This window comes from Chenopodium album, chromosome 13 (genome assembly GCF_948465745.1).
Source record: "Chenopodium album chromosome 13, dcCheAlbu1.1, whole genome shotgun sequence".
NCBI classification, from domain to species: domain Eukaryota; kingdom Viridiplantae; phylum Streptophyta; class Magnoliopsida; order Caryophyllales; family Amaranthaceae; genus Chenopodium; species Chenopodium album.
In genome coordinates, this window is record NC_137846.1 from 39,016,456 (window position 1) to 39,160,634 (window position 144,179).

A 144,179-nucleotide genomic window follows, 5' to 3' on the forward strand; every position below is an offset into this window, starting at 1 on the left:
AGATTTCGACGTTACCAATAACGCTGCAGAATCGAAGCATTCGTGGTAGGCCTAGAAATAGCATTGGCGTTGGGAGTAAAGAAACTTCGAATTTTCGAGGATTCTTCGTTGATCATCAATCAAATTTCCAAGAGATGGAAAGTAAGGTGTGAAAGCTTGGCCCCTTACCAAACCTACCTGGAAACTCTCACAAACCAATTGGAAAAGGTAGAATACACATATCTACCAGAAAGGAAAATCAATTTGCTGATGCCTTGGCAAGACTAGCCTCAATGGTTAGGATTCCTACGAAAATCGAGCAAATGCCTTTAACAATAGAAAAAAGGCATAAACCGGCTTATATCCAAGAAATAGAGGATGATGAAGTAACCCAAAAAGAAGAAGAAGAAGAACCTTGGTATACAGACATCCTCAATTACGTCACCAAAGGAGAATATCCACTCCATGTTGACAAAAGAGCAAAACGAGCCTTAAGACTTTTGGCTTCCCAATACGTACTCGTTAATGACGAGTTACACAAAAGGGTACCTAAAGGTCGAGCTCTTCTATGTATAAGCAAAAAGGAAACCCAAAGAGTTATGAGAATAGTCCACGAAGGGGTATGTGGAACACACGTAAATGGCAAAATGCTAGTCCAAAAGATAATGCGCGAAGGATATTATTGGACTACCATGAATAGGGACTGCCATCAATATGTCAAAAGATGCCCTAAATGCCAAATATATGCTAACTTGCAACATGTTCCTCCGTCTCTCCTCTACAGCTATACATCACCATGGTCATTCTCAACATGGGGAATAGATATTATTGGAAGAATTACTCTTCCAAGAACAGGAGGCCATGAATACATATTAGTAGCAATTGATTATTTCACTAAATGGGTTGAAGCAAAATCATATGCTAAACTCACTGCAAAACATGTAGCACTCTTTATCGAAAAGAAACATCATTTGTCGATATGGAGTCCCACATGAAATGATAAGTGACAATGGAACTCACTTTCAAGCAGAATGTGAAGAATTGTTACAAAAGTACGGCATTAAACACCATCAGTCTTCTCCGTATAGACCTCAGGCAAATGGTGCAGTTGAGGCAGCTAATAAAAATTTAAAGACGATCATCGAGAAGATGACAGAAAATTACAAAGATTGGCCTGAAAAACTTCACTTTGCTCTGTGGGGTTATCGCACGTCAATTCGCTCATCAGCAGGAAATACGCTATTTTCCTTAGTCTATGGAATGGATGTCGTACAACCTGTAGAACTAGAAATACCTTCTCTATGCATCGCGTTAGAAAGTAAACTCGATGACGTAGAATGGACTAGAGCAAGATATGAGGAGCTAATTCTACTTGATGAAAAGCGACTAGAGGCCCTACATCATACTCAATGTTATCAAACTCATATGGCTAGACACTTCAACAAGAAAGGCAAGAGAAGAAATATTAAAGTAGGAGACTTGGTGTTAAAAGCATTAAGGAAAAATGTTTTAGACCCAAGAGGCAAGTTTAGACCCAATTGGTCTGGGCCATATATTGTCAAAACTATCCTATCAGGAGGAGCTGCAAAATTGACTGATATGGATGGCAATGAGTTCTCAAACATGACAAATCTTGACCAACTTAAGAAGTACTATCCATAATTACTTGAGTAGGATACTCAAGAAAGTTATGTTTAGCCTAATTCCTTAGGAAAGGATACGTAGGCAACCCTTATAGGGTGCAGCCACTTTAATTTTTATAAACCTCGCATTTCAAAAAATCAACTCGGAGCAATTAGTGCGAAAATCCGCAAACGCATCCCAGAAAAGTTGTCGCCTGACGACAAATGTCAGCGTCGGCCGACAGCATCAGCGTTTGGCGACGAAGACGCCGCCGAGTGACGAACAACATCGTTTGGCGACGAAGACAGCTCCAGGTGACGAAGACCAGCGTCTGGAGACAAACTCAAATTTTTCCGCATTAAACTGGGCAAATTTCGGTGAATTTCGGAAATTTTCGACTTCCGTACTCGAATATTTTCAGAAAAAAATAATTAGGTGTTTTCATTGCTTTAGTGGAGATTATAATGTAAATGTTGATTTAATTTAAAAAGCTAAAAGATTGCATTAATAAAGTAAAGTAAATTATATTATTGATGGAATTTAAATGAAACCTTAAAAAATAAATTAACTTACAAATTAAATTTGTCTAATAAGTTGAAAGTAAAGCAATGCTCTAATCTTTCTTCTCTTTCTTTGCTCTCTTCCAATTCTTGTCAACTTCTTCTTCCTCATCCATTAATTTTTCTAGCAAGCATCCTTTGGAAGATCTGCATTCAATTTTGGTGTTAATAGTTTCTCCCTTAGCCATTACACCATGTTTCTTCTCTACCCATATCTTCTTTTCTGTAGAGTCAGCTTTCCTTTTCTCTTTGCCTTTAGTAGTGTCTTTCTTTTTAGGCATCATAGGAGTTTTAAATTCAACTTTTTCTCCTAAGAGTTTCTTAACAGGAGTTATCTTGTCTCCCAGACGATTCTTCACATTGGTTTTACTTTGATCTTTCCTCTTGTCCTTGTTAGACCTATCAAGTAATCAATGCTTCACATCCTTGGATAAAGAAGGAGGAACCTTTTGGGTAACAACTTCCCATAACGGCCTAGCACTCCAATACGCATCAAATCTCTCTACTTCTTATGAAACAGGAAATTCATAAGGACGACGGAGATCTCCAGAAGGAATAGTTTGAGCAAGGCCATACTGTCTTTTTACTCTATAGGGGTAATAAAAAGTCAACTTGGATAGGCTTGGAAGACGACAGAAGGGTTGCTTATTGACACCCACCATCTTCTCAATTCTCCGCCAAGGGATGATCCATTTGATAGCAAAATCACAAGAAGCGAATATTTTACTCCACTCCCGGCGACCCATCTTTATGGAAAAGCGTTTCTTTCGCCTAACAAAGCAATTTGGTGTATATTTTTCAATATTGTCAGGAGGACTAATTAATTCTAGCCTCTCCATTAGCCACATCTGCAAAAATTCAATGCAAATAATTAGTATTACTATACAAAAATATATATTTTTGATTTCCGTAATTAAGAATATTATTTTTCTACCTGTAATGAAATTGGAGAGCCTCGAAGAGGTACTTTTGGATTTTTCTTTAATCCATCTAAACTAAGCATAGTCTCTCCAACAATTAATGGCATTAGATTCCTCTCTGATTCAATTTGTTCCATGACAGACACTAAAATTGCTTGACCCTCACGATTATTTCCACTAGTGAGGAGATATTGGCTAAACATGCAAAAGAGAAAAACTCTCCTCCTATAAACATGAAAAGACTCAGAATATGGTCTATCAAAGTAGTGGCGTGCAAATTCTTTCAGATTAACTACAGTTCCATCTACAATATTTGTTAGATCCCTGTCTTTAAGATTAAGGAAACGCTCAAAATCTTTATAATAATATTCACTCATATTAGGAATTACCGCAAGATCTATGGAAGGAAAGCCTAGAATGGCAACAAATTCTTCCGGTAAAGGACTAATTTCATCATAGCCTAATCTAAAGCAATGAGTGCCTGGATCCCAATATTCTAAGGCAGTATGAATTAAATCTATATCTATTTTTACCCCCTTAATACCATAAATACCTCCCAGATGAAAGAAATCAAGCTCTTTTCTCTCCCTAGCAGTCAAAGATCGGCACGACTCATGAGTAAAATCACTAAAATTCTTAGACATGATTGCTTAAAGAGAATTAAAGCTATGACTATTATTTTAGTCTGTTCGAATTATGCAAAACTCGGCAGATTTGGGGGCTATTTATGGACAAAACTAGTATAGTTTGTTTCCCGAGAGGATTCGGAGAAAAAAGTGCGTCGCCAGACGACAAGGACAGCGTCTGGCGACGAAGCCTGTCGCCCGGCGACGAGGTCAACGTCTGGCGACGAAATCATATTTTGCACAAAAATTAGTCACAATTTTTTCACACACCCACATGCACATAAAATAAAATAAAAAATAAAAGATAAAATAAACATAATAAAGTTTGTATATACAGCGCGTCTAACATAGAAGTCATATAATACAAATTAGCAAAGTCCTACAAGTTAAATAAAAATAAATACAGCTACATCTATGGTGTCGGAGGACGCATAGGGGGAGGAATTCCCAAAGCATCAAAAAACAATGTAGAACGTGGGGTGTGCTCCTCACTAGCTCCAGGCTCACCCTGACGCTAAATCGCTAATGGCTGAGGCTGCTGTGGCTGCTGCGACGACGAGCCAACCTCGTACGTCCCACCACCCCCTATAGGAGCCGATGTCACGCCTTCTTTGACCTGTCGGCCTAACAGGTGCACCCTCAGAAGAAGAGCCTGAACCCTCCGATCTATCGGTGGGAGTCGTCTCCGACTGGCCACCCTCGCCCCTGAAAGAGGTACGGCGACGTCTCGAACCAGACCCAGATCTCTCTCTACTAGCCTCGGGTCTCGTCCGAGTATGTGGCGGAGGAATAGGCTCCCCCTGCAAGAATAAATCAAGTCAGATGCAAAAATAAACAAATAAAACATGTGATAAGGATAAGAGAAATACCTCTGTAGCAGTATCGTCACGACGACAAGAGGCTCGGTCCCTCAATCTCACCAGCTGGTAACGAAAGGCGTCCAAATCCCTCGCCATCCTCGTTACCACCTTGCGAGTAAACTATCAAGAGAGCAAAGTCAGTAACAGTCAAAGATATATAAGTAAACAATGAACAAATGACTCACCCAAGTCTGATGCCGGGGAATAGACTGCTCTATGAAACGATGTTCTGGAGATGCCAGTGGAATCATCTCCTCGACCAGGCCGTACATCCCCTGATAGGTGATGGATACCGGTGGAGGAACGAACTCAGCACGAGTATCCTGGAAAAACAACTTTAAATTGTTAGTATCTACTTGGGGGCTATACAAGGGACAAATGCACAAGATAAAGAATACCTCCTCTGCTCCCTCTAGCAAAGCAAGTGGTGGAGCCAAAAGTGGCAGCAGTGCCTCTGTGTGGCATAGCTCCGGACGAGCGTGAGTCCGCAAAGGTGTACCCTCTGGCGTCCTACTCGCCAAGGTCCTCAACCTCGCCTTATCGAATATATGCCGAGGAGGGCGAGCAGGAACAACAAAAGCCTCCAAGGAGTGCTAAATAGCCACTCTCTCGCCTAGATAGACCGCAGCATCATACGTCCCTTGGAAGTACCAACGCTGAGCGATGTATTGCGCAACAAGCGCAGGATTGTCAAAATCATCCCACGGCCGAAACACTACGGCCGGCTCCTACAAAATGCATGTTCATAAGATAAAATCCTACTAAAGGTATAAGAAGGCAATTATTTGAGGAACATATTGAGAGGATCAACTCTCGAACGCGCCTAGTAGTAGCCTGGCCATTGAGACGGCCTCCCCAACAAGCGGCAACGGGAAGCTCACGAGGTGAAGGTCTTGCCGGCGCATGAGACGGAAAGTACTCGTAGAACCAGATCTACGGGGTTAAAGAAGTGTTAATAAATGCTAATGCAGATCCAGAGCTAACTTTAGTAAGGGAAATAAAGTGTACCTCTATGACTCTCCAAAAGCTGAAACGCACAATATCTCCCTCGAAGGAACTGTGATAACTGAAAAGTCGCAGTCCGACTAGGAAGTCTGCGTAGGCCAGGCTGGCCCAATCATACGACCCAACCGTAGGAAGGTCGCGAAGAGCAGGAAGGTAGTAGAGTAGCACTCGACTACCTCTGTCAGGTGAAAAGGTCCCTGACAACATGATGAGTGCGAAGATGCGCACCCGCTGCACTAGGGTGGTCGCATTATTCTGAAAGGTCACCGCAAGCGTGGTCCGACGAATGCATCTAGAGGTAAGCTGCGTCGGATCAGCCTCAGCACGAGCCCAAATGGTGATAAGGCCCAACAGCTCTAGTACTTCTGGAGAAAAGACTGAGATCTCGCTATCGAAAGGACGCGGGACCAAAGTGAACTCCAATCCCATGATAAGACTGAAGTCAGTAGGGGTAATAGTCATCTCACCCCAGGGAAAATGGAAGGTGTTGGTGGTGTCCCAAAAGAACTCCACCAAAGCTCGGACTACGTAGTGGCTCGCAACAGAGGTGTCAAGCCACATGACTCCCACAGAAGGCGCAGATCGTTATGGTCGCGGAAGTATATATCGTATAAGGAGCCGATGGTCGTGTTGCCAGAACCATGGCTACGGACCCTCTCGCTGTGAATCCCTCGACGAACACGCTCCGAAATGTGAAACTCAAGCGCGAAGTACAGAGTGTGCTCGTCCCATTCTGGAAACCTCCCTAGAGAAGAAGAGGTCCCTACGCCAGCGTCAACGGGATCGTCATCCCGATGAGCCTCCCAGAACGAGAACTCGAACTCGTCGTCTAGCCATGCTATATTATGCAAAACACCAGAAAATTAAGGTTCTATAGTATCTAAGGTTCGCCTAGCCGCATAATATTATGTTCGCAAATACAGAGTACGTAGTACTAAAACAGAGCATGATTTCAATCCGAGCATAAATGGCAATATTCAGCAGTCAAACAATTTCTTGCAATACTATGGCAAATATTGTGACAAATTTTGACAAGAATGGCTAGCAAAAACACGAAGAATAAGTCACATTATTCTCACAAACTCAAGGGGTTTAACAATGGCAATTTGCTCATTTCTTCACCAAATTGAGTAAAACAAGTCTCAAAATGATCTAAACATGATATATAAACATAATCAAGCAATTTCAAGGCATAAAATTCAATGAACAAAGCGAATTAAGCATAATTAGTTCGATTTTTTCGAATAACCGCGCATAAGCATCTCTGAATTCGGCAAAAATCTAGTTAAGTTTGAGAAAAACTTACATGGATCCAGAAAATAGATAAGATAAGCTTTGATTTGCAACAAATTTGAACGATTTGGTGGACAAAGGAGCAAGAACAACCAAATTGAAGCTTCGAGCAAAAATGAACATAGCAACAACAGTCACGGCAAATGAAGAAGAAAGGGGTATTATTTCGAAAACCCGACACCAGCGCCAAACGACGAGTTCGTCGCCAGGCGCTGGTCTTCGTCGCCTAGCGACAGAGTAGAATTGCAGCGACAGTGCGTTCCGGCGTGCGCTGGTGCGGCGACAGGATACATGGCCCTCATAAATGACTATGCAGACCTTATGCAGAAATTTCGGGTTCCTTAGTACGCCAGTTAGCCTCTATAAGCAAATTGACATGATTAAGTAATCGGCTCGATTACAATCGCAGTAAGTGATCAACCTGATGAAGATCGTTTCACTTAGCTTAAAGCGCCTAAACATTGGCTCATCGCAAAAGGCACCGACGTAATAGTTCACAAGCAGCAAAATGCGTCGACGTACTGGCACCGCGGTAATTTCAGCAAATATCACAGCAGCAAAGTTCAAGCGAGCTTTAAGGATCGACAAGTGTTGGTCTTCGGTAATTTTCTTCGGAATATTATCGCAAAACTGAGAATGGCTTCAAGCGAAATTATCTTTGACGGCGTTCCCTAGGATGTGGAAAGTTGTCAGAAAACTGAGGATGGCTTCAAGCGAAGTTATCTTCGACGACGTTCCCTAGGATGTGGAAAGTTGTCAGAAAGCAGGAGGTGGCTTCAAGTGGAGTTATCTTCGATCGTGTTCCCTAGCTTGCGAAAGATGGTCACAAAGCGGCAGAAGATCGTTTCAAGCGAAGCAATCTTCGATAGTGTTCCCTAGCTTGCAGAAGATTATCACAGCGGAAATTGAAGGCAGCTACAAATGTGGTAGTGTTCAGACGATATCCCCTAGCTTGAGGAAGATCGTCACCAAAATTGGTTACTCTAGAGACTTGTGCTCGACGGGGCAAGATACGTGTTACTTAACTCTTTTATCTGTTTTAACTAATGCTAGTTTGCAGGTATCGGCGTTACAAGAATGATTTAGGATCGCAGAACGCTCTGAATCATTCTCCGTCCCTATCGCTACTTTGACTTTTGTTTTCGAAACTTGCGTTTCTCCAAACTCAGTCAAAGTGGGGGCTTCTGTAGACACCCAAAATTGTCTCCCCAAAACCAAACCCAGTGATGAATACCTTTCACGTCATTTGATTATCAAACAAGGTGAAAGTGTGGAAAGTCTAGTGATGAGGATGTTTTTTATTAAAATATTTCTCTTTCTATTTTTGAAAATATTTCTTTTCTTACTCTATTTATATAAAAATAGCCAGTCCAATTTGGTTTGGTCCATGATAAGGGTCCAATAATATTGTAGTTGGATTGGGCTTGAAAAGTGCTTTCCAATGATATATTATAAGCCCAATTCCGATGAATTATGAGGAAGTTATGGATTAAGTTAAATTAGGCCCAATGATTTTAAATGTGGCCCAATGATCTAGAGGAGGGTCTATTAATTATTATTCCTAAAGTAATTAGGATTGATTTTGATCTTCTGGAATATCTAGAAGGTTCTCTTTAATTCTAATAAGATTAGGATTGATAATTATATTTTTAAAAAGATGTTTTATTTTGAATAAAATATGTTAAATCTGATTTTAAATCTGCTTGGACGCATAATTACTTGTAACCGGTTTTAAAGGTAATTGCGCATGTAAAAGTGCGTTGACTTTTAAATTAGCGCGAGATGACAGTGTCGTCGCTAGGCGCTGACGTTCGTCGCCTGGCGCTGACCTTCGTCGCCTGGTGACGAGCTTATCGTTTGGCGCTGACTCCTGTCGTTTGCGACATAAGGTATTTTATTCCGAATATGATTTTCTCTAATCCCGCACTATTTTTTATATAAATAGGGGTCGTATCTCCCTATTTTCAATCATAAACAATAGTCAACAATCATCATTATCATCAACAATCATCTCTCTCTATTATCTCTCTAAAAGCTAGAAGCTTTTTCTCTCTATTCTTTTTCTAAACCTTCCCTCTCACAAAATTCCACATACATTAGCTCTAGACACACCTAGTCATGTTCGAGATTGCCTTCGCCCTAGACGTGAAAGGTTGATAATTTCTGAGGGTTTGGTCCCAAATCTCTATTTCAATTATTTAATTTAATTGTTTGATTTATTATTTTCCTTGAAGTTATTAACGTGTGTATTTTATTATTAGAAAGAGATACGAGGCATCGAAGTAAGTACTTTAATTGTTGATCTTTGATATAGAAATCATGCTTAGATTATTTTATTGATTACTAGTATCATGTTTAGGGTTAATTAATATTTCTAATATCAAGTATGATTATTATGATGCTTCCTATTTCTTTCCTAATATCATGTTAGTATAATGCTAGGGATAAAGCTTTGATCTTTAATGTTTAGTGACATGCTAGGGTTTGTTATTAATCTTGTTAGTATCATGCCTAGGATCTTGCTATTATGCTTTATTGAGATTTTTATTATGATGATGATTGTTATTATTGTTGCTTGACATATTTTTATTGTTTTTATTGCTTGATCACGCCCTCTCTTGCAAGTTTAAAGGGAATTTGTACTTGTAATCACGCTTAATAAGATATTTAATAATCTTGTTTAGGCTAATATGATTATAAATTCAAGTGATCGCCAATAATAGTTTTGTTTGTGCATTAAATTCAACCAACATAGATTAAACAGGTTTAGGGTTAATCTAATGATTGCATGTTAGTCAGAAAGCGCACATGAATACGAGAAGAATAAAGTAGAGGCCTTTTTAGGGCAAGTTCAATCTCTTTTACGTTGGATTTGTACCTTCATCCCTGAACTTCCCCTCATGGTTCCAGACCTATTGGAGTTAACGATCTCCTAGATCGTTAAGGGGTGTAACCTTCACCCTATGAACGGTTTACAGGTTCCTAAAACTTGTTGGCGACTCTTTTGTTCTAACTTCCTTCCCTTTGGACGCCACCATGCTTAAGTTTGTGATCAAAGTGGGGCTCAAGTGTGGGATGCTTCTACAGACGTTGGGTTCATTTGGCCATGTACGTTCCCTGATTGGGTTGCGAACGTTGTGCTTGTAAAGAAGCCAAATGGTATCATGTGCATGTGTGTTGATTACACTGACTTGAACAAGGCATGCCCAAAGGACAATTACCCGCTTTTAAAGATCGACAGTTTGGTCAACTCTATAGCTGGGCAGGCCTTGATGAGCTTCATGGATGCCTACTCAAATTTTCATCAAATTCCCTTGTAGGAAAAAGATCAAGAGAATACGACATTCGTCACTAATAAGGGGTTATTCTGTTATACTGTGATGCTGTTTAGGTTGAAGAATGCGCCTTACTACTTTCCAACGAATGATTAATACAGTCTTCATTAATCAAATTGGGAGGAATGTGGAGGCGTACAATGACGATATGATAGTCAAATCCAAGCATCAGGCAGATCACCTTACTGACCTCCGAGAAACATTCACCACACTCAGACGGCACAAGGTTATGCTCAATCCTAAGAAGTGTATCTTTGGTGTTGAGTCCGGGAAGGTTCTCGGATTTCTGATTGATCAAAGGGGGATACAGGCTAACCTTGAGAAGATACAGGCGGTCATTGACATGAAGTCACCCCGCACCGTCAAAGATGTTCAGAAGCTAACCGTTTATTTAGCGGCATTAAGGAGATTAATGCTTGTATTTCTCCAAATAATCAGGAAGAAGACTAGGTTTGAATGGGGGATGATGCTGAGGCGGCCTTTTAGAAATTGAAAGAACATTTACACTATTTGCCGAGGCTTGTTAGTCCTCTGCCCAATGAGATGACTTACATGTACTTAGCCGTTTCAGATCATGCCCTCAATGCTGTTCTCCTAGCTGAGAGAGACGGCAGTTAGCTCCCGGTCTATTTCATTAGCCATGTTCTTCGAAATCCTGAACTCCGATACCCTATGGTTGAAAAATTTGGCCTTGCTCTTTTCATGGATGTCAAGAAGTTGAAACCTTACTTCCTGGCACATCCGGTTGTGGTATACACTGACCAACCTCTCAAGAGGCCAATGACAACCTTGGAGTCATCCAGAAGAATACTCAAATGGGCTATTGAAATGCAAAGTCTTGAAATTACTTTCGAACCAAGAAAGGCAGTGAAGGGTAATGCGTTTGCCGACTTCATTGTCGAAATGACAAGGCCGGCCGCGCCGGAAAATCTTGACCAGGTTTGGAAAGTGCAGGTAGACGGGAGCTCTACCATGAACGGCTGTGGTGCAGGGATTATATGTCAGTCCCCTGAAGGAAAGTATAAGTATGCACTACAATTCAAGTTCCAAGCCTCAAATAATGAGGCAAAGTATGATTCCCTGCTAGCCGGCATCTGCATGTGTAAGGCGGCAGGGGCAACAAAAATTGACGCCTGCTCTAACTCTGAGTTGGTTGTTAACCAATAACATGGTGAGTATGAAGCCACCCATCCGGTTATGATCAAATAACCGCAGGCGTTCAAAGCTAAAGCTGGGACACTTGAAGAATTTCATCTAAGTCAAGTGCCTAGGTTTAAGAACAATCAGGCGGATGCTCTATCAAAACTGGCATCATCCGCCTCCTATGATACGCCTTGGTCAGTCTTCTAGGAAGTAATGGAAAAACGAAGTATTGTTGAGGAAGATCCCATTGGAGTTTTAGACTGAAGCTCAACTTGGATGGATGACATCCGGGCCTATCTTCTAGACGGCACCCTGCCGGATACATATCCAGAAATGGTCGCAATGAAAAAATATGCGGCCAACTTTGAAATAAAAAATGGAGTACTCTTCAAAAAGAGCTTTTTGAAGCCTACTTTGAAGTGCATCACCCCTGAGAAGGGGCATGAGGTTTTAGAAGAGATATATTTGGCCTACTGCGCCTCTCATATAGGCGGCAAGGCTCTAGCAGTTAGGGCCAGGCAACAAGGCTACTTTTGGCCCACGCTTGAGGCAGACACCATGGAAATGGTGAAGAAGTGTGACAAGTGTCAACGGTTTGGCAAGCTAATCCATCGTCTAGCCGCTAATCTGACGGTCATTCATAGCCCGGTTCCATTCGCCAAATGGGGCATGGATATCCTGGGTCCGTATACTCCTGCACCAAGAGAACGGCGCTATATCTTGGTTGTTGTCGACTACTTCACCAAATGGATAGCTAGAGGCAGAGGCGGTCAAAAACATTAAGACACGGGATGTCATCTTTTTCATATAGAAGAACATCATCATCCGGTTTGGGGTGCCTATATCTATGGTCTTTGACAATGGCCCTCAGTTTGAGATGCTTACCCTCAAAAATTGGTTGGGAGATAGGGATCTCACATTATTTTGCATCAGTCGGCCGACCCCAAGCAAACGACCAAGTTGAAGCCTTCAACAAGCTAATCTCATATGGCATCAAGAAGAAAATTGAAACGGCTGGCGGCTTATGGGCAGAGGAGTTAACTCGTGTCCTATGGGCCATCAAAACAACTGAAAAAGCGGCAACCAGTGAAACCCCATTTCTTATGGTGTATGGTGCGGAGGTCGTCTTGCCTATTGAGCACTATGAACCAACCCTTTGAGTCATGCTATATGACAAAGAAGCAAACTGGGAGGCCATGTGGCTAGCACTGGACTCACTCCCAGAACACAGGGTAATGCCGCCTTGCGTCATGAGATCTACCGTCTGAGAATGACGAGAGCCTACAGCAAAAGAGTACATAAACGACCCTTAAAAATAGGGGACTTTGTGTTACGGGAAATGGAGGCAACCGGTAGGGCCAGTGAGCAAGACAAGCTGACGCCTAATTGGGAAGGTCCCTACCAGATCTATGAGGAAGTAAGAGGCGGTACCTACCGATTGGAAATCCCATACAGTAGGCACCTAGCCAGAACTTGGAATGTAGACAACTTACAAAAGTACTACTTCCGAGAATTGTAAATTTTTGTAAATAAAAAGCCTATCAATGAAAAAAGTTGATTTTTGTTTTTCATATTTTGTTTTCAATGTTATTTATTGCAAACATCTCCCACTGGGTACACCGCCTATACAATGAACAAGCGGCTACATTTCATGCAAAGATATAAGCTAAGATCAAAATCTTAGAGGCTAATGGCAAATGGCCGGATAATATTAAAAAACCCATCCGGGTACTACCTCTGTTTGCTCTAACATGAGTACGACATTCAATGATGCCCATCCGGGTGAATTCGTCGCAAAGAGCATCTCCCATTTGGGTGGCACATTGCACTATAAACATTAAACAAACGGCCCTACCGACTGTCTAGATTAAGATAAGCTCGTAGCTGTTTGACTTAATTTAATTTGAAACCTAAAAGGCCAAAATTACCGCCTGTTATATAGCAAGCGGTAAACTGCTACCTTTTCAATTAGAGGCTCCGACATATATATTGATAAACCGCCTGTTATTGCTCTAGGACAGGATAGGCGGCCAAATTCTACATAAAAATAAGTTAATTCTAAAAAACTTAGCAGTTGAGAGTTTGTTCTAAACAACTTAACGAGGTCAATGGCCGTATAATATTAGTACTTACCCATCTGCTTGATGGCCGACTGTCCGCTTGGTTTGGGGAAATCACCATAGTGATTGATTGACTTAGAAACCAATCATACTCTTTTTAAGTATCAATAATTTCTAAGTCAATCAATTCACCCTTGAAACCAAGCGTACATCCGGCCAAGGGCAAAGAAATTCGGTATAGTAACAATCACATAGTGTAGACACCTACTTTTGGCCTCCTGTCCCAACAGGAAGTGCGATGATGTTACAAAAAACCCGTTCTTTATGCTAGATCAAAGTTGAAGTGTTTATGGACTATGAAATGCATTATGAAGTAATTTAAAACCTACATTTGAGACCAAGTTATCTTAGAGCATTGTCCGATTACTAATAAGGCCTTAAACTCGCTCATGCATGTTTAAACTTGATTAATAACGGACCCAAATGCGTCAAATGTAATGATTGGATCCAATGGATCTTATATTGTTAAAAAATTAGATAAACCAACCATCAAATTTCTATGCAAGGCCAATACAGATGGATAGCCCTTTCAAACATCTTTGCAACGGTATATTATAAGCCCAATTCCGAGTAAAAACGAAGAAGTTATGATCAAAACACTAAATCGGACCCTAAAACTGACCCCTTTGCACTCCAACAGCCATATCTTTTGATCCATAACATATTTTAACCTAATTCTAAAAGCATTGGAAATTAGACATTCAGATCTTTCCAATGATATCTCACACGCCTTAATCCAACTTCGCAATCAAAAGTTATGGAAGGTTTAAAAACACGTTTTCGTATAAAGCAAACCGCACCGAGCGCAACTCATTGAGATGCGGGCGCAAGTCATTAAGATGCGCGCGAAACCCAGCGCGACCCAAAGTGTTGCGCGCGCCACCTGACGGCGCGGCTCTAAAACCCAAAACCTAGATTCCTACGCCTATAAATAGGGGTCTTTGTTCAACCCTAAAGAGAATTGAAAAATCAAAATTCTAAACCCTAGCATTCTTAAAACCCTAATCTCTCAAGTTCTCTTACTATCATACTACTTTTCTTCTCCTTTCCCAAATACTTTCCAACCCTAATTGAATCCATTGAAGTCCTTGGAGGTACTAAGAAGGAGGAAAGTCCATAAATGCATTAAATGGAGATTTAGCATAAAAGAAGAACGGTTAGTTTCCTGAGCACTTAGATAAATTACTGTTCTTTTATTGATTAAATAACTTTAATTGATTAAATAGTGTTGTTTGATCACTTTAAACAAACCTTAAATTAATTAATTTCACATAATATTCTTTCATTTATCAATGATAGGTGTGTCGCGTACCTAACAAGACCACTACTATGTAGACGGGCAAGTAAGGGTCGGATCCCAAGAGACTATGGTTCAACTAATTAAATAGACTCAAGTAAATACTAAGCAAGTAACCAAAGTAGTAGTGAGAATTAATAACTAAAGAACTAATTAAACGATTAAATCTATAAGTAATATGACAAATCAATGCTAAAAACATCCAAGATCAAGCATCACCACGAATACAATTAATACAATAGTCGTTCTACCCTTAACATATAATTTAATTGATTAATGAGGAAAAGTAATCCCTGAATAGTATCAATGGTCTCTCCCGAGTTATCAATGGCATCCCTCATCACAATCAAGCCTATTTATGTGGAATTATGTAAATTAAAGACTTTGAGCACATTACTCTAACTTCCTAATCATCCATTCAACTACTCCCGTGATGAACTTCAAATCCTTAATTGCTTTATTCAAACCCATCAAAACCCAACTCCTGTTACGATTAAAACAATGGATTAATAACAATACTAATTATCCCTAATCTAGTATTGGCATGAGCACAATCAATTAAGCATTCCAATTGCAATTATCATTAGATAATTTAAAGAATTAAATCATGCATTAATCATATTCGGGTTCCGCTAGATCTTGGAATAAGGAAACTACTCACACATCTTAATGAAAACAATAACAAGAATTAAAGAAAACATAATTAATAATAAAAGGAATTAAAGAGAACAAGAAAATACCAAATCTTGAATTATGAGAGATAAATGAAGAATCTTAAGTGCATAATCTTCAATTACAATGAAAATAAAGTCTAGAGAGAAAACTAGGGTTCTACGATGATAGATTCTAAAATTATAATGCTAAAGGGTATTTATAATAAAGCCAAAAGATAGGACAAAATAAGGAAATAAATCGGATTAAAACCGACCAAATTCGTCCAGGCATGGGCGTGTCACATAGGACATGCCCGTGCCTAAAGTCAGAATAAATTTTTTTCAAACTCCAGTGAGACATGGGCATGTAAAATTCAGACATGGGCGTGTCTCGCTTGGCCAACTTCACTCGGCATGGCCATGCCCGTATTCAACACGGCCATGCTTCCCATAGCACGTAGCTGCTAGCTCGAAACACTCGACTCAACATGGGCGTGCCCTAAATGAACATGGGCGTGCCTTAGATAGAACTTCAACTTCCAACTTCCTGCCTCCTCAAAACACACTGACACGTCCATGTCTCTGTGTGACATGGGCGTGTCTAGTTGGAAATAAGCTTCTTTTCCCTTCAACATCAAATATTGGCTTTCAAGGTGAATGGCAAGCTATGATCAAGATTTGTAACTTCGTAAAACCTTCATATAGCCTCATTAAATCCTGAAATACATAAAAAAAAAACAACGAATATACCCATAAAAGCATCATGTGATCATAACTAAACCAAATCAAGCCAAAATAAGCTATGAACAACTAATCTAGACTCGAAAACTACCTAAATTGACTTTTAAAACACGTATTATACACGACTTATCAATCAAAGATTAGACTAATTGATTGTTTTATCACCTAAGTCAAGGCGAATATTGTTTATTTCTTGTTCTTTTCATGAATTTGAATAACAAAAGAATAACGACTTTTGCAATGTAATTCCTACGTGATTAATGCTTGTAAATAAAATCAACTAAATTAGTTTTAGATACCACGTTGCATATATTGTTTGGTGATGAAATTGTGAAAAAGGAAGAGCTAGTAGAGGCCGCACTAGGGCTAGAATAGCGATTCCTCCCTATAAGGAACATTATTTTAGTACCCTCGCTCTCGAACTCATTTCTGGTATAAGTAGACCAATTAGGGCAGGGGGTAAACTTATGATTCATGCTAAATATCCCTTAAACCTACTTGGGAGAAAGGCATGAACGAGGTTTATGAGTTTTCCTAAAACTCATTGGCGACTCCTTACTAGTTTCTTACAAAAAAGCATAATGATAGGATCAACTCTAATTCAAGGTCTCCTAACACAGTTAGGAATTCAAATCCTAATACACCCTAACAAGTGTAAAGTCCTAGGACTTTAAAGGGCTATGGGTATAAAAGAGAAGGATCCCCTACGATGGGCACACCCTCCTTATAAATAGTATACAAGCTAAATACTTAGCTAAAATCTATGCATACCAAACAAATTCGAAAGCTTTAAAAATTTAAAGCAAGAAAACTCAATATGATAAAAACCGGCCTCATAGCCGGAAGATTCATTAATAAAGCAACTGACTCTATGGTAGACTGTAAAAGGTTAACCGGTACAACTGGCACTAATTGTTGAATTACCCGACCCCTTGGTCGGTAAAGAGACATAATTACTCGGCACACAGGCCGAAAAAGCATGATAAATGGCCATTCGGCCGTAGGAACAACATAAAAGTTTAAGTATTAGGGGAAAGCACTTCTGTATTAGCAGCCGCATCATCCTTGTTTCCCTTGGATGGTTGCTCCACAGTTTCCTTTTCCACCTCCTCCTCCTGATCAGACTCCCCAGACGACGACTCCCAGTGGAATCGAACGCCTCGACCTCAGCCTCCGCCTCTGCTTGGGCTTGCTGCAAAAGTTTAACATTGAATTCATCGTTGGCCCCCTCGAACTTGTCCTTCCAACTATTGTGGTCGGAACTCGGATAAGAGACTCCCAAGCCATTCACATGATGGCGTCATAGTCCTCCATCATCTGCTTGACCAAGGCCTTTTTATCCTCCCCGGCCTTTGAGTTAAACTTTTTGCCGTGTTGGGCTTCTTGGTTCTGCAGCCGTGGAAGGAGGGTTTTCACCCGTGTGCGAAGTCCGTCTGCCTCCTTGTCTGCCTCCTTGAGGGGCTCGAGCTTAGCCTATAGGTCCTTGTTCTATTTCTCTAGCTCAAGAATCCGCCTCTTTGCTGCATCCAGGTCCTTCTTGACTTGCAGGTTGGCTGTCGCCTGAGAATACAATATATCAGTTGTCAGTACTTCATTTTGAGAAACCTCAAACGCGGCCGTATCTAAGGCAGAGGCGGCCCGAGCGTTTACAGCTTTTACCTCTTTAGTTTTCTCATTAAACGGCTTCTTGAGGCTGTTCACCCGCAACATAGCCTACATTCGTCAAAAGAAAGTTGTTAAACTCAAGCGGCCAATGAAATTGCAGATTAAAAATTTATAAGTTCTTGTACCTCAACAAGGAGGGTGAGGATGGCATCAATGTTGAGGGTGCCGATTCCTCTGACGGACTCCTTGTCTTCAAGGAGAGAGCCCTCGGCATGGTCTTCGCCATTTGCTGGATATCCGGCTTAGAAGGGGCATTTGCACATTCGACACTCTATAAGTAGTTGACGTAAATCCGGCCGAAGGACCGGGTGTCTCCAGAGGTACTGGACGACTGTTGATTGTACTTAACCCTAAAAGGATAGGGTACGGGATCAAAGGCTACTATACCTCGGGCTTCCGTCTCCTCTTTATCCTACGGGAGTTTGCTCCCGCTTGGAGACCGACGTCCCTTGGAGCACTCGTGCTCCCCTGCTACCCACCCGGAGGCAACGGTGAGTAGATTTCGACCACTCTTCGACGCCCTTTGGGCGTCCAGCTTTTTCAGGGCCTCATGGACCATTGGAGATTTCCCTCCCGTAGGAGGGTGGGAGCCGTCTCCCGTCTTCTTCCCTAGCTTATGAGCCACATGCTTCCTTGCCTTTGAAGACTTGGAAGAGGAAGCCTTGTCTGAATCTCCCTGCACAACCATCATAAAAAGTGAGTAGCAGGTGGGACGAATGTTTCTTACAACTTAACCTAAGTGTAAGTGTGACTCACCTTAGTGGGCTTGACCACCTAGGGTTCCTCATTTTTCCGCTTGCCCAAAATGGATGTGCGGTAGTAGGCAGCTGAGTGAGCAGCCGGTTTTTTGGAGGCCGATAGCTTCTCCATTTCTCTATATTCACAATACGACAAATGGTTAGCAAGATAAAAATATTCTTAAGTCTTGCAAATTATTAAAAACATTCGGTCGACTACCTCTCGACCTCTCAATACTAAGACTGCAAGCGACCAAGTAATTCTCGTCTGAAAGCCATTCATGGCAGGGAATTTAACTTTGGGGGGTCACCTCCTTTTCCCCCGTCTCTTCATTTGACTGAACGTTCACTCTGAAGAGACCCTTATCCAGGATCTGCTCCTTGGCCCTCATTGGGATAGGCGGTAGTGTAGCACCTCCAAAAAGCAGAGGAGGGTTCCGGTTCCACCGGTTATATTTTTTATTCCTCATCCGGTCGGGGGAGGTGACAATGTGAAACTTCCTTTTCCATTCCTTCGATTTGGAATCTTTCTCGAAAGCCATCATGTAACCCTTGTGGCTCGTCAGGATGAACCATCCAGTTCAGCTTGATATTGGGGTCCAGCTAAGGTAGTTCATTTAGCCAAAAGCCTCAAAGCTAGGCTCTACCTCGAGCATTTCGCAGGCGGTAACAAAGCCCAAGATGTTGACCCAAGAGCTTGGGGCAAGTTGCTAGATACTCAGTTGTTATCCATCCCAAATCCTCTCCACAGCCGGGTGGAGAGGGAAATGAAGACTAGCTTGAATGGCCGCCTCATAGTAGCCAAAGCATTCGTCTCGGTAGCTGGACCCCTCTGGCCAAACTACAGTATCTTTAGCATTCGGGACGCTGAGAAGGAAGCCATGGCCCATGGCATATTTAGAGAGAAATTTCCCCATTTTATCTTTCATGGTGTTCCGCCTGCCTTCAAGAACATGCTGGTGGTAGGCGGCATATTCCATTTGACGGGTGGCCGAAGGCTCGGCCTAACCCTCACCCCTGTCAACTTACAGAGGTTCCCTCGCTATTTCCAGTCAGGAGCGCGCTTCCTTAGAATCCATGGAAGCTCTATCAGAGGTAAACGACTCAAACTCGCCATCAGAACTATCGGACTCCGAGTTCGAATTGAAAGGGGGGCATGATGAGAGGGGCCGGGGGCATCTTCCCTTAACTCCCCTTCTGAGGTTTGATCAAGGGGGCTAGAAACATCCTCTTCTAACTCCTTCCCTGACTCTTCCAAAATTGAAGAATTGGGGGTACTTGGAGTACCAGGCGGATAGTCAGAAATCTCACTTACATGCGCCCTAAAGGAGCCATATGAATTCTTAAGCCTGGTAGTCCTCTTTGTTCTGGCCATAGTGTCCTGCATAGAGACAAAGACGGTTGGATTCAGGGAAGATCTCAAAGGGGAATCCAAGAAGGAGCAGTCGACACTCCTAGTTCTAGATTCAACCGTCCCCGGTGACCAGCTGATCGCTAATCTAGGCCATGCCGTGTGCGTTTGGGAAACCTTTTTCAAAAGAAAAATAAAAAGAAAAGAAAAAAGAAAAGAAAGCAGGCGGTTACCTTGTAGCTGGTTGTATCAAAGATGCTTGAAAGTGCTTGGTCGTCTGTAGAAATAGGCGGACAGGTTGCAGGCGGCATATACTTTTCTTAGAAAATGACAAATTCTCTCAAAAGTTAAAGATTCTCTCTCTCAAAGATTTTCGTAAACGTGCAAAATGAAGAGGGAGTCAATGGCTATTTATAGAGGTGTAAAATTTTAGGGTAAAATTCCTAATTTTTACTCCGGAATAACGATGAAAAATTGCACCAATACATGTACTGTGTGACACCTGTCACAGGTGCCACGTGGCGCGCCACGTCAACCCTGTGATGGGCAAATATTTTGGGTAATTTGCCCTGCCACGTAGACCTCTTAGAGCTTGACACGTGTAGGGGTTCCAAATTGACCAACCAGGGTACAACACGTGGCAGGCAGATACCCTATTAGGGAAATGGCGGCCTTCAAGGCCCAATTCCCGAGGCCGCCGCAAAACGGCGCAGCACATGTCCCTAGGTCACCAAACCCTAGGACAAGGACACAAACTTCTAAGGCCCAATAAATAGGGAGATTCCCCCATTATTGGGGCAACGTTTTTATCATTACATCATTTCATACTCTCGAAAACTGAGAGACACCTGATCTCAGAATTCAAGAAGATATTTACTTTCCGCACCTTTTTACTCCAAACCTAGACTAACTTGATCGTCGGAGGTGGAACTCCGACCAACCGGAGCTTCCGTTGTTTTGCAGGTATAGACGGTCTAGAAACCAGTCTTGGTGTTGTAAATCTCCCAAAGGACACAGAAAACCCCGAAACACCAGCTATATTATTATTATTATTATTATTATCAATTTCCTAAAAACAATTTATTCTCTCTAACAATAATAACTTAATTTTTCTTCGTCGAGTACCCTTTCATCATTCAATTATTCAACGAGCTCTTTTTTTTTTTTTTTTTTTTTTTTTGTTTAAGAAAAAAATATATGATGTATCATTCGTTTTGGGAATTTTATTTTGTTTTTAATTTTGGAATGAAAAAATAAACAAATTTTTTAAAAATTATTTGTTCAAATTGTGCTTCGCACGAGACTAATCAATATAAACTAAAAAAAACACCAGAAATGACACGTGTCATCTCTTGGTGTGTCCTTAGTTATTTTTCTTTTTTCTTTTTATTAAAAAAATCTATTAATGAACGAAACAAATCATGTACAAAAATAATATTTTTTTTTATACATATTTCATATTAATGGAGTAATTATTATATTTAAAATAAAAAGATTTCATAAATATTTCAAAAAACAAAGGCGACTATAAACCAAAATTTATATTCTTAAAATAATTTTTAACCTGTTTTATAATAAGAAAAAAGATTGCTTAGATTTTTTGCCTACTTTTATTTTAGTTATGTATTAGAAGTTACAATTAAAAAATGCAAATGCTAGATCAACCTAATGCATACTTTTATTATTCCTTGACAAATAATTTATGATTATAATTGTTTCAAAAAAGAAAAAAATATTATGATTAGTTTTTCTTATATTCAAAAAAAAATTTATGATTATAATACTTATCAATTAGGCCCTGTTCACTTCAAGTTAAAAAAATAATATCCAGTAAAAAAATTTCAATTCAGCAAAAATAATTTCAGTTCAGTAAAAATAAGTTCGGTTCAATAAAAATCAGTAACCTTAAAGAGGAAATTTAACATAAAATCACTAAAAATAATTGAAGTTCAGCAAACATAATTTCCATTAAGTAAAAATAATAAAAGTTCAACACAAATAACTTCAGTTCAGTAAAACTAATCTCAATTCACCTAAAATAAGGTGAAATGAATAGGATTTACTTAATTTATAAGTATAAATCGTACATGACACGAGATCTAACCTAATAACTTAATAAAAGTCCCACTAACTCAAGAATTTGTGAATCTCAATTCGACCATTCCCACTCACCAAACGCTCCCATAAAAGTCGAGTACGCAGCACGTAACAACATTAAGGCGGGAAACTCAAACTCTTTCACCAAAAAAGAAAAGGGGACGATGGAAGTGGAGGAGCCATGGGAAGCCCTTGACACTGACGACGCCGACCTCTCAACCTCCACCTCTCTCCTCCGTCGCTGCACCACTCAACCTTCCCTCTCTCCCCTCCCACCGGAACCACCGCAACAACCACCACCGCTATCACCCACCACTCACCGCCTCATTCCTGGTCCTGCCGCCGCCATCCAAGCCGCTATGCACCAAACCAATCGATTCGATTCGACTACTAATCGAAATCAGTCCCCTGAGATTTCCACTCAGGAGTACATTCGTAGGGTTCAACAAGATTCTGGGGAAGAATTTTCCCGTAATCCTTGGCTTTTTGCCCTAGATGTTCTTCGCACTCATGGTAATTTCATTCTCCTTTTCATTTTAATGGTTTTCATTTTTTTTTTTTTTTTGTTTTATATTGGTTTAATTTGATTGATTTAGGGTTTATTGTTTTGTGCAAAATTAGGTGTGGTTGATATTACCCCTTTGAGTGCTATCAAAAACTGTGTGAATGCTGATAGATTTGACAAGGTATTGAACTTTTATCTTTTAATCTGTTCAAATATGCGGTGATTGGTTTGATTAGTTTGTGATTGGAATGAAGATTACTGTAGTAGGCTGCATAAATTTAGCCTGTTCGAGTGTAAAATGAACTTTCTTTTTAGTGATTTGTAGAAAACAAGTGACTCTTTTGAGTTTTAATTTTAGTTTGATCAAATCGAAACATATAACCAATCTACCAGAAATGGCAAAAATTCAGGGATGATATGGGTTGTTTGTTATTTGTAACTCGCTATTCTTGTTGATGGAATGATGTATGCTATTGAAACAACTTGGTTGTTGTATACTCGATTACTTGGTTTTCAATCAGCTTCCGCTCGAATAAGAGGTAGACTAGTTAGAAACAGCAAATTGAGCGATGAAAATAGGAATGCTAATTGTAGTTGCTTATCCAATTGCCCTGAGCTGATTTTTGCTTTTTTGGTCGCTTTTCACACGGCTGACTAGTTTATACCCTTTATTGTCGTGGTTCGCTTTTATTTATAGGTTGTTGCAATTGTGAAATCTTGTGCTCCAAATGGTCTTGGTGATATGATGATTACCTTTAAGGTATACACACGATGTTTGTCCCTCACTCCCTTGCAGATTGTATATGTCCACGTCATTTTGGATATCTCATTTGTGTATATCTGAGTTACTTTGGAGTTTGGACATATTTGTGTCTTTTAATTGTTCATTGGAACTTGCCATGTAGGATCCAACTGGAACAATTAGTGCTAGTGTTCATGGGAAAGTCCTCAGCATAGGGGAGTTTGGGAGATTGATTACTGTTGGCTCAGTTTTGATACTCCAGAAGGTTTGTTCTTAAAAATAATAACTGCTGAATTATTTTTTTTCTTTTTTTGTACTATTCACTAATTGATTATTTTAACAAATTGAATTGTTAACTAGTAACCAATCCTTTTTATGCTGTTATCTGAAATGTGGGAGATGTTTCCAGGTTGTTGCCTTTTCCTCTTCATGCACATCTTGCTACCTAAATATTACAAGAAGCAATATTGCTAAGGTATGCTCATGTGATTGATTTTAAGAGTGCGGTATACTTTTAAACTGTTTGATACTTCGATGTAAACTTGTATTGATGATGCATCATATGGAGGCAAACAATTATATACAAAGTTTCTATTTGGAGGCGATGGATGAAAAGTTGAAGAGACCCAATGAGGAAATTAATTTCGAAGGGAATGGGTGTGAGAAACAGCTCAATGTAAACCAAAGATAATTCACACGGCTGTCTTGTTCAGATTTCATATAATAGTCTTAATTCAATTAAGCTTTAAGAGTAATCTGTTCTTACCATTTTTTAGTTATAACAAGGTACTCTGCATGACTACAAGAGAATGAGAAATATACTTTTCATGCCACAAAAATCGTGAATATATTATTTCTATTGTGCCAAACGAAAATGAAAGTGACTTGTTTAAATAACAAGGACATATGAAAATTAGAATAGTTCAGGAACAACGTTACATTGGTATATGATTAATGGCTCCTTATGAGTTACATTGCACAATTTTAGTATTTCAACTCACTTTGAAGTTGTTGCTTGTTCTGCATGAAGGAAATAAATTGAACTATGAAATGTATTTGTAATGAAGTAATTGGGGCCATTGGAATCTTTGGCATCAGCCCACTGAACTACTTTTTCGTTTATTCTACTGCATCCATTTGAGTTTGTGAAGCATGTATGCAATTGTTCTTATGACGGCATGTGAACTTGTGTTAATCTAATTTGCTTCTTTATATGGACTGGAATATATTCCTATTTGTACCAACACAAATCTCAAGGCACTCCAATGTCTCAGTGCAGGTGGTCTCTGTAGATTGTGAAGTCCATGATTTTACTGAAGGTAATCTAGACAATTCTCCAGGTACCATTTATCGGTGTTTCCTCTTTCTGAAATATTTGTTTCTGTATAGACATCTAGGAGAACTGTCATACTGAAATCACCGTGATTTTGCTGTTCTAAGAGCTGCTAATATGTTCGTGTCTTATTAAAGCGCTCTGTGTTTCTTCTCACTGCTTTGATAAGCTATCTGCGGGGTTTTTTTAAGAGACTTTTGGTAGCCATCCAGGAAATATTATTACAGTATGTGCAAGTGTATATGACCTAAAATATGATATTGTCTTTAGAATCTTTGATAATGAACTAAACTTTGTGGGAAATATTGCTTTTTGAAATGTGATTTGAGGCTACTCATATTGGATGGGGCTTATGTTAAATTTTAATTATTGTCTCTTCCCTGTCATCTGTCTATATTCTGGAGCTTTCTTACAGCTAATGCTGGTTTGACCTATTAAGCCTTGAGGTAATGGGAGCAAGAAGATTATTCTTTCCTAACACAATTCACATATGATATGACTAATAGCTGTGTGCTGCAGTTGTAGAAATGCCCTTAATCTTCATCAATAATCTTCTTTCCTTTCTTATATATATATTTATAAAAATCTTCTTCCTTTAATTGCTAGATCTGCTCTTATGTTTTTCTATGGGCGTCTATCGTATGATTCCCTCACCATTAATAGCATCGTCATGTTTACTAATAGTTGAGTTTATATTTCTCTCCATTTGCCCAGTCACTTATCTATAACATTTGAAAATGGCTCTAGCTTCGAGTTATTGTACAAAAGGGGATATTTTTGCGTTAATATTCATTTTGACACTATTACCCATGATCATTTTCAAATCTCACACCAAATCTACTTTTAGAAACTAGAGTGTGATTCAGGACAGGATCCCCTTGTGCTTTTTTACTCTGATCTTATATACAATAAGACTTTGAGTTACCTTTCCTTGAGGTGCTATATATATAATTTGCTTAGGTCATTTTGTTTATAGTATACGGCAGAAACTTAGAGATAGCGGAAAAGAATTCAACCCTGGTATCTAAAAGAACTGGAATAGTTGTCGGAGATGTGCAGCGGAAAGGAAAATCAGTAATTGTAGAGCTTACTGAAACGGAGAACTGTACGCAGCCTAGCAACCTCTGTGGCGACAGACAGGTTGAAAATGCAGCTGATAGAATTTTCAAGGAGCCCATTCGTGCTGATTTAGTTGATAATGTCCATAGTGCTATGGGGTGTTACAGTCAAAGGCAGGGAGGAAATTCATGCAGAACCAGCCAACCAGGTTCTGGCTCATTGGAAGGCATAGATAAGAACCTTCAGGACCTTGACAATAATGAAAATTACAGGCAGGTTAGAGAATTGAGTTCTGCTCCTTGCATGATTGGGAACTTGGGTGATCAGAATGGGCAGGCAAATGTTGCTCAAGACAAAAGGCTGCTGCGAGGAAGTAACTGTAACATGAGCTCAACTGAGAAACCCAGCACTGTTGTGCATGCTCCTCTTGGCACAAGTTCAAGGCTGCCTAATAATGTTGATGATCGTGACGTATGTGATGTTAATAGTGTTCATAAGCAACAACAGCTCAGGGGTATCAGCTCTGCTCCAGGCATGGTTGAGAACCAAGCCAAGAGAAACATGTCTGAAATACTTGGTGGTCTAAAGTCAATGCAGTAGACAGAAACTGGGGCTAGTTCAATAGTGGTTGAGAAACAAGATGATCAAGAGCCTATAGGATCAAATGGGGTAAAGAAGCAAAGGTTGGCATTGATATCTAGAGCTGCAGTCCAGGAATGGACGGATGAACAGCTATGTATACTTGACATGGATGATGACTGAATATGTTCTGTCATTTTCTGGTACGATAACAATTTGATGATCCCACAGGAGCTCTGAGGAGTGACAGCTTGTCTATGAAGTATGGACTTTCCTAGAACTTGAATCACCTGTACATGATTTTTAGTTTGTGTTCATGTATAGAAAGCAGGCTTTTCTTAGAACTTATATGAGATCTGAGCTTGTTTAGTTAGGATTTGTACAGTTCAAGTGTGAGTTTATCACTTAGTCACAACTGGTTTCTACTATTACCACCTTTTGCACTAGTTGGACTGCATTAATACTTTCAGAATACTTTTTAAAGCTCATTCCACATTATTTTATTGGTTTCAAACAATGAGGACTATGAGGAAAGTTATAGCAGATCTGCGGCGCACATGTTACCCGGCTTAAAGCTGCAGGCGATTTGTGTTGCTGGTCAGAAATGATGTCTGCCTTACTCTTCTGAGTTCCACACTGCACATCTTACACTAGCTTTGCACTCTGTTGTGGAATCCATGTTATTAGCCTTTGTTGCCCAGGTTTTTGTAGTCATGTAGAATGGTATGCATCTTTGGAAACCAACGGATTTAATAGATCCAGCTCAAGAGCTGTCGGAAAATTTGCCCAATGGAATTCGTGTTCTGTGGTATCAAAAAGGTACAGTAAATGTTAACTGCAGAATACTTGTCAACTTGATGTTGATTAGCACCCGTGTTTTAAATTTTTTAAATTTTGTCTCTGTGCTGAGAGGCCTGTTTATTTATTTCATCATTTTGTTTTCTGATATGGTTAATAACATTGGCTATTGATTGATCCATTCATTATAACAAGTGCACCATGCATTTGAGACTGTCATCTGGAATGAGGCACATGGCTCATCTGGTTGACCGGCTAAAGAGACGTCCAGTGCTCTCAGAACCACACTTCGGTGCTTCAGAGAATAATTGGGGACTAAATCAAATGAAGTAAATAATGGAAGACAAGGCTCCAATGAAGACTCCTAAAAAAAAAAGGCTCCAATAAAGACAAATTTTGCAATTCATTACTTTACAATCTGGCCATTCCAAGTAAACTATGGACTATGGGGTACTCCATTTTTAATTTTTGAGTGGGCTTTCATGAAAAAGAAAACTAAAATTATAACACACACTAGTCAGTTTGGGTTGTGTTCAATATAGGTTTTATTCAGGTCAATTTATTGGAGTGAAATTGAGTTATTGTTTTTGATACTTAATTTCGGTCATTTTGAGTTTTGGAAAGTATAGGTTTGGGTCAATTCGAGTATTGAGTCTGTTAAGGTCAACAATTCGGGTTAAAAATTTGGGTCAAGTCACCTTGGGTGTTGAGTAAGGAATTTCGAATCCAATAATAAATTATAAATCAGTTGTGTGAAGTATACAAGATTTATGTCAAAACAAGGAATAAAAAGTACAAGTTGGAGCTGCTAAGAAGAGACGTCAAGTACAACGCCAAAAATTTGAAAAAAAAAAAAAAAAACACGCCGAATAATACGAATTTGGAAGTTGATTCCCTGAGCAAAGGTCTCTTTTTCCCTGCAAAATTCGACAGCATGTAGCCTCCTTCACTCTCTTCTTACTCACTCAATATTCCCAGATTTTCTCTCTCCTCCTTTTACCGACTACCTGAATCGTCGGTCAACATCACCACTTCTTCAACTCTTCATATTATTCGAGGACTCGAGGTACTTGAGAATCTAATTCTATTTTGGTTTTGTGATTGATTTATTTTATTTTATTTTTTTTTTTTTATTTTTTTTTTTTTTATGGTTTATGAAAGTTATTTTGCAACGTATGTTGTGATTTTAATTTGAATGATTATGATTTGCGGATTTGGAATTTTAGAATTGTGAAATTGTTTCTGAATTTATTTGTTGGCAATTGAATTTTGTTATTAACCGGAAAAGATCAGTAAGTAAGTTTACTCGAATAAGAAAAAAAAAAACCATTAATCTAGCAACACCAGAACAAAATATTTGTAATATGATTGTTCCAGCAGCTTTCGTTGGCGTTGTCGTATTTTGCTTTGTACTTACGGCTTATGCAGGCGATGATAAGATACCGGATATCCTTTGACAACTAGTCACTAGACAAGCAAGTATTGCATAAGACTAGTATTCTTTTGTGTTCAATTTGTGTACAGAGTCTTAGAAAAACTTGTGAGTATATAGGTGACGATAAACAAGATACCACATATCCTTTAACAAACAGGCACTAGACAAGCAAGTATTTCTTTGTGTTCAAATTGCCTACGTACTTAGCCTTAGAAAAACTTGTGAAGTTGTGAGTATGTAGGCGACGTTAAACAAGATACCACGTATCCTGTAACAAACGGGCACTAGACAAGCAAGTATTTCTTTGTGTTCAAATTGCGTACGTATGTAGTCTCAGAGAAACACGTATGCCTATGTTACATGGACTCACGTAACTATGTCCGATACAGGTACAAGCGTTCGACTCGGCTATTTTGTGAAAAAAAATCCATGGTTTTGAACCAAAAGTGAAGTGTCCAACGACATGGATACTTGAGGTGAAATGAAGAGTTCAGGTAACATAAATGTATGCACTAACATAAAGCTTACCAATTGGAGAGTTATTTCTATCAAACATACTAGCTAGTCACTAGCCACCTGCAACTTAGAACTGCTGCTTTATGTTCATTGAAGGATTGCATCATGGCCGTCTTAGAAGGATTAATTGAATTTGAACACAATAAGAGCCTATAGTAGGTTTATAAACCGAAGATAAATTATATAACTAATGTATAAAGCTAAACTGTTAGCCAGGTCACGAGACAACGACACTTGACATTCCAACTTTTCGCCAAGTGTCACGCCACGTAAGCGGCAATTAATTAATACTATAACACGTAAGATTTATTTGAATGTTTTATTTTTTAGAATAGGAAAAGGCATAATAGATTCGATAAGATAAAAATGTTATTTTAGAGTTTTATTTTCAATAAAATTTGGATAAATTTAGTAGGATAAAAAGGTTATTTTAGGGTTCGTTTGGCATCGCTGTGGTTTTTTGTTTTTTGGTTTTTCGTTTTGGGAAATTCTCAATGGTAACCTCCAATTTGTGTAACACTGAAATGGTGACCCTTTTTTTTTTAATTGTACAAAATGACTTTAATTAAAAATTTATTCTCACTTATAACCTTATTTCACTAAATGGTTAATTTAAACTAAACTATGGTTAGGTTTTTTTTTTAAAGAACTTTAAAAAAAAAAAAAAAAAAAAATTTAACCCACCAATCAACCACCCACACGCACACCACCACCTTCAAATTAAACCTGCCAGCCACCGCCACCCTCCTTCACTACCGGCGACCCTAACCCAGGACTCATGAACGCTTCCCGACCACCGCCTCTCCCTCTCTGTCCTCTACAACACCAAAACCCACCACCGCACACCAGTTCAAACACCGACACGATTTCGATTGAAGGTGGTGGTTTTGATTTCGGGTTAGGATGGATTCGGTTTCGGGTTAGGAGGGATTTGGTTTCGGGTCTGGGTTTGGGGAGGGTGTTCGAATTCGGGTGGCTTGTCAATAGAGAGAGATGGAGGTACGGTGAGCCGGCGAGTGACCATACTATGGGTCGTGGGTCGAAGGAGAAGAGGAAGTGTCGTGGGTCTGGTGGGATTGTCGGGTTGGGGTGAGGGGTTGGTGGCTCTGTGGCGGCGACTGGGTGAGGCTGAGGTGGAGGTGGTGGATGGGAGAGGCTGATGGTGAAGGTTGCTGGAGGTGGTAGGTTGGGTGGTTTTTTTTGTGTATTTTTTTTTTTAAAAAAAAAATAAATCTAACCATGGTTTAATTTTTTAACCAAATAAGACTCATTAATGTTATAAGTAGGATAAATTTCTTAATGAGGGTCATTTTGTATAATTAAAAATAAAGAGGGTTATCATTTCAGTGTTACAGAAGTTGGGGGTTACCATTGAGAATTTCTCTTTTGTTTTTCAAAATAATATGATATATGTCATATAATGAATTTAAAATTAGTTAAACTTGTTAAAGTTATGATAATTTTGAAAACTGACAACAAAAAAGTGGAAACTCCTTTTTCTTGTTTCCTGTTTTTGGTTTTTTGTTTTAAAAAAAAAAAAAAAAAACTGAAAACAAAAAATAATGCCAAACAAGCTCTTAGAGTTTTGTTTTCAGTAAAACTTTTGGTTTAAAATTTTATTTTCAATAAAATACCGATATTTCTTTACAAATGACGGATCTAGAGAGGTACAAAAGGAAAAAATAAAAAAATCAAAGAGACGTGTTATTATACTTAGTCGTTCTCTTAAACCTTAACATGCAACCAACATTTCCCTAGATGTTTTGAGAAAATGAAAAGAGATCACATCTTTAGACAACTGTTCTTTTTGGTTGTACATTATTAGTTCTTATATTTTAGATTGTCAAGTGATTATTATTTCATATTATACCCATAAATAGACAATCATTGTCAAGTAATTATTAATCTTCAAATTACATATATATTTTAGATAAAAAAATTTATTTTAAAATTCAATAAACAACCCGAACATTGCACGGGGCACAAAACTAGTATTTAAATAAAGTGAAGCCTAGGAATTGAAATGCTTATACACTAAGGGACGTTTGGTTCGGAAAATGGAAATGGAGTGAAAAGGAAACAAATAAGGGGGAAATGAATCATTTAGATATTACCTTTTCATTTATTTGGTTTAACCATGGAAAGGGTATTTGTTAAGAGCAGGGTAAGGGTATTTGTTACCCCAAGTTTTTTTGAGAGGTAACAAATAAGGGGTAACCATTACCCTTAGGTAATGGTAATTGTTACCATGCTATCAAACCAAACACACTATAACAATATTGGTTTAATCTAATCTGTTTCCAATCCAAAAAATAAACTAACCAAGCGCCCCCTTTATGTGTCACACTAATACATTTGCAGTGGGATGGTTCTTCGCTTTGCTTTAAATCAAACCACTCACTCCACTAATTGTATGACCTCTGTCAATTTCCGTGAGTTATTGCAGAATTTTCTTTTGTTGTTGAGAACTTCCCTAGGATTTTTCAATTTTTCTTTCTGAGACGTTGGCTCGTTTTGGTTGTAAATAAATGGAAATAATACCTTTTGCTCCGTTTGTTAACCGTGTATAAACAATGATAATGGGAATGAATTTATATGTAATTTTTGAAATAAAATCCAGATTCAGACCCATAATCTCTCAACATAACCCCTAATTTGTCTATTTTTCTTCATAATTTTTATTCCTACCTAATACCACCTGTCAAGAGTTAATGGAAAAGCATGAAGAGAACACATGCTTGTGGGATGAGGTTGTGTTCCCATAGATATTATAGGTTGTTTCCATAGTAAATTACACTTAAATTTCATTCCCATTATTACAATTTTGGCTTTCCCAAATTGTTTTAATGCGTACAAAGGGATTGGGCTTACTTGTAATTCTGTTTTTTATTTATTCTCTTTCTGAGGAGACATTGTCCTTTTGTGCACTATGAGGAGTGTTAATGACATATTTTTTCTTTTTGAATAAAATTGGATGATCCGAAAATGTCAAATGTTTAGCTTTCAGTTTCTCACAACTAAGATGAAAATTAGTATCAGGGTTCTCACTTGTATTAACCAAACATCTTTGCACGAAGTTTATACCCAAAGCAAAGAACAACAAAGACATAGGAATATAGGATTACCTTGTCAGGTTTGGTAGGATATCCCTTAACTCCTTAAGGAAACCTTATTCATACAAAACAGACTTTAGAAAGCGTCACTCAATTGAATCATAGGCTTTCTCATCATGTCTACCTTAATCATACTTATAGGGGATGTGTGTTTTTAGTCAGAGGCAAGCAAGATATTTTCCTTCAAGGAATAAAGCTAGAACATCACACCTCACCTATTACTTTTCGCAATCTAGTAGTTAAGATCTTATAAATCAATAAATCATCTTGTAAGTTAGAGAGCAATAAACAATACAAGTAGTTTCTAATTTTAATTTTAGTGCTAAGTGCTAACTGAGTTAAGTATACAAGTGCATTGATTTTTATGTGTAATTAAACGACTGAATTAGGTTTAAAAAATTGATTGGTTGCCTTAATTTTGTCACTGATGGATTAGTTGATCACTTTCAAAATAATATTTTGGTCACTTACATGGAGAGAGTGTCTTTAGATTAATGATTACGATATCATGAAGCAGTTTGAACAAAAACATGTGAAGAATAGTTTTGATTTATATACAATTATTTAAGCACTGTCATCATGTTTCCTTAGGAGCAAAATAGCAAATTGTTAATTTGTAGTTTATTAATTATTTTTATTTGTAGAAGTTTATTTTAGTACTGCATTTCAAAATTTCTGGATGTGTCTCTGAAGAAAAGTGTACTTTTTGTGGTGATTATTTTTGCAGGAATGAAATAAGTGTAAAAACAGTGATGGGGAGAGAGGGATATGTAGTTCCTGTGGACCCTCAGATGGGTTTAAGTGTGGGTCTAAAGAAGAAACCTGCTGGATCACGCAGTTGGATTTTGCTTGATTCTCCTGGTCAGGCTACCGTTCTTGATCTTGACAAGTATGCTATTATGCACCGTGTTCAAATTCATGCTCGTGATCTTCGTATATTGGATCCTCTTCTCTCTTACCCTTCCACTATTTTAGGTCGAGAGAAAGCTATTGTTTTGAACTTGGAGGTTCTTTTCTTACTTCAAATCTCGACAAATTATTTCAAATTTTCTTTTCTGCTTTTTCTCTTTGTCTCTGTGTGTCTTTTGCTGATTGGTATATTTATTTGGTGTTTTGGATGCTCAGCATATCAAGGCAATAATAACTGCTGATGAGGTATTGCCAGTATTTAACATCTCGTTTTATTTTATTTTGGGATTTGGCTCTTATCTTTTCTAATGCTGTCCAGTTAACTGCTTTACATTTTGTAATATGTATTAGTTTGTTGGGTGTGTTTATTAATGGAACTGTAATGGGGAGCCAAGTTAAAATCTGAGATTTAAGAAATGCACTATTTTGTTGCATTGTACTCTTATAATGACCAATTACATGTAGTGTATGGCTTCTCTGATGTAGTTTTCATCAAGAAAATATCTGTAAGGTTTGGACTATAATTAATGAATTGGCTTGTTTTATATTTTCGCTTGTGTGTTTAGCTTGTTTGTCAAGTTTTATTACAATTATGGGCTTGGGATCCTTAGTGTTGTATTGGCTTGGACTCTAATTAGGTTACTTTTGGTGTTTCTCATTTATTCTAATAATCTGCCTGTTAAAGTCACATTAGATATGTATTCTGTATGGGGTGTTTTGCTGACCCAGGATACTGTAATTGAAATAATTTCAAACAAGTAAAATTGTTAGTTTCAAATTTATATAGACGATGCCTCCCAAAAAAAAAAGTTTATATAGACGAATAACAAATAGTAGTATAGTCCTATTAATGCTCATATATAATTCTGTTAACATTGGTGCCTCAAATTATTTCTCATTTTCTTAATGTTTTAGGTTAAAATCTAGTCTTTGTGGAAAAGTGAGACCTCAAGTTCCCAAGGACGTGGTTTGTTACTTTGTTTTTATACTTGTAGGTATTGCTTCGAGACCCTTCGGAAGAAAATGTAATCCCTGTTGTTCAAGAACTTCAGAGGCGCTTATCCCCAGGAAGTGCTGCACATAAAGTTCATGGAGATGGGAAGGAATCAGGAGGACATGATGTTGAAGCTACTGAAGAAGATGGTAAATTACATTCACTCTCAAAATCTCAAGGGTATTTTCATCCTTGAATATCATCCACGAAGGTGGGAATTGTGGGTTTTTGTCTTGCGAAGTTGTGATACTAAACCAACAACAACAACATAGCCTTAGTCCCAAAATGTTGAAGTTGTGATGTTAAACCAATAGATATTATTTTCATTTTATCTTTCTTTTTTAAAAATGTTTTTTTAGCCTCTATATATTCCTTATGTCATTCTTCAATTTTTGTATCTGAACTCTCCTTTAGCTGATTATCTCCATCAAATTTGTAGAATCTCCCTTTGAATTCCGTGCACTTGAGGTGGCCTTGGACTCAATATGTAGCTTTCTTGCTGCACGTACTACTGATCTGGAAACTGCTGCTTATCCAGCATTGGATGAGCTGACGTCTAAGGTTAGTGTGCCACCCTAATGGGCTTTTTGAAAAATGTTTAGGCTCCCATGTCCTTTGAAAACTGTAACTTTGGTGGATTTGGTATTAGGTCTACTCTGTTAGGTATTATGCTTGTGAGATATTTGGATGTCTAATGTGGATCCTAACCCCCTGAGTCAAGATGTTAGAAATATCATAATCTTGAAATAAAGATCCGATCTTGAGTACTTTCTTGAAGAATTATAGTAAGTGAACTGGATATGACAAGTGCACTCGCCACTCGACCACCTCTTGGACGAATGCTTTGACTACTCAAATTACTTAGACCACCTCCTGGAGCTAAGTGATTTGATAATTTTAACTCTCCTGAATTGATTATCAAGAGCACGCAAGAGCAAAGCACAAATCTTAAGCAAAACAAGTTGTATCAATCTGAAGTTATTGTCATACATTACATCATTATGCGTTATTTATAGGCTTGAAATAAACCTACATCTACTAGGTTTAGCTTTCCTAAGTTGGTTAGGACAAGTCCCTCACTCAATAGCTATGAAACCGCCATTAGGAAGTCTTGATTCTCAAGCAACACGGATCCTTAGCAAGTAACAACTAGCACACAGTTTTGCATGTTTTAGGAAACTTAAACTTTACTAAATTACATCAAACTCTAAATAAAGGAAACTAAGGCTAAAAACATGTAAATGACTTAAGCTAGTCCAAGTAAAATGAATCCAAGTGGATTCCAAAACCTTGGGGCTAAAACTAGAAAGCTAGTAAAGATAGAATAGGAGTAATTATTTTTTTAAAAAAAGGAGTAAATTCCCACCTAGGTAGAACCTAGGGTTTAGCTTCGGCTCCTTCAAGTTGACTTTCTGTCCTTGTGAGTCTTGTCACCAAGCTTGCCTTTTGTCAACATCAAAGCCCATAGGGTTGAGTAATAGAGTGATAGGCTCTACAAAAGAATTACCCTTTGCGTTCACATTAATGTCCTTTTTATAAAAAATAATTTTGCTTTCCATAATCTGTATCGGGCATGTTGGTTAGAATATAATCACTTTTTCTCTCTTGTTTTGGCTTCATTAGTAATGATGTCTAATCTGTTAAATTTAAGTTGTAGCCTTATGTTCTATGAAGTATCTTGATTTTGTTGTAGAACTTTCTTAATTGCTAACATGTGGCTTGATCCAATTAATTCGATAGTTACATTTTTTTTGTGTGTTAACATTAAAATCTTAGCTTTATATGAGGAACTACCAATTGCAAAAAGTCACATCTCTTTTAATATTGTAAACCTCTCTATTTATTCCTAATTGGTTTAATTTTTCACGCAAAATGTCTTCTTTTATGTCCTAAAATATTTTGCATTATCTGTTGCTCCATTTTGTTATAGGTCACATGTGTATGATAATTTCTCTTTATTTCCCTTCTACTTAGCAATACTGTTGTCGAAGTTACATCCTTTTCCTGGTTCTTAATACTACTAAAAATATAATATAAGCAAAATTCACAGCCCACTCATAAATCTAAATCACCTGAAATAGTCTGATTTCTGTAATAACTTGTGCTTATCTGCAGATAAGCAGCTGGAACTTGGACAGGGTAAGGAAATTGAAAAGTGCAATGACAAGATTGACTGCTCGTGTTCAAAAGGTTCTACTTTCTCATCTTTTGTTAATCCAACTATTTAATCAGCTAATTCTCTACATCTTTTAAACTTTTGAAGACCCCTTTAAAGGTGGGGTTGAAAGGTTTTATTCTTAGATGTTATTTCTTGATTTTGGCTGTATTAAACTGATTTACTTGAAATATAAGGCTATTTGTGCTATAAGGTTTTCTTTTTTATTTTTTGATGATGGAGTTTTGAATTGTCAATTGTGTTTTACTATAATGACTTGCCAATCTAGCCTTTCTTTTTATTTATCTCCATTTCCTTAGTTTTTTTTTTTTTTTTTTTTTGTGTGTGTGTGTGTTTTGTGGGGGGGGGGGGGGGGGGAGGGGGGGGGGGGGAGATGGTAAGGGAGTGGGGGAGTTATGGGCTGGGCATTCAACACTATTATCCAAGTTTGCCCTAATTTTAAATTTGCATGTAACAATGTCAAGTTAGATATTCTCATGATACTAGCATTTTGGCTGGGTATGTACCATGGTATAATTACTTCTTGTGCTTATATAATGCACCCTCCTACAGATGTTTGTCATGTATTCTATTCTGGCAGTCTCCAAATAATTGTCCTATCAGTTCAAAGGGAAAGCCTACCCCCATGTAACTATTAAAGCATGTGATGTGGGCTCTATGAGCCTCTGTTACTAATCCTTTGTCCCTCCTTCATTTTTAAAGTTTTGTATCATCTCATTACCATTGACACCAAACCCGGGTATTTAAAATTTTTGGGAGGAGTAAATCAAAGAGAAGGGAAGGAGATGGTGGAGCTTCTTTAACTCCTATAGTGGCACCACCACCAAATATCCCCACGCATGGCATTGAGTTCGTAGAACCATATCATTTGGATGGATGTCTACAAGACACTCCACACTCATGGCACATGGCCAAAGCTGTTTCTTTTGTAAAGAAACCATATCCGATTTGGGCATATGGGTGAAGGTGAAATGCCTAACTAAGAATTTTAGGTGCGAAAATATCATTAAGCTCCATGCCTAAACATACGAACGCCTCACCTTGTAGTTCCTTTCATCTTCCTGAGAAGAGGTGGTGGAAGGCACATCTGACAATGAAAGCATCAACCTCTACTTCTATTTGTTGACTAATGGTTATCCGTATGACAAGAAAAGATGGTGGGACTTTCTTTTTAAGATTATTTTTTCCATCATTCAAGCTTAAGAACTAGAATTTTTGTTATTTCTTTACCTAGAATAACTAAGTAAATAGTCTGTATGTCGTCTTATTGTTGTAAGTTCAAGTAATTTGATTTTTGTAGGTGAGAGATGAGCTTGAACAACTTTTGGATGATGATGGTGATATGGCTGACCTTTACCTGTCCAGAAAGTTGGCTGCTCCTGCTTCACCTGTTAGTGGATCAGGAGCCAACTGGTTTCCTAGTTCCCCTACTGTTATCTCTAAGATATCGAGAGCAAGCAGAGCAAGTATGGTCACAGGTCGTGGTGATGAGAATGATGTTGAGGAACTCGAGATGTTGCTAGAGGTTATTATAACAATCTTTATTAGGTTTTATTTATTTATTTTTTTTTGGAAGAGATGAGTTACTTTCTAATGTTGTGTCCTTACTTTATATTACCTTCTCTTTTAAACACTTGTATGAGCCTGCAATTTCTTGTACAAAGTGCAAGATAATGTTCGAGCCATTGGTTAGTGTGAATAATTTAACTGTAATCTTCATTTGCTCTGGATGTGAATTACAGGCTTACTTCATGCAAATTGACGGGACATTAAATAAATTAACAACGGTATGTATTGTGAAGAACTATTGAGCTTAATATGCAATCCTGTAGTTAATCTGCTTGCATCTATGTGAATAGAAGTTTATCTGAAATGTGGTGAATCTGCATATTGTTAGAGACAGGAATATCTGACCTAGCCCATGTAACTGTAATTTGTAGTCCAATTTAACATGTTGAGCAGCTGTGGTGATGATTGGTTCAAAATAGTGGAGATTGGGGAAGAGAGTAAGTTTTTTTTGTGAGTTAATAAAATAATAAGTAGGCAAGAAACCCAAAGGGTATGGGAGGATAAGGCATCATCTCAAGCTGTATATCAATTGACTCAATTTCTCTTTCTAGTTTATATATCCTTAACCTTAAGACCTGTAAAACAAGACGTTAAAACCTACTATAGCAAATCAAACAAAATAGGTTATGAAGCTGTAGACTGAAATTTGGGATATGGTCATATGGAAGGGGAAAAAAAAAAAATCTCTTCAATATTCTTTTCATGTAAGTCATCTTGAGTTGTATATCAATTGACTCAAGCTTTCATGCTAGTTTATTTGTCCATAACCTTAATACTTGTAAAACAAGAAGTTAGAAGTTATTACAGCAATTCATGTAGAATAGGTCATGAAGCTAAAGACAATCATTTTTACAACAATAAATATATTACTACATGCCTACTATTGCTTTTCACTTTAAAATAATTTCTTTTATATTAATTTTATTTTCAACGAATGTGGTTGGTGGTCAGTGAGGGTCAGCATTTTCCTAATATTTGTAGAGATACGATAGAAAATGCTTAAAAATGTGAGCCCTAAAATGTAATTTTGTAAGGGGATTCATTGTTTCTGTCAAAGACCTCTTGGTCCAACTGAAATGGAAGATCTTAAGTGCCAGTTATGTCAACTCTCCGAATTTCTATTATACTTTGCTGATAATCTTAATCATATTTTCTTTTTGGTTCCTGTTGTCTACAGTGCAACAAAAGTTTTTATGCACTGTATGCAATTTTAACATGTATGTCTCACCACTAGCATTGTTCTGTTAACTTGTTACATGAACCTTGTGAGAAAGGGCTCAGTGTTCCATCTCCCAATTAGCTTAATATAACCTACAATATTTTATTTGGCCAGAGAAAAAAATTCTGTATTGTGTTCCTTGAGCTGGTTGCCTGTTGCTTACCCTTGTTGGTTAGTTGTCATTGTGTAAAGGAGTGGATTGGGATTGTTCGGGGTCATGGTGCTTGTGTAAATTGCATTCTGCACATTATACCTTTATTTTTTACAACCATAAAATGATGATTTTGAATTGGAACTTGCAGCTTCGTGAATACATTGATGACACTGAGGATTACATTAACATTCAGGTGAGTTAATCTTTTAGAATTGCTTCAATCTAGACTTTTGATATCTGAAACATGAATGCCTCTTTTGTTGTTACTGAAACTTGATCTTCTCTGCAGCTTGACAATCATCGAAATCAGTTGATTCAGGTGTGGACTCTCCCCTCTCTCCCCCTCTTCTGATGCTTGAATATAGAACTTTATTAGAATTGAAGCACCATTTGTTTTACTAAATTAATTGATTGTTATTTCCTTGTTTCTGAGGATCCTGCTTGTATTGGCTTTCCTCACTAATCTGCTAATTTCATACAGTATGTATCAGAGCGAACCTTTACCTGTATTTGACCCTAACCACTTGATGCCATAAATTCTCCTGTTTCTTAGTTTGTTTGATGAGGGTATTTTTCTTATTTTTTAATTTTTTAATTTCCTATATAGGATTTTCTTTCAAGATTTAGCTAGATGCAATAATTTTAAGAGTACATGGTAGATGAGCAACCGAAATGAATAAAGGCTGCCAAACTCATATCCATTAAGTCAAAAAGCTTTGGCTAAAAGTTTTATGAGTATGTTGGGGTGTATAAAAGCGCTCCAATGTTAATCCATATGTCTTTGAGTGAACGATGCCAAAAAACACTTTTGCTTATATTTTGAGTCTTGTTAACAATTTGTGCTTAGTTTAATATTGCTAGCAAAAGGAATGGCTTCCTTTGCTTTGGTCATCTACATGTGGCTCTGGTTGATGTAATTATTGGTGCAAGAGATACAAGAATAATATATGTGACATAGGTCATGAAGTTGGTAGAGACACAAGGGAATTTTACTACTCCCTCTGCTTTTATGATGTACCCACCTTCCATTTTGATGTGTTTTTATTTGGTGTACCCACTTGTTTAATACGAAGTATTTCGTATTTCACAAACACATTTCACTATCTTACGATTCTTACCTCCATGTCCCAGTTTTTTTTTTTTTTTTTTTTTTTTTTTTTTTTTTTTTTTTTTTTTTTTTTTTTTTTTTTTTTATACACCTTTTCACCACTTTCCAATAATTTATGTACCTTTTTGTTACACCCACCCACCTTTTTAATTCATGTCTCTTACTTCTGCTTACACCAACTCAACTCTCCAAGAAACAAGAGTCAAGAATTAATGGGTTCATCAAAAGAAAATAGATCCAATCTTCTCTCCTTTTGCTTGTTACTTTTGATCTTATGGTTCAAAATTAAAGGCAATTCTTCTTTAAGAGAAGAGAAGATTTTATGTGGGGGAAACCTTGTAAAGCTTTGAGCAAAATGATGGGACTTAGCTCAAAGTCTGAAAATCTTGAGTTTATATCTAAGGGGTGTAAGTAAAGTGCTTAAACTTTAGGCTAAAAGCGTCTAACTTGTATGGTATTGGAATTTTGTGTCAATTCCTTGATATTGCTAGGGACTCTGACTCAGGACTTTAGGAGCAATCAGTGTGACACTGTTTCTTAACTTCCAAATAATATTTTGTCATTCGGGAACTCAAAAGTTAGAGCAAGGAAGAACTGTGCTAGTATTCCCAACTTAATTTGCCTGTCAGTGAGAAAAACTAGTAACTAGATTGGGAATCCTGAATGCGGGTTTCACATGCAATTTAACGATTTCTTACAATATTTTTTTAATCTTCTAAATTTTTTCAATAGTTATGTCATTTAAGGGTTTGAGATTACCTAGGTTGTCTATAATTGATACATGTGATTTGTTTCTTTGTGATTACTTATCATGCAGCTGGAGCTTTTTTTGAGTTCTGGAACTGTTTGCCTATCAATCTACTCTTTGGTGGCTGCAATTTTTGGCATGAATATACCTTATACTTGGATGGATAATCACGATTACATCTTTAAATGGGTACACAACACAGTTTTAGCATTTAAGTTCAGCTAGTAAATGTTGCCGCATTCAAATTGTACTTAAAGGTCTTTCCATTTTGCAGGTGATTATCCTTTCTGGTCTTTTTAGCGCTGTACTCTTTGTGGTTATTGTCGCATATGCTCGTTTTAAAGGGCTTGTTGGATCATGAGCTTGTGGGATTATAAGTTTTGTAAATCATTCATCTTTACACGAAGAAACAAGACCAATCTCTATCCAGAAGTAATTCTGGGTAATCTCATATACAAACATACATATCAATTGCAAACTTGAATCAGTGCTAGCCCTTTTCATGTTTGTACTGATATTAAAATATAATCAAAACAATGCAATCCTTGGTAACCTTAGCAGACCTTGCTGAGACTTTTTTGTTTTTATACTAAGTTCTCTTGTATAACTACTGAACCTCAGAATTAGGTGTTTCTTTGTCAGTAATAGCTCTTATTAACTAATGCAATCAATTGCATCACTTTCTTTGCTATTGAGAGCTTTTACTGAATTCTGATTTCTCAAGATATAATTATCATACTTAAATGTATATATGGTGGTCTTTTCAAGCTGTATTGTCTACGTAGATGAGCTGCCATCGCAGCCTCCCTTAATCAATTTGTAGCAGATTAGCATTTGTATCTGCTGTAATGCTATATGTGTGCCCTCCTTCTATAGTAGTCTTAAGATTTATTTTATACTAGTCTCACCGGTTGCCACCAGAAATTAAAAAGATGAACTATCACATCATTCTCCCACCACAAATTTTTAATGGGAGGAAGAGCCGAAGAGGAAACAAAGCAAGAGTTGAAGCCACTTAAATAGTTACCAGTACGTTGTGCTGTGCTACACCATACGACGCCAGATTTAGCAGGTTAAGTGTACCGAAAGACTGGGATGGCAACGGTAATTATCAGTAAATGTATTTCCAGTGTAAGCAGGGATGGGCAGAGTCCTGGTATTTGCAGGTGCCAAAACTCATGCTGCTGTCTATATCTTTGTTTTTTTTTTTCCCAGCCGCCACAGGTGTCATCTTGATAAGCGTAGTTTTATTGGCCCAACTTCCCTTTGTTGCAACTTCCCTTAATCATGTTTCAGATAAGATTTTTGGGTCGATGTCGAACATGCCAAATTTTGCCAGAAATGAGGTAATCCTTGCAACCTTTAGCTATATAAACTAAACAAAAGAATGAAGACTGTTTAGATAAAATTTTGAAATTGTAAATCAAATATCAATGTACAAAGACCTGTGATTTCACATAATGACATTAGGTCCATCATGTAACACAAAAACTAATATTTATGTGCCTTTAATATCTTAACATGGGGAAATGTACAAGATTTTAGATAGTGTAAAAAAGGAAGAGAGTGAAAAGAAAAATTACGAACTTATCTATATGATTGCAGTCATTAAATAACTAGAGATATAAATGTAACTATGCAGGTATACTGAATATTTGCGGTATGAAAGAAGATAAGTTATTCTTAAAATGTGTATGTTGCAACGTTTGTAAATAAACTTTGCAAAATTAAAGAGGAGAAAGCAGTGGCGGATCCAGGATTTCCAATCTGGGTAGCGCACTAGCGCGTAGTTGTTTAAGAAAATTAAAATTTAAATTAAAACCAGACTTTATTTTAGGGATTCATATTGAAAAATTCCCACAAAAACGATTAGCAAATCAATAAAACGAGTGATTTTGTTGATGCAATGCAATATTTTAGTACATTTGTTGTGCTCCTTATTAAATGACGGGTAATGCTATATGCAGTCCTAAGGGCTGCATATAAGCATTTAATATACTTCATTTTTTAGTATTAAGTTGAGAATTTATCGACAATTTACGAGTAAATCAATGTAATAAATGTTTATTTATTGTCAATTCTTTTCATTTTTAGCTCCTTATATGCAGCCCTTATATGTTTTTCCTTAAATAATAGTGTGATTTTGGACATGCATACATTTGACTGAGAATTTATTAAAAAAAAAAAAAAAAAAAAAAAAAAAAAAAAAAAAAAACAATTACTAAGATATACTTCGTATTATACTTATAACAAAATAACTACGATAAAAAATATTGCATAACGGTATGAAGTATCAAATTAATTACCTTAGCATGTTCTCCTCTTACCACTGAAATAATGACTACCATCTAAGATAAATTGCAGTTTCAAAAATTTTATACCAAAATTCTGACATGCTACCCCTTGTTACTACGTGGATCCGCCACTGGGAGGAAGAAGAAAAGCACATCATGCACTCAACTTCCATTTTTTTAGGCAGACATAATTTGTTGTTGCTATTCTGTATTTCAATCATTATGTGAATATATGATGCGAAGTTAAGAAAGCAACTCCATTAGGATCATTCCAGTATCAATATCTCAAAATTTAATACCACAAACGTATAAATAATATGAAATGGAGGTAGTATATTACCATGAAAAAATGATCCGTCTATTAATCGCAAAATTTAGATTTATGCTAAAAAAGCGTTTACTGGTTCTTTTACTTGTTCTTTCAACTGTGGTACACAAGTTTTGTACGTATTATTCCCTAATGTACGGAATGCAGAACATTTCCAAAATAAGGAGTCAAGAAAATCATGTCAATATATATTCTGTCCTTTGGGGAAGGTGGGGATAAATGATGAATTGTCTTCCCAACATAATATGTTGCGGATCAGCTATGTTAGCAGTAGTTATATCATTTGTTGCAAGTTTATGTAGCAATCGGATGATAGATGGTAGAAGAGCGAAAGAAGACTGCTTGAAAGCAGCTGCAACGGCGATTGCCAGAGCTGCAGGATATAATAACATCAAGCTAAGAGTTTACAGTGATCCAAACTTTGGTTGCGAGGTATGGGATAGCAGTGAGAGTGATTCTGACGACGATGCTGAATGCAGTATCAGTGTAGTCCATGATGATAGACCAAGCACTAGCTCTGCAGCTGAACAAAGAGGTACCGTAAGCAAGAAAGGAAAATTTGGGTATGCCAATGATAAAGAAGATTGATCTTTTCATTGCCGGACAGGGTGAGCCGTGGCTGACTTCTTCCTGCATTATCTATCCCCCTTGAATTTATGTATATACTTTCGTCTTTACGTACTGTATCCAAAAAATATATCTTTGTAACCTTACAGATTTGTAATTGATAAGGTTGTCTACCTATGAATGTCATTTGGATTTATTACGAGGCTTAGTTCGTTATTGTTAGTGCTTATTTGGTTGACAAATAACTGTATTTGAAGCTAATTTTTTAGGAAGTGGATTCATGTGCCGTTTTGTTTGGTTGGTGATCTCACAGAGTTAGATCTTCCTTGAAAGCTTAAAATGCGATGAAATGGAGGAATTTACTTACCTATTCACCTAGGTAAATGAAGCTTCCATGAAATAATGTTAATTCCATCATACAACTAAACAAGTCATAACATTTCCTGAAAATTGAATTTTATGGGCATTGAAGTATTCCTAGGAACTAATACTTCCGCCCTCTGACAATACAAGCACCAAGTTTCTATTTATTGCCCTTGTTGACAAACTAAAAAAAAAAAAGAAGAGAAGAGAAAAGAAAAGAAAAAAGGAAAGAAGAATGAATCAATTGGCAAGTTGTGAGACGGAGAGTTGGTGGCAAATTCTTGTATCACTACTCACTAGTTGTCTAGTTCCCTTAAATGGCAACATCACGTAGAGCTTGCAATATAATACTCTAATGTCCGTGATATATTTTATATTTTTGATAAATTATATATTCAAAACTATTTTTTTTGATCATTTAAAATGACTTTAAAGGAGATAAAAACTAGCTTAAGGTCCGTGCCATGCACAGTAAGTCTACTAAAATTTCTACTAAAACTATTAGCAAAAGTGCAAACATACACAAAATTATAAATACTGTATCCCCTTTTATATCTAAAAAAATCATTTGTCAAACACAACTTTTATTTTATAGCTATAAGCCTATACTATACTCTATAAATCCTTAATATGTACGTATAGTAGTAAAATTTCATAAACAAAATTGTAATTAACTTAAATATATAGTTATATTGGAATTGAAATAAAATATTAGCTAGTTGAAAAAAAAAATTAAGTGATGTTTTAAATTAATTTCTATAACATCTCTTATATGAATCAATTTATTATCACTTTTTTGACAAAATCTAATAATACTCCATTTAAAAGATAATTAAAAAGGAGTTGAAATAATTATTTAGGTAAATGTATATAGAATAATTATGAACACCAAATAAAAAGGAATATATATTTGTCATAAAGATAATATAACATTATCAGTGAATCCCAGAGTGGTTTTGTGCCGGGTAGATTAATTACAGACAACATTTTAGTGGCTTATGAATGCTTTCACTATCTGCGAAAAAAGAAGACGGGGAAGAAAGGTTTTTTGGGGTTGAAGCTTGACATGAGTAAGGCATATGACAGAGCTAGTAGAATGAGACTTTCTGGAAAAAATGATGACAAAATTCGGGTTTCCGGAGCCTTTTGTGAGAAATATTATGAATTGTGTGTCATCGGTCTCTATTGATGTGCTTGTGAATGGGCACGTTCGAGTTTTTAAGCCGAGTAGAGGACTCCGTCAAGGAGATCCCCTATCTCCTTTTCTGTTCATTATGTGTGCGGAGGGCTTATCGGCTCTTCTGAGAGACGCGGAAAGAAGGAAGTTGATCCATGGTGTTAAGGTGGGGAGACATGTTGAGCCTATTTCTCACTTGTTTTTTGCAGATGATAGCCTGCTTTTTGTCCGGACAAATGAAGATGAAACTGATAAAGTGCTGGAAATTCTTTCAACCTATGAAGTGGCGTCGGGTCAGGAACTGAATATGGAAAAATCGGAGGTGTCTTTTAGCCGAAACATTGATCTAGAGAAGAAAAATATGCTTCAGATGAAGTTAGCTTTTAAGGCTGTCGATGGACATGAAAAATATTTAGGCCTTCCTACTTACATTGGGGGGTCTAAAAAAATTGTTTTCAAAAGTATTCAGGATCGGGCCTGGAAGAAACTTAAAGGTTGGAAAGAAAAATTTTTATCACAAGCAGGTCGGGAATTCTCATCAAGGCTGTCGCTCAAGCTATTCCTACTTATGCAATGCAATGCTTTTCAATTCCGATTAGCATCCTTAAAGAGGTGGAAAGAATGTGTAGGAATTTTTTCTGGGGTCAAAAAGGGGAAGAAAGGAAGATTTGCTGGGTAGCGTGGAACAAGATGTATCGTGCAAAAAATAATGGGGGTATGGGCTTCCGGAATATGCAGATGTTCAACAATTCAATGCTAGCAAAACAAGCTTGGCGAATTCTGACTAATGAGACTTCCCTTATGTCTCGTGTGCTAAAGGGAAAGTATTTCCCTCATTCGTCTTTTCTGGAAGCAAAGGTAACCTCTAATTCGAGCTTCACTTGGAGATCAATAATGAGTGTTAGGGATGTGATTGCAAAGGGGGATAGGAAGTGTGTTGGCTCGGGGAGTAGCATTTGGATTTGGAATGATCCATGGATCCCGAAACTCCCAGATTTTCGTACTATGTCGCTGAGGGGTGATGATGTTAGAATTCCAAATTATGTCAACGAGCTGTGGATTGACAATAAGTGGAATATGGGTGTGCTCAATGAGCTGTTTAATCAGAGGGAAGTTTTGAACATTAGTAGTATCCCGATTCCAATTTTTGCTGAAAGAGATGAGTGGATATGGCACTACTCGAAAGACGGAAATTATAGTGTTAAAAGTGCTTATAATCTGTTGATTGAGGAGTTTGAGCTGGGCAGGGCCTCTACTTCAATAAGTAGGAATGAGTTTACGTGGAAAAACATATGGCATGCTAATATTCCTCCAAAGGTTAAATTTTTCGCGTGGCGTAGTGTCAAAAATAGCTTGCCTACGAAATGTGGTCTTGTGGCAAGGGGTTTAGATGTGGACAAGCTGTGTCCTATGTGCGGGGAAGGAGAAGAAACACTCGAACATATGCTGCTCTTGTGTCCGAGTATTGAACCGATTTGGAAATTTTCTGCTCTGAGGTTGGATACTAAGGTAGGTGGGGAAGGTCGATTCAATGAGTGGTGTGCTGCAGTGAGAATTAAAATTACAGAGGCTAGGTGGTGGGATATGTTCTGGTGTATAGCTTGGGGGTGTGGTTGAGGCGTAATGGGTGGGTCTTTGAAGGAAAGCAGAAACTTGTGGTTGATGTGATTCATAAGGCTGCTAGCCTTGTTGGAGAATACGCTGATGAGTGTGAGAAGGCTAAGGTGAAGCCACCAGCCCTGCTGTTGGAATCAGTTTGGAAATCCCCTAGTAATGGCGTGTATAAACTTAATACTGATGTTGCCTTTTTTGGTCAGAAGAAGCTTGGGTATGGGGGCGTTTTGCGTGACGTTGTGATGGCCTGCTGTGCGTGCCTCCAGGGGGAATTTCAGGTTGATGTGGGCGAAGCTTTGGCGATGAGACAATGTTTGGTGTTGGCTATTGAAGCAGGCTTTCGTGATTTTGTGCTAGAAACTGACAACCTCAAGCCCTTTCATCATATGAAAAAGGGTTCCACTCCTCCAAATGAGTATGGCAAGGTGGTCAAGGATATTCTGAAGCTATCGAATGACTGTCGAAGAGCTTCTTTATCCTTTGTGAGAAGAGCGGGTAATGAAGTTGCGCATTGTTTAGCTAAGTTAAGTTGCAATTGTATCGGGTGTGGCTCGAAGAGTACCCTTGTGAATTACAAGAGGTCATTTGTAACGATATTGCAAACTTGACGCCTTAATAATATTTGCGCTTCCGGTTTGTGTCAAAAAAATAAATAAATAAAAGATTTGGAATGATATTATTATAAAATCAAATATTATTAAAAAAAAAAAAAAAGTTAAAGAGGGAAGGGGAGTTTTTGAGGGAAAAAAAAGCACCAGGATATGACACGTGTCACTCCCGGTGTCTGTTTTAGTAAAAGTTATTATTATTGATGAGAATATTTCTACATAATTGGTCCCCTTGATGCAATATACTTTGAAAATGGGTTGTGAAGATGTGGAGAAGTGTTTTAGATAATCTTCCATTTTTTTTTAAGGGTGTATAGACATTTCTAAAAGTGTAGTAGAAAATTGAAAAGAAGAAAACAATTTATTAATATCATATCTTCAGAAAAATGCATGTCATAAAAACCTGTTAATGAGAGATTAGACTTTATTTTTTAATTATTTATTGTTAATCCTTATCTTAACTAGATCAGAACTAGTCCAAAGGCATTTCAGATAATTATTACACAAAGCAACGTAATAAGTCAAATTAATATTCCAATCATATTCATGAACCAGTTTAGCTTAAACTAATTCAAACCGCCTTTTCCATATTATTATAGCAAAGATTATTCATCAAAACTTGTAACAAAATTATTCTATGACTTTAAAAACTAGCTGAAGTTTCATTTCTAACTTCTGCATTTTATCATACAGTAACAAAGTTTTGTTTATCAAGAAAAAGGAAGATGAACTGCCTAATAGATCTTATTGGCTGCGGAGCAGCGATCTTCGGCTTAATGTTTCTATGTAACGACTGCATCTATGGCAAGAAAAAGAAGAAAGATAAAAAAGAAAAGAGCTTCAAATCTCTTGAATGGAACATTGCTACTGCTAATGATGATTATAATGCACGGCGTAGTTTTGCTCTTGTCAACGAAGGCATTTGGATCCCAAAGCGACGAAACAGCTATAGGAAGGAAGTAGAAGGTACAGGACACTATAAACACCTCCCGCACTCATGGTAATCAACCTACAAAGATTCAATCCATTGCTTGACCGCGAGCCTGACAGTCTTCCTTTGAAACTGGTATGAAATAATATCACAGGTTGGGTTTGATTTGGTTTGATGCATGCTCAAAGATACTGTGATCTTTTTGTCTATGTTACAAGCTTACAATCTGTTATTAGAAGCATTAGAAGTCAAATCCTTGGTTTTATAATTTTGTACCATCATACTTGTATATATTTTTGGTTCAACCATTGACCATTGTACATGTAAATAGTGTGATATATACTTTCTTCGTTCTTTAGTACTTTGCAAATGTTGCAATAAACTGCAGATTCTTAGATTTGATTTAATGTTATTTCAAAATACATACTTGCCTTTCAGTAATTTAAAAAATAGATAATTGAAGATAAGACTGATAAAATTAAGTATGCGTGCAAGACACTTTTAAGGTGATCAAAATGAGTGACATGGCACCACAAACACTGCAAAATCTCCTTTAAAAGAAAACCCCTTTAAAAGATCGTCTTTCATTTGAAAGAAAATCATTAAAAGGATTGTTTGTAAAAATATACAGGTAATTTGAGAAAATCACTTAAATGATCACCTTAGAATTTTTAGTGCATGTGTGTTAAAAATCGCGAAAAATAAAATGTAGCAAATTTTCAGAAAGGCTAATATAGTACGCTAGCTTGGGGTTGATTTTTTTTTTTTTTTTAATTTATTTTTTTTTTTAATTTTTTTGAATAAAAAGAAAAAAAAAATAGTATTGTTTTTTGAAAAATAAAGCAAAAGAGGGCAAAACTACTATAGAAAGAGGGAAGAGCTTTATTGAATAAAGGGGTGCTGAACATTGTATACCATTGAGATGATCTTCAAATTGTTAAGCTACTGTAGTCAACTTAATACAAATACCAGCATTAAAACAACTTGGATTTTCAGATTTCAGAGTGAAAACCTTTTAGGAGTTCAAGGTATTGAATTATCAGCATGATGCTTCTTGGTTATGATCCTTTCAGGCTTTCACAACATTCCCTGAACATCGGAAGCTTTGAACCGTAATCAATTTCTTGGACTCTCATAAGTCTCATTTCCTGACCAATATAAGAGTATAAGCCATATGAGTATACTTTTTACAGGTAATGAAAAGTCCCATAATTAAAAAGGAAAGATTACGAGTAATAATAGATCATAAAACGAAGCTGAATACCTACATTTTTGCGAAGATTCTATCATATGGCTTTCAAAAACATCAAGGTTAATAATGCTGGATTTTAAGGTAGTTAAAAAGCAAAGCAGTACATCTAAAAATTATCTGGGCATATTAAGGGGATTTTAGTTTTTCCCTGAAGGGTAATCTTTGGAAATTAAAAAAAAAAAAAGAAAAGCTATGAATAAAGCTGGTGGATGGAACATTAAAGACTTACACATGTGGAATAAAGCTGCACTTACTAAGTTTCTCAGGCCTTGCTGTAAAAAAGGATAAGCTCTGAGTGACATGGGTGCAAGGCTAATATATACAAAATGCAGATGTTTTTTCCATGAATAATATTCCTCGATCTGCAACATGGATTTTGAAGAATATATGGGCTTGTATAGAGTATATGTATCTGAAGCTGCCTGCTGGGAGTCTTTTATAGAGAGTGATTGCTTCTCAATGTACTTACATATGAGAGGAAGCTTTGAGAAGGTGGTTTGGAGAAGGGTGATCGATAATAATAATAAAGCTTTCACTTAAGAGTATCTTTATTCTCTGGCTTGCACTGCAAAATAGGGAATAAAGATAGAATGGCTATCTGGGGATTACAGGTGGATCTGAATTGTGTTCTTTGCCAGCAGCAACCTGAAAATCTGTCCAACATCTCATTTTTAGATGCACTTTCGCTTCTGGAATCTGGTCTACCATTCTGTATCTCTTACACCTCAAAAATATCACTCCTGCAAGACAATGAGACATAACTCAAATTGGGCCAATTGTTGATTGTCAATGGAAAACGAGAAGCTACGGAACAGCTCCCCAACAACTTACCCTGAAGTCATCTCAGAGTTCTCCCATATTTCCGGACTTTCAAGACGAACGAGCAAAAAATATAGCTATGCCATGTTGTCTATTGGAACAACCCAAATCTTCAGGAGAGATGACCCCTATGAAGGGGAAAAACAGGGATTGTCAATGAAATTACAGGAAGCAGCTGCCTAAGAGAGAGGAACCTCTCCTAGTTCTCATTTCTTCCAGTGATTCTATTTGTAGTCTTCCATTGAAATTTGAAAATGTTTGAAATTAAGGTCTTAGACACTGGGATACACCATAACACATATCAGCTCCACAGAACTGCATATGCCAAATTACCAGCGATGTCACATAAAAAAACGCGGTAGTAAATACAATTGTGCCTTGCGCTGCTGCTATGATCGCAGAGCTGATGAGGATGAAATTTTCCCACCCCTTTTTTTCCATTTTCTCTATCTGTTCAACTTGAATAGCCTCTCTAAAACAAGTTTTTCAAGGGAGGGAAGGAATGATAGTCCATCAGCCCTTCCCAATCAAGGTGTAGGAGTGCAACTGAATTATAAAATTATTCCCTTCGTTTTTTTTAATGCAACACTTTGACTGACACGAAATATTAGGCTGTTGAATTGAATTTGTTAAAATATTATGTGACATTAATTGGGGAATAAATTTTTTTTTTTTTAAAGAAAAAAGGAAAGTGGGTTAAAAATTAAGTTAAAAGTTAGGGATGTGAGATAAAATAAATACTCCCCCCGTTTTTATTTAAGCACCTCAGTTTGATTTTGACATTATTTACATGCACCACTTTGACCAATTTACGTAAGATAAAATATAATTAATGAGTACTTGCTAGAATTATCTTAAAGCATAGTTTCCATAAATCAATTTATTTATTTATTTATTATTATTAAATTTTTTTAAAAGATTTATACTGATTGATAAGTAAAGATAATATTAGTAAAAGTTGTGCATTGATAAGTAAAGATATCATTAGTCAAAGAGGGGCACTTAAATACAAACAAAGGGAGTAATAAAATTGTATGAATGGGGTAGGAGTGGAGACCATGTAACTATGTAAGGGTAGATATACAATAAAATAGTGTAGTATATTTCCATAAAGAAAGTGTTGCATTGAAAAAAGGGCCCCATTTTAGTGAAATGCTGCATTAGTTTTTTTTTTTTTTTACTCAACAGCAGCAGCAACAACAACAATAAAGCCTTATTCCCAAAATAGTTTGAGGTCGGCTAACTTGTATCATAAGGAAACCATACGACATAGAGAAAGAACATAACAAGATAATCAGTTGAAAGATTTTACAAAAAAAGGCGAGTAAAGTGAGAAAAAGAAAGAGCAATATTTAATACAAGATTTTCAGGCATGGCGACATAAGCAACAATTTTTAATACAATTAGTATTTGGAAGGGATACCCAACCAGCTGACATTCGCACACCATGTTATCTCCTCACAATTAAATTCTTGATTAGAATGAGATTACAGCTCATCCATCTATCTTCTAGCTTCCTTTCTTACCCTGTACCCACTCTTCCATCATCCTCCTCATTTACATATGTAACCTCAATGTAATTGAGATATTCTTTACTCAGGTACAATTCTTCCCTCCTACTGTCTCTTTATCTGTTGCATTTTTGGGCCAAATGATCAAGATTTCAACCAATATCTAAAGGCACAATACCAATTTGTTTTTGAAATATATAATATGGAAGCTCTCTGGTCATTGATTGCTATTATTTATCTGTTCACTCAGAAACTTGTACCATCTTTGCTTGCAATTAAAAGTTCCACATTAATCAGCACCATATGGAGTCAAGTACTCGGTCTTATTTAATCCCTTAAAAAAATCAACAGTACAGCAACACTAAAGGCTTGAGGCTAACTATAAGTGCATAATCATTTCGTACATGACAGGGCTTTGCAGCAACAACAATAATTTTCAAAGTTACAAAGTGTAAAACGTGAACTTGTCATCTAAAAATAGCTGTAAGACCAAGGCTTCTTGTTTTACCTTAGAGAAAGACACCAGCCACGGAATTTGTACTTTGGACTTGTCGAAGACCATGCCTTTAATCTGTGCACTTTCTCCTTTTCAGTTTGTCTCCTCTCAGCAAGGAAACAAGATCAGCAAATAAGCTTTGATATGAAATGTGACCAATCCACGTAATCTATTATGCATCATAAAGGAAGAAAACATAAAACTTCAGCTCAGGTTGAATATTTATTAGAATCAAAAATATTTTATACGTAATAAATTTGAAAGGTGTAATTCAGCCATACCTCCTGATATACAGTAAAGCACCTTGACTACTCAAGTTCATCTTCCTATCATAAATCTATAATGATCAATCCGGATGAAACCCACAGACCAAACATATCTGAGATATCTGCCCCCCAGTACATCACATTCATGATTCATGCAAGGTTCATCTCCAACTAAAACTAATTACTATTTTCTGTCACCAACACCCAACTACAGCCTGGAGTTTTACCCTTTAATTTTTGCATCTGTCTAACCTCTTCCGTCTCCTTTTCTCCTAAAATTGAAAATATTTTCGACAAGACCACATGTGGGGTTGTGTTAGTTGGTTCCAGTCTCAAAATTTCTTTAGCTGCAAGCTTTGCAACATCAATACGCAAGTGGGACTGTGCTGCACCCAGAAGCGCTCCCCAAACTCCAGCATGAGGTTCAAATGGCATTGAATGGATAACATTAACTGTTTGGTCAAGTAATCCTGCTCGGCCAAGAAGATCAATCATGCATGAATAGTGATCAGGCCCTGGCTCTAAATGATAGGCTGATTTCATCAATTTGAAATACTCTTGTCCTTTTTGAACTAAACCCAAGTGCATGCAGGCAGAAAGAACACCAAGGAAGGTAATTTCATTAGGTTCCAGCCCCTTTTTCTCCATTTGTTCAAATAACCGAAGTGATTCTTCCCCAAGACCATGGAAAGCATAGCCTGTGATCATCGAATTAAATGAAATGACATTTGGTGAAGCAATCTTCATGAAGACATGATATGCATCAGAAACATTTCCACATTTCGAGTACATTGTCACCAAGGAATTTTGAATCGACAAATCAAGCTCCATTTCCATCTTCACAACACAAGCATGAAGTTGCAAGCCAATGATTAAATTAGCTAAACCAGCAGCAGCACTGATCACACTGCTCATAGTAAGAACATTTGGTCTGAAGGATCCTCGAGTCATCCTAATGTACCAATAAATAGCTTCAGTAGGTCTCTCACTGTTAACCAATCCTGAAATAACAGCAGTCCAAGCAACATCATCCTTACATGGCATCATGTCGAACAAATGGATTGATTTTGCCATATCACCTTTTCCACAAAACCCTCCAATCATTGTTGTCCAAGAAAAAATGTCCCTTCTTGGCATATTTTGAAAAAGACTATAAGCTTCGTCAACCTGATTAGAATGAACATAGGATGAAATCATGGAATTCCAAGAAACTATATCTTTCTTGCTCATATGATTGAACAGCTTAATGGCAGTTTCTAGACAGCCAATTTTACCATACATATTGATGAGAGCATTGCATAATATTAGATCACACTCAAATCCCATGCGGAAACCTAAACCGTGGGATTGACAAGCTTCTTCATATCGGTCATTGTTAGTACAAGCTTCAATAACTGTGGTTAAAGTCATAGGATTAACCCTCACAATCTCATCCCTTCTCATAGACAAAAACAGAAGAAACCCATCTTTGAAATTTCTACCCCTCATATACCCTCTAATCATTGCTGTCCAAGAAACTACATTCTTCACAGGCATCATATTGAACAGTTCTCTAGCATCCTCTATATATCCTTTTTTACAATACCCATCTACCATTGACGTCCAAGAAACATCTTTTTCCACCATCCCCGAAAAAACCCGAAAAGCTTCATTCAATTCACCTGCCTTTAAATACCCACAAATCAAAGCATTAGAACAAACAGGGTCACGCCAAGTTCTAGGCATATCATTGTACAATCTCTCCACCTCCTCGAACATAAAAGCACGAGCAAAACCAGTGATCATGGCAGCATAAGACACTGCATTTCTGTCCGGCATCCTATTAAACAACTCGCAAGCTTCACTAACTCCCACACCATTCCTCACATAACCAGTGATCATCGCATTCCAAGATGCAATATTTCGTTGCGGCATTTCATCGAACACCTTCCGTGCATTCACAAGCAGCCCATTTTCTGCATATACCGTAAGCAAAGCTGTCCAAGTAATGATATTTTTAACAGGCATACCATTAAATACCATTTCTGCTTCGTGGGTGGAACCACATCTTCCAAATTTGGTGATTTGGGAATTCTTTTGTGCAATTGATTGATCAGTGTTCTGCCTTTTGGAAGAGTCATGCTGTCTAAGATGATGATAGTTTGGAAGAACGTGGGGAGTTAAAGTTGTATAACAGAGGATTGACTTGTTGATAAATGAAGAAATGCAGCCTCTTTGGGCAAAGAGAGTACTGTGTTTTATTAGCATGAGAATGAGATTGACTCAATAACAAAAGATGATTTTGACTTTACTCTTTTGTTGAATGAACTCAACGCTTTAATCAAGACCAATATATATTCCGTATTTAAATAGACCCGACAAAATTGATCCATATCTAACCCAACTCTAAAGAATGAACCAAAAATTGATCCGAAATTTGTACTAACTCAAACCAAAAGAGATGGTGGCTTGAAATGAATTTAACCTAATAGCCAAAGTAATCAAATTCTATCTATACTTAGTCTATATTTACATTTTATTTTACTCGTAGTATTTAAAAACACAAATCAAAATTCTATGTTAAGCCACATGTCACCATAATTACTCATATATGCCACATGTCACCTCACCTCCCCTAATCTTTCATTTTTATATTCCCTTTTTAATATTAAAAAAACTAGTGTGTGTCCCGGACGATATCTCGGATTGCTAGTTTTACTTTGTACTTCTTTAATTTAATAATTATGTTCAACTGTTTGTATAGCTAGTGTGTGATCCGGGCGTTGCCTCGGATGTTATGTTTTTTTTTTTACCTCATATGTAGTATGTATTTATTTTCTAATCTTGTGAAGAATAAATAAATTAAATAAACTCTAATTTGAAAGGAATATATAATGTTAATTATGTGAAATTTAAAACACTAATAAATGTTGGTTGAGATGGTAAGTGTATAACCTTTATTTGATGGAGGTTACGCGTTCAAATCTAGATCAAACCATAATTTATTTATTTTGTTAAATGAAGTTGCAAGTTTATGTGTCGCATGTACTTTGAATAGTGTCACGTGGCACTGTTTCTTTAAAAGGAACGCCTTTTAATATATAGTATAGATAAAATAAATAAATAAATAATGTTTAAGTCATTATGCATTCCAAAACTTGCAAATTTAAGTAAGAAAATAAAGTGTTTCATTTCCAAAATAATAAATCAAAGTTAAACTAAGTAGTGCACATCACATAAACAATAAAATAATCTTTTCATCTCCTAAACTTAAAATATAAGTTAAACTAAATTTGTCATTATATACGCCAACACAATATCTATGTATATATACCTAACTAAATTCCAAAACAACTCTGACGCATATAACACAAATATGTAACACATTTCAAGAAAAATAATCTAAGTAACGACCCATGCATTGAACGATCCAAAACCTAGTTTTGATTTGAATTAGTTGACATACACAAACTCAAGATCTAAACCAACCCAAATATTTTTAATCTATAATTTCAAATGGTAGAGAGAAAAAGTGTACTTATTCACCTTGGATAATGTAACTCCCTTCGCCCTTTAATTACGTGCATGTGTTCCTTTTTGGGTTCCTAACATGTTTTGTCTCTTTCAAAATCGTTCCATTTAAATGTAAGAGAAATTTTCATTGGTACACTCTAGGTTTTGACTTCTCCCATCGGTGCCACAATTTTTTTGACTTTTAGGTGATACAACAGAGCATATGAATTTGCAAACTACATTTACATGGTTGTTAGGATTGCTCGTCATGTACCTGATTTTACTCTTTGTTTCTCTCAAATGAGATTGGTGTAAAGTGTCCTTTAGTCATGCCATGTAATTGATTGAGTATGAGTAATTGAAGATTGTAATTTCTAGGTTAATGAATGAGAAATGATAAATAATTGGCATACTTTGTGTTTTATATACATTGTTAAGTTAGTATTGAATCCAAACCCAAAATTCTATTATATTTCAATGTAATGAACTAAAAGCAAAATTCTAAAAAGACAAAATGGCAACCATTGGCACAATTCATAAGTAGAGATAATTCTAGATGTTTGCCAACATTGCCCAATAAAAAAACCTTGTCCAAAAACTGGACTATAGTACCAAAAAAGCATAGTTAAGTACATCAATTGCCAAACACTTAGAAACTTGGAGACTGAATGTGAGCTTGGACAGGTTTACTGGTTGGCTAGGCAACTATGAAGCTATCAATTCTATTGAAGCTTGAGTTGAGGGTCTTCCTTTTCTTTCTTGTCTTTGTAGAATCTTTTTCTTTCTTCAAAGATGTTGCGGACTGAGAAGTTGTTGCCTTTACTGCCTTAGATTGGTCTCTAACTCTAGGATTCTTGATGATAACAAGCTCGAATGCCTTTACCTCTTTTCCAGTAATTAATTAATCCCCCCTTACAAGCCTTGGAATTATGTCAAAAGCAGCCACACTTCTTGCATTTAATTGTTCTTCATTTTTTGCCTGGTTGATGTTCCCCTTCTTCCCTTTTCTATTCCTACTTAGTCTTCCAAACCCTTTCTTCATCTTAGGAGGCATAATACATTTGCCTGACTCAGCAGGAATTGGGTTAGTGTTGACATTATAAGCCCATTTATAGGACTTCACAAAGTACTAGGAACTAACAAAGTCATATGGGTCTAACTTTGCATCAACTAACAAGGGCCCTAATTGCATGCCTACATGGCACCCCTGTCACTTATCAAGCCTCACATGAACAAACCTTATTGTTTAGGCTTAGAGGGAACTGAGATTTGCCCTCATGGCAGTAGTAGAAAATTCCATTTTAGCACTGAGCAATGCCCACCGGTTTTTAAAAATCGGTGGGGAAAAAATGGGCAGGATTTTTTACCAAGCATATTGGCACTGGTTCAAATAATTATCCCACCGGTTTGAACTGGTGCCAAATTTAAAAAAAAAAAACCTGCCTCGCTCCTCTTTCTCTTCTTCGTTCTTCTTTCGATTTCTTTGTCACTTCACTTTAGTTTCAATTCTCAATATTCACTTCGTGCTTGTGCTCTCTCCTCTACGAAACCCCTCCACCACATATGCCACCACTGATGACACCTGCCTCAAAACCCCCTCCACCACTGCGCGACTTGCATCCACCAGAGCAGCCTCTTCCTTTCCCTCTTCATTCCACTCTTAGCAAGGTCGACAACCCCAAGTTCTCCACTATAGCCGCGCCGCCGCACCACAACCCTGCGATTAGCCACATCCGTTGAGGTTCTCCACAGCCACCGCCCTGAGGTTCGCCAAAGGCCACAGCCCCGAGGTTCGCCCAATCCCCGAGGTTCTCCACAGCCACCGTGCCAAGCTGCCGCACCAAGCCCCTGGTTCCTCCACCACCGACCGCCGTCCACTGCCCTCCATCTCTCCTCCCCTTCCAACTCTTCAACCTAGGGTTAGTATTAATTTTTTTGGCATTTTGAACAATTATTTTCAAATATTTACTTAAATTATTCTCTTTTGCATTTTGAACAATTGTTAGGCAAATTAAAGTTAAGGTTTGAATATAATTTTACTCCAATTTTTCTGAATTTTAGGTTGTTTTATTGGGCAATTTTGAATAAATTAGAGATTAGTAACCTTGTTACTTAATTAGTTGAATTTTGGTATGTTTTAATGGGTAATTTTAGGTTGTTTTAATGGGTAATTTTAAATAAATTAGAGATTAGTGACCTTGTTACTTAGTTGAATTTTGGTATATTTTAATGGGTAATTTTAGGTTGTTTTAATGGATTATTTTAAATAAATTAGAGATTAGTGGCCATGTTACTTAATTTTTTGAATTTTGGTATGTTTTAATGGGCAATTTTATGTTGTTTTAATGGGTAATTTTGAAAAAATTAGAGATTAGTGACCATGTTACTTAATTAGTTGAATTTTGGTATGTTTTAATGGGTAATTTTAGGTTGTTTTAATGAGTAATTTTGAAAAAATTAGTGAATAGATAGTTTAACAATTGTTAGTTTGATGAATGATATGTTTTAGCTTAGCAATATATGTAGCCACTAATTAATTACTAACTTTCGTATCTTTTTGTTTTTTTTATAGATTTATATGTGAAGCACGAGTTTAGCTTGAAAACTACATATTTATCTCAAGTGGAAAGTTCAAAAGTGTACCTCCATTGTACTTGCTATATTGGAATGAGAAAGAACTAGTTCATTTGATAAGAAATGTAGGAAATGGGTAAAGTAGAAGTCATATAGGTCATATTTGGGCCATTTAGGATGAAAAAGCGTCTTAAAACTCAGTAAAATACTCTTTTGATGTGATTTCAAGCCTTAGACACCTAACACTAGGTAATATTGACATGTTATGAGAAATAAATAGTTCATTTGATAAGAAATGTAGAAAACGGGCAAAGTTAAAGTCATATAGGCCTTATTTGGGCCATTTTGAGTAAAATGTGTCTTAAAACTTAAAATAATGCTCTTTTGATGTGATTTCATGCCTTAGACACCTAAGACTAGGTAATATTGACATGTTATGAGAAAGATATAGTTCATTTGATAATAAATGTAGAAAATGGGCAAAGTAGAAGTCATATAGGCCTTATTTGGGCCATTTTGAGTAAATGCGTCTTAAAATTTAAAATAATGCTCTTCTGATGTGATTTCATACCTTAAACAGCTAAGACTAGGTAATATTGACATGTTATGAGAAAGAAATAGTTCATTTGATAAGAAATGTAGAAAACGGGCAAAGTAGAAGTCATATAAGCCTTATTTGGGCCATTTTGAGTAAAATGCATCTTAAAACTTAAAATAATGCTCTTTTGATGTGATTTCAAGCCTTAGACACCTAAGACTAGGTAATATTGATATGTTATGAGAAAAAAAAATAGTTCATACATAATGTTTAACCTAATTTTTGTGTTTTTTTTTTTTTTTTTTTTTATAGATTCATATGTGAAGTACGAGTTTAGCTTGAAGACTACATATTTAGCTCAAGTGGGAAGTTCAAAAGTGTACATCCATTGTACTTGCTATATTGGTATGAATTATAAGCTATATTTCTTTCTATTTATCCATGTAATAAAAAAAATTTCATGATATTACAACTTGTGTATTGTTTAATTACAAATAAATACAACAATATATAAAATGCTTGCATCATCATATGCCTAGATACCCGTTCAAGCCTTTCTCATTAGGAGAAAGTCTTGAATAGTCCCCGATTGGGACTGTTCTTGAATGTTTACTCTCACTTAGGTGGTGAATGTATGACTTCTTTTCGATTTTAAGGAACATCTTGGCTTACCATTTCCTCACCATGTTCTCTGGGTACATATGTGGGTAAGTAATTATCTACATCGTGTACTTGAAGAATTAGAGGGAAGTGCTACCGGATTTTCCTTAAAATTGGAAAGTTGACATACATTTACTAGTGAGAGTAGACATTCAAGGATGGGTTAGGTTGGAGTGATAAGGACACTTTGGAAACATGCATTTTTTCACTATATGAACGGTATATTCACGGTGTGTACTTGAAGTTGATTTACATAAAATATGTAGCAATTGTACATTATTCATAATGTGTTGCTATATATGTTTAGAGATAATTTACTAAATGGAGAAGGATCGTGGTTGGATGTATGGTAGACGTGATACCTTGGAATTTTGGAATGGGGTTCAAGAGTTTTGCGAGAGGGCTTTATCTTATCAACGCAAAATGGGTGACAAAGGCCTTTATTGTCCTTGTGTTGATTGTAATAATGTGAAGGTGGTCAACAGTGTTGCAATTATTAGAGATCATGTATTTTTTCTTGGGTTTAGGCTTAAATACCATGTGTGGATTTGGCACGATGAAGATGGAGGGTACAGTGGGGATCTTGATGGTAATGATGTGCATGATAGAAGCAATGAGATTCATGTGGACGAAGAATAAGAGAATGATGAATAATATTATTGATAAGGTGAGGATGGAGCTGAGGATGATCAGGTGGATGAGGTCGAGGATGAAGACGTGGATGAGATGTTGCATAGTGTTGAAGGTGGCGTGTTTGAGTTATTATCGGAGGCTTCCAAAAAGCCTTTGTATACTGGGTGCAAAAAATACTCCAAACTATCAGCCGTGCTAAGACTTTTTAACATTAAGTCAAAGCATGGGTGGACGGACAATAGTTTTACTTCTTTGTTGACCGTATTAAGTGAGATGTTGCCTGATGGGAATGAAATTCCTAAGTCTTACTATTATGCTAAGAAGCTCATGTGTCCATTTGGTTTGGAGTATAAGAAGATACATGCATGTCCAAATGATTGTATTCTTTATCGAAATGAGTATGAACAATTGAAGGAGTATTGCCACCGGTTTTGAACCGGTGGCTTTTCATAGGAGTATTGGCATCCCTCAAATGCTCAACGGTTCAAAACCGGTGGCATTGAGGGGTTTTGAACCGGTGTCAATCTCCTTTTTTCTACTAGTGTGGATTTCACATTCTTCTAACTTGGACTTGAAGGCTCTACAGTTAGAGCTTGAGCATGCCTTTCCTAAGCTATCCCGCTCTTTTACCAATTTTAAAATTTTGGGGCAAATGTCTTTATCATTCCAAGCCTTAGCATTATCATGTCTTGTAGAAATTCTCACCATGCACACTCTCCCTGCACATTTTAGCATACATTGGCAAAAGAGAGTATGAAACATCATGACCTCCAAAACAACTTCTCAATTACATAACTCTTCAACCTGTGTAAAGTGGATTGCTTCATGTAAATTCCATAACTTTGGAATAACAATTCATTTTGCGCTTTCCCAGGGATGTCTGAGATTAGCCCTAAGTCTTCCATAACTTTCTGATAAGCCTACTTCACATTGCATATGGGGTTGTATGTCCCCAAACCCCTATAAGTGTGTACATTGGGCCAAATTTTTTTTATTGCCAAGTTCTCCCATTTGAGAGTTTACTTGCATGCAACCTCCTGTAACACCCTCAAATTTCCCTCTACGGAAATACTAGTAAATACATATAATTATACCGTAGAGATTGACTAAGGAGTGTTATCGCCGCGTGATTACGTAAGACTACTCAAATACTTAACTCAATAACATAACTCGCAGCGGAAAACTCAACTTTCTTTTATTAATACTTATAAAAATAGTAACATTGTTAAGGGTACTCAAAATAAAGACAAGACCGACATTCCTAAACTAGGTGAAGCAAATCCTAAACTATGCTGAGTACGAAAAGTGCAAGATAATGTAAACTCAATTTATTTGCAAACATGCTTTAATAATCAATTTCAATAATTAATCTAATAAGTTCCAAACTCATTATTCCAAAACCGATTCCAATGATTCAATATTCAAAATAATAGTTAATAAAACCAATTCCTTTATTAAGAACCAATTTCATTTAATCCAATTCCTCACTCTAGTGTGCACACCCCCCAAGCTAGTCTCCTTATATTACAAGGCTATTCTTGAGGAAAACCCGGTCATACAAAGTCCAAGGCCTTATCAATAAACCAAATCCGCATAATGGGATTACCAACATGCTTATAAAGCATTAATAATAATAATTCAATGGTTCAATAAATTCCAATATAATTCAAACTCCTTTTTAATAATTCCACATACTTTCAAAATCAAAAACTTTTAAATAGATACTTGAGAATAAAATCTCATATTAATAACTTTTCAAAATCAATAACTCTTTCTTGAAAAACCTTTTATTTAATTCAACAAACCTTTAAAATCAATTCCTTTATTTAAACACAATAAGTGATTCAAAACATGATTTAAAAATTAATCATTCAAAATACTTTTATTAAAACAAATTAAATATTAAAATCAATACCTCCAAACATAATTCAAATCAATTTAATTCAATCACCAATAAAATCATATAAAACATGTTATTCAAATCAATCACTTTCAAAGGTATCTAGCCACCTAAACGTACCTTGATCCTTGCTAGAAAAACCACACAAAAAGAACCTCAAGAACCTTGATTCCAAATATCAATCAACACTTCGCACTTTCAAAATTCAATCATGAATACACCTTACAAATAACATAACCATAAGGTTATCACAACATAAACTCAAATCTAATGTGCATGGACTATAAAACTCTTTTAAAATAATACTTTAATATAAATTTATAGCTCTGAAATAGGTATTTGTATTTTAGAAAACTAACCATGAAGAAGATAAAAGGAATAGGATTAAAGAGAATTGAATTTTCGTTGGAAAAAATAGGCAGAACTTGCAAAGGTCATAACTCCTTCAATATAACTCCGAATTGGGTGATTCTTGAGCCTAACCTCAAGGATTTTTTGAGAGGAACAATATTTTGTCCAAAAACTGACCAGAAGTACCCGAAAATTGACTTCAAAGGTATACGGGATAATATTTGTATGAAAAGAGGAGAAGAAAAGTATGAAAAGGTTTAGGGAAAAGAAGAATAAGAGAATTGAGTTTTGGTGTGAAGAATATGAGAGGTATGAAGGGGGTATTTATAGGCTCATGAATGAAAGAATTATGGTAGGAGAATGTAGAAAGAATTATGGTAAAAAGGAAATTACTTGGAGAAGAGAGTTAAAGAATTATGGAAAGTTAAATATTAAGGTGACTAGGAATAATTAATTTAAGGAAGGTGTGTTGTCATGAAATATAATATGACAAAAGAGATTACTTGGAGAATAATCAAGGAAGATATAAGGTAGGAAAATAAGATGATCAAATCTTTGTGAGATGGAAAAATAAAATTAAGAAAAATAAGAGATTTTGAGGAGATAATTGAAAATACAATTTACCAAAATAAATCACCCAAAAATCCATCATGGTGGCCAAAAATTTGAGCTTTCCTAAGCTCATATTTTCGGACCTCCCTTTAGATATTTAGGGAATTAATTTGCTAGTTTTAAGGAATTAAAAGTAATTGTGTAAATAATATTTATTGTATAAAATAACTAATTAAGAAAATACAAATCATTCACTAAATAAATTCACTAAGAAAATCAGATTTTCTATGCTTAGAAAATCCAAAAATCATAGCTTATTATTTAAGAAATTCGGACCTCCTAATTAAATAATTAAAATATAATTTTGATTAGTTAAAATATCCGAAATATATATAAATAATCCGGTTTTTAAAATAAAACAAATGGATAATAAATCTTATCCAAAATCCAAAAATTTTAATTGAGTTTTTAAAATACTTTTTGCGCCAAAATTCAAATATCATTTTGGCTCCAAAATTCAAATAGTAAAATAAATTACTAAAATACCCTTTTTAAGAGAATATTAATTAATTAAATAATTAGAAATACGTTTCAAAAATTTGGGGTATTACACCTCCAAGCACAACACTCAGAGTAGCATATGGCAGTGTATCTTTTGTTGTACGCATACTCCACATTTATTGCAAACCTTTCTTGGACAACATAGTCCTTCAATGTGTCCTTAAAATGTGCCTTATTAGTGTGGTCTGAGTTATATCTTTTCAAAATCAGCCTCCTCATACATCTTTCCATTCTTATATAGTCTATGAAAATAACCATCATCATCGTCATCACCTAAGAATTCAAACCATTCCTATGGTTCCTAGTTGTCCTTAACTTTGGGAATCAAGCCTATTGAGGTGCACTAACACATCTGCAGGTACATCCCCTTTTGGTAAAACTTCTCCATCCAATTCTTCTTCTTCTTGTACCTTATTATAATCATCAGTAAAACTTCTCTATCTGATTCTTCTTCTTCTTGTACCTCATTATAATCATCATCATATTCTGCATCTTCTGATTCATCATTCCCTCAATGAAGTCCATTCTTCTTCTCACCCTTAAACGTACCCTACTTGGCTCAATTAAACTAGAACTTGAGCCCTCTATCTAATTCACCATCTAACCAGAACTTGAGGCATGCACCCTACTCTCATTGACAACAGAACCAACCCTTAAACCGTGTATAATTGATATGTTCCTAGGAACCCTTCTTGCAAATACAGAGGACTAAGATGGCTTTGCATTATCACTTGTGGTTCAGCATTAGATACAGGTAACTCAGTGCTTGGATTAGATAAAAATCTAGGACTCCTTCTTAGGGGTCGGGTAAGGTCTTAAATATAGAGTTTGGTGAGATAGAGAATGGTGGTAAGCTAGGTTGGTTGATTTGGAGTTATTTGGTGACAATATTCTTCTTAGCCTTTCTATACTTTTGTGTCTTTTGTATCTTCTCCATAGTATTTTCAAACTCTTTAGGTCTTTCCTGCCTTTGCTATACTCACTAGCAGGTTACTCAGGTCCTTGATCATTCATCTCATAATGGACTTTAAACAAGTTAGGATCATTAAGTGGAGAGTCAGGATTTACAGACAACTCATCATTTAGTGGAATATCATTAAGGGAGGATGAGTTTCATGATCATTGGTTCTCCTAGGTATCATTATTTTAAAAGTTGTTGGTTCAGTACTTAAAGATGCAATTAGGGGTGGTTGATATTTAGGTGATGGAAGTGGTACATACATTAGCTGGACCAGGTGGGCAGGTGGTGGTTGTACATTAGCTGGTTGAGGTGGTGGTGGTTGATTTGCAGGTTGAGTAGGTTGCGGTGCAAGTTTGGACATTCTAAACCCCAACACCAAGTCATTCATAGAAGTGGCATGGGATCTTTGGTAAAGCCAACCCAAATGTCATATAGATTAGAATAAGGTAGGGTTCTAAACATCCTCAATAAATCACCATCATCTAAGAGAGAATAATGTTTCTGGTACTAGACATGCATAATAAAAGGTAGGGTTGAGGATATAATATAGAGTATCCATATTACGAGCAGTGTCTTCATATTCAATAACCAAGTCCATCAAATTATTACATGTATCTAAGTCCACACATCAATATCTATATGTTTACCCATGTAATGAAACCTTAATACAACCTTATCATCGTCACCCATTATGCAAAATAAGAAAAAAAATCTACAAACTTACAACATCCACCAATAATCTTTAGAATTAAGATCAATTTACTAACTAAACCAACTCTTAACCACAAACATTCCAGTATCCAACGATCAATCAAACATTACATGCACCTTAAATCTTAGATTATTGATGACCTCATATAAAACCACACAAAAACCATTAATGCAACCCAACATACCAAAATCCACTTAAATAATGCCTTCAAATACATAGAAAATTGTACATGATCTTATGTAACATACTAAAATTCAAAGCAACTGCAAACAACTCAAGATTAACACACTAATTGTCTAATAAATATAATCTTACACTGCATATAGATGAAATTAGCCTAAATTCGCATAAACATCAACATCTACCTCAAATAATTGAAAAACAGACATTTATACTACCTATGTAATGTGCCAATTCATGAAATAAAGGATCAGTGGTAGTAATGTACTTGAATTATGCAAGATTTCCCTTTTTTAGTGCACGAAATTAACGAAATTCCTTTGCAAAATCCTAGTTTTTTCCTTCGTGAAAATTCAATCAACCTAAATTTCTTGAATGCATGAAGGATGGAAGTCTAAACATAAATTGAAGGGGAGGGGTTTAATTATGGCAATTGGAGTGAAGGATTTCAAAGGGGGAAAATTAGTCTTTTCTGTTTTTATTAACCTAAGCTGCTACTCCCTTCGTTTTTAAATATTTGCTCTATTTCTCTTGGGCACGTATGCCTATGCTAATCTTTGATTAATAATATCTATAATTATCAATAAGTAAAAAATCTAACAGTTGAAAATTAATAATCTATTCATTGAAACGCTTCCAACAAGTACCCATAAGACTATAATTTTTCTTATTTATAAATTAAAAATATCAGTCAAAGTAGGACAAACGAATAGTGCAAAAAGTAGAAATGGAGCAAGTATTTAAAAATGGAGGGAGTATTAATCTAGATAATTAACGTTTACTTAACCGACTAATCACGTCTGTTAAGAAGTCAAAACTTGGAGTGTATAACGAGGAAGTTAAAAAAAATGTGGTACCTATGAGAAAAGTCAAAACCTGGAATGTATCAATGGGAATTTCCCTAAATGTTATACTATTTGACAATCGTATACTTTTATATTTTTATTCCCCCTTAACTCCCTTCCATTTTTTGTTGCGGTGTCTTTCTTTTTAGTGCTTTGGGTCAGAAGATGTCTTTTGGCATTTCAACCCATACTTCTGATGTGAATGTTCATCTTCTTTTTCTTGTTTTAGTCTTTCTCCATCTTCGAATCTTGCATTTTTATTGCGATTCCATCCTTTGATTTTTTTTCTTGTTCTCGTTATTCCACTATATGAAAGCCCTCACTTAATTTAAACATTCTTTCGCTGTAGGTGTTTAGATCTAATGGTTTTCATACAATTCATTTTCTCTCTCTTTTGAAAAATATAGATTTGCATCTTTGGTGGCTTGGGCGAAAATTGTTAAATTTTTTTAATTTAACTCATTATAAAGTAGTTATTGTTAGGGGTGAAAGTAATTCGGATTAAAACCAATCTGAATTAGTAACTCGGTTTGGATTTTTTTATACTCGGATGGGATCGATTTGAAAAAAATTAAAAATATAAACTACGGGTTGGATTCAATTTGGGGTTTAAAAATAAATCAAAAACCGAATTACAAACCGAAATTTTGAGCCATTACATTAAGCTCATTTTCTTGTAAAAATTATCCCAACCCATTTCCCCTTTCATATATAAACAAAAAAAAAAAAATTATCTTCAATTCTCAACTCTCCTTTCTCAGTATCCCACTCTTTCACAAAGAATGTATTTAACAAGAAAAAATTGAATGATTGCAGGGATTTTTGGGTGAAGTTAGGGATTCGGGTTTGAACGTTGAGAAAGAAGGGAACACATTTCGGTTTGGATTGGATTCCAATAAGAAAAATAGAATTAATTCGATTTGGTTTGGATTGGACTGAACCAATTTCGTTTGGATTCAGTTTGAGAAATCCAAAACCGAATTCTGATAGGATTCGGTTATGACTATAATCTAAACCGCAAACCGATCACCTTTAGTTATTGTCTTATGCTGGAGGTTGTTGCTTCAATTCTTGATTTATCTTTTTCATCTTTTCTCTTAGCTTTGAGGTCGGGTTGCAATTTTAACCCTAACATGTGAAACACGTCTGTTCTTAAATAATTCCCTATCGACCCTAATAAAGTTTCACCGATTCTCGTGATTATGGCGCTATATCCCCTCCATACAAGTGCAAAGCTAAGGATTTATTTTTGAAGTCCGATAGTTGTGGTGACCACACGTACATTCCTAATGTGCAGAGGTATCAATTTGAAGTTGGGGTTTATTTTAAGGAGACCACCGTTTGCGGTGGTTTTGCACCTAAAAACCTAAAAAAAAAAATGATGAAGGGGTTATTCATTAGCAACCTAAGTTCCATCATGATCTTGATGAAGTGTTCACTGATTCTCGTGATGAAGAGTCCCCTCCATAAAAATGCACCGATGGGGACTGCTTGTTGAAATCAAATTTTTGTGGTGAACTCACATACACTTAACATTTTGAGGGATTGATTTGGTGTTGGGGTTTATTCTACAGATACCATCATTAATTGTGGTTGTGCCCTAAAACCCTAAAAATGGTGAAGAGGTTGAGCAGCAGTCACTCAAGTCCCTTGTTCATTCCTTTGGTAGTGAAGGTGATCATGTTGATGTGGAAGGATTAGTGATTGTTGTATATGATACTGAATTGCCCCGTGATGATGAAGCTGCTTATTCTTATGTTAGTGTCTTAGTGATTTTTGTGGATCACATTAAATAACAAATCATGCAATTAAAAATTTTAATTAACTTGACTTCACTTAACTTTAATTTTTCATGTAACTTTAATCTTTACCGGACTTTACTCTTTATGAATTTGAAATGAACGGAGATCATGGCATGGGTAACCGTGGCAGTACAAATTACATTGTCTTTCATCAAGCCTACTATGAGCCTATTCTGATTTACTGAACTGAACTGAATTGATTGGAGCTGAACTAAACTGAATTCAACTGAACTGAATATTTTATTAGAGAAGGAAATTAGGAATTGAAGTGAAAATAAGCTGAAGAGAACATGCCCTACGTCTACAAGACATGGATCAACTTTCCAAAGTACGGTGTATGCACTTCACCTCCACATAACACCAAAATCTTGGGAATTCCACTAAAAACACTAATGCAACGTTTCACACTACAATTAGGATACTAAGAATTTAAACATTATACCTCCCCCGTGCTCAATACTTATATGGATCCTTATAATTTTAATTAATCTTATATATAAATCATAATAAATGTCAGTGTTGTTGTATATGTGTAAAGTGTAAACAATGACATTTATTTTGAAACAAAGAGCATATTATGATGCCCTTTTTTGTATTTTTCTAAGTGAAACGTTTTGATTTTTTGCATTATGCATCTAATCAACTTTGACTAATATTACTTAATTATATATACAAAAAAATATAGTCTTGTGAGTACTTGTTGTAACTGTCTCAAGGTATATATTATTAATATTCAATTATTATAATTTTTAACTTGATAATAATTAAACATATTATTGATCAAAGCATTTGTCATATGTGCACAAGAGCAACATTTTATTTAAAAAAATACAGAGGGAGTACCACTTTAATCCATACTATTTACTAATATAGTGGGCATTTGGTCTAGTGGTATGATTCTCGCTTTGGGTGCGAGAGGTCTCGAGTTCGATTCTCGGAATGCCCCATCTATTTTCTATTTTTTTTAAAAATTGCAAAACTTTTTTAAAACTACATAACCAATTTTTTTTTTTTTTTTTTTTTTTTTTTTTTTTTTTTTTTCTCACTACAACTCAACATTTTTTTTTTTCCCCCCGAATAAAATCCAATCCAATCCCCATATTCTCAAAATATAAATACCCTTCCACAACCCCTCAACACCTCTTCAATCCTCCTATCCTTCATTCACTCATTCATTCCTCACTCTCTCCTTATCCTCATATCTAATCCTCTCATCTCTTCTCTCTTCCTTCAACAATGGCGGCAACATCAACAACAATGGCTACCCTCAACCTCCCTTCTCTCACAACCCCCTCTTCCACCTTCCTCAAACACCCTTTACCCCTCCAATTCCCCTCTCGCAACCCCATCAACCCTCTTACCCTCTCTTCTTCCCGCACCACCCGTCTTCGCCCCATTGCCGCTGTCGAAGCACCCGAGAAAATCGAGCAATTGGGTACTCAACTCTCCGGCCTTACACTCGAGGAAGCCAGAGTCCTCGTCGACTGGCTTCAAGATAAGTTAGGAGTTTCTGCTGCGTCGTTTGCGCCTGCTGCTGCTGTTGCTGCCCCTGTTGCGCCTGCTGATGCCGCTCCCGCTGTCGAAGAGAAGACGGAGTTTGATGTGTCAATTGATGAAGTTCCTAGCAATGCTAGAATTGCTGTGATTAAGGCTGTTAGGGCTTTGACTTCTCTTGGACTTAAAGAAGCTAAGGATTTGATTGAAGGTTTGCCTAAGAAATTGAAGGAAGGTGTTTCTAAAGATGATGCTGAAGATGCTAAGAAGCAGCTTGAAGAGGCTGGTGCTAAGGTTTCCATTGTTTAAGAAAATATAAAATATGAGTTTTTTTTTTTGGGTTTTGTTTTATTTAATGTAATTTGGTAAATGTTGGGGTAAATCTTTTGTTGTGATTTTAGCTACTTTTTTTTAGATAATGAATTGTTTTAGATGTAGTATATTTGCGGAATTCTAATGTTGCTTTTGTAATTTGGTTTATATAATTTGGTAAATGTTGAGGAAAATTGCAGCACAATAGTTTACCAAATTCAACTAATGTGTTTTTACATTTAAATTCAAGCTTTTTTATCTGTTTATATCTGCAATTATTGATGTTGATATTGGCATTGTTTTTGTTTTTAGACAGAGCAAACTCTTCAAAGTGTGTTTTAAGTCTTACAACTGAAAATTCATTGCTTTTATATATTTTTATGATATTATATTATCAATTATTTGATGTCCAGTATTAAGTTTTTCTTTATTCCTAGGTTTGTCTTTATGAAAGAGCTGCATTAAGCAAAGGGTTTTTGCTTCTTATCTTATCTGTGCTGTCAAACTGTGCTACGCTTCTGACTGAGCAAAAACTCATAAGCTGCATTTGTTTCATTGAGGCATTAGTTAGAAAATTAGAATGTTCTGTCCAAGAAAAACAAAATCCGATACTAACCCGTAGGCAGTAAAACCTGCCTGTTTCCAGTAAAGGTATTCCATTTCCAAAGTTAGTATTCAAATAGTGATGGCATATGGCTGTATTAGTTCGTGGTCGCAGTTAAACGATCTAATAGATAACATACATTTAGCACTACATTTGTGATTTACGTCAAACTGTCAAAGTGATTGTGTGTAAGTCATCAATGAGGATGTCTTAGATTGCTTGGTTAATTTTCTTGGAGTATTGATATGATAGTATCTTGTGGTTTAAATATTGTGTATGCAGTTGTCTGCTTCTCAGGTTGAAGGTATTGTGAGACCCTGCAATTGTGTTGTGCTGCATATTGGAGGCTTGATTGATGTTGCTTACAGGTAACAGTTTGGATGCTGCATCCAGGTATTGAACTTGTTCCTGGAACTCATGATATGTCTGTTTATGTACGGTGAAAAACGCTGTTGACAGCAACTGACCAGTTACAGTATTGTCATCGTCGCTACTGGCGCTTGGGTATTGAAGCTGATTCTTCTTGGTTTAGTGCATTGCATATCTGTGTCGCTTAACATAGATTCTGATTATAGTTTGAAATTATTATGTATTCCCCTATTATGCAAGATGCTTATTTCTCTTGTTTTGTTTTCATTCAATCATATTTCTACCACATTTGTAATTCCTTCACATTGGAAACTGACAAAATTATTCTCCAGATAACATTTGGGGGCATGACTTTTTGAAGTGCTTGAAAATAAATTACCAGAAAGCTGTAAGGTTCACTGACAAGTGACAACTCATTGAATGTAGAAATGCTTATAATGATAGTTTTAGATGTTGAAGCTTGAAGATTACATTGTATGCTTAAATGAGTTTTTAAAGCACCTTTTAGGTGTTGAAGCTTGAAGATTTGGGAGTGAATGTACTGAACATGTCTGTTATTTGTGTGATCTTGCTGATTCGAGTAAGCTTGTTATCGTGATGTGATGCGATCTTCTATAGGTGGAAATTGGCGGTGGCTGACTGGCTGGTATAAGAATGGAATGTGCTGCATTTTTTGTCGTAGGCATGATCATCCATGATCTTTCCTGTAGACCACTGCAGTAAGTATAGTTTAATAATTCTTATAAATCGTCATAGTGACTATAGCATATTGATTTGGATTATAATGAGCTTATTTTGGTCTCAATAATGAGTTGTCATTGGTCAATGGAAAATTTTGGTACCTACTTTACCTTTTTCAGAAAAAATCTTACACTGAATTATAAGTAAAAGAAAATGTGAATTTTCTGTATTAGCTTAATGGATTTATACCAGAAATGGCGTCAAAATCTGCTGACAAAGCGAAAATTATTGATTTATTTTGCTTAATATGTTGAATCAATGTTGGAAACATAATTCTTACAAACATCTACAAATGCTGCATAATTTGATGCATATTTCTGATGATGCTTATGAATATGTGGACCTAACTGCTTCAGTGCTGAACCTAGCCTTTAGGCAAGGGTTGTTAAGAATAAGCAAACTCAATGATATGATCTTGAGAATGCATGAATTTCTGGCTTTATTATTGCAACTTTGTATTAGTTGTACCTCGCATGTTCTCTGGCTTCTCAATAAAAGTAGCAGATCACATTCTGTGTTCTTAAATCATGTCTATGCTGTGTTTTTTTCAAAAGCACTGTTTGAGTAACAATATCATCATATCATGAAGTGAAAAAGGGGCTAAGAAAAACCAAAAAAAAAGGGATTTTGGCATTGACATAGTTCATTGTTGTTTTGAAGGTACTGCAGTCTGCAAATACGATTATGATCAGTCTGATTAGGAGTTGCATATCTGAAAAAATACTGGCTATCTGGTTCCTTGAATAACTTCTTTGTGTTAACATTAAGATTATCAGTTTCTTGTTCCCGTATCATTGTCTTACCAAAGCTTAATTATCTACGTATTTCATGCGATATTTTCAACATTTTTACATTGCTACGCTTGTTCCACAGCCAAGATTGCAGAGCATTATGAGGACTATAGACTGTTACAAGGGTAAAGGAGTCAAGTGTTTGAAAGGGACAGTTTTGACATCATTTGAATTTGATCCCAGAGGAAATGTAAATATTGGAGGTTCACAATCATATGTGTACACCATTTTTGTGTATCAGAATTACAATTTTGCTACATCATTGTCATTCGAAAGCTTCTAAAGTTTGTTGTCACATAATATACTCAGGTTGTACCTGCTGATCTGGTTGTCGTGGGAATTGAAATCCACTGGAATACAACATGTTTGAAAGCCAACTCTCTATAGAGAAGGATGGTATCAGGGTCAATGGAATGATGCAAACTAGCAACAGCCCAATCTTAGCAGTTGGAGATGTGGCAGCATTCCCAGTCAAATTGTTAGGTGAAATTCGTTGCCCTGAACACTTTGATTCTGCAAGGAGAGCATGGCTTGCTATCACCGCAACAATGGAGCCTGAGCATATCAATGGCTTTGGTTTATCTTGGCAGTTCTACGAGTATAATGCAGGGGAAGGTAGTTCATTATGGTTGTTTTTCAGGAAAAAACTTTCTACCTTAATGGGTGAAGCTTATTGGATCTTTCTTTGAAGGCCATATTAGGCCTTAGTCAAGGCCACCAGGCTTGAACCCTTAATTTAAAACTTAACTGAACTTGAAAACAACAGGTTCAAGCTTTCCTCCTGGTAAGATATATACTGGATATGAGTACGGATTATACCTCGTAGAAATCTTGATTAATATGCTCAAGACCTCGAATTAGAATCACAATTGTGCTTGCTTTTGGTGCTTCAATTCACTGGCTGACGGGCTGAGATGGCAATCACAAGAACCGGCCCTAAGAGTTCCACAACTCAAAAACCCGGTCTCTGTGTCTTGCGTGAGAGTTTTGTGTATACCAATATCTATACACTCCCTCCCTTCGCCCCTTTTTCTTTTGTTCTATAGCGATAAGGTTACTTTGAATTTTTGATAGGAAAAAATGACAAGAGGAAAATGGTGCTAACTTGGAGGGAAAGAGACGGTCTAAAAAAGAAAATTGGGGCAAACATTAAGGACAGAAGGAGCACAAAATAAGGGTTGCATGAATCCAAATTGTCCATTAGGTTATATATAACACAGTTGTGCTCCATGAGAAAAGCACTTGATCAAATATACAGTTATCCAACAAATCTTGCAGTTGAATTTTCAAGTCATTCATCAGTAATTATGTAAGGTGCCTTTTAAATAGGTCTTTTGGGTAACATCACCTTAATCTCATCAGAAAAATCATCTTCAAACTCCCATACAAGTTCATTATCTTCAATTCTTAATTAATTTTTTCTCACAATCATTGTAATTGTACACAGAAAAATACCAAAGGTTTCCTTTTTGTACAAACTTAGCAATCCTAATAACACATACGATTTACAATCCATTGTGTTCTAATTACTTCCTATACGACACGACACACAACACAAGTTTACCAAAAAGGTTACTTGAGGTATCATGTTGCAATTCACACTCGATTGTAGCAACTAATACATCCCAAGTCCCAACTATTGCATCCAACACTTTTACGGAATTCAATCAACCTTGCAAGAAGACTAGTTTCAAGTACGCACTATCCCAAATTTACATATATATGTAAACTTGACAATAACAAAATATATATACTCCATGTAAAATTTATTAATTTGAGCTTGATCCACAAATGAAACAATTAACCCGAACATGACCCGACTAGATTTTGACCTGACCCCATTATGTTGATATTGACCCGACCAGAACATACTCGACCCGAAATTGACCCAACCCAAACTCGACCCGAAACCTGACCCGAGTCAACTCGAAACCCAAATCGACCCGACCCGATCCATACCTGACCCGCATATTAGCTGACCTAAAATGACCTAACCCGAAAATAATCCGACCCAAACCCGATCCGAACCATTTGCCAGGAATATATATATATATATATATATATATATATATCAAAGAAAAGTGTAATTATGTGGGATCGATCTAAATAAATTGTGTTGTGCAAGACTTTTCTTGCATTTTGGATAATTATATTAACTCTGATCTCTCACTTTCTTTTCGTTAATGATGGTTCATTTTTTAGCATTATGACAACCATAATGAAGAATATTCACAAAAAATATTATCTCATTTTCATTTTAGCATGCGCATAGTCTCCATAATTATTTTGTATTTAATCAAATAAATGTCTAAATCTTGGCAAGATACTAAAAGATCTTCTTCGTATTATATAAAGACATGTTAACTACATTTGATTAAATTTAAAAAATAAACACATATGAAATTTGAATTAGTTGAGCCATATAAAGTAGTATAATAAAGTCGATGGCCTCAAGGCATCTTGCTTCAATTCGACTCCTTTAAATTATCTTCACTTATACTTGGTGCTTGTTCCTCACAGTATTTGTCCATCATCTATCAAATCCACAACACAGAATAACGTATTAAGTATAGATTTGAAGTTTAATCTACATTAATAAATAAGAATAAATGAACAATTGAACATTAACATCCTAACAAAATTACACAAACACTATGTACGACTCTTAATAAATTTTTGAGATTAGACAAATACTAGATAATTCCCGAGCCATCATGCTCAATTTTTAAGATTTATGGTAATTGAAATTTAACTATAGAGGCCACTAGAAAAATATAAGTCAAAAGTCATTCAAATTTAGGGCCTGTTCACTTTAGCTTAATTTCAGTTCAATTCAACTCCAATCAGTTTAGTTCATTTCAGCTCTCAATTTCCTTCTCTCATAAAATATTTATTTCAGCTCATTTCAATTCAGCTCCAATCAGTTTAGTTCAGTTCACCTCAATAAATGTAAACAGACCCTTAATGATAAAATTTCTAGGCATATTATTAATTCTTTAAAAAACTTAAAAAAAAAAAACATAAAGCATAGTTTATGAGGGAAAATTCCCTCCAAAAAAACCTTTTAATTTTTTTTTTTATATTTTCATTTGTGTTTTGCGCAGTTTTCAATGTATTTTATAATATTCTTATATAAATAACACCAAAGTTTTATAAGTTTAAAAAAAAACAAAAAAAAAAAAGTAACGGAAGGAGTATTCAAAATACAAATAGAGTTGTGTATGAACCTTAGGTTTCCCAATCTTACTAAAATAGAATATGCTTACATCATTTTTGACACATGCCAATCTATCATTAAAAATTTTCCCGCCAAAAAATCCACAAATTTACACATTTTCTTAAGGTAAGTAGGTAAACCATAACTTATAAACCCTAATTAAAAAATCACAAAGTCTTATATGTAGCTGGCCACACCGTGTGACCATCCATTATAAGGGTTACTTCGTTAGTGTAATAGGGGTTACTTGGTCAGTATTAAAAGGGTTACTTCGATAGTGTAATAGGGGTTATTCGATCAGCATTATAAGGGTTATTTGATCAGTGTTATAGGGATTACTTTGTTTTTTTATAAGTAGTCACATGGTGTACCTAGCCACACGCAAGACGGACTAAAAAAAAAAATTACTCCCGAGTTATTGGCACTGGTTCTTAAAAACCGTTGGGAAAAAAATTAGGCGAGATTTAGTATAATAGAAATGGCACCGGTTCAAACCAAACCGGTGCCAAATTAGTGAAATGCCACCGGTTTGAAACAGTGGGAAGTCTAAAAAAAAAACCGGCCTTAAATATATAAACCCGTACCCTAGCCTCTTTCTCTCTTTCATTCACCTCCCTTTTCGATCTCTTTCTCTTTCATCCCTTTCTCTTCCGTTCAATCCTTTCTCTTTATCATCCCTTTCTCTTCCGTTCAATCCTTTCAATCTCTCATCCCTTTCTCTTTCTCTTCCGTTCTCTTATCTCTCGTTCTCTCATCTCTTGTTCTTCTTGCTCTTCTCAACAACCGCGCCACCGTCTTTCAAGCATCAGCTACCATCGCCGCCACAGCCGTCGTTTATTCGAACCATGCAAGCATCAACCATAGATTATACAATAAAAAATTCGAGGTTAGGGTTTTTGGGTTTTGTGGATTAATTCGAACCATGAGTTTTGTGGATTAATTTTGTTTTTGGGTTTATAATGTTTTTCTATGTTCTATATTACTACATTTTCTACTAGATCTGATTCAAATCATTGCAATTTTTTTATTTTGAAATTTTCATGAATTTTCAGGGTTTTTTTCGCCGATTTTCTGGATTTTTTCGGTGATTTCTAGGTTTTGTTTTTTTTATTATTTTGAGTTCATGAATCTTGGTGTTTTATTAATTTATGACTTCACATATATTGTGAGTTTTTTTTTTTATGAGTTCATGAGTTTTCTGGGTTTTTTCTTAATTCATGAGTTTTCTGGTTTTTTTTTTTTATTTTTTTTGCAGTTTATTGTGAGTTTTATTAATTTTGGTGTTTTAATTGATGCAAGTATTAGTTTATGACTCCACATAGAAGAAGGATTCAAGATGTTGATTTTGATGGGTTTTTTTACTCTTTTTTTTTTTTTTTTTTTTTTTTGTACAATAACAATTTAAAGATGAATATATATGTGATTATATTTCATTGTCTGCTTTTGCGCTCATGTTAAAAAAAAAAAAAATTGGGACATTAAGGGCACCAGTTAACCGGTGCTAATAACCATACATGGGCACCGGTTAACTGGTGCTATTGTGCACTTTTCCCACCGGTTTTGAACCGGTGGCAAAAATATCCGGTTTTGGCGTCCCTCAAATAAGCACCAATTCAAAACCGGTGGGATAAGCCGTTTTGAACCGGTGCCAAATTGCTATTTTCTACTAGTGAAAGGAAATAGTTCAAAATGTACAACATTCATTTTTAATATATTCTAATTGATTGACATAAAATACTTCATAATATGATTTTATTATTGTATATAGACCTGTCAATCGAGTAAGGTTGCAGGTCATTTCAAGTCGAGTCACTTCAAGTCACGGGTAAGGAAATTTTCAATGCTAGCCCAAATTTTTGGGTTCGGGTCAACCCAACAGTCTTAAAACAATATTTTGTTTGATTTCATTTTGGCTAATTTTCAAAAATATCTAATATTTCAAGCTTACTCTTTTTTTTTTTTTGTTTAATATTTTATAAAGATTTTTTAAATCGAACCTTTTCACCAATATTATTATTAGTCAATTTTCTCTTTCTCTTTTCTCTCTCCTCTCTCAAGGATTTTTATTTTTCTTGGCCGTTTAGGCCAGAAATAGTTTAATTTCTTTGGAAATTAGACTATTTCCGACCCTTTGTCTTTGATTTGATTTGCTTATTTGTTATTTGATTTGTTTTGCTTTGTTTTGTTCTCTTAGTTTGTGAGAGTCTATCCTAATTTTTTTTTTGGGGTTTTCCCAATTTTATGGGATTTTGATTCTCATCTATGGATGAGAATATTATTTTTAGGGTTTTAATAATATTTGAGAAGGTGATTTGGATTCATATGGGTTTAGGGTTTGTCATCAACTCTACGATCAAACACATCAACGCAGATTACGAAGGTATCTACTTGGAAAGATGCAAAGACATCAAATATCACTGTTCGCGGGCGTCGGGTTTGAAGCGGTGGAGTGTGGGCTATGCCCGATATGCAAGATAGTTATGATTTTAATTGTGAGAGTTATGTTATTTACTCTAGATTTGTGGTTTACAAATCTTTATTATTATTGTACACAGTTGTGGATCCAGAATATTCAAATGGAGGTCCAAATTTTTTGTTTAAATTATATAACCCAAATGGATCACGGTGATTAATATAAATGTTTCAATATTTTTCAGTATTTTTTCTTTTCAATTCGTATTTAGCAGGTTAGTCTATATGCATCCTCTCCGTTCATCGTTCATTTAACATTGCAACATGGGGGTAATTACGTTTCTCAAGGCACGATTAAACCTTAAACAACTTTAATTATATAATAATAACTATAATAGTAATAGTAATCAAGACAAGTCTAACAAAAATTCAAGTGATTATATATTTTTCTTTACTATATTATCTTTTATACATTAATGGTAATTTATGGTCAAAGTTTATAACGTTCGACCCAAAAAATAATCACAATATGCTGCTATAGAAGAGTGTGTGAATATGTAGTGTAAAAAATTGCAAATGTTACAATATTTAAAAAAAGGAGATATGTGTAAAAATGGGAGATAATTTATCATTTACCATTATATACGAAGAAAATGTATGTATTTTTTAGAACTTAAAAATTTCTATTGTCTGATATTATTTTCTGGGAATCAATTTACTTAAAATGGGAGAGCAAAAACTAGTATATGAAATATATTATTTTTTAACTTGCCTTAAATTTCATACTTTTTTTGCAAAAAGGGATGCAAGTGCTCCCCTTCAAGTCTTTATAGATCCGCCAGTAATTGTAGATGCCGTATAACTATTTATTAATGATATTATTCTTCTTCCTGTCAAAAAAAAAAAAAGGAAAAAAAGATTATTATTAGTTATCACATGTTCACTACATAATTTAAATAATCACAAAATCACATTAATTCCTAACTTATTTTGTACCAATGATATATTTTAAAACTTGGTACATAGATAAAATCTTAAAATTTAATAAACAACTTGGGCATCGAATGGGACCCCAAACTAGGGGAGGGATCCGGTAAGAACCCCTCCTTATATAAAAACCCTTTCTTATGTAAGAACACCTTATGTTCTTAACTTTTTCCTATGTTCTAAATTTATTTCAGCTTATGTTCTAAAGTTTTTCCTATATTCTAAATTTTTTCTACTTATGTTCCAAATTATTTTCTATGAGCTTATGTTCTAAATTTGTTCATATGTTCTAAATTTGTTCCTATGTACTAAATTATTTTTTCAGCTTATGTTATAAATTTTTTCCCGTGCTATAAATTATTTTTCAACTTATGTTCTAAATTTTTGTTTGCTTGTGTTCTAAATTTTTGCTATCTTCTAAATTTTTTTTCTTATGTTCTAAATTTTTTCTGTTTATGTTTTAAATTTTTTCTGCTTATGTTCTAAAAACTTTCCTATGTTCTAAATTTTTTTGTTCTAAATATAAACTCTTCAAAGTTACAGAAATGTCATTACTAAAGGATCATTTTAGATGGTTAGATCAAAACTAATAAAGGGTTGAGATTGGTTCTTATATAAAGGAGGTTCTTACATGAGTCTTCTTCTCTCTCTGTATGTATAGGAGAAAGCTCTCATGAGAACCCCTCCTTTATGTGAGAATTCTTCTTATGTGAGAACACTTTTTATGTTCAAAATTTTTACTCGTATGTTCTAATTTTTTACTCGTATGTTTAAAATTTTAAATTTGATGTTCTAAACTTTTCCCTAGGTGTTATAAATTAAATCAGATGTTCTAAATTAGTACTCATATGTTCTAAATTAGTACTCATTCACATGTTCTAAACCATAAATTAGTTAAGTTAGATGTTATAAATTTTGAATGACTTATTCAAAAATTTTAACTTATACGTTCTAAATTTTAAAACGTGCGTATGTCCTAAGATTTTTAGTTATATGTTCTAAATTTGAAAGCATATGTTCCAATTTTTACTCATATGTTCTACATTTTTACTCCCATATTCTATATTTTATACCAGTTGTTCTAATTTTTTTATTCAGATGTTCTAAATTTTATATCAGATGTTCTAAAACAATTAAAGTACTTAGTTCGATGCCTCGTACCTCTTTCTAATAATAAAATACACACGTTAGTAACTTCAAGGAAAATAATAAATCAAACAATTAAATCAAATAATTGAATTGGGACCAAACCCTCGAAAATTATCAACCTTTCACGTCTAGGGCGAAGGCAACTTCGAACTTGGCTAGGTGTGTCTAGAGCTAATGTATGTGGAATTTTGTAAGAGGAAAGATTTAGAAAAATAATAAAAAGAGAAAGAAAGAGAATAGAGAGAGATGATGGTTGTGAATTGTAGATGCCTGAAAACGGGGAAATTCGACCTCTATTTATAGGAAAAATAGCACGGGATCAAAGAAAATCATATTCGGAATAAAATACCTCCTGTCGCCAACGACAGGAATCAGCGCCAGACGACAAGCTCGTCGGCAGGCGACGAAAGTCAGCGCCAGGCAACGACTCTGTAGTCTCGCACTGGTTCAAAAGTACAACGCGCTTCTACACGCGGAATCACTTTTTAAACCGGTTACAGGTCCAAGCAGATTTAAAATCAGATTTAATATATTTTATTCAAAATAAAACATCTTTTTAAAAATATAATTATCAATCCTAATCTTATTAGAATTAAAGAGAACCTTCAAAATCAATCCTAATTACTTTAGGAATAATAATTAATAGGCCCTCCTCTAGATCATTGGGCCACATTTAAAATCATTGGGCCTAATTTAATTTAATCCATAACTTCCTCATAATTCATCGGAATTGGGCTTATAATATATCATTGGAAAGCTCTTTTCAAGCCCAATCCAACTACACTATTATTGGACCCTTATCATGGACCAAACCAACTTGGACTGGCTATTTTCATAAATAGAGTGAAAGAAGAAACATTTTTGAAAACAGAAAGAGAGATATTTTAATAAAAACATCCACATCACTAGAACTTTCACACTTTCACTTTGTTCGATAATCAATGACGTGAAAGGTATTCATCACTGGGTTTGGTTTTGGGGAGACACATTTGGGTGTCTACATATGGCCAGAAGAGTCTACAGGCGGCCGTTGATGCTGAGGTGTCCGACTCTACAGAGGGGTCAACCTCTGGGGATGATGATCAAGAGGAGGGGGGAACAGGAAAACGACGAGCAACCGCCTGAGGGCAACAAGGACGGTGCGGCTGTAGATACTGAAAACCCCATTCCTGATACTTAAGCTTTTATGTTGTTTCTGTGGCTTTATGGCCATCTGTTATTGCTTCTGGCCTGTGCGCCGTGTAACTTTGTATTTTTACCGACCAAGGGGTCGGGTGAATCAACAATTTCTGCCGGTTGTACCGGTTAACGCTTACGGTCATCCGTCTGGACGACTGGTTTTTTAATGAATTATCCGGTCATGTGACCGGTTTTTATCATATTGATCTTTTTTACCTTAAAATTTTAAAGCTTTCGAATTTGTTTGGTATGCATAGGTTTAAGCTAAGTATTTAACTTGCCTGTATATTATGCGATTGTTTGCAATACCGGATGTCTTTGCCCTGGCCGGATGTTCGCTTGGTTTCAAAGGTGGATTGATTGACTTAGAAATTATTGATACTTAAAATAGTATGATTGGTTTCTAAGTTAATAAATCACTATGGTGATTGCCCTAAATCAAGCGGACAGTCGACCATCTTGAGCAGATGGGTAAATGCTAGAAATATCCGGCCATAGGCCTTAATGAGTCATTTATAACGAAACTCTAAGCTGTGAAGTCTTTAAACTTAACTTATAATAATTAAATAGAATCTGGCCTCCTGCGTTTCCCCAGAGCAATAACAGGCGGTGACACAAATATGAAGCCTCTAAAATGAAATAGTAGCCGCTTCCTGCCTGTATTAGAACAGTTGAGAAACTAAGCTTTTTAGATTTCAAATTAGATTAAGTAAAACTGTTGCGAGCATTATCCTAATCAAAATAGTCGGTAGGGCCGTTTATTTTTGCTTTATAGAGCAATGTACCACCCAAATGGGAGATGCTCTCTTCGACAAATTCACCCAAATGGGCGTCGCCGGTTGTCGTACTCATGTTGGAGCAGACAGTCATACTAATGTTGGAGCAGGAGGTTTGTTGTTTAGAATTATCCGGCCATTGGCCTCGTTAACTCGTTTTAAAATGAGGGTTTAGTCGCTAAGTTTTTGGAACTTAGCTTGTATTAATTAAGTGGAATCAGGCCGTCTGCACATCATACAGGCCGTACCTTCATATGTATTTAAACTCATTAATAGGCGGATTTGGAACTAAAAGGCGACTTTCTCATTGATGAGCTTTCCATTTAAAGGTTTACAAAATTTCAGAAGTAGTACTTTTTTAGGTTATCTACATTCCAAGTTCTAGCTAGCTGTATGCTGTCTGGTGTTTCCAAACGGTAGGTGTAGACACCCATTTGTGTCTCCCCAAAACCAAACCCGTGATGAATACCTTTTGCGTCGAATGATAATCGAACGAGGTGAAAGTGTAAAAGGTCAGGTGTTGCGGTTGGTTTTTATTAAAATTCTTTCTTTTTGTTTTCGAAAAACAACTCTATTTTATGAAAGCAGCCAATCCAGTTTAGTTTGGTCAACGACAATGGTCCAATAATAGTGTAGTTGGATGGGGCTTTCAAAGAGTTTTTCAACGATATATTATAAGCCCAATTCCGATGAATAATGAGGAAGTTATGGCCAAAATACTAAACTGGGCCCGGTTTGATCTTTACATGCGGCCCGATGATCTAGGGGAGGGTCCAATAATTATTATTCCTAAAGTTATTAGAATTAATTATAGTTTTCTAGAATTCTCTAGAAGGTTCTATTAAGTCCTAATGAAATTAGAATTAATAATTATATTTTGATGAGTTTTACTTGGAATAAAATATTATTTTATGAAAATACGATTTCAATTTTCATACGGACTTTACAAGCCAATTTGATTGATAAGTGGACTCCATGTTTGAAGGCGCGTAGGAATCCGGGCTGTCGCCACACGACAAGCCTTGTCGCCACGCGACAGACCTTGTCGCCAAGCGACAAGGTCGGTTTTGCGGCGACATAGTGGAGTTTTATTCCTTATCAAATTCTACCTATTTCCGGGCTATTTTCTTATAAATAGGGTCCTGAACCTTCGTTTTTAATCATCAACAATCCACAATCAATCATCAACAATCATCTATTCTCTCTATGCTCTCATCTCTCTAGCTTTTCACAAACACAATTCCGCATACATTAGTTCTAGACACACCTAGCCAAATTCGAAGTTGCCTTCGCCCTAGACGTGAAAGGTTTGATATTTCTGAGGTTTGGTCCCAAATCTCTATTTCAATTATTTAATTTAATTGTTTTATACTTTTCCTTGAAGTTACTAACGTGTGTATTTTTTTATTAGAAAGAGGCACGAGGCATCAAAGTATGTAATTTTATTGCTCTATTCTTGTAGAAAGCATGTTTACATTTGTTTAATTCCTAGCATCATGTTAGGATGTCTTTATTGCTTTCTAGTATCATGTTTAGGGTGCTTCCTATGCTTTCTAATATCATATCAATATCATGTTAGTATCATGTTAGGGCTAAAGCTTTGATTTTTATTGTTTAGTGACATGCTAGGGTTTGTTATTAATCTTGTTAATATCATGCCTAAGATCTTGCTATTAATATTATGCTTTAACATGATTATGATAATTATGATTATTATGATTGTTATTATGATTATGATTATAATTGTGATGATGATTGTTATTATGTTGCTTGATGCTTATTTGTTGTTATTGCTTGATCACGCCTTTTATGCATGTTTAAAGGGAATTTGTACTTGTAATCACGCTTAATAAGATAATTAATAATCTTGTTTAGGGTTAATATAATTATAATTCAAGTGATCGCCAATAATAGTTTTGCTTGTTCATTAAATTCAACCAACATAGATAAACAGGTTTAGGGTTAATTTATTGATTGCATGTTAGTCAGAAAGCGCACATGAATACGAGAAGAATAAAGTAGAGGCCTATTTTTAGGGTAGGTTCAATCTCTTTTAGGTTGGATTTGTACCTTCATCCCCAAACCCTATTTGGTTCAAGACCTTTTGGAGTTGACGATCTCCTGGATCGTTAGGGGGTGTCATCTTCACCTTGTGAACGGTTTATAAGTTCCTAAAACTTGCTGGCGACTCTTTTTCTCTCTTTTCTTTCCCTTTGGACGCCACCATGCTTAAGTGTATGATCACAGTGGGGCTCAAGTGTTGGATGGCTTGAAATATTCCCTACAGTTTTTGGCGACTCCACTGGGGAGGATTTCTATTTTAATTCCTAAAATTTATTTTGGCAATGATTTAGAATGAGCGGATGAGACTCGAAAAGTTCTAAGTATTTCATGTGCGTAATTTTGATTAGCATTATTGACATATGCATAAAAAAGGTCCTCATTGGATATACCATCCGAAATGAGTAAAAACATAGGATTTTTACACGTAGGAAACTTGAGAAATATCTTTCACAACTAGAATTGAAATAATACTGCGAAATCTGGAAAATTCTAAGAACATAGATACCTGCTGAGGCATGTAGGAACTAGCGTCTAGAAAACAGGGCTTGTCGCTTGTAAAGTGCTTCTGTCGCCTAGCGAAAGTTCTGTCGCTTGGCGACAGGGGTACTTTTGCGGTGATAGTCCCTGTAGTCTGGCGCCAAGTTCTTCCAATACCGAGCCAGAACTCTTCCTTCTTGTTTTGACCATTTCTAGCACTGTTGGCTCGATTCTACTTCCTGATTGAGTTTTTCTCTCTTTTCTGAAACCCATATGTGTTCTACATATGGACATAACCCTCTGGGGGGTTAACGCTCCATCTACCCAATCGAACACTCCTGGCAACGACGGGTACATCCGAGTTTGTGAATCCACCAAACCATGGAAGCAAGTTTTTAACTTGCGGGGTCCCATCCATACGCGCCAACCCTTCCAAAGGTAAGGCTTCCGCGCGATGCATCCAGACTCATAACCATGGACCCTTTTTGACTAACCCATATCCCGAGCTTTAGAGAACTAGAGCCATGGTTAGGTTGCAAACTCATTGCATCATATTGTGACTATTTGAACTATTTGTGCATTCTTTGCTTTTGCATACCCTATATGCGCTAACCGTTTGTTTGACTTGTGTTTAAGTCTAAATAAACTAATTAATGACTAAAAAGGACTTAGTCTAACTAATTAAAGACTAATAAACTAATCAATCTGACTTAGTACGACTGTAGGCATGTCCCCTTAGAGTAAACTTACTGGAAACAGTCCTAGATTGATGTTCCAGCAATGGCGCAGAAGTTTGGGCTGTGGCGCCGCAGTTTACTTTTTGTCGCCTGGCGACAAATTTGTCGTTTGGCGACAAGCTTCAAACTGTGGCGACAGATCTGTTGTTCCGGCGACAGTCCAGATTCTTACTCGATTCATCACGACGAGTCTAATTAAACAGTTTGCTAATCAGTTCGATTATTTTATTGATAAACAGTACCTTTGTTAAGTCCTTAATTGAGTCTAGTCACATAGTCTAGCCGCATGGTCTTACATAAGAGCCTTAACATGTCACGTACACTCACTAGTGTTAGCGCACACTTTATATAGTCACCATGACCATGTCTTAGGTTCGTGCATGAGTTGGTTTTTTTCCGTCATTTGAGTTAGGGGTACCTTCTATTCCTAATTTTTTCATATCTCTCCATCTACATCATCTTTCCATTCTCTACATGCTTTCCCCATGTCACAATATTCACTCTTCCTACTTTCTTCCATCTATTGCATGTTGAATAGATTTGAGTCAAATAATTAACAACGAATATCCCTTAATTTCCTTTTCCATAGTACTTGGTCAAAGAGAGAAGTGCACTTAACCAATATAACACTTTTGATAAAGCATCACTTTTTTATAAAACAAAAGGGTTGTAGTAATGGCCGGCGAAAAAGAAATTTTCTTAAGTAATATTAGTGAAAGCTCGTCAAGCCTGGAAGAGGATGTTCAGGAATTATGAAATATCGTTGTCACGCTTATGGGTGCAATAGAAGGACTAAGAGATTGGATAATGGTTATCGAACAACGTTCTCATTATCAGCACCATAGAGGCCATGATCACACCACCGAAGTATGTCTCGCTCTCAAAGATCGTGTTCAAGACCTCATTAATTCAAGTTTCCTTCATGTTCCTCCGCGCGACAAGAAGGCCCGGATTAGTGACGATAACAACAGTGGCTGTAAAGGAAAGAAGAACGATTATCCTTCTTCTTCCGAAAACACCTACTCTAGCAACAGTGTTGGTACTTTCGACCTTAATGAAATCTTAGCCATGGATAATCGAGGATTTAGAAAGCAACTAAGAAAGGATTTCACCCCTATTAGAATTAGCTACGATGATGCTTTCGATCGACTCCATGCAAAGAAATTCATTACTCCTATTGGACCCATTCAAGATCCCCCACTTGAGAAGATATTGCCGAGTTGGAACCCAAATGTACGCTGCAAGTACCATCAAGGTAGGGGTCATACTACCGAGAGCTGTTGGAAGCTAAAGGAAGCAATCCAATATTTGATCGACCATAACAAGCTTCCTATACCTCCAGTTGGCAAGAAGACCGAGTGATGATAAGGTACAAGACAAGAGGCGACCTTCAACGACAAGATTTCGTGACCTCCTTTTCTATTTCTTTTTTATTCCTTTCCCCAATGAGTCTAGCATAGGCACCGTTTTATCCATGTCAAAATGAGCACGAGGTATATCAATGATTTGAGACACCTCTTGTAGCCATATCATATAATCTTTTACCCTTCAAATATGCAATCCTTTCTTGATAAACCACTTTGAGCCTCATCTAACTATTGACCTTTCTTTCTTCAACCCACATCTACCTAACCTTGGGATGGGATGGTGTGTAACTTATGAAAATTCAAAAGCTTGAGTGAATCAAAAAATTAAAATAGCAAAAACAATACAAGTGGCGAAAAGGCAAGTGTTCCAATGTCTTTGATATGAACACGTCTTTGATATGAACATGTCTCAGATTGCGTCTCTTATCGAGTGCTAGGTACCGTGTCGGAGAAACATGAATGCCAAGTGAGTGATAAACCGCATGATCAGGATTGCCCACACTTATCCAAATAAAAAATGACAAAGCGAAATAAAGTTAGAGCAAAAAATATAAAAGAAAATAGCTCAAAAGTATGGAAACCTCAAGCTTACAAATACAAAGATTCAAAAGCAAGGTTGCACACCTTAGGGGCTTATCTAGGGTCTTGAGCCTTTATCCCCTCCTTCTTTTAACCTTTAGCCTAACCACGTTACAACCCTCAAAAGACCTCTTTGAGGTATACACACACTTGTGCGAGGTTCGGCTAGAGCTACGTTTGGCCTGATTCCTAACGGATATGTAGGCAACCTCACATTGGGGTGCGGCCGTAATAAAAATGCATTCATATTTATATTCATAATTGATCATATCAAGGAATTTCCAATGCTCATCCCTATCCATTTAGAGCTAGACTTGGGGGCTTGATCCTTACATTATTAGCCTACCCAGCCTAAGAGTCACCACCATTTGACTCTTTTCAATATATTTTTCCACACACTTAGCCCTTGCGGCCTAACTTTAGTGTCACTTTCACACACTACACAGACACATAGACAAATAATCCTTCCCTTAGGAACCTTTTGTCACAAAATCTTAACACAACGATGAAGCACGCCTTGTCATATCAAAATCACTCATCACTCATCATTGCATCACCAAGTATGAAGTACTTAGCCTCCGTGCCTAAGTTACCTAAATACTTTCATTATCAAGTCATCAAGTCAACAATTCAGATAGCCTAGGATGAATTAATCCTTTCACTATGAGATACAACGTGGACGCATACACTTGACTAAACTCATTCAACATGCACCATCAAACACTTGCTTCTTCCTTTTTTGCATCTTTCTTTTTCGGGAGAAAGTCGGTACCCTCCACAAAAAATGACAGGAAATTTTTTTGCTTTTTTTTGCATTTTTTGAGTCGCAAAATCACATTATAATGCACACACGAGTCATGTACGTTGAGTCATGTCACCTCGAATTGAGTCTAACACACGTGTCAAAACACATTAAATCACATAAGAGTCACACACGTGTCAAAACACATTGTCAGTCAATCACTTTAGGTCAACCCTAAGAAAAACACCAGCAAAGTCTTTTGGCAATCTTTTGATTTTTACAGGATACAACCAGTTAGTAAAGCTCCTGTTCGCAGCCAACCAAACGATCTCAACAAACATTCAAGTATTAAAGCTCTTTTGCTCATAGACGCGTGGGAATCCTATTAAAGCTCTTTGTTCAGAGACACGTGGACATTTCTTTTCAAGCTCTTTTGCTCAGAGACGCGTGGGCATCCTATTAAAGCTCTTTGTTCAGAGACGCGTGAACATTTCTTTTCAAGCTCTTTTGCTCAGGGACGCGTGGGCATCCTATCAAAGCTCTTTGTTCAGTGACGAGTGAAAATTCCTCTAAAAGCTCCATTGTTCAGAGATGAGTGAAGATTCCTCAAAATGAAGCTCTTTTGTTCAAAAACGAGTGAACATCAACGCCGACAAAGCCTGTCGCTTGGCGACAAGCAGTTCCGGCTAGCGCTGGAGCGGCGACAGAGTACAAGGATCCATAATATGGTTATGTGAACCTCGTGCAGCAATTTTGGGTTCCTTGGTACGCCAGTTAGCCCCTTTAAGCAACTTGACATGATTTAATGATTGGCTCGATTACGATTAAATCAAGTGATCGACCTGATAAAAAGATCGTCTCACTTCTCTTAAAGCGCCTGAACATTGGCTCACTACAAAGACACCGACATAATGGTTCGTAAACAGCAAAAGCACCGACGTAATGGTTCACAAGCAGCAAAAGTGCCGACGTACTGGCATAGCGGAAGCAAAGTTCAAGCGAACTTTATGGGATCAACAGGCATTGGTCTTCGGTGATATTCTTTGGAGTATTGTCGCAACAAATGAGGATGACTTCAGGCGAAGATATCTTCGACAGCGTTCCCTAGCTTGTGGAGGGTTGTCACAAACAACTAAAGATGGCTACAAGCAGAGTTATCTTCGATCGTGTTCCCTAGGATGTGGAAGATGGTCACAAGCGGCGGAGAATGACTACAAGCAGAGTCATTTTCGATGAAATAGGAGGCAGCTACAAGCAGAGCGGTCTTCAACAATGCAACAAATCGGTTACCTTCAGAGACGTGTGCTCGACGGTGCAAGATACGCGTTTCATAACTCTTTTATCTGTTTAACTAACACTAGTTTGCAGGTATCGACGTTACAAGAATGATTTGGGATCGTAGAACGTGCTGAATCATTCTCCGTCCCTATCGCTACTTTGACTTTCGTTTTCGAAACATGCGTTTCTCCAAACTCAGTCAAAGTGGGGGCTTCTATAGACACCCATTTGTGTCTCCCCAAAACAAAACCCAGTGATGAATACCTTTTGCGTCGAATGATAATCGAACGAGGTGAAAGTGTAAAAGGTCAGGTGTTGCGGTTGGTTTTTATTAAAATTCTTTCTTTCTGTTTTCGAAAAACAACTCTATTTTATCAAAACAGCCAATCTAGTTTAGTTTGGTCAACTACAAGGGTCCAATAATAGTGGATTTGGATGGGGCTTGCAAAGATCTTTCCAACGATATATTATAAGCCCAATTCCGATGAATAATGAGGAAGTTATGGCCAAAATACTAAACTGGGCCGGTTTGATCTTTACATGCGGCCCGATGATCTAGGGGAGGGTCCGATAATTATTATTCCTAAAGTTATTAGAATTAATTATAGTTTTCTAGAATTCTCTAGAAGGTTCTATTAAGTCCTAATGGAATTAGAATTAATAATTATATTTTGATGAGTTTTACTTGGAATAAAATATTATTTTATGAAAATACGATTTCAATTTTCATACGGACTTTACAAGTCAATTTTGATTGATAAGTGGACTCCGTGTTTGAAGGCGCGTAGGAATCCGGGCTGTCGCCAAACGACAGGCCTGTCGCCACACGACAAGCCTTGTCGCCACGCGACAAGGTTGGTTTTGCGGCGACATAGTGGAGTTTTATTCCTTATCAAATTCTACCTATTTCCGGGCTGTTTTCTTATAAATAGGGTCCTGAACCTCCGTTTTTAATCATCAACAATCCACAATCAATCATCAATAATCATCTATTCTCTCTATGCTCTCATCTCTCTAGCTTTTCACAAATACAATTCCGCATACATTAGTTCTAGACACACCTAGCCAAATTCGAAGTTGCCTTCGCCCTAGACGTGAAAGGTTTGATATTTCTGAGGGTTTGGTCCCAATCCTCTATTTCAATTATTTAATTTAATTGTTTTATACTTTTCCTTGAAGTTACCTATTTCCGGGCTGTTTTCTTATAAATAGGGTCCTGAACCTTCGTTTTTAATCATCAACAATCCACAATCAATCATCAACAATCATCTATTCTCTATATGCTCTCATCTCTCTAGCTTTTCACAAACACAATTCAGCATACATTAGTTCTAGACACACCTAGCCAAATTCGAAGTTGCCTTCGCCCTAGACGTTAAAGGTTTGATATTTCTGAGGGTTTGGTCCCAAATCTCTATTTCAATTATTTAATTTAATTGTTTTATACTTTTCCTTGAAATATTCCCTACAGTAGGTGCCACCTCTTACTTCTTCATAGATTCGGTAAGGTCCTTCCCAATTAGGGGCTAACTTTCCTTGTTCATTTGCCCTACCGATTGCCTCCATTTTTCGTAACACAAAGTCCCCTACTTTCAAGGGTCGCTTGTGTACTCTTTTTTTGTAAGCTCTAGTCATTCTCAGACGATAAATCTCGAAACATAAGGTGGCATTTCCCCTGCGCTCAGGGAGTGAGTCCAATGCTAGTCGCATGGCCTCCCGGTTTGCCTCTTCGTCATATAGCATGACTCGAAAAGTCGGCTCGTAATGTTCAATAGGCAAGACGACCTCTGCACCGTATACCATGAGAAATGGGGTCTCTCCGGTTACCCCTTTTTCTGTTTTTCTGATGGCCCAAAGGACGTGAGGTAACTCATCCGCCTAAAGGTCGCCAGCTCTTTCAATTTTCTTTTTTATGCCGTCTGAGCTTAACTTGTTAAAGGCTTCGACCTGGCCGTTTGCTTGGGGTCGACCGACTGATGCAAAGCAGTGTGAGATCCCTTGATCTCCAAACCAAGTCTTGAGCTGAGGAGTCTCAAACTGAGGACCATTGTCAAAAACCATAGACATAGACGCCTCAAACCGGGTGATGATGTTCTTCCAAATGAAGGAGATGACGTCCTTTGTCTTGATGTTTTTGACCTCCTTTGCCTCCACCCATTTGGTGAAGAAATCCATGACAACAAGGATATACCGCCGTCCGCCTGATGTGGGAGTATAGGGCCCAAGAACTTCTATGCCCCATTTGGCGAATGGAACTAGGCTATGTATGGCCGTCAGATCCGTGGCCAGACGGTGTATGAGTTTGCCAAATTTTTGACACTTATCACATTTATTCACCAAAGCCATGGCGTCCTCCTCAAGGGTGGACCAGAAGTAGCCTTGTCGCCTTGCCCTTTCTGCTAGAGACATGCCGCCTATGTGTGAGGCACAGAAGCCTGAATGCAAATCCTCCAGAATCTCTTACCCCTTTTCTGGTGTGATGCATTTCAAGAGTGGTTGTAGAAACCCTTTCTTAAAAAGCTCTCCTTTGTGGATTTCAAAATTGGCCGCGCTTTTTCAGTGCGACTGCTTCTGGAGCTGAGTCTGGTAGCGTGCCATCTAGCAGATATGCCCAAATGGTATCTATCCAAGTAGAGGTTCGGTCTAGTATTCCAATGGGATTCTCTTCAATGCTTCATTTTTCCACAACTTCCCAAAAGACTAACCGAAGTGTATTGCATGAGGCGGATGATGCCATCTTAGAGAGAGCACCCGCCTGATTGTTCTAATACCGGGGCACTTGACTCAGATTGAATTCTTCAAGTGTCTTGGCCTCAGCTTTGACTGCCTGCAAATACTTGATCATAGCCGGATGGGTGGCCTTATAGTCACCATGGTATTGGTTAACGACCAACTGGGAGTCAAAGTAGGCGTCAATTTTTGTTGCCCCTGCCGCCTTGCACATGCGAATATCGGCTAGCAGGGCTTCATATTCTGCCTCATTGTTTGAGGCTTGGAACTTGAACCATAGTTCATACTTTTACTTGTCTTCTTCAGGAGACTGATATATAACCCTTGCACCACAACCGTTTATAGTGGAGCTCTCGTCCACATATAATTTCCAAACCTGATCAGTGTTATTCGGCGCAGCCGGCCTTGTCATTTCGACGATGAAGTCGGCAAATGCCTGACCCTTTATCGCCTTCCTTGGTTCGAAAGTGATTTCCAGACTTTTCATTTCAATAGCCCATTTGAGCATTCGACCGGATGACTCCAAGGTTGTCATTGGCCGTTTGATTGGTTGATCTGTGTAAACCACTACCGGATGTGCTAAGAAGTAGGGTTTTAACTTCTTGACAGCCATAAAAGAGCGAGGCCAAATTTTTCAACCATGGGGTACCCAAGCTTCGCATTTCTAAGAACATGGCTGATAAAATAGACCGAAAGCTAGATGTTGTCTCTTTCAGCAAGGAAAACAGCATTGAGAGCATGATCTAAGACAGGTAATTACATGTAGAGCATCTCTTTGGGTAGAGGGCTGACTAGCCTTGGCAAAGAGTGCAAGTGTTGCTTTAACTTTTGGAAGGCCGCCTTAGCATCATCCCCCTATTCAAACATAGCCTTCTTCTTGATTGCTTGGAAGAAGTAAAAGCACTTGTCGCCTGACCGATTGAGGAATCTCTCTAAGGTCGCCAAACAACCTGTTAGTTTCTGCACTTCCTTGACAGTACGGGGTGACTTCATGTCAATGACCGCCTGTATTTTCTCAGGGTTGGCCTCTATCCCTCTATGGTCAATCAGGAATTCGATAAACTTCCCAAACTCAACACCAAAGACACACTTCTTGGGATTGAGCATGACCTTATGCCGCCTAAGTATGGTGAAGGTTTCTCGGAGGTCAGCAAGGTGATCTGCTTGATGCTTGGATTTGACTATCATGTCATCAATGTACGCCTCTACATTCCTACCAATTTGATTAATGAATATTGTATTAATCATTCATTGGAAAGTAGCAGGCATATTTTTCAAGCCAAACGGCATCACAGTGTAACAGAATAACCCCTGATCGGTGACGAATGCCGTCTTCTCTTGATCTTTTTTCCACAGGGGAATCTGATAAAAGCCTGAATAGGCGTCCATGAAACTCATTAGGGCATGTCCAGCTGTAGAGTCGACCAGGCTGTCGATCTTCGAACATGCTCTATTTAAGTCAGTGTAATCAACACACATGCGCTAGGTACCATTCGGCTTCTTTACAAGAACAACGTTCGCAACCCAATTAGGGAAATTACATGGCTGAATGAACCCAACGTCTAACAGCGTTTTAACCTCGGCATCTGCCGCCTGAATTCTCTCCTTGCCGTGATTTCTTTTCTTTTGTCGGATGGGCTTCTTTTTTGGATCAACGGCGAGTTTGTGGACAGTGAGATCCGGACTGATGCCTGGCATCTCTTCCACTTCAAAGGAAAAAATGTCCTTAAATTCTTTCAGCATGAGGTGCAAGTTTGTACCCAACTTTGCAAAAGCAACCGTCCCCACCTTAACAGTAGGCTCCAGACGGCTATCTTCCAGAGCTATATCAATGTGTTCACCAGCCGGCTGGGGACGGAGGTTGTCTGACCGTTTCCCGGTCAGTGATTGCTATTGTTTCTCCTTTTTTACCACCAACTAGTCATCTTTTCTCTTGTTTCCGACTGTTGGTGGGGCTGGCTTAGGATCCTTTACATCGTCAAGGTCTATTGGCTCCTCACCCTGGCCGGCTGTGGCAACTGTGGGCTTGACGTCCGAGAGATAGCACTCTCTGGCCGTCTTCTGGTCCCCGTTTAGGGAGCCAACAGAACCATTATCCCTTTCATATTTTAGCAGCATGAAGGAGGGGATAATGACTGCCTTGGATTCGTTCAAGGTTGGACGGCCTAGAGTGAGATTGTAGGCGGTTAGTTCCTCGACGACCAAGAACATGATCACCATGTGGCGTCCTTTCCCTTCTTCTCCCAGTCGGATGGCTAGGTCAATCCTACCTACCGGGTGCACCACGCCGCCCCCAATTCCAACTAAGGGGTGTGCGACCAGATGCATGCTGTTGGGCTTATACTTGAGCTTTTACAAGAATTTGTAGCTGATGATATCAGAGGAGCTGCCTGCGTCTATGAGGATCCGGCTGACCAACTGGTTGGCGACCTTACACTCAATGACCACGGGGTCATCATGCGGCCTGCAGACCTTGCCTCGGTCCTTCTAAGTAATAATGACCTCTAGGAAGGCTGTAGAAGATGCCTGCCCCTCGTCAGCAGCATTTACATCCATCATTCTTAGATGTTCCTTGGTGCCCCGGATGGTCGGGCCACCTCCAGCAAATCCGCCTGCTATGGTGTAGATCGACTCTTCGTCAGTGTCCGAACTACCAGTAGGGTGGGGAGTCTTCTTAGACGACGGCCTAGAATTCGTCTTGGAAGTCACTTTGGACTTCAAGATATACGATTTCAGCACTCCTTTGTCGGTCAGACGGTCCAATAGCTGCTTGAGGCTGTAGCAATCATTGGTGTCATTGCCGACATCCTCATGGTATTGGCAATATTTGTTTTTAAACCGATTCTCGGCGGAACCTTTCATCAGAATCAGCTTCTCTAAGGTCAACCGGTCCTTTATCTCCATGAGGATGGAGTAACAGTCCTTATTAAACTCGTACCTTGTAACGTACGGTTTAAACTCATTTTTTTTTCCGGGACGGCTAGTCAGAATTATTGACCACCTAGTTTTCTTTTCACTTTTTGCTCTCTTAAGACTTTTGAGCCGGCTGAGCAGACCGACTCTCTTTTTGCTTATCAGACGTTTTAAGGTCTGATTGCTTATTGGAGGAGCAGATCTCGGTTGCCTGTATATAGGCTTTCACCTCCATCAGAGCTCCTTGGAAAGTGAAAACTTTCTTTCTGACGAGGTCAAACTTGAACATTGACCCATCTTTCAGACCCTTGAAGAAGTCTGTATAGGCTACCTCGTTAGACAGCCCTTGAATCTGGATTTTCACCAGATTGAACCGCCTGATGTAGGAGCGGAGTCCTTCTCTATCTCCCTATTGCATATTGCTTAGATCGAGACTTGTTTTCTTGGCAGGGATATTCATAGAAAAGTTTGAAGCAAACAAGAACGCAAGCGTCTTGAAGCTGTTTATACATCCAGCCGGCAAATTTCCAAACCACTGTTGGGCTATGCCCTTCAGGGTAGCTGGGAAGCATCGACACCAAGCAGCATCATCCAACCCTTGTAGATACATGAGTTAGGTGTATGCCAGAAGGTGATCTTCTGGATTGGTGGTACCATCATAGGTGCCCACCAACACGTTTTTAACCTTGGCCGGCTGTTTTACCTCGATTATTTCCTTGGAGAACGCAGAGGGTTATTCTCTAAGGTTTTGCAGCCGGAGCTGCCAGTCCATAAGCTGGACATTGTATGCCGCCTGGCCTCCAAAGAAGGCAGGCTGAATGTAAGGCAATGTAGGCGGTTGTTTAGAGTGCTTGCTTGTACCCGCCTGGTCATTGTTCTGTTCCAGTTTATCCTAGGGACGGATGCGTTTAGAGATGAGTGACCTATCAGGGGCCACCTGGGTTTCGACTTCAAAGTCGTTGTCTGTATCTTGGTCTAAATAGACCTCTCCATCAACCGGATGCTGGTTGGTTTCTTGTGGCGGTACCGGTTATTGTGTAACCATCTTTGAGGTACTCTCCCCACAGACGGCGCCAAATGTTTTGGGGTTTTTGTGTCCCTTCGGAGAGTTGCAGCTCGTAGACTTGATCCAATCCGCCTGTACCTGCAAAACAAAGGAAGCTTCGGATGTTCGGAGATCCGTCTCCGACGGTCAAGTTAGTACGGGATTGTAGACACCCAAATGTGTCTCCTCAAAACCAAACTGTAGACACCCAAATGTGTCTCCCCAAAACCAAACCCATTGATGAATACCTTTTGCGTCGAATGATTATCGAACGAGGTGAAAGTGTGAAAGGTCAAGTGTTGCGGTTGAGTTTTATTAAAAATTCTTTCTCTGTTTTCAAAAACAACTCTATTTTTTGAAAGCATCCAATTCAGTTTAGTTTGGTCCACGACACGGGTCCAATAATAGTGTAGTTGGATGGGGCTTGCAAAGAGCTTTCCAACGATATATTATAAGTCCAATTCCGATGAATAATGAGGAAGTTATGGCCAAAATACTAAACTGGGCCCGGTTTGATCTTTACATGCAGCCTAATGATCTAGGGGAGGGCCTAATGGTAATTATTATTCCTAAAGTTATTAGAATTAATTATAGTCTTCTAGAATTCTTTAGAAGGTTCTCTTTAATCCTAATAAGATTAGAATTAATAATTATATTTTGATAAGTTTTATTTGGAATAAAATATTATTTTATGAAAAACACGATTTCAGTTTTCATACGGACTTTACAACTCAATTTTGATTCATAAGTGGACTTCGTGTTTGAAAGCGCGTAGAAATACAGGCTGTCGCCACGCGACAAACCCTATCACCAAGCGACAAGGTCGGTTTTGCAGCGACAGCATGGAGTTTTATTCCTTATCAAATTCTACCTATTTCCGGACTGTTTTCTTATAAATAGGGTCCTGAACCTCCGTTTTTATTCATCAATTCTCATCTACAACAATCATCAATCATCTCTCTCTCTAAAAAGCTAGAAGCTTTCTCTCTCTCTTTTTCTAAACCTTCCCTCTTACAAAATTCCGCATTCACGAGATCTAGAAACACCTATCCAAGTTCGAAGTTGCCTTCGCCCTAGACGTGAAAGGTTTGATATTTCTAAGGGTTTGGTCCCAAATCTCGATTTCAATTATTTAATTTGATTGTTTTGATTTATATTTTCCTTGAAGTTACTAACGCGTGTATTTTGTTATTAGAAAGAGGTACGATGCATCAAAGTATGTAATCTTATTGCTCTATTCTTGTAGAAAGCATGTTTAAATTTGTTTAATTCCTAGTATCATGTCAGGATGTTATTATTGCTTTCTAGTATCATGTTTAGGGTGCTTTATGCTTTCTAATATCATATCAATATCATGTTAGTATCATGTTAGGGATAAAGCTTTGATCTTTATTGCTTAGTGACATGCTAGGGTTTGTTATTAATCTTGTTAGTATCATGCCTAGGATTTTGCTATTATTATGCTTTAACACTAACATGAACATGATTATAATTGTTATGGTTATTATTATGATGATTGTTATTATGTTTCTTGATATTATATTATTGTTATTGCTTGATCACGCCCTCTCTTGCAGGTTTAAAGGGAATTTGTACTTGTAATCACGCTTAATAAGATAATTAATAATCTTGTTTAGGTCTAATTTTATTATAATTCAAGTGATCGTCAATAATAGTTTATTTGTGCATTAATAATTCAACCAACATAGATTAAACAGGTTTAGGGTAAACCTATTGATTGCATGTTAGTCAGAAAGCGCACATGAATACGAGAAGAATAAAGTAGAGGCCTATTATTAGGGCAGGTTCAATCTCTTTAGGTTGGATTTGTACCTTCATCCCCGAACTTCTAGTCTTGGTTCCAAACCTAGTGGAGTTAACGATCTCCTGGATCGTTAAGGGGTGTAACCTTCACCCTGTGAACGGTTTATAAGTTCCTAAAACTTGTTGGTGACTCTTTTACTCTAGCTTCCTTCCCTTTGGACGCCACCATGCTTAAGTGTATGATCACAGTGGGGTTCAACCTTGGGGTTAATGGCTTGAAATATTCCCTACACAAACCTAGTGATGAATACCTTTCACGTCATTTGATTATCGAACGAGGTGAAAGTGTGGAAAGTCTAGTGATGTGGTTGTTTTTATTAAAATATCTCTCTTTTTGTTTTCAAAAATATTTCTTTTCTTACCCTATTTATGAAAACGTCCAGTCCAGTTTAGTTTGGTCCATGATAAGGGTCCAATAATGGTGGAGTTGGATGGGGCTCAAAAAGACCTTTCCAACGATATATTATAAGCCCAATTCCGATGAATAATGAGGAAGTTATGGCCAAAATACTAAACCAGACCCAAACCGGATTTTACCTACGACCCAATGATCATGTGGAGGGTCCAAAGGTTTAATCCTATTCCTAAATTAATTAGGATTTATAAGAAGATTTTATAAGTTTCTAAAAGATCTTAATTATCCTTTTTGAAAAGATAAGATCAAAGAATTTGAAATTGAATAAAAACTTTCTTTTTTTAAAACTTTCCTTTTTTAAGTCCTAATTCTATTCGAATTTAAAGATGTTCAAAGACAGTCAGATATTATTTTCGTGCCTCATAATTTTTATCCAAATTTTATATGGTTGGATAGATCTTGAAATTATCTTTCCAATGATATATTATAATATTAATTCCGAGGTATAACGAAAAAGATATGAATGGAATACGAAACTCTATCCAGAACTGACACCGTCCTACTATTTCGGCCATATATTAATATCTACAATAGATTTTAATCTGATTCCAATTGGGTTGAAAATTAGACTTCAAGAGCTTTATAACGACATATTATATGACTTATTTTGACTTTTGGATCAAAAGATATGATAAAAACAAAATTCGCAAAACTGCTGACTGACGAGTTTTATTTCGATTTGAATTCGGATTCTTTTCTTATTCTTCGACTCTCTTTTTTTCTATAAATAGAGGTCGTATTTCCCCTTTTTTCAATCATCTACAATCAACAATCATCATCTCTTTCTTTCTCTCTCTAAAGCTAGAAGCTTTCCTTCTCTCTGTATTCTTTTTCTAAACCTTCCCTCTTACAAAATTCCTCATACATTAGTTCTAGACACACCTTGCCAAGTTCGAAGTTGCCTTCGCCCTAGATGTGAAAGGTTTGATAGTTTCTGAGGGTTTGGTCCCAAATATCTTTCTTTCAATTATTTAATTTGATTGTTTGATTTTATATTTTCCTTGAAGTTACTAACACGTGTATTTTGTTATTAGAAAGAGATACGAGGCATCAAAGTATGTAGTCTTATTGCTCTATTCTTGTAGAAAGCATGTTTATTATTTATTAATTCCTAGCATCATGCTTAGGATGTTATTATTGCTTTCTAGTATCATGTTTAGGGTGCTTCCTATGCTTTCTAATATCATATCAATATCATGTTAGTATCATGCTAGGGCTAAAGCTTTGATTTTTATGTTTAGTGACATGTTAGGATTTGTTATTAATCTTGTTAGTATCATGTCTGGAATCTTGCTAATAATATTAGGCTTTAACATGATTATTATTGTTATAATTATTGTTTTTATAATTATGATTTATGATTATTATGTTGCTTGATGTTTATTTATTGTTGTTGCTTGATCAAACCTTTTATGCATGTTTAAAGGGAATTGGTACTTGTAATCACGCTTAATAAGATAATTAATAATCTTGTTTAGGGCTAATTTGATTATAATTCAAGTGACCGCCAATAATAGTTTTATTTGTGCATTAAATTCAACCAACATAGATTAAACAGGTTTAGGGTAAACCTATTGATTGCATGTTAGTCAGAAAGCGCACATGAATACGAGAAGAATAAAGTAGAGGCTTATTATTAGGGCAGGTTCAATCTCTTTAGGTTGGATTTGTACCTTCATCCCCGAACTTCCAGTCTTGGTTCCAGACCTAGTGGAGTTAACGATCTCCTGGATCGTTAAGGGGTGTAACCTTCATCCTGTGAACGGTTTATAAGTTCCTAAAACTTGTTGGCCACTCTTTTACTCTAGCTTCCTTCCCTTTGGACGCCACCATGCTTAAGTGTATGATCACAGTGGGGATCAAGTTTTGGATGGCTTGAAATATTCCCTACAGGGATCATAGTGAAAAAGATACAGAAAAATAAATATCTTCTTGGATTTCGAGATAAGGTGTTTATCTGTTTTTGAGAGTGATGGGTGAGGTAATGATTGGAACGTGCCCCAATAAATGGGGGAATCTCCTTATTTATAGGGTCCTAGAAATGTGTGCCCTGTCCTAGGGTTTGGTGACCTAGGATCTTGGGCTGCGCCGTTTTGCGGCTCCCTCGGGAATTGGGCCTTCAAGGCCGCCAATTCCCGAGGGCCTATCTGCTTGACACGTGTCAGTCCATGGATGGTCCACTTGGAGACGTTTTCAAGCGACACATGTCGCGCTCTTATTGGGCCATATGGCGGGGTAGAAATACCCAAATCATGTAGGATTAGCAATATATGGACATTTAGTCGACTCATTTCTAGGAAAAAAGAAGACATGTTACTTGCTAGCATACATGCTAACAGTGATAGATTATATAACATATTCTTGAGCTTTAACCATCAGCTTAAGTTCGTCCTTTAATATGGTATCAGTGCCAACATGACATAGAGGTCATGGGTTCGAATCTCATCCACCCCTCCTTCAACGTGGAATTAACACTACTAGAAAACAGGCAAATGCCGACGAAGTGGTTCCGACGGACACGAAATTCCATTAGAAAAGGAGAAATTTCCTACGAATATATGTTTCGTCGGATATTTCTGATTTATTCAACAGATCCGTCAGAAATCCGTTGGAAATTTCCGACGGAAAAAAATTCTGTCGGAATATATATGATGGCCGACGGAATTCACAATTTCCGATGGATTTATAGTCCGTCGAAATTTTCCAATGGAATTTTCCATCGGAATATATTTAAGAAAAATAATAAAACCCTTTTTACCACCAAACCCTACTCCGTAAAATGCACCCTCCCCCAGTCTCTCCTTCTATTTCCGCCTCTCTTTCTTCTCCCCTCTTCTCCTTCTCTCTCCTCTTCTCCTTCTTTGTATCTGCTGCTGCTCTTCTTTTCTCTTCTCCTTCCATTTCTCATTCCTCTTCTCCTTCATCATATGCTGCTCTTCTCCTTCTTCTTTCTCTATTTTCTTTTCTCTTCTCCTTCTCCTTCTCTCTTCTGTTTCCTCTTCTCTTTCCCTTTCTCTCTTCTCTTTTTTTGTCACCGGCTAGGGGTTGGGTCATGACGCCAATTTGGTCTTCTTTCTCGCGCGGCGTCGCGTGGAGGTTCCACTACTAAAATTCGGCTAAATTGCGACCCTTTTTTTACGACCGTCAAGAAAACAGTCGCAAAATATGTAATCTGTGACCGTTTTTACACGGTCGCAATACTACAACCGTTTTGAAGGCGGTCGCAAATTTGCGACTGTTTTGCGACCTGTAGACACCTAAAAATGTCTCCCCAAAACCAAACCCGATGATGAACAACCTTTCACCACCATTAATGGCCAGGTTGAGTATTTAATCTTTGGAGTACTTAATCCATAATTTCATTCAATAATTCAACTCAATTCTTAGCCCATTTCCCCACACCATAACTCAATTCTTAGTCCACATCACAAAACCGAGCTTAATATGATTTTGTGGCCCTATAATTTCGATCCAAATATTATTTTTCTGGATAGGCCTTTCAATAAGCTTTCCAAAGGTATATCATAAGCCCAATTCCGACATAAAACGAAGAAGATATGAGCAAAACACTAAACTCGGCCCAAAACCGACACTCTTTCACTAAAACAGTCAAATCTTAAAATGTACACAATATTTTGACCTTATTCCAATTGGGTTGGAAAGTAAACTTGATTATATTTCCAACGATATATTATATTCTTCATTCCGAGTTAGGGATCAAAAGTTATCATAGTTTTAAAAACGTGTGAAAATTGGAAATACCGCGTCATGGTATATATGCCGCGCCACGGTGGATTGTGACGTGTCACGGCACTCTGTACCGCGTCATGGTATACGGTGTTTTTTTAGGGTTTTTTCTTCACGGCGCTTCACTTCTAGGGTTCCGTGCTTCACCCTACGCATTTTCTCTATAAATACGAACCTGATTTCTCCAGTTTCGGGGCACCAAATTATTCTCTCTTCCTCTCTTATACATCAAAACCTTCTCTCTTCTCTCTCTCTCTCTTGCTTAAACCTAATTTCTAGTCTTCCCTATTCTTCCACCATCCCTTAAGCACTCCAAGGAGTCCATACTTGACCCGAGGTTCCGTCCTTAAACCAAGGCGTGAAAGGTAGAATTGACTGAGGGTTTGGACCAAATCAACTCTACTTTTAATTTAATTTAATTTCGATTTGATTTATATTTTTATTGAATTTACTAAAAATTTATTCATGATGTAGCAATTTAAAGGAGCGCGCGAAATGTGAGTAATTAATTAATTTAATTACTTATTTTATTTTAATATTGCTAGTATCATGATTAGGTTTATTATTATTTGATTTGACTAACGATATTATGGTTAAATTGCTTCCAATATTTATATAGATTTTATTATATTTTTATGATCACCATATTGCATGTTTAAAGGGAATATGTAATCGAAAATCACGCCTAATAAGATAATTTGGACAACCAGCTTAGGTTCCTTTTTAATCTTGTCGTTAATTGAAGTGATCACACTATTTTAGAATTATATGTTGCATTAATATTCAACCAATTTAGCATAATAATAGTTTGGAGCGAATTGAATCTTTGTTTGTATGCCTTTGAGATCGCAGGAATCACTTTTCACTATAAGAATCGAGTAGAGGCCAATACTGGCGAATGTGACTCCATGACTCACTTCGTACCATCATCCCCGATTCTCCTTTAATTTCGTGGTTCCGAACCATATGGAGTTAATAATCTCATGGATTATGAATGGGGTGTAACCTTCACGGGTCAATCATTGTTGCCTTTCGTTGTCTCTTTATCGTGGTTGTCTTTTATGATCCGTGAACAGTTTACAAGTTCCTTAAAAACTTGTTGACGGCTCCCTACTTTCCTGGTCCCTAATCGTTGTCTCTGATCGTATATGTCAATTCCCACTTCCTAAGAGTGTCAAGCATATTCACACATGCTTAACGTAGGCGCACTTCGAACGACACCTACACAACCGTTTTTAGCTTTTTAAACGGTCGCAAAGATGTCTGAACAATTAAAAATAATTCTAAAATAAAATAATCTTTTTGCGACCGCTAAAAACGGTCGTAAATAGCGACCGTTTATTTGACAGTCGTAATTTTGTGACAGCTAAAAGCGGCCGCAAAAGGGGTTTTTTTTTAAAAAAAGTAGGGTATAAAACAATGCCTCATCTTCCCAAACCTTAATCTGCTTTTCACGCACGCCGCTCATCTCTCATCTCTTTCCTCTACATCTCCTTCTCTTTCCATTCTCTCTCTTCTCTTTCCCCTCCATCTCCCTTTCTTCCTTTCCTTTTCTCACGCCCCTCCATCTCCCTTTCTTCCTTTCCTTTCTCACGCCCCTTCATCTCCCTTTCTTTCTTTTCCTTTCTTTCTCCTTCTTCTCTTTCCGTTATTGCAGCACCATTTCCTCCATTTTTGTTCTCTTTTTCTTCTTCATTCAATTTCTTTTTCTTTGAATTTTTGTCAACAAACAGTTTTGGGTGTTCGGATTTTGTTGAACAAACGAATAATTATTGTGTTTATGGTCAAATTCGAACATAAAAATTTCATATTTAGAGTTCTTATGGTCAAATTTAACCATATAAACCCAAAGAGGAAGAAATTATTGGGAAAGGTATGTGGTTTATTGCGTTTTTTATTTGAATTTCCATGATTATTTTAATACAAATTTGTATATTTTTTTTTTATTTTTGTTTGAGTTTTTATTCGAAGTTTGTTGATTTTGGGTTTTTTTTTATTTTTCGTTTATTTTTTACGAATTTTCGTGAACTTTGTTCATATTTGGTTCGAATTTCATTCACTTTGTGTTTGATTTCAAATTTTTGTTGATTTTGTTCATATTTTCGGTTATTTTGTTCATATTTTCGTTGAATTTTTTCATGTTTTCGTTGTTTTTGTTTACATTTTCGGTATTTTTTGTTTAATTTTCATTAATTTTCTGGATTTCTTTTAGGGTCTATTTTTTTTATAAATTCAAATATTTTTTTATTTAAGGGATGTTTTTGGTGGGCAACGATGGTGGGTATTGGTGGTTTGGGTGGGAAATAGTCGTGGGGTTGCTGGCTGTGAGGAGTAGGAAGTGGGTGGAATTTTTTTTTCCTTTTTTTTCTAGATTTTAGCTAATTTTCGTATTTGCGACCGTTTATAAAACCGGTCGCAAGTATTAATTTTCGCGACCGTTTTCCTTGTGGTCGTTGAAAATATTCAAAACGGTCGCAAAAAAATCTTCGACCGTTAATCGATCATAATAATTGTTTTTGCAACCAAGTGAATAACAACCACCAAGCTACGACCGTCGACGGTCGCAATCTAATTTCAGCGATCGTTTTTGCTATTTTTAATGACAGTCAGAGGCGGTCGCAATTTGGCCAAATTTTAGTAGTACCGATGTTCTCCAGAAACTGATGGTTATTCAGGTTAAATTCGACCATGAAAACTTTAGATCTAGAGTTTTCATGGTCAAATTTGGCCATATTAAACCAAATTCGAGGTGACATTCAACAAAATTCGATTAAAGGTATGTTTTCTTGTTTTTAATTTTTTTAAAAAAATTATTTCGTTAAGTTTTGGGTTGTGGTTTTGGGCGGTTGTGGTGGGTGGTTTTTGCTGGGTAGATGGTCGGAATAGGTAGGGTTAGGGTGGTAGTTCCGGGTTTTGTTTGAGTGGGTTAAGGTGATAGATCTGGGTTAGGGTGGGTGGTTTCGAGTTAGGTGGGTTTAGATGATAAATATGGGTTAGTTGAGTAGGTTAGGGTTAGGTTAGTTATGGTGGTGGGTTTGGTGGGTGGGTTCGGGTTAGGTGGGTAAAGGTGGTGGGTGGTTCGAGTAAGGTGGGTTAATGTGGTGGGTGGTTTGGGTAAGGTGGTTAAGGTGGTGAGTTAGGGTTGGGTGGGTCTAGTGGGTGGGTTGGGTTAAGGTGGTGTGATTGGTGGGTTAAAGCAAGTGAATTGGTTAAGCGTGGTGGCGGTGGTGGCTAGAAGCGGTGGTGCGGGATTTTTTTTTTATTTTCTTCCTTGGAGTTTCTGACGGAATTCCGTCGTAAATTTCCGGCGAAGTATAGTCTGTCGGAAATTTACGACGGATTTTTTTGGGCCGGAAAACCATTTCCGACGGACTGTTTTCCGTCGAAAAAGTGGTTCCGATGGAAATTTTGTCGGAAAAGGTCATTTTTCCTACAAAAGGTCTTCCGACAACCAGTTTCGACGGAAACTCCTTCGAAAACGGGTTTTTCGACGGAAAACAAGTTGTTTCCGACGGATTTTTTCCGTCGTAATTTGGCTGTTTTCTATTAGTGTAATTTGCGCAGGGTATGGATGGGCCTATGTTATATCCATATTTCAAGCTCAAATGGCCTTTTATGTGAGGGGTAATGATAAAGTATATAACATATTCCTGCGCCTCAACCATCAGCTTAAGCTTTTGGTTGACTTGGTCCTTTAACAAACAGCCATTGTACAACTAGGAATTGAAAGTTTTGGATTCATGGCTACTTCTCTTGCTTTCGACATGACGTTTGTGTACTGCATTGCGCTATTTTTGACAAATGTGAAGAACTTTGCTGTTTCATTGATGCTTCAATCGTTAGTTCTAAGGGTACGCTGGCACCTTTAATGGTGGTTCTTGGGCGATTAAGTGCTATGTTTTCATTTATAGTGATTGGGGGATTATCTATTCTAAGTGGGTTAGTGAGCTTGTGGCTTCCAGAAACTAAGAATACTCCTCATTTTGACACTTTGGAGCAACAAGAAGAGGCAGTAAAGTTAGGTAGATATGAAATAGCAGGTTCATGAGATAAACCTAAATGAGTTTTATACTATACACAAGTATGGTAGTTTTTAATGCTATCAACATTATAGCAATGTTCTAGTTTGCATCTTTGATAATATATGAAATATATATAAAACAAAAGAATAGGAGTTATTAGAATGAAAAAAGAAATTAGTTTACTTTTTAATTTCTTGATATTACTTGTATAAGGAATTTTAGACATTTTTATGGACAAAACAAGGTTACTCTTATGATCATATAAATAAATTGTTAGTTGAGACGAACATTACAAGAGGTGGGGGGGGGGGAATTGTAGGTGAGTTCCTAGTGACTAATTTTGCGGAATATTAAAACAGAATATAAAAGGAACTTGTACAACACACAATGTTTTACGAGGAAACCTTCCAAACCCCAACTGGAAGTAAAATCTCGACCCTCTAAGGGATTTCAAACACCAAAACAGTTCACTATAATAGGGCAAACACACCAGTTACAACCTATTATAATCAGACCTAAACTCGACCTAAACTCACGAGTTCTACAGTAAACTTGCTATAAAGTAGAACCCTATTCTACCCAACCTAAGTCCCTGACTTAGATTCTCTCTATACTCCCTAAGTACTTAATCACTCAGCTTCACTATAGAAGCCTACAAAACTGTATGCAATAAACAATTCACTCACCCAAACCAAAACAGTACAAACACTTGACTTCTAAATGTGAAAGGAAAGCTACACATGGAATTCGAAACTAATATGACAAATCTAGACTTGGCAAACTTACACAATTGAGCTCTTTTCAGATTCTTCACGCATAAACTCACACTTTATGTATACAAGATGCACTCGTTAGTAAAGTAGGGTTTTTCAAAAGATAGAAATTATAAAACTGCCATAATTCATAAAAAACGGTTTTGTGTAAGTTTTTTGTAAAGAAAATATTTTTAGAAAACTTATCAAAGATAAATTTATGAAAAGAATAATATCTTCTTAGAACCAGATTTTATAAGATAAAATTGTTTAGAAATTCTTTTCATAAATTAAAACTTATCTTTTATAAACTTTTCTTTTATAAGTTTGATTGCCAAACTTTGTCACGCTTCTAATAAATTCCATGCATAAACTAACCTAACATATTTACAACAAAAACATAAACTTAACATAACCTAGATTGTTTCGTCAATTGTTGTAGGTTAGGGTACTTGGGCTTCACACAGTCCAAGATTAAGTTCCTACTGTCTTCACTTCTCCAACACCTTCCTGGAATTTCGGAAGCCAAGTTACTGTGAAACTTGTTGTCTTCATGTTCATGCATGTTAGAGAACTCTTCTTCTATTTCTTTAACTTTCCTTAAAGTCTCCTTGAGTCTTCATAAGCAGGCTACTCTTCAACTTCCAAAGTCTAGCTAGTTCACCTGTTCTACTTACAACACTTAGAGAAATCTCATTAGTTGAAGTTTCCTCTTTGTGTTCATCATCATCAAAAGTCTTAAGCTTCAACATAAATAAATATTACACTTATGACCAATGTGACCACACGCACATGTGACTTGCCATACTAAGTTACAATGATTAAAATTTATATAATTTTAACTAAACTGAACATATTCTAGCTGTATTTAATACAACAAAAATAGAGCAAGAAATAAAATATTGAAGAAGTACATACTAATTATAGTTTTTAAAAATCCTAACGGTATAAAATGTAGACACCAACTTAATTAAAATTAAACCAAACCACTAAACTTTGTAAAGGTACTTAGTACTTTAGTAGATTCATCAAAATAGCTAAGGAGTAGTGAAACCAAGCAATTTTTTTGTTGATTCCTCACCCGAAGCAAAATATTCTCTAAAAGCAAAATAATATCAAGTCGTTGAGACCAGATTTGCCGTTTTGGATGGAGATGGTAACTATTCACCAGTAAGCAACATTCGGAAGAAAATCTTGTTTGAATCATCTGAACATAAATCTTATTAATATCTAAATTTTTCTTAGAAATTTTTGCATGTTAATAATTAAATATATCAAATTGTACGTTGCAACATGATATAAGAAACTTGTCAACTAAAAAGGAACGGAGGATGATTCATATCAGCTTAAAATTCTACATCCGTTCCCAAAAGTTTGACTCACTTACTATTCATGTGTTTAAAATAAAATAACTTTGATCACATTTTATGTTTTATATAATCAAAATAAATTAGCAAGTTTGATCTTGTTATTCCCCTTATGATAAACTTTTCAATTATCAACTTTTTTAAAATTTACTTATACGTACGTGGCCGAAGTGAGTGGAACTTTCAAGGGAGAGTATATAAAATGCTCCATAATGGAAAAAGTAAGCCTCAAAAGTTGGTCATGCGAATCATATTCTGCGCATTGTAGTACTATATATATATGATGCTACCACCAATATCTAAGAAAATAAACTCAAGTCACACACAACAAAACACTACGTAAAATAACCATATATATGGCAGAAGAAAACACTCCTGTTCTCTCCCTGAATGTAGAACCTTCTGTAACTAACGGAAATACAACAAACAATAATGTAACAAACACAATAACAGAGCTTACAGTAGAAGAAGTGATTGAAAATTATGTGGGTTCATTTGGATACTCTCAAATAATACAAGCATTTTTGGTATCATTGGCATGGATGTTTGATGCTCAGAGTACTCTGGTTACCATCTTCAGTGACGCCGAACCCGAAAGATGGAGATGCAAGCCAAATCATACGTGTAATGGGTTGCAAAGTGGTAAGGGGATGACAGTATGTAGGCTTGAACAAGATAGTTGGGTGTGGGAAGGTGGAAGACATAGTACAATATTAGCTGAATGGGGACTTGTTTGCAACCATAAATTTCTTGCTGCTCTTCCTGCTTCTTGCTTCTTCCTTGGCTCTCTCATAGCCTCATAGGTAACTAATTTTTAACCTTTATATCTCTTTAATTGTAGGAGGAAATCTTGTTTAAAAAGTGTGTAAATTTTTTCTTGATATTATTACGCTATAAAACAATATAGGATGTGTAAAAGTGTTCATGCTTTCACTAGTAAAATATTAATCTGATATTCATGTATAATTTAGAGTGTAAGGGGAGTTTAGTTCATTTTTATGTACAAGATAAGTTTGGAATGGGTAAAATTATACCTTGTGTTGACAAATGAAGTTTAGTAATCTGAGGGGGAGGTGGCCGGTGACCGGGTATGACTCATATGAGTCGTTTCATACCTTTAAATATCAAATAAAAGATTAAATTCTAATATACATTCTAGTGTAAGGTGCATTAAAGATTATTTTTGTATCATTTGATAAATCTATACTTATATATTAAAAAGCGTTTCTAAAACAGAATATGTTATAGTTATATATTAAAAAGCGTTCCTAAAACAGAATATATTTCACGTGTTACCTTTTTCAAGTTTGACATGTCAGCAATATGCGCCACGTGTGATTATAAATATGCCATGTCACTTTCACATGTATTAGGTTTGCATCTAAAAAATGCTTATAATAAGACTTGAACTCAAGACCAACAAGTCTTAAGTTAAGAGTCCTACCATCTTAGCCATTTATTAATTGTATTTTTTTATCCAACAAAATTATAGTTAACTTAGATAAGTTAATTTGTGTCTAATTATGCTATTTGTTTCCATTATGTAATGATTGAGTTCGACAGCTAAAAAATATTTATAGCAAGACTTAAACTCAAAACCAACAAGTCTTACTATCTAAACAGTCGAATTTGATTAGCAAATTAATTCAAGTACAAACTAGCAACCCGAGACATCGTCCGGGCCACACACTAGTTGATGATTAAATGAGTGATAATCAATAATATGAGCAAAAAAAAAAAAAAAAAAAAAAAACCCATGAATGTGCTTCGCTCTTGGGTGTATTTAAAAATCTCTACTCATAAAAGAAAATGTTCATTATCATCTAAAACCAAATATATCGTATTAAATAGCAATAAGATTTTTAGCCCTATATTATTTACTCGATCTAATCTGTTCATTCCTAATTTCAAACTCACACCACTCTCCGAACTAAACGGCCCCTCAATATCATTATATTTGATGTTTTTTTTAATTTATTGTAAAGTATCCTAGTCTTAGGATAAAGATTTTACATTCAATGCATGAAATATATGTCTACACTTTTGTTATGTCATGGGATAAAGTCACCCAATGCTTATTCTCTTTATATAATTAACCACAAGTTTCTTTGTGATGGAGGGTTCTATTCCCCTAACGAATCACTAATATATTACGTCTTAGATTAGAAATGATGCCACTTAAAAAAGATAAAGTAACATTCCTAACCACCGCACCCCTTTCATCCAAAGACCAAATTGCATAATGCCCATCCATGAAATTAGAGGGTGTTGGAATATTAGTGCTTCATACAAGTTAGAGTACGTACTATATTTTTGGAGTAATATGAGTTACTGCAAGTTAATTAGGACTCTTTAATTTATTTTTAAGCTAGTAATGCTAGTTAGTTCCTGTTTGTTGGTATGTAAAGAGGCACTTGAATCATATTCCACTTTTAGTTGTTCCTCTTGCTTGTTAGTTTAAGTAATTATTCTTATTAGGACACTTGAATGAAGCATATCCCACTTTTAGTTGTTACTCTTTCTTAGTTTAGTATTTATTTATATTTATTTATAGATTTTTATGCTTTATTTATTTGTACAAGCTATGTATAACAGATTAAAAACTATTCAAGATGTGAAATACTAAAAAATGGAGAATAAGTTAAATTAATCAATACATGTTTAGTGACTTAATTTTTTTTTTTTTTTAAAAACTTAAATTAGATGAAATCTAATACAAAATGCTTTGTCCTAATTCAATTTTAATTTTAGATAAGAATTGAAGGAAGAGGAGGTAGAAAAGAGGTAAATTTGGCCAAAATATATTATTATCATGTGGTCTATATAAAATATGAAACTTTTGTAAATTAAAAGAAGGTAAATAAAAACCACAAGGTGGCAAAAATCAACAGACTAAAATGAGTAAAATCAAAGGTATAAAGTATTCCAAATGAAATAAACACGACTTATACACCGTATTATACAACCCGGTCATAATTTAACCGTATTATACTTTATGTAATCACCCCTTCTTGACTTAGGGCATGTTCACATTTACTGAAATGAGCTGAACTGAACTAAATTGAACTGAACTAAACTGAACTAAAATTAAGTTGAAGTGAACAGGCCCTTAACTCCTAACTTCTTAAACCTATCTACAAGTTTTACATTAATATTAAAATTTCTTAGGCAATGAAATATAATACCGGATTATATTTATATAATAATCTATTGTATGTTTTGAGTTTGAGTCGGATGATACTCTGTTACTTGTAATACTCTGTAGTAAATTTTGGTAGCCAATGAAATTTATAAATAACGGATCAATATATGCATGTATGTAATCTGAATAAAAGTTTGAGTTATTGCCGGATGATTCTAACTTAAAAGTTTTCAGTCCTTTAATTTTAACTTATGAGCGAAAAGCTTAATTTGCATAGCAACATTATTAAAGTTCATTAAAGTAAGTAAGAAATTAAAATCTAATATTCAAAACATACATAACTAGCTTAAGGCCCATTCTCATTGACTGAAATGAGCTGAACTGAACTGAACTGAACTGAACTTATTAGAGCTAAAATGAACTGAAATGAACTGAATTAAACTGAAATAAATATTTTATAAGAGAAAGAAATTAGAAAATGAAATGAACTGAAATAATCGTACGAAAACAGGCCCTTAGTCCTTCATCGAAATATCATGGATTTCATGGTAAGTGCGTGGGATAGTAAGATATATGGAATTTGTTGAATTTTAACAAATTTGATGGTCAACGCATGTGTTTATTTTATAGTCCATAATAAAGAACGTACATGAAGCGTTCCCATATTACATGGTAACCAAAAAAAGAATAATATGATAGTTCATTTTCACTTAGAAAGCATGAAAACTAAATTCCCTTATTTAGAGGTTGCTGATTCTTGATGTTACTATTGCAAATAATAGTGCCAAGATTTTGACACATCAATAGTATATATTCTTAAATAAATCTACCTGATCTTCCTTTTGCATTGTTGTTTGTTATAATTATGTCCTTGCCATCCAAAGGTCAAAAAGATCAAAAACCGCACAACAACAAAAAAATTTTGGGGGTAAGGATCCTTTTTTATAGCCTTCTTATTAGACTTTATTCACTTTATCTTATTTTAGCTAAATTAAAATTAATTTTATTAAACTGAATATATAATTGATAAATTTAAATTATTTTTACTAAACGCAATTGATTTTTAATGAACTGAAATATTTTTGTTAAGTGAAAATTATTTTTGTTGAACTAAAATTGTTTTAACTTTTTTTTTTATTATTATATCTCTTCTTTACATTTATTGATTTTTATCGAAATAAATTTAATTTTAGAAAATTTAAATTATTTATACATAAATGAACTTTTTCTTAGAAGCTGAAATGATTTTTATTGAAATGAAATTATTTATATTGAATTTTTTTATATTAAATATTATTATTTGAAGGTGAAGTGAATAGGGTCTTACTTTAACTATCAAAATCTCAAACAGTACGTAGATAAAAAGTCATTGTCATTCTTTAACGCATATTTTTAGTATGTTTTGGGAATTTGGGTGGCCGGTAATAGATTCTCATGGCGTGCTTAACATATATATGGAGGCACTATTGTAGTTCTACATTTGTCTTAGTGGCTATAGATTGAACAATATTCTACCACTAATCCACTATAGATCCTTTTTGTTAGTTGTAGAGTTTTACTACTCACATTATTCTTATTCATAGCTTTGTATAGGATATATTTTTTTTTTCAATCCATTTTGTGTGTGGTTGATCACACAATGTGTCCGCTTGTTAAAAAAACTAAGTAACCCATATAATAGTGATGGAGTAACCCTGTAACATAGACCGGATAATCCCTATACCCCTGACAAAGTAACCCCTTTAACATTGACCAAATAACGCCTATGACATTAACGAAGTAATCACCATGATGGCTGGTCACACAGTGTGGCCAACCACATATAATTTACTTTTTTTAACACTTCTTTTGTGTGTTATTCTTTTATAAATTTTCTTCCAAAACTTCACTTATTTAAAATAATCTAACTCATACTCTCTCCATCTTGAAATAGTCGCACGATGTTAAATTGAACAAGATTTCTTGCAAAATGATTGATTTCTTACACTATAATGTTTATAATGGTCTATTATATATCTTGTCCAAAAAAAAAATGCTCAATTATATAGATACTCCATCCGTTTTTAAATACTTATTCCATTTATGTTAGATACGTATGTCGATGCTAATATTTGATCAATAATATCTTTAATTACCAATAAGTATACTTTCTAACAATTAAAAATTAATAATCTATTTATTGAGACGATTTCAACAATTACCCACAAGACTTTTTTTTTTCTTATGTATAAATCCCAAATATTAGACAAAATAGGATAAATAAATAGTGCAAAAAATAAAATGAGTGCAATTATTTTAAAAAGGAGAGAGTATTTTATTATAGTTAATGGGTAGTGGCTACTTTTTATTATTATTGTTTTAATTACTATTAGTGGAAGGTGCCATATGATTTTATGCTTCCTATAAAAAAAATTATGTACTATATATGATTTTATGCTATATACAAATATTCCATTTCTATTCAGATTTATATATTTTTTTTATTCTTTTATTATTTTTTTTTTGCCATGTTAATTTAGTAGTAAAAGAAGAGGCAAGTGAAGGGTATTTTAAGTTAATAAAATAAGCAAAGAAATAATCGGTGTATTACTTTACTATAATTAGTATTTTTCTTAGTATTTTTTTAACAACCAAACCCTATAATTGTTTCTAATTCGTCTTAAATCAACCAAGAGTCTATTATGCACATGCGGGTGTACCACACATGTGGGGTTATTTACTCATTCAATCCACAAATGAGTTTGAATATTTATTTGCTCTTTGTTGATTAAATTAGCAAATAACCTCGAGCGTACGGTTCACCCGAGTGTATATAACAAATTCTAAAATCAACCAAACTCAACTTCTTTTATATATATTCTCTTGTTATGATTACTGAAAAGACAAATATTATTTGTGACAGACTAGGAGTAGATTTTTTTTTTCTTTTCAGAAAAAAAAAAAAAATTAATATTTTGCACTCTCTCCATGTTTTTTTTTCAGTGCTACACTATAACCGTCACATAACTATAGGCAATAAAATTGATTTAAATGAATAAGAGGTGAGTGGATAGTTGGTATATTAAAAATTGTATAAAACAAAACTAGTGGGGTTAACAATAAACTAGATTAGATCTTCAAAATTCAAAAAAAAAAAAAAAAAAAAAAAAAAAAAAAAAAAAAAACACTAGATTAGTCTGGTGCGATGCATGGTTTGAACTAATAACATTTTCAAAAATGTTTATAATTTATACCAAAATTGAAAACATAAATTAAAAAATTTCCAGAATAAATAATACTTCAAAAATTAAATCAAAAAAATTAGAGCGCGTAGAAAAAATTAATTACCTCAGGAAAAATAAAATTAAATTACTATTGTTAGAGAGAATAGATTGGGCATAAAATAGAGAGAGAGAGGGAACATTGAAAACTTTAAAGCATAGGAGTAGGAATAGTTATGTATGAACAGTTGAAACATATAGTACTAATAATAATAATAATAATAATAATAATAATAATAATAATAATAATAAATCCACCAGAATTTTAATAAAAATAAAATTATAACATGATGACATCATATATAGTTTTGGAAGGAAAATTTGATAATTTGACACGTGTACAAATTGTAAGATAAGATGATGTCAACGGTTGTTATTCCCCCGTCACATATTATAGTTTCTGTTTTTTAATTTTGGAGACCTGAAATGTTGTTCCTTTTTCTATTTTTGGATAGTATGAAAGATCATTATACCCTCTTGTTTTAACTTTATTCATTGAACTACCTAATTTACCCTTAAATTATCCACTTGCCTTACTTTTTTCACTTTCTCTTTTTAACTTTTGTCTATAATTATACTTTTAAACTTTTTTCCCCTTAAATAATCCCCTTGCCTTGTACTTTTGTCAAACTTTTGTAGTTTTTTTTTTTTTTTTTTTTTTTTTTTTACTTTTAAAGTTTTAATGTATTTCATCCACTTTCTCCTCTTCTTTCTTAAATACCATGAAAAAACACAAATAAAAACTATATATTGGGACGGATGGAGTATTAGGTTATAAATAATGATTGTGATAGGAATTATAGGGTAAGGACCATGAGAAGAAAAATATAATATTAAAATATAGCTTTTTGCAAAAAAAAAAAAAAAAAAAAAAAAAAAAAAAAAAAAAAAAAAAAAAAAAAAATTGTAACACTTAGGGCTTGTTCACATTTACTGAATTTCAGTTCAGTTTAGTTCAGCTCCAATCAGTTCAGTTCAGTTTAGTTCAGTAAATATGAACATACCCTTAAATAAATACGATCATATTTAGCAAGTATAACACTTAAAAAACACAAAAAAAAAAAAAAAAAAGTACTTCCTCCGTTTCATAATGTTAGGGCCTGTTCACATTTACTTAATTTCAGTCCAGTTCAGTTCCAATCAGTTCAATTCAGTTCAGCTCTTAATTTCCCTCTCTCATAAAATATTCATTTCAGCTCACTTCAGTTCAGTTCAGTTCCAATCAGTTCAATTCAGTTCAGCTCTTAATTTCCCTCTCATAAAATATTCATTTTAGCTCAGTTCAGTTCAGTTCAGTTCAGCTCCAATCATTTCAATTCAATTCAGTAAATGTGAACAGGCCCTTAGTCTCATATAATATTTTGGGCGTTTCAAAAAGATATCCCATATTGAATATGTTCCATTTTTAAATTAATTGGTTGTGGATTGATGACATGACTCTAAATAAGGAAAATTCTACCTTGGATTTTGCAATTATGACTTCTTCTTTCCAAAAAAAAAAAAAAAAAAAAAAAAAAAAAAAAAAAAAAAAAAAAAAAAAAAAAAAAACCAAAAAATTTAAATAAGGTAAACTAATTATAAATTATTTTGTAATTTAATGTTAGATTCCAAATATTCACTTTTCTTATTTTATATGATTGATTCCATATGAGATTAACATTATGAATAGAGGGAGTATAAATTAAAAAAAAAATGTGTTCTTTTATATAATCACATACCCCTCCATTATATTGATTTTCTTATTTGGAATCTCTAGACACATCAATGCAAATAAAATCTAATACTTTTACTGTAAATATATAGTCATGTATGTAAAAAGTAAAATCTTTGTTGAATTAATTTCGATTTTAGTTTCTAAATACCCATGTAATTTTTAATTTATTACTCGTAAATTCTAATGCAGGTTCAGCAATATATGGACGTTTAGCTGATTCATTCCTAGGAAGAAAGAAGACCTTAATACTAGCATGCTTGCTAACCGCCATTACTGCACTCCTTACCTCTTTCTCACCAAACATATGGACTTACGCCGTTCTTCGTTTCTTCAATGGCTTAACTCGGTCCGGAATTGGAATCTGTTGTCTCGTCCTTGCAACCGAAGTTGTTGGTCGAAAATGGCGAGGTCAAGTTGGTCAATACGGTTTCCTCTTCTTCACTCTAGGGTTCCTCTCCCTTCCTCTTATAGCATTCTACACTAAATCTTGTTGGAGATCTCTTTACCGGGTTCTTTCGATCGTTGTCTTTGTCTACTCCATTGTTGTACTCCCTTTTGTTTTAGAATCGCCTCGATGGCTTCTAATACGAGGGAGGAAAACGGAAGCTCACTCAATTTTAACAAAGCTAGCTACTCGAAATGGGAGAATTCTTCCTGCTAACATTCAACTAACAGACTCGTGTTTTTCGAAAAATGATCCTAGCAAGAATATGAGCCTGTGGCAGTGTAAATGGGCAAGGATAAGGATGTTGAAGGCAATGATAGCAGGTTTCGGGGTTGGATTTGTGTATTATGCAGTTCAATTGAACGTCGAAAACTTGAATTTTTCCAAGTATTTGAGTGTTGCCATCAATGCATTGTTGGAAATTCCTGCTGTCTTTAATAGGGGGGTTCCTTCTAGTTTTTACGAAACGCCGACTGCTGCTGTCGGTTTCATGTTTTGTTGCAGGGGGCTCATGCTTACTTTGCATCATCTTCACCAACGGTATGATTTTACTATACAGAAAATACCAGTTAATCAATTTGATGAATAAAATTTGTTTATCAAATGACAAAATTGTAAATAAATCAACAATTTTGTATTAAATTTGGGTCTCACTATTGTTGATTTATTTACCATTTTGTCATTTGATAAACAAATTTTGTTTATCAAATTGATTAACTGGGACTACCTCCTATATTATATCATTCGCTACATACTTAGTATATTTTTCTTATAGATTATTAGTACATTACTTTCCTCGTTTTAAGTAGAGATTTTACTGAAATTAAATAGTTAAACAACAAAAAAATATATTTTTCAAAATGAAACTATACTGATATGCATGTTAACTTGCTAATAATTTACTTGAATAAACCATGAATTGAAAAGTACTGCATACACATGTAGTACTACCTCTGTTTCTTATTATGTGCTATTATTTGTTAGACATACTATTCTTTGTTATACATTATATGAAATGGATGTAGTATTTGATATTTATTTTTCATTGGTCTGTTTTTTTCATAAAACATGCAAGAAAATATTTATTACTGACATACGTGCTAATTTGATAACAAATCTCAGGTAGTCTTGTAATATATATATATTTTTTTGGTGTCTATAGTCTTGTAATATATGGAGACACGTATATTGATATATGATCAAAATCACCAAATGTTTTTGTAATTTTGACAGGCAATGGAGGGACTATAGGGAATTGGATACAACTAGGGATTGAAGGTATTGGATTCATGGCTGCTTCGGTTGCTTTCGATATTACGTTTGTGTACTGCATTGAGCTATTTCCAACAAATGTGAGGAACTTTGCTGTTTCATTGATGCGTCAAGCGTTAGTTCTAGGGGGTGCGGTGGCGCCTTTGTTGGTGGTTCTTGGGCGATTAAACGCTATGTTTTCATTTATGGTGATTGGGGGATTATCTATTCTAAGCGGATTAGTGTGCTTGTGGCTTCCAGAAACTAAAAATACTCCTCTTTTTGACACTTTGGAGCAACAAGAAAAGGAAGAGAAGTTACGTAGTCATGAAATAAGTTCATAAGATAAACCTAATGTGAGTGTTGTACTAATTAATGGCTTATGATAGTGCGCCAGAGATATGTATCAAAGTATATTATGATCTTGTATAAGGAATATTTTGTTCGTTGGGCAATACCCTTGAGTCAAACTATCTAACTAACCACTATTCTAAATACATTGATAAGTTAGTTAAGGGTCATTCTTCCACAAAGAGTAAGGGGAATCCCGACAAGTGTTATTTGTAATAAGTTACACCGAATTGAGAATTAAAGAACGAAAAATTTATGAATTAATTAGTTTAGACTAAAGAGATTACGAAGGGAAAGATGGGAGATGGGATAGATTCAACATCTACCAAGCCAATTATGAATCAACATATCAACCAATTAAATTAGGTAAAACACAAACCATACTATGGGTGATTGAACGAGATTAAGTACAGAAATGAATATAATTTCATGACTTATTCCTATTATGTCTATATATTAAACAAAACAGATAATGACTTTAATTAGATTTTGATACAACTTATTAGTATCAAGATCTGGGAAATTATATATATGAAGTTTTTTATCTTTGGGGAAGTTGAATAATTTTCAACTAACAACAATTATAGAGTGGGATTGAAATCTTCTCCACTGTTTGTTTATATATAAATGTTCATACACTATTCAGAAAAACTCTCTCATACTTTTTAAAAGCTAGGCAAGGAACGCAAATTTTAAGGTGCGCTATGTTGCATCTAGAAATAGGTGAACCACGCTTATACTTTTGAAAATTCAGAAAAAAAAAAAAAAATTCTTAACAATTGCAAATTTATTTGAACATTTAGTAAAAAAATTTAAACATCAAAAATTTTGAACATTTAGTAAAAAAATCTGACAATCATAATGCATCATGCCTATACTTTTGAACATTTAGTAATAAATCTTAACAATCGCAAATTTTAAACATTTAGTAAACAAAATTTAAACAATCGCAAATTTTGAACTTGTAGACTATAAACATTATTTTTTATAAAGAAGTTTGTCTATTTGTAATAATTTAATGGTTTTATAATATAAACTGAACATTTACTGCATATAAAAATGAACATTTCTTTATAAAATGTGAACACATAGAATTACAAGTTTATATTTAGTTTTTGCGACGTGTTTATATTTATTTACTAAATGTTCAATTTTTCATTCATGCCCATAATATAATAGTTATATCCAAGAGTTATACTCATGACCATAATGTTGGATATAACACATTTATGATATAACTCTTGGATAATGCCATAAATGTTCAATTTTTCAATCATGCCCATAATATAACTCTTGGGCAAGTTTATATCTTATAACACTAAATGCTATTACTAAAATCAGGCCCAGAACATAAGATATAACTCTTGGACTCGAGCTATTTAACCCTTCATTTGCTTAATTGATCGGCTGGTCAATACATCTATAATATTATTAAAACTCATTGAGATAACATGCTAACAACATGTGTCACCTATATGCCACATGTGCGCTACATGCCTACATGTCATCCTATGTGTCATCCCTCTTCTCTCACCATTTTGAATTGTATTTTGTATAGATGTTTAGCCTCTTTAACAAAAACTTTTCATTGGCCTAACTTTAATGCTATATAATAGTGTTTAATTTAATTGAAAAACTCTTCATATATATAATCTCTTATTATATTTTCATTTAATTATTAATTTTGTTCAACATTAGCTCTTCTAACTTAATTTGATCAAACCTATGAATTTATAATGATGCGGGACATTGCCCGGACCAATAACTAGTCAGCTTTTAAAAACTTGGACTCTTTTACTAGTCGAATCCTTAATTGCCTAACTAAAATTTATTAGCTCGACCCTGAACTTCAAATATATGGTCATAAAATATGATCTAAGCTCTAATATCTTCGTAGAGGTTTAATAAACTTGAAAATTGTCGTATATCTGCAAGTTTCTACAAAATAATATCAACTCTCAAGAACACTAGAAAATGTATATTAATAATTAAAAATAGCTCCGAAGAGCTCAAATAAGCACAAATATGACCGTGGGACGGGGAAATTAATATATATATAAAATGGAATTATCCGAGTTGAAGGGAGTTGATTAGAGATCAGATTCTTAGAGAGTCTTAGTCTCTTAGAAAGTATAAAATTTTCGTAATTCCTTAAAGTAAATTATAAAGGTGTTCTTCAGAGCAATATACTTGCAATAAGGGAGAGATTTATCTGTTTTCCATCTCTTTTTAAGCAAAGTACAGTCTAGAATGCTCCACATTTATTTAAGTTTTCAATTCAAGTGTTGTAATTAGGGCTGTTTATCGGTCTAAGACCGGATCGGACCAGACCGATCCGGACCGAACCGAAGACATAATTAAATTTTAAGAATCGAAGATCGGACCGATTAAGTTGGGACCAATAGTTTTGGACCGATTTAAGAATTTTTTAAAAAAGAATTCTTATTTTTTATTAATTTTATGAAAAAACTCAAAAAAAAAGTAAAGGAAAATCTAGAGTTTAACGTCTTTTTTTGTATATTTAGTACAAAAAAGCCCATAAATTTAAAGTTTTCTAAGCTTATTAAGGATAATCTTAACCATTATTTAAGGTTTCGCGCATATTTTTAATAAAAAAATCGGTCCCATCCAAGACCGGTTTTTATAGAGTTTTGGACCGGAGCGGACCGAAAACCGGTAAAATAAATTTCTAGACCCGAAGACCGGACCGATTAATTCGGTCCGATCCATTTTTTCAGTCCGGACCGATTTATGAACACCCCTAGTTGTAATATATGAGTGTTATAATCAATATTTTGCATTTGGATAAAAAAAGTTTATTTCAAGAGATAATTTTGTCCTTTCAAACTTCTTAAAAGAATCTTTTCTTTGTGTAAAATCACATAATAAACACAATAAACCCTTGCTTAAGTAGGGATCACAGTCTAATGTAAGAAACGACTTTGATATGTGCAATGCTTGATATAAGAAAGATATATTTGGCATTAGCTAACTTGGTAAAGGCGAAAGCTGAGAATGCAAAAGGTTTTATTTCCGACTAAATTAAGTTATTTGTCAAAACTCTCTAATCAAACAACTATTATTATGAAGCACGGTGGACTATTAGATGTATTATTTAATTGTTTAAGAATTAAGTAGTAGACTAATAGCGTAGTGATAACTAAAACCGTAATAATCTAATAAGATATTGTTCCTAGTTGCCAAATACTACTCCCTCTGTCCCTTATTTTTTGCCCCAATTTATTTTTTATTCTATCTCTTTTATTTTACCCCATTTTTGGACATATGGGACCACACCTGACTCTCATAACCACCTCACTAACCATACTATATATTCTCTGTTATCAATACTTTCCACTCATATATTAAAGAACAGAGGGAGTATTACGTAATATTACATAAAGATAGCATTGTTGGTTTGATAGTTTGGTTTTGCTTCGGTTTAAAACCAGTTCGGCTTGAATTTAGGTCGGTTTGAAAATGGTTTAAATGACCTACGAGTTGGTTTTGGTTCGATTCGATTTCTGTTTGTTTTTGTGCGTTTTTAATTCGGTTCGTTAACTTGTTTGGTTCTTATACGGGTTTTCATTATTCGGATCGATTTGGTTTTGGTTTTACTTAAATATGGTTCAGGTAAGATTTCGGTTTCAAATAATTTTTGGTTTTTAATCGGTTCGGTTCTCATTTGGGTTGATCAATTACAGCAGTTAAATGGTTTACGTTTTCTCTTAATACTTATTCAATGTCAACATTATCGAATTCAACACTTTCAACACTTTTTTTTCTTCTATAGTTCATATGATGATTCCTAAAAAAAAAAATATGAACTATTCCCAAAAAAAAAAAAAAAAAAAAAAAAGTAATGATGCATGAACTTAGTTTAAAATATGTCATGCGTAAAATAAATTAACAATAAACTAATTACTAACTTAACCGATACTCTAGTAATAATGTACTTCGTAGTAAACATGTGTGTGCATAATTGGATTTCATTTAAAATTCCTTTTAACGTGATTTTAATCTTTATTTAAATTTTTCTTTGATTTTTAATACTTGTAACACATACCTTTTCACGGTATTTAAGAAAATTGGGTCTCACATGATTTAATACAAAAAAAGGAGGTGAGAGTTTGTTAAGAGTATAATTTAGGGCATGTTCTCTTCAGCTTAATTTCAGTTTAGTTTAGCTCCGCCAATCGGTTTAGTTCAGTTCATTTCAGTCCAGTTCCTAATTTCCTTCTATCATAAACAATTCGTTTCAGATCTATTCAGTTAAGTTCACTTCAGTTTAGTTCAGCTCTAATCAGTTTAGTCCAGTTCAGTTCAGTTCATCTTCAATCAGTTTAGTCCAGTTCAGTTTAGTTCAACTCCAATCAGTTCAGTCCTGTAGACACCTGATTGTGTCTCCCCAAAAACCAAACCTAATGATGAGTACTTTTCATGTCATTGATTATCAAACGAAGTGAAATGAGAAAGAGTCTCGTGAATTCTTTTATTTTCTAAAATGTTTTAATAAAAATAATTCATTTCTGTTTTCGAAAATCTTTCATTTCGCATCCTATTTATGAAAAACGTCCAATCTTGTTTATTATAGTCCATAATCAGAGTTCAATAATTATGTAGTTGTATGGGGCTTTAAAAGACCTTTCTAACGATATATTATAAGCCCAATTTCGAGTTATAATAAGGAAGTTATGGTCAAAATATTAAACTGTGTCTAAATGAGTTTTTTGGGCAGCCCAATGATCATGCGGAGGGTCCATTAATCTTAATTATATTCCTAAACCAATTAGGATTAATTAGAAGGTTCTATAAGTTTCTAAAAGATCTTAATTATCCTTTTTGAAAAGATAAGATTAAAGATAAGCTTCTATAAGACTCCTCTTTTTGAAAGTCCTAATTCTATTCGAAAAGATAGTTTGGGCTTGGCCCATATCTTAAAATTAGGGTTTAAAGCGGGTTGGGTACGGGTTGACCCGACCTGAAACCGACCCAACTAATTAAACGGGTTTAGGCAGGTAGGTTTCGGGTTGAGATTTCCAACCTGAACCCGAACCATTTAAATTCAGGTCGGGTTCGGGTTGACCCAATTACATAAACGGGTTGAAAATCTTTTTCAAAACCCGTTTATTTCGGGTTGGGTTCGAATCAGGTCAGCTTTTGTCAGCCCTAATAATGTTAGGATGTCTTTATTGCTTTCTAATATCATATTATGATTAAAGATTTGATTTTTGTTGTTTAGTGACATGCTAGGGTTTGTTATTAATAATGTTAGCATCATGCCTAGGATCTTGGTAATATTATGCTTTGACAAGATTATTTTGATGATGATGATTTGTTGTGTCAAATTATATATATAATTTAACGTAATTTGTTAATTAATGAATTGTTTTGACATTATTTGTTAATTAACAAATTATTTTCAAGTTATTTGTTAATTAACGAATGGTTTAACATTATTTGTTAATTTACGAATTGTTCCATGTTATTTGTTAATATACGAATAATTTATATATAATTTGTTAATAGTTATATGTTACTTGATACGACTATTTCACCAAATTCCACTGAGTACTTAAAAAATTCACCAAATGGCATTAAGGTTTTCAAAATTCACCAAATGCCATCGAGTTTTTAAATTTTTCTTCAAATGCCATTAATGACTAACGGCCGTTAACTCCGTTATTCATTAAGATTAAATCTTGACACTTGTCATAATATGATTGGTTCGTTTTAATTATTTATTTTAATTAATAAAAATAATTTTTTTTTCTTCATTTTCATGGCAAAAAATTGCTGGGTATAGTTTTGGGGGTCATTTTGATCCTTTATGGACACAAATTAAGCTCGGAATTGACAAAAAAATAACGTAAATGCTCCGTTTTGTGTGTTGAAAAATATTTCAATTAGCGTGTCGTTATTTTTTAACCATCAAAATTGATCGGGTAAGGTTTTGGGGGTCATTTTGATTCTTTATGGGAACAAATTAAGCTCAGAATTGACAAAAAAGTAACGTAAATGCTCCATTTTGTGTGTTGAAAAATATTTTGATTAGCGTGTCGTTATTTTTTAACCATTCAAATTGATCGGGTAAGATTTTGAGGGTCATTTTGATCCTTTATGGTAACAAATTAAGCTCGGAATTGACTAAAAAAATAACACATATGCCCCGTTTTGTACCGATATCGTAATTTTTTTTTTCGAAAAAAATGCGAAACTGGGTATTTACGTTTTTTTTTTTTTTGCCAATTTCGAGTTTAATTTGTACCCATAAAGGGTCAAAATGACCCCCAAAACCTTACCCGAACAATATTCGTCACGAAAATCGAAAAAAAGTATTATTTTTATTCATTAAAATAAATAATTATTGTGTATTAATTTTAAAAATTAAAGGAATTTAGTGAAATAATTTTCCAAAGTAATGGCATTTGGTGAAATAAGAATTGCATCAACGGAAAACTAACGTCCATATGCTATTAGTGACACGAGGTGTCATTGTATTCTTTGTCAGTGGCATTTGGTGAACTTTGAAAACTTTGATGACATTTGGTGAATTTTGTAAGTACTCAGTGGCATTTGGTGAAACACCCATACTTGATATTATCGTTATTGTTTGATCACGCCCTCTCCTACAGGTTTAAAAGGAATTTATACTTGAAATCACGCTTAATAAGATAATTAATAATTTTATTTAGGCTAATATGATTTTAATTCAAGTGATGCCAATAATAGATTTGTTTGTGCTTTAATATTCAACCAACATAGATTAAACAGGTTTAGGGTTAACATATTGAATGTATGTTAATCGAAAAGCGCACATGAATATGAGAAGAATAAAGTAGAGGCGTATTTAGGGCAGGTTCAATCTCTTAGGTTGGATTTGTACATTCATCCCCGAATATCCAGTCATGGTTCAGGACCACTATTGAGTTAGCGATCTCATGGATCATGAAGGGGTGTAACCTTCATCATGTGAACTGTTTACAAGTTCCTAAAACTTATTGGCGATTCTTTTGCTCTAACTTCCTTCCCTTTGGACGCTACCATACTTAAGTGTATGATCATTGCGGGGTTCAAGTGTGGGATGCTTGAAATATTCCCTACGGTTTTTGGCGACTCTAGTAGGGAGGATTTCTATTTTAATTCCTAAAATTTATTTTGGCAATAATTTAGAATGAGTGGATGAGACTTGAAATATTCTAAGTATTCACGTGCGTAATTTTGATTGACATTAATGGAATATGCATAAAAAGGTTCGCATTGGATAGACCATCCGTAATGCGTCAAAAACATAGGCTTTTTAAACGTAGGAAATTTGGGAAATATTTTTCACAATTAGAATCGAAAAAACTCTATGAAAATCGGAAAATTTTAAGAACACAGAAAGCTGCTGAGGCATGTAGGAATTGTCGCCGAGAGAACAGTGCTCATCGCAATGCGATGGCTATGTCGCGATGTGATAGCAATATCGCGACGCGAAAGGGTCATCTCCTCGCGATGGTCCCTGTTTTCTCGCGCCAAGTTCTTCCAATACTGAGCCAGAAATTTGCCTTCTTGCTTCGACCGATTCTATCACTGTTTCGCCGATTCTACTTCCCGGTTGAGTTTTTCCTTCTTTTTTGAACCCATATGTGTTCTATATATGGCCATAACCCTCTGGAAATTCACGCTCCATCTACCCAATCGAACGCTCATTGCAACGAAGGGTACATCAGAGTTTGTGAATTCACCAAACCATGGAAGCAAGTTTAACTTGCGGGGTCCCATCCATACGCGCCAACCCTTCCAAAGGTAAGGCTTCCGCGCGATGCATCCGGACTCATAACCATGGACCCTCTTTGACTACCATAATCCTTGAACTTTAGAGAAATAGAGCCATGGTTAGGTTGCAAACTCATTGCATCATATTGTGCTTATTTGACTACTTGTGCATCTTTTGCTTGTGCATAGCTTGTATGTGTTTACACTAACCGTTTGTTTGACTTGTGTTTGAGTATAAATAAACTGAACAATGACTAAAGGACTTTTCCTAATTAATTAATATAAGTCTAATAAATTGACTAAACGTGACTTAGCACGACTATAGGCATGTCCCTTTTAAAGTAGAACACTGGAAATAGGTTCAGATTGACGTTTCAGTAATGACGCGAAGATCTGACCTGTGCCACGACACGCAAGTGTCCATCGCGACGCAATAGTAATATTGCACCGCGATGGCTCTGGCGCAACGCGACAATACCATTGTTTGCTCGATGGTCTAGTGTTCTGCTCGAGTCTTCACGCCAAGTCTGATTAATCGATTTATTAATAACCGAAGTCATATTTAGTCCTTAATTGAGTCTAGTCACATAGTCCCATGGTCTTACACAAGTGTCAAGCATACCACTCTCACCTACTAATCAATAGCACACACTTTGTACATACTCTTTTCACACCATGACCATGTCTTAGGTCCATGCATGAGCCGTCCTTTCCGTCATTTGAGTTGAGGGTCCACTCTATTCCTAAATTCTTCCATACTTCTCCATCCACATCACCTCTCCATACATTACATGTATCGCGCTTTCCACATCCACGTTCTTTCATCTCATACTCCATGATTTCTTCCCATCCATGCATGTTGAATAGAGTTTGAGTCAAATGATTAATAATAAACATCCATGACTTCCCTTTGCACAGCACTTGGTCAAGGAGAGAAAGGCGTTTAATCAAGGACAACACTTTCATCCAAGTACTACTCTTTGATAAACCGATCCGTCAAAGAAGGAAAGCTAAGAAAATGGCTACCCAACTAGAAGTTGATGAGTTGAGGCCAAATATGAACAATCTGAATGAGATATTGAAGACTCTCGTTCTTCAAGCACTAGGCGAAAATACTAGTTGGCCACCGGTTCAAAACCCCCCTATGCCACCGGTTTTGAACCGGTGGTCAGTTGGGGGGTGGCAAATCCTAGAACAAAAGGCCACCGGTTCAAAACCGGTGGCAAAATAACTAATTGCCACCGGTTAACCGGTGGCAAATATATTTGGCGGTTTTTTTTTTTTGGGTTGGCAGACATTTGCCACCGGTTAACCGGTGGCAATTGTAGGTATATATTTTTTTTTTCTTTTTCACTTTAAATATAATTGAACTCAAAAAAAAAAAAATTTAACATCAAATTTAAATATAATCGACCAATTTCATTCATTATAATCGAAAAAATTACAACATATATATAATAAAAAAAAATTACAACATGAAAATGACAAATAACGAATAAATTAAATTACAGAATTCCAACAACCAAAAATTGAAAAAACAAAACCAAAAAACAGTCCAACCAAATTGAGTCAAAAATTACAATATAATACAAAAAAATACATCTTGATTCTTCAACTTATATTCTCATCTTGATTCTTCGAGTTATTAAGATCTAAATCAATTAACTTGCATCAATTAAAACAAAAAAAATTACTTGACAAAAAAAAAAAAAAAAAAAAAATTAATAAAATCACGAACCAGAAAATCCGAAAACCCAGAAAACCCAAAATAAAAAAAAAAGTAAAAAACAGAAAACACAAAAAACCACGAAACCCGAAAAAACCAAAAAACCTCAAAAAAAACAACCCAGAAAACCCGAAAAAAACCCAGAAATCAGCATGCATGTTTTGATTAAACACAAAAAATTCGCTAAATTAACAAAACACCCACCTTAAACCATCCAACTAACCCAGATCTATCACCCTACCCACCAAAACTACCCACCACAACAGTCCAACACCACCACAAACCATCCGACACCAAAAACGACCACAAACCGACCAATACCATAAAAATCCACCACCAAAAACCACCACAAACCACCAAATTCCACTAAAAATCTCAAAAATAAAATAAGAGTAAGAAAAAAAGAGAACTTACCTCAAATCCCACCAACACACCCCGAATCTTGCTTGAATTTGGGTTATAAAGGTCAAAATCGACCAAGAAAACTCTAGATCTAGAGTTTTCTTGGTCGAATTTGACCTGAAAACTTTTGGCGGCCTTGAATAGTGGCGGCGGCGGTGGTGCTCGAAAGAGGGTAAGAGGAGGAGGAAAGAGGAAGACGACGCGAGAGAAGAGAGGAAGGAGTGAGATCAGAGAGGAAGAGGAGAGAGGAAGACGAGAGAAGAGAGGAAGAAGGAGTCAGATCAGAGAGGAAGAGGAGAGAAGAAGACGAGAGAAGAGAGGGAGTGAGATCAGAGAGGAAGTGAGGAGGAGAGAGAATGTGAGGAGAGATTGAGGGAGGAGTGAGAACGTGATCTGATGGGGCTAGGGTTTAGCTAGGAAAAGAAGGGTTATATAGGAAGGATTAAAAGGGCGGTTTTTTTTTAACAAAAATATAATTAGTTATTGCCACCGGTTCAAAACCGGTGGCCTTTCCAATTTTTGCCACGGGTTTGGTTGAACCGGTGGCCATTGTTCTTTGCCTCATCCCGCCACTTAATTAAGCCACCGGTTTTCAAAAACCGGTGGCCAATGAGCGTTGTATTTTTCAATTTTTCTACTAGTGAAGTCAACGATGCTAGTAAACAACAACAGCTTGAGCGTATGGAAAAAAGTCTGAGCAAAATTTCCAACGACTACAAGTTTTAGAGAATTAGCTCACAAAGGGTCTCGGTGGACAAGGAACTTCTTCTGCAGAAGTTCAATGCCAATGACATCCCAAAATTCCAGCCAACTGATAACCCTTATTTTCATTTAAGAGCTTTTGAGACTATAATTAAAATTAAGGCAATTGATAAGAGGGTCTTCCCATCATTGTTTTTACTATCTCTTGAAACCGTTTGTCAACAATGGTTTTTCTCCCTGAACAAGGAGAAGATTGCTTCTTGGGAAACCATTACAAACGCTTTCATAGAAAGGTACAAGTGCAATATCCAAGTGGAAACTAACCATAGAGAACTCGAGATGTTGAAGTGAAAAGAAAACGAAGGGTTCACCTCTTTTTTCAACAAGTGGAGGGAAACTTCCGCTAAAATGATTGAGGTTCCCACTGAAAAAGAATCTGTAAGGATGTTCATTAAAAATCTTCAAGACAAATACCAAAAGCACTTGAAATATCAATGTAATTTAAATACCTTCAAAGCTGTTTACAACATAGGCATTGATATTGAAGATGACCTTTTGAAAGTCGATAATGCGAAAGGAAAGAAGAACGGCTATCCTTTTTCTTCCTCTCCCATTAATGAAGTACATGTTACAAACACCTCTAAACAACGAATCCAAAGGTCGAAAAGAGTGTTCATTCCACTTGGTATGGGTTACGAGGTAGCCTTCGAGAAGCTACACCACAAAGGACTGGTCATGCCCATAGGACCTTTCAAAGACCCAGTTCCGGAAGCCAAGCCACCTAAATGGGATCCTAATAAACACTTCAAGTACCACCAAGGAAGGGGTCATGACACCGAGGAGTGTTGTAACATCAAAGAAGCTATTCAAGACCTGATCGATGACAATAAAACTTTCGAGATTCTAGCCATCGCAGAAAATCAAATATCCTTCCATCCTTCTCTCCTTATTACACCCGTAGGTGAGCCCATGATCGAGGCAGTCTATATAACCTCTATTGATGAAGTGACCATGATTGAGGAGGATGAAGGAGTTTTCTTAGATGATACCAAGGAAAACTCGACGAGTCTAAAAGAAGACGTTCACAAACTGCATGATGTCATTGCCATGCTCTTGAATATGTGGAAAGCCTAATGAATCGGACGTCAATCATCAAACAACAATATCATCACTAGGACTGGAAGAATGAAAAGAACGACAACCTTCCTTCTTCTTCTTCCCGTCAAGAACACAAAGAAAAACTCAATGCTCCTAAGCCACGGGCAAAACGAACCATTGACGAATACACACCAATAGGAATGACTTATAATGAAGCTTTCGACTCATGGTCGAGGTCTCATTCGTCCCATTGGTCCAATCCAAAATCTAGTACCTGAGAAATGATCTCCCAATTGGGATCCAAAATCCTATTGCAAATATCATAGCTAGAGGCCATCGTCACACCACTAAAAAGTGCTTAACCCTCAAAGATCGGATTCAATACCTTATTGATTCAAATTGCCTTCGTGTATGTTCCTCCGAGCTACAAGAAGGTCAAAATCAATAACAATGATGGCAAGAGTAGGAAGAACAACAATCCTTCTTCCGCTTCTTCCTATCAAAATGGTAGTCACATTGATAAAAATGTCTTAAAGACCAAAGAACCCGAAAGAAACTTCACCCCAATTGGGATAAGCTACAATATTGCCTTTGATCGACTCCTTGCTAAGGGATTCATCACTCCAATTGGACCTATGCAAGATCCTCCTTCTGTAAGGAGAACACCCGAATGGAACCTAGACTCCTATCGCAAGTACCATCAAAGCAACGGTCATACTACAAATCAATGTTGCAAGTTTTAAAATCTCATTCAAGACCTCATCGATGTAAATAAGCTTCCATTCCCTCCAGCTGGCAAGAAAACCGAGTGATGATAAGCATAAGACATGAGGCTGGCTTCAACGACAAGATTCCATGATACTTTTCTTTCTTTTTTGATTTCCCCTCCCCTTGATAAGTCTAGAATAGGCACCCTTTGTCTTCCTAAGATTTATTCTATAGATTTTATCCATTTCCATTTTAATAAAATGAGCATTTATTTCTTTGCATATGATCATTGCATTGCATTAAAAAAAAATGCCGAACTAAGCACAATGTATACTATTGATTCGAGACACCCCTTGTAGTCATATCATATCATCTTCACCCTTCAAATATATAATCCTTTCTTGATGAGCCACTTTGAGCCTCGTCTAACGATATACCTTTCTTTTTTTAACCCACATCTACCTAACCTTGGGATGGGATGATGTGCAACTTATGCAATTGCCAAATGCAAAAGCTTGAGTGATGTTATAAAAATTTCAAAAGATTAAAATAGCAAAAAAAATAAATAAAGTGTGAAAAAGGGCAAGTGTTCCAATGTCTTTGATATGAACATGTCTTTGATATGAACACGTCTCATATTGCGTCTCTTATCGAGTGCTCGGTACCGTGCCTGAGAAACATGAATGCCAAGTGAGTGATAGACCGCATGATCGGGATTTTCCACACTTATCTAAACAAAATAATAATAAAAAATTACAAAAGCAAAAAAAAAAGAGAGCAAAATATAAACAAAAGAGAGTTCAAAAATGAGAAATCTCAAGCATACAAATACAAAGATTCAAAAGGTTGCATACCTTGGGGGCTTACTTTGGGTCTTGAGCCTTTATCCCCTTCTTCTTCAAACCTTTAGCCTAACCACGTTACAACCCTTCAAATACCTCTTTGATGTATACACACACTTGTGCTAAGTTCGGCTAGAGCTACGTTCGGCCTGATTCCTAACGGATACGTAGGCAACCTCACATTGGGGGTGCGGCCATAATAAAAATGCATTCACATTCATATTTACATTCATACATGATCATATCGAGGGATCTCCAATGCTCATCCCTATCCATTTAGAGCTAGACTTGGGGGCTTGATCCCTACATCATTAGCCTACCCAGCCTAAGAGTCACCATCATTTGACTCTTCTCAAATACTTTTCCACACTGTTAGCCTTTGCAGCCTAACCTTAGTGTCACTTTCACATACATCACAGATACATGACCAAATAATCCTTCCCTTAGGAACCTGTTGTCATGAAAACTTAACACAACTTTGAAGCATGCCTTGTCATATCAAAATCATCCACGATAATAATCATTATTACATCACAAAGTATGAAGTACTTAACCTCCGCGCCTAAGTTACCCAAATACTTTCATCATTGAGTCAACAATTGAGATAGCCTAGGATGCTACAATTCTTACATCATGAGATACAAAAACGATGCATACATTTGACTAAGCTCATTCAAAATGCACCGTAACACTTCACTTCTTCCTTTTCGCATCTTTCTTTTTTGGGAGAAAGTCGATACCCTCCACAAAAATGACGGAAGGTTTTTGCTTTTTCTGCATCTCGAGTCACACGAGCACATCACAATACAATGCACACATAAGTCATGTCGTGTCATATCACATCGAATTGAGTCTACACACACGTGTCAAAACACATTGAGTCAACCTCAAGTCAACTAAATCATAATGAGTCAAGTACACCAAACCTTGAGTCAACCTCAAGTCAACTAAATCATAATGAGTCAAGTACACCCAACTAAATCATAATGAGTCAAGTACACCAAACCTTGAGTCAACCTCAAGTCAACTAAATCATAATGAGTCAAGTACACCAAACCTTGAGTCAACCTCAAGTCAAAGCAATCACAATGAGTCAAGTACACCTAGCCTTAGGTCAACCCTAAGGGAAACACCAACAAAGTCTTTAATAATATTTGATTTTACAAGATACAGCTAATCATTAAAGCTCCTGTTCGCAGCCAACCGAACGATCTCAACAAACATTCAAAGCTCTTGTGTTTAGAGACACGTGGACATTTCAATCAAAGCTCTTTGTTCAGAGACGTGTGGACATATTAATCAAGTTCTTTTTCTCAGAGACGCGTGGGCATCCTATCAAAGCTCTTTTGTTCAGAGACGCATGGATATATCAATCAAGCTCTTTTGCTGAGAGACGGGTGGGCATCCTATCAAAGCTCTTTTGTTCAGAGACGCGTGGACATATCAATCAAGCTCTTTTGCTCAGATACGCGTGGGCATCCTATCAAAGCTCTTTTGTTCAAAGAGGCGTGGACATATCAATCAAGCTCTTTTGCTTAGAGACGCGTGGGCTTCCTATTGAAGCTCTTTGTTCAGAGACTCGTGGACATTCCTTTCAAGCTCTTTTGTTCAAAAAAGAGTGAACATTCCTCAAGAAAGCCCTTTTGCTCAGAGACACGTGGGCATCCTATTCAAAGCTCTTTTGTTCAGAGACGCGTGGACATATCATCCAAATCTCCATTGTTTAGAGACGAGTGAACATTCCTCAAGAAAGCTCTTTTGTTCATAGACGTGTGAGCATCAACAGCGGCGAAGCACGGCCACAACATTAACAGCAGCAAAGTAAGATCACCTTCAACGATGTTCCCTAGGGTGTGGAGGATTTTCACAGCAAACGAAGATAGCGAGGCACTATTACCTTCATATGGCGTTCACAAGGCACTGTGGAGGTCGTCACAACAAAATACAACAAAATCAGTCACTCATGAGACATGTACTCAACGGTGCAAGATATGCGTTTCTAACTCCTTTATTTGTATAACTAACGCTAGTTTGCAGGTATCGGCGTTACAAGAATGATTTAGGATCGCAGAATGTTCTAAATCATTCTCCGTCCCTATCGCTACTTTGACTTTTGTTTTCGAAACTTACGTTTGTCCAAACTCAGTCAAAGTGGGGGCTTCTATAGACACCTGATTATATCTCCCCAAAAACCAAACCCAGTGATGAGTACTTTTCACGTCATTGATTATCGTACGAGGTGAATGTGAAAGAGTCTCGTGAATCCTTCTGTTTTCTAAAATGTTTTAATAAAAATAATTCATTTCTGTTTTTGAAAATCATTTACTTCGTATCCTATTTATGAAATAATTTTGTAGTTGGATGGGGTTGAAAAGACATTTCCAACTATATTATAATGAGGAAGTTGTGGTCAAAATACTAAACTGGGTCTATTCGATATGAAAGACAATCATCAAAGACAGTAAAATATTATCTACGTGCCTCATAACTTTTATCTAAATCTTAAATGGTTGGATAGACCTTGAAATTATCTTTCCAATTATATATTATAATATTAATTCCGAGCTATAACGAAAATAATATGAAAGAAATACGAAATTCAATTCAAAACTGACACACTTTCACTATTTCTGAGGGTTTGGTCCCAAATCCCTATTTCAATTAATATATTAACCCTTTTCAAAATACAATGCCGCATTCACGAGTCTTAGACACTCCTAACTAAGCTCGAAGTTGCCTTCGCCCTAGACGTGAAAGGTTGATAATTTCTAAGGGTTTGGTCCCAAATCCCTATTTCAATTATTTAAATTAATTGTTTGATTTAATATTTTTATCAAAGTTACTAACGTATGTATTGTTTTGATAGAAAGAGATACGAGGCAACAAAGTGAGTAATTTCATTGCTTTATATCTTGAGAAAGCATGCTTAGATTATTTTATTAATTTCTAATATCATGTTAGGATGTTTTTATTGCTTTCTAGTATCATGTTAGGATTAAAGATTTGATTTTTATTGTTTAGTGACATGCTAGAGTTTGTTATTTGTTATGTCAATATCATGCCTAGGATCTTGCTAATATTATGCTTTGATGAGATTATTTTGATGATGATGATTTGTTGTATCAAATTATATATAATTTAACGTAATTTGTTAATTAATGAATTGTTATCATGATATTTGTAAATTAATGGATTGTTTTCACATTATTTGTTAATTAACGAATGGTTTAATGTTATTTGTTAATTTACGAATTGTTTCATGTTATTTATTAATTTACGAATAATTCAAATATAATTTATTAATAGTTATATGTTGCTTGATATTATTCTTATCGCTTGATCACGCCCTCTCCTGCAAGTTTAAAGGGAATTTGTACTTGAAATCACGCTTAATAAGATAATTAATAATTTTATTTAGGCTAATATGTTTTTAATTCAAATTATCGTCAATAATAGATTTGTTTGTGCATTAATATACAACTAACATAGATTAAATAGATTTAGGGTTAATATATTAATTGTATGTTGATCGGAAAGCGCACATGAATATGAGAAGAATAAAATAGAGGCATATTTAGGGCAGGTCCATCTATTTTAGGTTGAATTTGTGCCTTCATCCCCGAATATCCAGTCATGGTTTAGGGCCACTATGGAGTTATCGATTTTAGGGGTGTAACCTTTACCCTGTGAACGGTTTACAAGTTCCTAAAACTTGTTGGTCACTCTTTTGCTCTAGCTTCCTTCCCTTTGGACGCCACCATACTTAATTGTATGATCACAGTGGGGCTCAAGTGTGAGATGCTTGAAATATTTCCTACAAGTCTAGTCTAGTTCAGTTTAGTTCAGCTCAATTCAGTAAATCTGAACATGTCCTCAGTGGGCCATGAGATTAAAATAAGGGTAATATTACAACTTTCAACAAAAAACTTTCCTATTATAGTGTGATGTAAGCAATAAGTCTTAGCTGCACTATTATGCAGCTAAGATAGCTGCACCAGCCTAATAAAATGAACATTTAGTAAAAAAAATATGAACACGTAAAAAATAATAAACATTGAAAAAAAAAAAGAACATTCACTAATAAAAAATGGATTTTTTAGAAAATAACACCACAAAAAAGTCACAATTTTTATTATAACACCACAAAATTTCAAAGTTTTATTATAACACCACAAATAAACCTAAAAAATTGATTTCACCACCACCTAACGGATTCTTGGATGGAACCGTTAAGTGGGGTCACGTTGCCACATGGCACTATATTATTGGTTAAAAAAAGAAAATTAAAATAATAAAAACCCAAAATGCAACCCAGCCCTAACCCTAACCCAACCCCACCGCCATCACCACTGCCACTATCGGCAGCCCAACCCTGCCGCCGACACTCCCTTCCCCACCTACCCCAGCTGACGTACACCACTTAGCTCAACCCAAAACACTCCCGCTGACGTACCATCCCAGCCCAACCCAAAACACCTCAGCCTTAGCCACAACCGCGCAAAACCACCCTCTTTCCCTCACCCTTGAAACGGCCTAATCGACCATTGAAATCGACCGTTTTGGATCTCCTTGATCGATTCCAGCCATTTTGTGTAATACCCCGTATTTTTATACGTATTTTATTTAAAATAAGTATTTTGTGGGGTATTTAAATAATTTGAAATGAATTATTTATGATATTTTAATTATTTATTTTAAACAAGTTTGGAAATATTTTATAAAAGGAAAGTTTTATTTAATTAATTATTTTATTAAGAGGGGATTTAATTTAGGAAAGTTTTATTTTAGTAAAGTTTAATTAGGAAAGGGATTAGGAAAGAGTAAAAAGGGAAATTTTAGGTAAGAAGGGTTTCTAGAGAAAGGGGTATAAATATTCAAAACTTGAGCAAATTAAACTTTGCCCGGAGTGGAGAATACCCAAGGTAAACTTTCTCTCCCTTCTCCTTTAATTTTCTTTCTTTTTCTTTCTTTTTCCCCTTCCCATTTTCGGTTCACCACCTCCGACCACCACCACCTCCGGTGGGCTGTCGGCCACCACTAGCACCAGCCAGCAGCAGCAGCGTGTGGTGCCGACCTGCTGCTGTCCGGCCACCTTCTTTTCGAAAAAAAAATTAAAAAAAGCCCTAATTTTGAAACCCTATATTCATAAATAATTGATTATTGAAGGATTATGATTTAGGGTGGTTTAAACCTTTAATTTAAGGGTTTAAAAACATAATTACAGCAAGTTTTTATTAATATATATTGCTGGGATTAATTTTAATACCCATTAATTGGGATTAAAGTATGAGGTTTTAAATAAATTTTCAGCTTGTTTTAATTAAATTATGAGTGGTTTAATAAGAGTATATATTGCTGGAAATTTGTGTAGAGTGGATTTTAATGCCATATTATGATTTTGGTTTGTAGGAGACTTTGAAGTGAGTGATTTCTGTTAGTCGTGGCGATATTAAGATCGTATTCAAGGTACGTTCGCGTACTTATCATATTTTTGATGATGTAGTAGCATGTTAAATTTGATTAATTAATTCCAAGTAGTATCATGCTAGATTATGATTGGAAATTGTGATTTGGTTGATATTGGTGATTGAATTATGAAGCATGATTATTTGTGATGGATTAATGATTTTAAAATAATAGTTTGGCATGTTGAATATGAACCACACTTTTATTTATGGCATGATAGAAAGCATGTTTAATTAAACTAAATGTTTAATTTGGTTTGGAATATTCAAAAGGGAATTTTATTATGGTTCATATAATTTTTATTGATACTATAAGAATGGGAAATGAGCTATGTAAGTGTCTATGTACACGAGAAATAAATTTTATGTTAATGCCTTAGTGCACTTAAGGTGTTTCTAACACCGAGGGATAGGAATTTTGGCGCATTAAGCGTTTAAGGTGTCTTTGACACCGAGGTCGATTTAAAAAGGGTTCAACATTAAATATTATGTGGTCACTAATTATTCAAGAATTAAATTGGAATGTTTAATTGTTTGAATAATTATAATATTTGACTTTGTTATGATTTGAGATTCATCACCAAGTTTAATAATATGTAAATAACGTAAAGTAAAAGAGATTACGCACCAAAACTCTTGGAGCGTATATACCTTGAGTATGAACATATGAGGGGAGTTACGCGACTTTATATTTGACCATAACTTCTACTGGGAGTACAGGACACTGTATTTTCCTTTTATTATTATGCGCAGGAATTCCACCACTTACGAGTGGTTCTTTTATACTGGCACGGTTAGCTCCCATGTTAGTACCCCTTTATTAGGGCAGGTTAGGGGGGAAACCCGTTCGATGCGTAATTAATACTAAATAAATTATTTAGTTACTTAGTTGAGAAGTTTTGTTGTATGTTGTGTGCTTGTAAACAGGTGCAACAAGGTAAGTTGTGTGTTGATAGGTAAAAGCATGTTAGTGTGTTTAACTACGCTTATGTACTCAGTTTTGCTGATTGTGTGTTTGTGTGTTTGTTGGACTTGTCTTTACCTTGGCCCTATGATGACCCATTTTTAATGGAGAGCAGTGGAAACAAGTAGAGAGAAGCTTTTCAGGTGATGAAGCATATTCACGATGGACATTGAGTGAAGAGCGAATTATGCTGGTTTCTATAAGTCTATGATGTGTTTATCGCTTTAATTAATTTATGATATTATTGCTTGTGAGAAATGTGAAGGTTTTGAATTTGGTTTGGTTTTGTTAAGGGCCTACAATGGTTCCAAGTTGTAGGTTGACTTTGTTTTACTTTGGTTTACCTTTACTTTCGTTGGTTGACTTTTTAAGTCGAGTTGTTTTAAATATTTTAAAGAAGAGTCTTCCGCTGTGTGTCTTTGATAGTTTTCTTAGCCGTTTTCACGGTGGCGGTAATATCTTAGATTTTCCTATTTTGAGTTTTAAATAGAGCAAAACAAGTATTTTTAAAGAAAGGAATTTCTTGGGTGTTACATTTTGAGGGTGAAAGGGTAATAAATTGATGGTTTTCGGCCGTTGCCGGTTTCGTTGGTGGCTAGGTGGCGTGTTTCAAGGTTGGGTTTCGTTGGTGGATGGGGCTGGGTTTCATTTTGTGGTGGCGTGTTTAAAGGCTGGGGCTAGGTTTCGTTGGTGGCGTGTTTCTGGCGGTGTTGAAGGTCAAGATGGGATAGGGAGAGGGGATGCCGGTGGCGGTTGTTTGGGTTATCGGTGGTGGGGCTTAGGTAAAGGTTTAGTTTTTTTTTCTTTTTTTTAATCCACTAAATGAGCGACACGTGTAAGAAGGGGGGGCCCATTAACAGATTCCATCCAAAGAATTCGTTAAGTGGTGGTAAAATCAATATTTTGTGTTTTTATGTGGTGTTATAATAAAAGTTTGAAATTTTGTGGTGTTATAATCAAAATTGTTACTTTTTTGTGGTGTTATTTTCTAAAAAAAAAAACCTGAAAAAAATGACACGTAAAAAAAATTTACATTTATATAGCACTAAAAAGTGAACATGTAAAAAAAATGATCATTTGGTATACTAAACATGAAAATGATTATCATATAATCGTAAAATTGATGGACAACAACCTTAAAAATGAACATTTAAAAAAAAAACATTATGAGCACGTAAAAAAAAATAAAATATTCAGCAAAAAAATAAACATGTAAAAAAAATGAACATTAAATAATAAAAAGTGAACACGTTAAAAAAGAGATATGAACATTTAGTTTATAAAATATGAACATTTATCATATAATAAAAGAATAGTTGGACCATTCCCAATAAAATAAACATTTCATAAAAGTATATGAACACTAAATAAAATGGACATTTAGTATAAAAAAATAAACACGAAAATAAAAAATGAACACGTCAAAGAAAAAAAAAATTATGAACATATAGTATATTCAAAATGAACATGATTTTCATATATTCGTATAGGTTCAAATAAATTATACATAATTATTAATGAAAATAAAGTTAAAATAAATCGTTAAATATTTTCATTTTTTATGTAGTAAATGTTCATTCTTAGTGTACTAAATGTTCATTTTGTACAAAATGTTCAAATTTAAAATATTGCGTGTTCATTTTTTTTAAAGAAATTATACACAAGTTCGAATTATTTTAACTCTTAAAATAAAATTATATCGGCTTTGGATCGTGGGTTTCATTCCCTCACGGTGTTTACTGACTCATTTAATCTTGTTTCCCTCCTACGAGGGGATGGCCATGGTAACATTGCTTACCTTTGGCTCATCCGCAAGATTCAACATCTTGGCTCATCTTTTCAGTTCTATAGTATACTTAAGGCAGATAGTCTGCGCGTTCAAATAGCTCATCTTATAGCTGGAGAAGTGGCGGTTAACTTTATTAGCTTTAGTATTAATATGTAATCTGTTTGTATCCTTTGTCAAAATAAATAAATAAATAAATAAATTGAATACCCACCTTAAATCTAATTTTGATTCATCATAGAGACAATAATTATCGATCTATAACATGGTAGATTATTAATCACAATGCAAATGCAAAATTGATAAAAATCAACAATTTTATAACATTCACATATTTATAAACCCAAAAAAAAGGGGGGAAAAAAACAAACTCAAATTTACCTCAAGATTCACTGTTGTGACGAAGATAATGACAACGGAGAATGCTACAATGGTGACGAATTGGAGAATATCCAAAGTAGAAAGACAAAGAAGTGTAAATATTGAGGAAAAATAATTACATAATAAGGAATGGAAAAAAAGAGGAGAGAAAAATTTTAAATGGAGAAGAAAACAGAGGAGAGAGAAAGTTAATAGAGGTAAGAAAGAAGGAGAGAGATAGTTAAGATAAAAGGAAGGGGAAAAAAATATATGTTCATTTTTTAAGTGATATATGTTCATATATCTATTACAACTAGCTAAGAATTTGTGGTGCTGCAAGTATTGTGAAATTTCTATTTTAGTAGGGAAGTGTTGCAAATATTAAAAAACGGAGAAAGTAGTTCATAAATTTAGATTAAGATGACAGGATTAATTCTATTAAAACTACCAATTTATAAAAGTAAGCGGTTGTAAACGGTTTGGTTTATAAGAGGTTCAGTTTATAACGGTTCGATTTATAGGCATTTCGATTTATAAGCAGTTCGGTTGTAAAACAACTAGATGTGTAAGCGGTTTGGTTTATAAGCTAATTGGTGTAAACAAATTTTAACCCATTTCCAACGGTTTCAGGTTGAAAATGGTTCGTGTTTACAACTGTACGGTTCTATTTCATTTTGGTTTAGAAATGGTTCGATTCGTTAACATGTTCAGTTGTTATACGATTTAACATTATCAGAATTGGTTCGATTTTGAATTAACTAAAATATGGTTTGTAATCCCCCGTAATTTTGTGAAATTTAAAATTATATTTTAACAAATTTATGTGAATATTTAATTATGATTATTTATTTACAAAATTTATTTTATATAAGAAAATAAATTTAATGTTTATAAAGTTAATAAATTATTTTATTAAATTATTTCTCTACCCATATTTTTAATCATGAATGATTATGCAAGTCCAACCCACTTTGTTTATAATATTGTAGCCCACTTTAGAATAAAGAAACCTTAAACTTTTATTCAATCCCAACTCTTTAATCCTACTCTTACTTAAACTTGGAAACCAAGCCCATATAAAAACCTCCAAAAACCCTCAAACTCTCCCCTCTCTTTCACGTAATCCCTCTTCTCTTTTTCCCTTCTCCCTCTTTATTGTTCATGGCCAGAAGGAAAAAAAAAAAAAAAAAAAAAAAAAATTTGCAGCTTGCTACCGCAGCCCAGCCACGTTGTCCACCACCGGCGCCGACTGCAGTCATTGCCAACCACCACCACCGTACAACACACCCTTCTTCCTCCTCCTTCCTTTTTTTTCTTCTCTTTGCTATTTAATTCAAGTTTTAATCTTTATTCAAATTTTGTTCTTAAATTGTTATTACGATGGTTTGATTATGCATATAAATTACAAAAGATTATAAATTTGTGAATTTTGCTATTTTTTTGGCAAAATTGGCCTCAACACTCTAAACTAAGGCTTGGGTGCACCCAACACCCTGTACTTTGCTTAGTAGCCAAAACACCACATTCTAATGACTTGGGCGCATAACTCACCTTTAGTGAGTTTTTCGGCCACCATTCTTGTTGGAGCAAGTGAATTTAATTTTTATTTTTCGATTTGCGTGCCAAAAAATGTACTGTAAAGGTTTGGGGGATCATTTTGTCCCTTAAAGGATCTAAATAAAGCTCAAAACAAGCAAAAAAATAGCATACATGATTCGTTTAGCGTGTTTTAAAATATCTCGATTTGCGTGTCATTATTTTTAAAGCCGAATTGAGTCATTTACGCTATTTTTTTGCCTGTTTCGAGCTCAATTTGGACCTTAAAATAACAAAATGACCCCGGAAACCTTTACGAGACATTTTTCGGCACGCAAATAAAAAAAAATTCACCGACTCCGGCAAGAACGGTGGCCGAAAAACTCACTTAAGGTGCCCTTTGGACCTAAGTGATTAGTTTGTGGTGTTTTGACTACTAAGCAAAGTAAAGGGTGCTCGGTGCACCCAAGCCATAGTTCAGAGTGTTAAGTCCAATTTTGCCTTAATTTAATGACAAAAATTTCAAATTTTTATAAATATGAAAATTAGGGATTAAGCCTTATTTTTTTCATGATTTTAGGGCTTAAAGCATGTCAATCAAGTTACTTATATATATAGTGATTAAATTATGTTAAAATTATATTTTTTGTGATTATAATTAATTTTTAGATTTTGAATTATGTTTATTTTAGGGTTTAAGTGTAAAATTTGAAGGTTTGATTGAGTTCTTATGGAACTAATTGAATTCTAACTATATATTTCAAGTTTAAATTGTTGTATTCCTATATTCTATCATTAAATTAGATTTTCAGATTTTTAATCTTGGTTTTAAAGGTTTTAAATCATGGTTTTATGATGAATATTTAGGTCTATAATACAATAACTTACTATATAAGGATTATTTCAAGTAGAGATGTTTATGAGGGTGTTTTATAACCTTAAACTAAATATTTAGATTAAAAATTATACTTTAAATTTGCTGGAATTTCATGTTAAATGCTATATTTTCATGATTTTAACATATAAACTAATAGTTGAACTATTAAATTATTAACTTTGACTATTGGGAACAATTTAAAGGAATTATTTTGATGGTTTAAGAGGTTTTAAAGTAGTTTGGTATTTCTGTAAATTTATTTGCTTGCGTGTTGATTTAGTTATTGTTGTTTGGTCTAGGAGAGGACTTCGTAGAAGACAATTTTTAGTCCCCAAAGTGGCCAACCAACTCGTTTACTCAAGGTACGTACAAGGATACGAAAACCTTGACTTTAGGAGCATGTTTAAGGACTTGGAAAATTTAGAATCATGACTAGGGAACTTGTGGATCGGTTGGAATTGTATGGTAGTAAGTTGTTTGGTGATTAGTATGATGAATGATTTTGTTACATGTATGAGAAATGCGAATTGGTTTATTTTGTGAGTATTATTTACGCATTAACTTGCAAGATCAGATAAGCTAAGAGGCAAAGGTATGTAAATGTGTGGAATGATTATTTTTATTACTCGTTCATGTTAAATGAAATGGAATGAGTAAAGGGAGGATTAAAGTCTTGTAAGACAAGATTTAAAATTTGAGGTGCCTTATGCACTTAAGGTGTTTATACACCGACACTACAAGAAAATTACC

At 35.7% G+C, this 144,179-nt stretch overlaps 3 protein-coding genes, 1 non-coding gene and 3 pseudogenes across 7 annotated transcripts; 6 read left to right on the forward strand and 1 right to left on the reverse strand.

The window, feature by feature from the left end:
- The first annotated feature begins 22,145 nt into the window (after positions 1–22,145).
- LOC145576630 (uncharacterized) lies at positions 22,146–23,769 on the forward strand. Its single transcript, XM_081634356.1, has 5 exons — positions 22,146–22,518; positions 22,627–22,691; positions 23,208–23,270; positions 23,416–23,517; positions 23,662–23,769. The coding sequence occupies exons 1-5, from the start codon at positions 22,170–22,172 to the stop codon at positions 23,743–23,745; spliced, it is 663 nt and encodes a 220-aa protein (XP_081490482.1). The 5' UTR covers positions 22,146–22,169; the 3' UTR covers positions 23,746–23,769.
- Positions 23,770–27,850: 4,081 nt separating this feature from the next.
- LOC145576632 (magnesium transporter MRS2-I-like) lies at positions 27,851–41,653 on the forward strand. Of its 2 annotated transcripts, none has more exons than XM_081634357.1 (13): positions 27,851–28,087; positions 28,846–28,961; positions 32,813–33,092; positions 33,211–33,240; positions 33,990–34,137; positions 34,428–34,549; positions 36,104–36,178; positions 37,465–37,689; positions 37,907–37,951; positions 39,255–39,299; positions 39,396–39,425; positions 41,032–41,151; positions 41,237–41,653. In XM_081634357.1, coding segments are annotated over exons 2-13 (1,209 nt in total). In that variant the 5' UTR covers positions 27,851–28,087; positions 28,846–28,959; the 3' UTR covers positions 41,324–41,653. The 2 variants fall into 2 exon arrangements, with proteins under 2 accessions (XP_081490483.1, XP_081490484.1); XM_081634358.1 differs by having other exon boundaries at positions 28,846–28,950.
- A 9,300-nt stretch (positions 41,654–50,953) lies between these two features.
- On the reverse strand, positions 50,954–55,466 carry LOC145576633 (pentatricopeptide repeat-containing protein At1g53600, mitochondrial pseudogene; annotated as a pseudogene). Its single transcript, XR_014098500.1, has 3 exons — positions 53,204–55,466; positions 52,935–53,091; positions 50,954–51,043 (listed from the first exon to the last, which is right to left on the reverse strand). The product of XR_014098500.1 is annotated as a pentatricopeptide repeat-containing protein At1g53600, mitochondrial pseudogene (transcript).
- Positions 55,467–69,823: 14,357 nt separating this feature from the next.
- On the forward strand, positions 69,824–69,895 carry TRNAP-UGG (transfer RNA proline (anticodon UGG)). Its single transcript has one exon. It is a non-coding gene; the product is annotated as a tRNA-Pro (tRNA).
- A 191-nt stretch (positions 69,896–70,086) lies between these two features.
- On the forward strand, positions 70,087–70,977 carry LOC145574750 (large ribosomal subunit protein bL12c-like). Its single transcript, XM_081632604.1, has one exon. It carries the CDS (start codon positions 70,186–70,188, stop codon positions 70,750–70,752), a length of 567 nt encoding a protein of 188 aa, XP_081488730.1. The 5' UTR covers positions 70,087–70,185; the 3' UTR covers positions 70,753–70,977.
- Positions 70,978–71,440: 463 nt separating this feature from the next.
- Positions 71,441–74,121, forward strand: LOC145575491 (monodehydroascorbate reductase 4, peroxisomal-like; annotated as a pseudogene).
- A 35,251-nt stretch (positions 74,122–109,372) lies between these two features.
- On the forward strand, positions 109,373–119,238 carry LOC145576634 (organic cation/carnitine transporter 1-like; annotated as a pseudogene). Its single transcript, XR_014098501.1, has 3 exons — positions 109,373–109,832; positions 117,343–118,140; positions 118,834–119,238. The product of XR_014098501.1 is annotated as an organic cation/carnitine transporter 1-like (transcript).
- The last annotated feature ends 24,941 nt before the right edge of the window (positions 119,239–144,179 follow it).

Coding starts and splice junctions, on each gene's coding strand:
- LOC145576630 (XM_081634356.1), top strand. CDS start 22,170: ATGGAAGTGGAGGAGCCATGGGAAGCCCTTGACACTGACGACGCCGAC. Junction 22,519..22,626: donor AGATGTTCTTCGCACTCATG/GTAATTTCATTC, acceptor GTGCAAAATTAG/GTGTGGTTGATATTACCCCT. Junction 23,518..23,661: donor CAGTTTTGATACTCCAGAAG/GTTTGTTCTTAA, acceptor AGATGTTTCCAG/GTTGTTGCCTTTTCCTCTTC.
- LOC145576632 (XM_081634357.1), top strand. Junction 34,550..36,103: donor TGGATGAGCTGACGTCTAAG/GTTAGTGTGCCA, acceptor GCTTATCTGCAG/ATAAGCAGCTGGAACTTGGA. Junction 39,300..39,395: donor AGGATTACATTAACATTCAG/GTGAGTTAATCT, acceptor TCTTCTCTGCAG/CTTGACAATCATCGAAATCA.
- LOC145574750 (XM_081632604.1), top strand. CDS start 70,186: ATGGCGGCAACATCAACAACAATGGCTACCCTCAACCTCCCTTCTCTC.